Source organism: Peromyscus leucopus, chromosome 5, assembly GCF_004664715.2.
Source record: "Peromyscus leucopus breed LL Stock chromosome 5, UCI_PerLeu_2.1, whole genome shotgun sequence".
NCBI classification, from domain to species: domain Eukaryota; kingdom Metazoa; phylum Chordata; class Mammalia; order Rodentia; family Cricetidae; genus Peromyscus; species Peromyscus leucopus.
Window position 1 is genome coordinate 74,470,023 of NC_051067.1, and position 138,578 is coordinate 74,608,600.

The 138,578-nt window shown below is 51.1% G+C and overlaps 6 protein-coding genes and 1 pseudogene across 15 annotated transcripts; 4 read left to right on the forward strand and 3 right to left on the reverse strand.

Moving 5' to 3' along the window:
• The first annotated feature begins 13,247 nt into the window (after positions 1 to 13,247).
• Dnajb1 (DnaJ heat shock protein family (Hsp40) member B1) lies at positions 13,248 to 16,977 on the forward strand. 2 transcript variants are annotated; one of them, XR_005091629.1, is made up of 4 exons: positions 13,248 to 13,568; positions 14,886 to 15,466; positions 15,663 to 16,430; positions 16,766 to 16,977. XR_005091629.1 is itself a non-coding variant. In XM_028862838.2 (3 exons), the coding sequence occupies exons 1-3, from the start codon at positions 13,358 to 13,360 to the stop codon at positions 15,891 to 15,893; spliced, it is 1,023 nt and encodes a 340-aa protein (XP_028718671.1). In that variant the 5' UTR covers positions 13,248 to 13,357; the 3' UTR covers positions 15,894 to 16,977. The 2 variants fall into 2 exon arrangements, 1 of the variants encoding a protein (XP_028718671.1); XM_028862838.2 differs by having other exon boundaries at positions 15,663 to 16,977.
• Positions 16,978 to 39,287: 22,310 nt separating this feature from the next.
• Positions 39,288 to 53,140, forward strand: Gipc1 (GIPC PDZ domain containing family member 1). The gene is made up of 7 exons (XM_028862830.2): positions 39,288 to 39,387; positions 49,208 to 49,528; positions 50,277 to 50,462; positions 50,557 to 50,737; positions 51,321 to 51,433; positions 52,179 to 52,260; positions 52,384 to 53,140. The coding sequence occupies exons 2-7, from the start codon at positions 49,241 to 49,243 to the stop codon at positions 52,533 to 52,535; spliced, it is 1,002 nt and encodes a 333-aa protein (XP_028718663.1). The 5' UTR covers positions 39,288 to 39,387; positions 49,208 to 49,240; the 3' UTR covers positions 52,536 to 53,140.
• Positions 53,141 to 54,566: 1,426 nt separating this feature from the next.
• Positions 54,567 to 58,278, forward strand: Ptger1 (prostaglandin E receptor 1). The gene is made up of 3 exons (XM_028862829.2): positions 54,567 to 55,257; positions 56,265 to 57,229; positions 57,660 to 58,278. Exons 2-3 carry the CDS (start codon positions 56,282 to 56,284, stop codon positions 57,924 to 57,926), a joined length of 1,215 nt encoding a protein of 404 aa, XP_028718662.1. The 5' UTR covers positions 54,567 to 55,257; positions 56,265 to 56,281; the 3' UTR covers positions 57,927 to 58,278.
• Positions 58,279 to 58,502: 224 nt separating this feature from the next.
• Positions 58,503 to 89,793, reverse strand: Pkn1 (protein kinase N1). 4 transcript variants are annotated; one of them, XM_028862828.2, is made up of 22 exons: positions 89,594 to 89,793; positions 83,361 to 83,661; positions 80,158 to 80,309; positions 79,545 to 79,680; positions 73,659 to 73,804; positions 72,947 to 73,160; positions 72,292 to 72,486; positions 69,861 to 69,970; positions 69,628 to 69,771; positions 66,290 to 66,365; positions 66,064 to 66,205; positions 65,882 to 65,975; positions 62,057 to 62,136; positions 61,912 to 61,987; positions 61,732 to 61,823; positions 60,583 to 60,759; positions 60,274 to 60,336; positions 60,083 to 60,159; positions 59,668 to 59,810; positions 59,316 to 59,423; positions 59,133 to 59,213; positions 58,503 to 58,788 (listed from the first exon to the last, which is right to left on the reverse strand). In XM_028862828.2, the coding sequence occupies exons 1-22, from the start codon at positions 89,612 to 89,614 to the stop codon at positions 58,585 to 58,587; spliced, it is 2,832 nt and encodes a 943-aa protein (XP_028718661.1). In that variant the 5' UTR covers positions 89,615 to 89,793; the 3' UTR covers positions 58,503 to 58,584. The 4 variants fall into 4 exon arrangements, with proteins under 4 accessions (XP_028718661.1, XP_028718660.2, XP_037061924.1 ...); XM_028862827.2 differs by lacking the exon at positions 89,594 to 89,793 and adding an exon at positions 88,637 to 88,708; XM_037206029.1 differs by lacking the exon at positions 89,594 to 89,793 and adding an exon at positions 84,657 to 84,753.
• Positions 89,794 to 101,208: 11,415 nt separating this feature from the next.
• Positions 101,209 to 110,446, forward strand: Ddx39a (DExD-box helicase 39A). 3 transcript variants are annotated; one of them, XM_028862836.2, is made up of 10 exons: positions 101,209 to 101,363; positions 106,689 to 106,900; positions 107,068 to 107,195; positions 107,853 to 107,945; positions 108,265 to 108,448; positions 109,097 to 109,215; positions 109,534 to 109,665; positions 109,746 to 109,855; positions 109,930 to 110,074; positions 110,180 to 110,446. In XM_028862836.2, the coding sequence occupies exons 2-10, from the start codon at positions 106,693 to 106,695 to the stop codon at positions 110,342 to 110,344; spliced, it is 1,284 nt and encodes a 427-aa protein (XP_028718669.1). In that variant the 5' UTR covers positions 101,209 to 101,363; positions 106,689 to 106,692; the 3' UTR covers positions 110,345 to 110,446. The 3 variants fall into 3 exon arrangements, with proteins under 3 accessions (XP_028718669.1, XP_028718668.1, XP_028718670.1); XM_028862835.2 differs by lacking the exon at positions 101,209 to 101,363 and adding an exon at positions 101,543 to 101,985; XM_028862837.2 differs by lacking the exons at positions 101,209 to 101,363; positions 106,689 to 106,900; positions 107,068 to 107,195; positions 107,853 to 107,945 and adding an exon at positions 108,816 to 108,876 and having other exon boundaries at positions 108,316 to 108,448.
• An 80-nt stretch (positions 110,447 to 110,526) lies between these two features.
• Adgre5 (adhesion G protein-coupled receptor E5) lies at positions 110,527 to 131,997 on the reverse strand. 4 transcript variants are annotated; one of them, XM_028862832.2, is made up of 20 exons: positions 131,767 to 131,992; positions 123,298 to 123,354; positions 122,968 to 123,087; positions 122,403 to 122,555; positions 120,435 to 120,608; positions 118,593 to 118,739; positions 117,255 to 117,401; positions 117,127 to 117,173; positions 116,560 to 116,637; positions 115,629 to 115,806; positions 115,432 to 115,548; positions 115,048 to 115,271; positions 113,191 to 113,358; positions 112,405 to 112,596; positions 111,999 to 112,225; positions 111,843 to 111,912; positions 111,661 to 111,752; positions 111,383 to 111,551; positions 111,166 to 111,270; positions 110,527 to 111,089 (listed from the first exon to the last, which is right to left on the reverse strand). In XM_028862832.2, the coding sequence occupies exons 1-20, from the start codon at positions 131,822 to 131,824 to the stop codon at positions 111,060 to 111,062; spliced, it is 2,553 nt and encodes an 850-aa protein (XP_028718665.1). In that variant the 5' UTR covers positions 131,825 to 131,992; the 3' UTR covers positions 110,527 to 111,059. The 4 variants fall into 4 exon arrangements, 3 of the variants coding, with proteins under 3 accessions (XP_028718665.1, XP_028718666.1, XP_028718667.1); XM_028862833.2 differs by lacking the exon at positions 120,435 to 120,608 and having other exon boundaries at positions 131,767 to 131,990; XM_028862834.2 differs by lacking the exons at positions 118,593 to 118,739; positions 120,435 to 120,608 and having other exon boundaries at positions 131,767 to 131,990.
• On the reverse strand, positions 123,761 to 124,151 carry LOC114688222 (annotated as a pseudogene).
• Positions 131,998 to 138,578: the final 6,581 nt, after the last annotated feature.

Consider the following 138,578-nt stretch of genomic DNA (forward strand, 5'->3'; position numbering starts at 1 on the left):
GAGTTTGAAGTGAGCCTGGTCTACAGAGCTAGTTCTAGGACAGTCAAGGCTACACAAAGAAACCCTATCTTGAGGGGGGAAAAAAGAGGGGGAGGAGGAAGAGGAGAGGGAGGGGGAGGAGGAGGAAGAGGAAGGAGGAGAAAGGAAAGCAGGATAAGTCATGGAGGGCAAGCCAGTAGGCTGCATCAGCTCCTGCCTCCAGGTTAAGCCCTGCTTGAGTTCCTGTCCTGACTCTCGTCAGTGATGAACTACAATTGGTAGTGTTAAGCCAAATAAGCCCTTTCCTCCTGGGTGGGTTGAGTAAAATTGGCCCCCATAGGTTCACAGATTTGAATGCTTGGTCACCAAAGAGCGGCACTGTTTAAAAGGATTAGGAGGTGTGGCCTTGTTGGGGTGGGCGCTGAGGTTTCACGAGTCCAAGCCAGACCCAGTGGCTCTCTCTTCCTGCTGCCTGCAGATCCAGACACTGAACTCTCAGATACCATGTCTGCCTGCATGCGGACATCTTTCCTGCTATGAGGATAACAAACTAATCTCTGAAACTGTAAGCAAGCCCCAATTAAATTCTTTCTTTTATAAGAGTTGTCTTGGTCATGGTGTTAATGGTGTTAATCCATCATGTTATCCACAGCAATAGAACACTGACTGAGACGCCAATTTATGTAGGCAGCAGTGGCCCACGCCTTTAATCCCAGTCAGGAGGCAGAGCCAGGCAGATCTCTGTGAGTTCGAGGCCCGCCTGGTCTACAGAATGAGATCCAGGACAGGCACCAAAACTACACAGAGAAACCCTGTCTTGAAAAATAAAAACAAAACAACAACAAAAAGACACCAACTTACTTTTGGTCATGGTGTTTTATGATAGCAACAGAAACCCTGACTAGAATAAGGGGCAATACACAAAATCAACTTACAAAAATCAGTGGCCTTTCTATGCACCAACAATAAGCACACTGAAAAAGAGATGATAAACACACTCCCATTCACAATAGCCTCAAAGAAAAGAAAATAATTAGGAACAAATGTAACCAAGGAAGTGAAAGACCGACATAATGGAAACTTGAAATCACTGACGAAGCGGGTTCAGGAAGAGCACTCCAGATTCCCGGACATAGTATAGAAGAACAGTAACAACAGCCTGACACCAGCACCAAAAACAACCACGAAGATCGGTGGGACGCAACACGGGTACACAGCCATCTGAGAGCTGAAAAGATGCCCCAAAACGTACCCGAGAGAAAAGGGAGCATTTTCAACAAATGATGCTGGGAAAAACAGATGTCCACAAGCAGAAGAATGAAATTACACTCGACTCTATCACCTGGCATAAGATTAACTCCAACATGATCAAAGACCTAGATGTGAAGGAAAGCTGGAACATCTGGAACACCAAGACTGTGGAAGCAAGCATAGGCAGACTCTACAGGATACAAGTAAGAAAGGATTTTCTGAACAGGACTCCATTTACCCAGAAATTATGGCCTAAAAGAGAACCCCCTCCCCAAAAGCAAGGCCATAAAACAGCCCCAAGGCTTCAAGAAACCTCCACCCATGGAATTCTGGGAAGCAGCTAACCCTCTCATCCTGGAGCTCTGAAGCAGCAACTGACGTATCCCACTCTGCAGTTTCAAAACAGTTTATCTAGAAAAGCAGTTCTGGGCCTAGCTTCACCAGGCCTCCCAACACTCTCTCACTCCTTTCACTGTGCCTCTCTCTCTCACTGTCTCTCTCACTGTCTCTCTCACTGTCTCTCTCACTCCTTTCACTGTGCCTCTCTCTCTTACTGTCTCTCTCTCTCTCACTCTCTCTCACTGTCTCTCTCTCACTGTCTCTCTCTCACTGTCTCTCTCTCTCTCTCTCTCTCTCTCACTGTCTCTCTCTCACTGTCTCTCTCACTGTCTCTCTCTCACTGTCTCTCTCACTCTCTCTCTCACTCTCTCTCACTGTCTCTCTCTCACTGTCTCTCTCTCACTGTCTCTCTCACTGTCTCTCTCTCACTGTCTCTCACTGTCTCTCTACTGTCTCTCACTGTCTCTCTCACTGTCTCTCTCACTGTCTCTCTCTGTCTCTCTCTGTCTCTCTCAGTCTCTCTCAGTGTCTCTCTCAGTGTCTCTCACTGTCTCTCTCTCACTGTCTCTCTCTCACTGTCTCTCTCACTGTCTCTCTCAGTGTCTCTCTCAGTGTCTCTCAGTGTCTCTCTCTCACTGTCTCTCTCACTGTCTCTCTCTCACTGTCTCAGTGTCTCTCTCACTGTCTCTCTCACTGTCTCTCTCACTGTCTCTCTCTCACACTGTCTCTCTCTCACTGTCTCTCACTTGCTCATGCCCCCCTCTCTCTTGCTCATTCTCCCTCTCTCCCTCCCTCCCTCCCTCCCTCCCTCTCTCCCTCCCTCCAAACACGGTTCTCAGCCCCTGAACAGCCTATCCCTCCATATCCTTGGATACTGAGCTGCAGGGATTGGAGGCACCAACCTCTCAAACAACACAAGTTTTCTCTCTCACTGCTTTGAGGTTTTACTACTTTCCTCTACTAACTTATTTTCTACAAGGCCAACAATTGACAAGTAGGCTCTCACGAAACTAAAAGCTTCAGTACAACTAAGCAAACAAGTGAAGAGGAAGTCCAGAGAGTAGGGAGAATCTTTGCTAGTTATACATCCAACAGAGGATTGATATCCAGAGACTACAAAGAACGCAAAAAACAAAGTCAAGAAAACAAATCACCCAATTAAAAAAAGGACTATGGGTCTAAAAAGAAGAGTTTTTAGTAGAAGAGATATAAAAGGATAAGGCATATCTCAAAGTATTCATCATCCTTTAGAGTTAGAGAATAGAAATTAAAGTAACTTTGAAGTTTCATCTCACCTCAGTCAGAATGGCTAAAATCAATAAAACAACCATCAACAAATTCTGGAGAGAGTGTGGGAAAAGGTGAACCCTTATTCACTTTTGGTGGGAACGCAAACTGGTGCAGCCACTGTGGAAATCAGCATGAGAACTCTCAAAATCTGCCATATAATCCAGCCAGACTACCCCATGGCACCATCCCACTCCACAGATAGTTAGTTGCTCAGCCATATTTGTTGCCACTCTAGTCACAATAGCTAGGAAACAGAAACCACCTAAACATTCTTCAACTAATGATTGGCTAATGAAAATGGGGTTCATACACACCATGAACTAGTCTGCTGTAAAGAAAAATGAAATCTTGAACTTTGCAGGTAAGTGGATGGAACTCGAAAAGATCCTATTGAATGAAATAACCCAGACCCAGAAAGATAAATGCCGCATCTTCTCCCAAACTGAGGTTCCTAGCTCCAAACCTTTAGATTCGAGTCCATAATCTCAATTGCAGAAACTTGGGAAGTTAAAAAGAACCATGGCAGGAGGGGGGGGCGGCTAGAGAGGGGAATAACAGGGTCCAAGTGATAGGAAGGATAAAATGGGGAAATGGGGGTGGCTTTAATTTCCGGATGGAAGGAATGTCAGTACAGAATGAGAGAGAGGGAAGAGAAACGAATAACTCTAAGGATGTTTGAAAAAGCCATAGTGGATCATATTATGCTTACTTAAAATTATATATAATACAATGAGTGTACATATAGTCTCAGTGAAGTTGTGCCAGCTGGAAAACTAATACACCCTCCAAGATTGCAACAGATACCCTAGCTGACAGAAACCTCAGTGCCAGGCATGAGAAACCCTTTTTCTTTTCTTTTCTTTTCTTTCTTTCTTTCTTTCTTTCTTTCTTTCTTTCTTTCTTTCTTTCTTTCTTTTCTTTCTTTCTTTTTTTTTTAAGATTTATTTGGTTAATCCAGCACTCGGGAGCAGAGCCAGGCGGATCTCTTTTGAGTTCCAGGAAAGGCGCAAAGCTACACAGAGAACCCTGTCTCGAAAAACCAAAAAAAAAAAAAAAAAAAAAAAAAAAAGATTTATTTATTATGTATACAGTGTTCTGCCTGCACACCAGAAGAGGGCGCCAGATCTCATTGTAGATGGTTGTGAGCCACCATGTGGTTGCTGGGAATTGAACTCAGGACCTCTGGAAGAACAGCCAGTGCTCTCAACCTGAGCCATCTGTCCAGCCCCAGAAACCCTTTTTCAAGACTCCCAAAACAAAATACAGACTATTGCTGTTGCCCTTGGTTACTTCCCAGCTAGAGATGCTGAAGACACCATGCAGTTCAGACACAGGACTTAGAGGGTTTGAGCTGGATTGAGCCGAGAACCTCCCTCCTGAGGACCAGCTTTCATAGTAACAGAAGGTGCTGTGCTAGCTGCCAACCGAGGGAAGAAACCTATAGTCCTACCTGAACTAGGTGCGGTGGAGGAGAAAGTTCATTGTAGATAAGAGGGAGAGTGTGGGCAGAGTCAGGGACATCTGGGAGAGTCCAGAGTGGACATGACCAAACGTGGGGAGAGGGACCCGAGTGCAGCAGCCAGGCCAAAGGTACAAAAAGGCACGGATAACCGACATGTCTGGATTAGATGGAAAGAGCCTCTGGGGGAAGGGCAGCTCAGTCTCTGGGCTGGAGAGTCCAGTGCAGAGGGCAGGGTATGCCAGCCACACCCTGTAACAGGTAGGGACTGAGGAACGCTGGGAGAACCCGAGGCCAGGTCTGCTTCGATATGTTAAACAGGCACCTCAGCCATTTGTACAGGTTTGAAACTTAACACTACCCAGCTGTGTGTGAAGCTATGCAGCAGTGACCAGTGGATCCCTGAAGGTGCACTTATACCTTAGCAGTAAAAGCAGCTGTCTAATTGGGTTTAAAGCCTGCTCAGCAAGAAGGAAATCACGCCTAGTACTATAAACCTAACCGACTCCAGGTAGCTAATGAGGTCATGGATCTTAGAGAACCTGCTATTGTCTCTTTACTAAACCTGCATAATTCCCAACTGCATCATAGATACTTATCTTTATGCCCACAGACAAGTGTGGCTCTCACTCACCAAAGAAGCAGATTCTCTCGGTGGTAAACAGAGGCCATTATAAAAAGCCACAGCTGGTCCAAATGCAGAGAGCAACTGATCCTGGGGTGCCTAGACCCAGTGGAGAGATCTAAAACACAACCCCCACATTGAGGAAGAGAGGATGAAAAGATGAGTCGGAGGACCAGGAAGTCTGTTGTGTGATTGTGTATCCTGGGAAATGACAGGAACCCACAATGGTACCTCAATAATATGGCTGCCTAAATAAGACTTGAATAATGACATCACCAAGACATCATCACCACATGCTAATGTGGAAGAGGAAATTTAATAGGGTCCTCCAACACACACCTTTAGACAAAGAACTACAGACAACTTAAGATTCTGAGAAAATTAGTCTTCCCCAGGGATGATCCCCCTCATTGATTACCCACTACTAAGTGGTCAACCCTGAAATCATGTACATATAAGCAATAGTAAATGGACTCAGTGGTTTCTTCTTTGTGAAATCACCAAATGGGACACTGGTACAGCAGGAGGACCTAGGGGGGCCAGGATTAGAAGGCCACAGTTGCTCCCTCGGAGGATTCAGTAGCAATCTTGGGGCTGCAGTCTTGGTCGTGGTCAAGGCCATTGGGCTCATGGAGGTAAAGCCAAAGACAAGGAGTGGATGGATCCCTGTCACCAAGTTGGGTCACCTGGTTAAGGACATGAGGATCAAGTCCTTGGAGATCTGCCTGTTCTCCCTGCCCATTCAGGAATCCAAGATTACTGACTTTTTCCTGGGCAAATCCCTAAAGGATGAGGTTTAAAGATCATGCCAGTCCAGAAGCAGACTTGGGCTGGCCAGGAAAACGGGTTCAAGGTTTGTGTTGTGCTATTGGGAACTACAATGGTCATGTTGGTCTTGGTGTTAAGTGCTCCAAGGAGGTAGCATGGCCATCCAAGGAGCCATCATCTTGGTCAAGCTGTCCACTGTCCCTGTGTGGAGAGGTACTTGGGGGAACAAGACTGGCCAGCCCCACAAAGTGACAGGCTGCTGTGGCTCTGTGTTGATGCATCTCATCCCTGTCCCCAGAGGCATTGGCATCGTCTTTGCTTGTGTGCTCAAGAAGTTTCTTTTTTTGTTTTTTGTTTGTTTGTTTTGTGCTGCAGGCCGCAGGAATATCATAAGAACTCAGCTGGTTATGGCGAAGTCACTACCTGGAGGGATCAGGGAATTCCTCCAGAGGAAGCCAAATTCCAAGGAGTTTTTGGTGTTACTTGGCTTGTTATATATCAGCTGTATTCTTTTATGAAAATCATGTGTGCCTTCATAGTTTTTCCAATTGACTTTCCCCTAAGAAGGACTAACAGTGTAGACTGATCACTCTCTGGACATACACATTCCAGGTATTTGGAGAACAGCCTCAGGAAAGGCTTTCTCTGGAATCAGATTATCTCCCTTAGCCACTTTCAAGGACTAGAGGAAACACCACCCAGGGGGGGCACCCAACTTCCGAGGACTAACAGTGAACAGCCCACATGCAGTCTCCTGACTTACAGTAAATTCCACAAGGAGACACCGCCTAGGAGAGGTGGACGTTAAGTAATAACTTTACACAATTTAGCTCGGACCCTCCCTTTATATACCAGGACTCCCGAGGCACAAGACGGAGAAGAGAAAAGAGAATGGAAGAACTAGATGGGTAAGAACTTGAGAGGAACGAACTGAGATGGGGAAGAACTAGATTGAAGGGCTAAAATAGAGGACTAGAAGAATGAGATGGAAGACGAGGAAGAGCCAGATGGGGAAGAACAAGATGAGGAAGAGCCAGATGAGAGAGAAGGAGACGGGAGAGGAGCTGATAGGGGAAAGAACTAGATAGATGAGAACCTAGAAGGGACAGAACTAGATGAAGGAATTAAGATAGAACCTAGAGGGGACAGTAGATAAATATAGAGAAATCAGGCAAGAAAGGAGCTAGACATGAGAGCAGAATAGAAGCTGTGTAGAGAGAGAACTATCACAGAATAATAAAGTGTATGAACTAAGGAGTTTCGTGTACATAGATTCATTTCTTTTCATCACAGATTAATTATCAGCTGGTTGTAGATTCTTCCCGGACCCTGGGAGGGGACTATCGAGGGGCTGGACACCCTTAGTCCCCGATAGTTTTGTTTTTTTTCTTGACAGGGTTTCTCTGTGTAGCTTTGGAGTTTCGAGTCTGTCCTGGAACTCACTCTGTAGACCAGCAAGTGCTCTTAGCAGTTGAACCACTTTTTCCAGGACCCTGCACTTTAATTTGGGGGGGAAAAAGGTGGACAGCTCCAGAATATCTGAGGCTGACCTCTGACTTCTATTCACAAGACACAGACACACAGACACACACACACACACACACACACACACACCACCAGCCTGTAATTCCAAGTAGTTATGCAGCTGAAACAGGAAGGTCATAAGTTCTAGGTCAACCTGGGCTAGGTAGCCAGCTCATAACCCCTCCCCCAACAAAAAAGAAAAACCACAAAGAAAATCAGTGGCAGAATCCTTCCAGTGAAAGGCTTTGGGTTTGATTTCTGGCACAAGCTTGAGGCGGGAGGGGACTAGCTAGCTCAGTAGAGGAAGGGAGCAAACAGAAACTAGACCTTTATCTCATCTTCTTCCTGTTTCAGTTCACAGATGTAGGTTACAAAGTCCTTAAAGGTAGCGTCCCTGAGGACAGGGAGCAGGGCAGGACCACGGTGTGTCAGTGCTTGTGACCCATCCAATAGGAGTGCTGAGAATTGAACTGAGTCCTCTCTGAGAACAGTATGTGCTTTTAACCACTGAGCCATCTCTCCAGCTCCTAGTTTGGGCTCTTTGAGGGAGACTCTCAACAAGGTCTTATGATCCTCCAGCCTCAGTCTCCTAAGCAGCTAGACTGGCAGGGTTGAAGTCCTGGGCCTGGCTTCCTGTTGAGTTAGTGTTGCTGGTGCTGGGAATCCCTTGTCCGCCTCACCTGGCTTCCAGTAACCAGGCCATCAGCAGACAGCAGGTCCAGCCCTGAGTGGAGAATGGTCACTTTGTTCAAGCCTCTCGCTGTGCGGCAGCTTTGTCAGGGCCTGTCTGTAGACAGAGCTTCCCACTGCGCCCTCGCCCGCCTAGCAGGGGCTGACTCATTCCTAATGACGGTGGGCACACCCATTGTCACTTGCTGCTAACTCCAAGCAGCCGAGCAGCAGGAGCTGCTGAGATGAAGGGTCAGTGGCTCCTCTAACCTGAGTTTTTGGAGAACTCAAGGTCACTTGGATGGCAGGAATCTGACTTCAATAGGACAGCTCTCACAGTGCCGTGGGATTTCCCACTCAGGGTAAGTTGGTGGTGATCTTCCTGGGACTGCTCCACATTGTTTCAGAGTGTGTGATCCTGGCACAGAGCTGTCTGAAGGAAGCTGTGAAGCCAGGCTTAGACATGCTAGAGCTAGTTAGTCACTTTCTGCTGTGTCAAGAGCTCTGATGGATTCCCTAGCCCCACCCATCCCGCCCACCTGTAATTCCAAATAGTCATGAGACTAAAACAGTAAGAACGTAAGTTCAAAGCCAGCCTAGGCTTTGTTGGCGGCAGGGGAGGCAGCGCATGCCTTCAATCCCAGCACTTGGGAGGCAAAGGCAGGCAGAGAGATTTCTGAGTTCGAAGCCAGCCAGTCTATAGGGTGAGTTCCAGGACAGTTATGGCTACACAGAGAAACCTTGTCTGGAAACAAAACAAAACAGGAAAAAAAATTTTTAAAAAAATTAAAATAATGGGAACATTTCTTTCATCCTCAAAGAATTCCCGTGCACCCCATTTGCAGCAGTTTCCCTAGGAACTGCTGATCTACTCACATACTTTTGTCTTTTCTAGAAGGTCACAGAAAAGAGAAGCACAGAGCCTTTTGAGCCTGGCTTCTTTCACAGACATAATGCAGAAGTACACTGGCATTGTTTCCTGTATTCATGGTCCTTTTCTTTTTATGGCTGAATAATATTCCATTGTGTGGATGGATCACAACTTGTATAGCCACTCAGCCACTGAAAGACATTCAACTTCTAGTAGCTGTTGGTAATTTTTCATAAAGCCTCAGTAAAAATAAAATACCGTTTGTTACATAAACTTAAGTTCATTTAACTTTTTTAAAATTATACTTACGTGGACTGGAAAGATGGCTCAGCCATTAAAGGCTAGGCTCACAACCAAAAATACAAAATTATGCTTGCTTTGTGTGCGTGTGGGAGGGGTGCACACGTCACAGTTTGCATGTGGGTAAGAGGACAACTTCAGGGAGCCGGTTCTCTCTTTCTGTCAAACTCAGATCCTCAGGCAAGAATCCCTACACGATGAGCTGTCTTGCCAGCCTCTGAACATAGGGTATCTGTCTTGTTTCTTCCTTGGCTTTTTTTTTTTTTTGACACAGTATCTTGTTATGCATCATCCCAGGTTACCCTAGAATTAGAGATCCTCCTACTTCAGCCTCTTTAGTGCTAAAATCAAAGCTATGTGCCACCATGCCCAACTTGAATATAACTTTTAATTGCACATAGACTTCCCCCCAGGAATGGCAGTGGTGGCTAATAGAGCTGCCATGATTTTGAACATCTGGGATGGACAGGTAAGACGCTGGAGAGCAACAGTAAAATTATTATTATTATTTTTTAATTTGGTTTTTTGCTTTGTTTTGTTTTTTGAGACAGGGTTTCTCTGTGTAGCTCTGGCTGTCCTAGAACTCACTCTGTAGACCAGGCTGGTCTCAAAAATAACAGAAATCCTCCTGCCTCTGCCTCCTGAGTGCTGGATTAGAGGTGTTAAAGTTGCCACCACCCGGCAACAGCAACATTCTTTTTTTTTTTTTTTTTTTAAGAAGTTTACATTATGGGTTTTATTTATTTATTTATTTATTTTTCTTCAAGACAGGGTTTCTCCGTGTAGCTTTGTGCCTTTCCTGGAACTCACTCTGTAGCCCAGGCTGGCCTCGAACTCACAGAGATCTGCCTGCCTCTGCCTCCCGAGTGCTGGGATTAACGGCGTGCGCCACCGCCGCCCGCAACATTCTTTAAGGCTTTACCAACATTTGAGTCACGTCACACACCAGTACAGCAGCTCTTGAATGCTTACTCTCTGTGTGGCCTAGGCTAGCTCTTCTAACTCAAATGAACCCATTTCTATTAATTTGTGTGCTGCCCTGAAGCTCGGTTACCTATCTACATACTTCCCATCCTGCTCACTCTGCCTCTCATGGTGTCTTCTCCTGACTCCTGAGTCTCCACCCCTCTTCCCCAAAAATCCCGCCTAGCCACAGGCTAATCAGCTTTTTCTTAACAATGAGAGCAACGCATCTTCACAGTGTACAGAAGGATGATTCCACAGCACATCTGACTGCCTTCCGAGAGGCAGCTGAGCTGGTCCTCCGACACATTCATTTCCAGCCCCCTGAGCACCACCCACACTGCAACACTAGGAGGTAAAATCTATTATCTCCATTTTATACAGTAGAGGATGCAGGTCTTGACTTTATAACAGCTGGGTCCAAATGTACCTGCTTAGTTCCTGGCTGAGGAAGAAACTGTAGGGTACAAGGCTGGTGAGGTTGTGCGCACCTTCAATCCAAGTATTCAGGAGACAGAGGCAGGCAGATCTTATGAGTTCCAGGCCAGCTAAGACTATATAGCAACAAGTGTTAAAAACTAAAAATAAATAAAAAAATTTTGTGTGTAGGGATCAGCAAAATGGCTCAGCAGGTAAAGGTACATGCTGCCAAGCTTAAAGTCCTAATTCAGTCTCTGGGACATACATGATGGAAAGAACTGACTCCCGGAAGTCCTCCTCCGACCTCCACATGGGCACCATACCAAGTTCACACCCCATGAATGTAAAACAATTTTGTGTATGTGTGTGCATATTCACTGTTCTCTGGGGAGGGAGGCAGGCATGGGGCGGTACACACACATTTACGTAAACATGTATATGAAGGCCAGAGGATTTATGGTGTTATTCCTTAGGAGCAGTCCTCCCCAGTTTTGTTGGTTTGTTTGTTGTTTGACAGGGTTTCTCTGTGTAGCCCTGGCTGTCCTAGAACTTGCTCTGCAGAACAGGCAGGCCTTGAACTTAGATCCTCCTGCCCCTGCCTTCCAAGGATTAAAAGCGTGCACTACCACCTCACCTCCTGGCTTAAAATCCATTATTTAGCCCTGTGTCTTTTTCGTTTGTTTGTGTTTTGAGACAGGGTCTCACTATATAGCTCTGACTATCCTGGAATTCATTCAGTAGACCAGGTTGGCCTGGTACTCAGAGATCCCCCTGCCTCTGCCTCCTAGTGCTAGGATTACAGGTGTGCACCACCACCACCAGGCTGTGTTTCTTTGTTTCCCATGCCTGTTTTTAAACAACTGAAACTTCCTAATAAAATGGTGGCTGGTGCTTGTCAGCTCAACACTTAAGGAGATTGAGGTAGGAGAATCAGAAGTTCAAGGCCAGCCTGGGCTACCTAAGTCCAAGACAAGTCTGGGCTAGAGGGTAAGACCTTGCCTTAAAAAAAAAATACTTCACAGTAGTAACTAAAATACACCTTCTTGACTATGTCTCATCATTTAAAGAGCGGGATGTTTCCAGCCTTGAGGTTGTCCCCAAACAAAGGTTTCCTATGCACAAGAGACCTTAGTGAAACCCAGACAAGCCAGCCCATCCAGAGGCACATCTGCACGTCTCTACTAAAGCCATACTGGAAATGTGAAGAAGTCCTTGTGCTCTGGGCTTTCCCTCTAGGACAGCTCTTCTGTTCTTTATGCACTTTTTATTTCTATTCACCTATTTTGAGGCAAGGTCTTACTCTGTTAACCAGGCAGGCTTCACACAGGACTCCTCCCGTCTCAGCTTCCTGCTGGGATTACAGGAATGTGCCACTGTGCCAGGGTCTCTTGTTCTCTAAGTAACATTAACTACTTCCCAGTGACTGGTTCAGGACAGACACCCTCTGTTAAGCTACTGGGTTCCCTAGTCCCGAATCCATCTTGGGGGTGGGGGACTCAACTGTGTTTAGATAGAGTCCTTTTCAGTTATCTTGGGGTCAGTGTGGTCAGTAAAACCAGAACACCCACCCCAACCACTCCTGATCAACCATCAACAGAAGGCTAAGGTCATCTTTCTCAGGGGTCTCAGGCTAACCAAGGAAGGCAAGGATTATCAGGGCTCTTGTGCAGCAGGTCTGGCAGAGAGGGGGCGTCAGCGTTGTCCACTAAACAAGATGAATAGTCATTCCTTCGTTCCTGGTCTGTCTTGAGCACTTTCACAGCTGTGGAATAATGTCAACTTCCCATATACAGCGGCCATTCCCATTTTACAGATGAGCACAACTAAGGCCAGAATGGCTGCTTTACCAGCCCAAGGTCACACAGCCAGGAAGTGCTGGGATCTGGAAGGAAGCCTATTCTCTAGCTACAGAGTCAGGCTTTCATGCTCTCACTTCCAGGCAGTTCCTCTCCTTGCAGGAACCACCACCGACTACCCCAGCCTTTTCTAAGCTTTGCCGTTCCAGAAGCACTTTCGCCTTCCGCACTCAGCTGTGTCCTTGACCGCCATCACCCCAGACTTAGAAAAGCCAAAGATTCCAGTAACAGAGTTCCTCCGTCGTCGTCCCCCAGCAAAAAACACCCACGTCAAGGAATTTGGAAATATTTATGAGCACCTAGTGGGTCTAGAAAGCGATGCAAACCCACGCAGCAAAATCTGATCCCTGCTCTGGTGGTTAAACTCAGACAGCAAAGGAGGTGACAGTTACCACCGACGCCAAGAACCCAGCTGATTCCAGTAGGAATTAGTAGGAAGGAAGACAAGCCTGGGTAGCCGGACTGGGGCGATCCCTTGCCAGATCAGCCTCACCTCGCTTTACAGTATCGGCCCATACGGGGACCCCTGGCAGAGGAGGGCGGGGTGCGTGCATTTATCCCGCGGCTACAGCAGGGGAACTTGGACGTACGAGTCAGGCAGCTACGAGTCACCCGGCAGGACCGCCCAGCCGGTTCAGCACCCAGGGACAGGGTGCGGCGGTCCGGAGGGACCGGCCCCTGTGGCCCCGCCCCTCCCTCGTGATGTCACCGGCCGGCAGTGAAAGCGGGCCGCGATTGGCTGTCTCCGCCGCGGAGGCGGGACCTCAGCCGCGGGGCGCGCGCGCCCCAGGGAGGCGTTGACCAGGGTAGAGCGGGAAGGGGCGTGGCCCCGCGCGGAAGGCCGTTGGCAGCCCGGTCCCACCCCGGATGTGCTGCGTCACGGAGCGGGCAGCAGCGATTGGCCGGAGTGGCGCGGCGCGGCGGGAGGGGCGGAAGGTTCTGGAGGGCTGGCGGGATCTGGAAGCTTCCGCCGGACGGGTATATAGAGTCCGGGACAGGGCAGCTGCGGAGCCGGAGGCGGCGACAGCTGGGCGGCGGTGGCCATGGGCAAGGACTATTACCAGACGCTGGGCTTGGCCCGCGGCGCGTCCGACGACGAGATCAAGCGAGCCTACCGCCGCCAGGCGCTGCGCTACCACCCCGACAAGAACAAGGAGCCCGGCGCCGAGGAGAAGTTCAAGGAGATCGCCGAGGCCTACGACGTGCTCAGCGACCCGCGCAAGCGCGAGATTTTCGACCGCTACGGAGAGGAAGGTACGCGTGCGCGCGGCCGGGGGTGACCCGCCGTTTGACAGGCGGGGAAACCGAGGCACCCGGGGCCTCTCCGAGGCCTCGGCCGGGAACAGACGACCCGGCGGCCGTGCCGCCTCCGCCCTCTGATCCGCGGCCTCGGACGGGAGGAGGAGCTTTGGGCGCGCCGCTCGCACAGAAGCTTCTAGCACGTCTGTCGCAGCCCCTCCCGGCCGGCCGACTGCACAGCGCCGGAGCGCTGCGGACGGAGGGCGGCGGTCGCGATCGCCAAGGGTGTGAGAATTTGGAAATTGCCCGAGTGTTTTGTTTCTCTTGCCCCGCTAGCCCGCAAGCTCAGTGCTTAACCCCGAGTTGAGCCTTTCTGGTTGCAGCGCGGAGGAACTTATTTGTAAGGTGTTGTGCATGGCTGGGAGGATGGGGCAGTCAGGTCGACCTGGCGGCACCCGCAGCTGGAGGCCTCACTACTGGTGTCACGAAGTAAAAGGGAGGGATGTGTTTCCTGCTCCTGCTGCCATTGGCAGTTAAAGACTTGAGATTAGTTCTCACTTACTGGAAACAAGCTTTAAAAATGTGGATATAACCCCTCCCACTACGGTTCCCGGGGCTTTTTTACTAAAAGCAAAACTTGTTGAGCCGGGTGCGGGAGCTCACACCCTCACTTTAGAGGTGGAAGCATTGTTGTGAATTTGCTGCAGATCTGAGCTACAGAATGAGCTCCTGTTCCCAAAAGAACAGGACGTAGGGACAAGCCCAGCTCTGGGATGTCTGAGTCAGGAGGATTGCCTCGAGGCTAACCTTGGACTACTGAGCAAGCTCAGGTGCTATGTAGCACCACAGTGACACTTGCAGAATCTTATTCTTTTGAGACAGGATCTCTCTCACTGTGTAGTTCAGGTTTTAGTCTTTTTAATTTATTTTTATTTCTATGTATATGAGAATATGTGTATGTATGTGCACCATGCACAGCTTTGAGAGAAGAAGAAGAGGGTGTGGGATCCCCTGGAACTGGAGTTGGACAGTTGTCTGCTGCCATGTGGGAGTTGGTAATGGAACATGGTTCCTCTGCCAGAGGAGCAAGTGCTTTTAACTTCTGAGCCACCTCCAGCACCTTGTGCTGGAGCCTTGGCAGGTCTGGAGCTTGAAGAGGTCAACCTGCTCCTGTCCTCAGGAGTGCTGGGGTTCCAGGCATTCTGCACCATGCCGGCCTCTTTATTTTAAGGGTTTTATGTTTTATAAATGTTAATTTACTGCAGTGCTGGAAATGGAACCAGGGGCCCTGACTCTCCTCCAGTGACCCTGACTTCTGATTTTGTTTTCCAGGCCTGAAGGGTGGTGGCCCCAGTGGTGGTAGCAGTGGTGGCGCTAATGGTACCTCTTTCAGCTACACATTCCATGGAGACCCTCATGCTATGTTTGCTGAGTTCTTTGGTGGCAGAAACCCCTTTGATACCTTTTTTGGGCAGCGCAACGGGGAGGAAGGCATGGACATCGATGACCCGTTCTCTGCCTTCCCCATGGGCATGGGTGGCTTCCCCAATGTGAACTTCGGACGTGCCCGCCCTGCCCAAGAGCCCACCCGAAAGAAGCAAGATCCCCCAGTCACCCATGACCTCCGGGTCTCCCTCGAAGAGATCTACAGCGGCTGTACCAAGAAGATGAAAATCTCCCACAAGCGGCTGAACCCTGATGGAAAGAGCATTCGAAATGAAGATAAGATCCTGACCATCGAAGTGAAGAGGGGCTGGAAAGAAGGGACCAAAATCACCTTTCCCAAGGAAGGGGACCAGACCTCCAACAACATTCCAGCTGACATCGTCTTTGTTTTAAAGGACAAGCCACACAACATCTTCAAGAGAGATGGTTCCGATGTCATTTATCCAGCCAGGATTAGCCTTCGGGAGGTAAGGCACTAGGTGGGAGGAATCATGAGGGGAGATGACTGCTATGAGGAGCAGTGGGGGAGACAGGCTGGGGCTCTGCTGGGCTAGCAGCAAGGGTAGATGTAGGGAGGGGTCTCAGCTGCACAGGTCTGGATGGCCTGGAGGAGTCCCGCTTCCTAAGCCAGCTTCCATCTGACACGGTCCTTTTCCTTCCTAGGCTCTCTGTGGTTGCACTGTAAATGTCCCCACTCTGGACGGCAGGACCATCCCTGTTGTATTCAAAGATGTCATCAGGCCTGGCATGCGGCGGAAAGTTCCTGGAGAAGGCCTCCCTCTCCCCAAAACACCCGAGAAACGTGGGGACCTTGTTATCGAATTTGAAGTCATCTTCCCCGAAAGGATTCCCCTGACCTCCAGAACCGTCCTGGAGCAGGTTCTTCCCATATAGCCGCCTGCATTCCCCAAGGACTGAGCCAGGGACTTCTCCAGAGCTGCAGATTTCCGGACCATTTACTGGTTGCATACGGCGGGAGGGCCCAGGGAGGGCTTTTGCTCTGCCGAATGTTTTCCACAGAATATATTACAATCTTTCAAAGTCGCGCACTAGACTACAGTGATTTTTCGAGCGCTAGGCAGGCGGTGGGAAGAACAGCCCTCCTGGAATGGACCCACCCTCTGCATCCCAGCTCCTGACCAAGGGTGTGAGGCAGGCCTGCAACTGGACTCGCCCCCCATGCTGTCCTTAGTTTCTGGCTGTCATGTGGCAGTGGCCCAGCATCTCTGTTGGCATACCTGTGCACTAACTAGTCAGTCTCCACTGTGTGAGAGGTTCTTGTTTTATTATGTATTTGTCCCACGCCTTGTTCCTCCTCCCCAGAAGAACCCTGTCTTGTCTTGGCTATCTCAAATTGAGACCAATTCAGTAGGACTGCCAGACCAGCAGCACAAGCAATACCTGGTTGCAGGACCACAGGGCCAGCCTCAGGTGAGCAAATCTCACTGCCACCTCCCTCTAGGTTTGGGACCTGGACAGCCAGGAGATCCCCTGGACCTCTGGCTCTGTTGAAGTCAGATGGCTGGCTTATGGCCACAGTATTTGTTAGTCGGTCCAAAGGTAGTCCTTGGCCGTACCTGGGACTTCTCAGGCCCAGGTGATTTTTTTTTTGTGTGTGTAATGGACTCTGAACTCTCAAAAGGATCTAATCCTTTTGAATTTTGCACAGCCCTAGATATAATCCCTTTATATGAAAGGGTCTTTGCTTCTGATGAAAGGAGCACTGTGGAACGTCTGTAAATATGTTTTTATAATTCCATTCAAAGCTGCTGTGCACTCAGATGAAAGCTGTCAACCTCTGCTGTCTGTCCAGGGCTGTGATGGAGTCAGACCTTGGGAGTGAAGGTGTCTGTTCTTTGAAGCTAGCCCGGTGCTCTGACATTCGATTCATTGTAAGTTGCCACTACCAACACGAGACCAAAGTGTGTGACTTGTCATTATGCAGTGTGACAGCATTAAAGACTGATGGTGAACCTCAGGGGAGCAGTCCTTGGACTCTGTTTGAGGGCTTTGCTGGGGCGGGGAGGCATGGTGAGAGTCCTCATCTAGAGAAAACTTTCCCTTTTGGAACATGGATGTTTCCCCGTTCTGAACCCCAGCATCACTGGTGAAGGTTGGGGTGAGGGCCTGCCCTGAGCGCCTTTTCTGCCTTGCAAGGCTCTTGGCCACATCTGGGGACCACCAGGGCTAAAGATTAAAATACTCTGTGCCCGAATCCCCACTGCCAAGTAGGTAGGCCTGGCTAGACCAGAGCTAGGATGTTAGGCTAGCTGCTTGGAGGTAACCCAGGGTCTGTTCTACCCTGTGAGAAGTGGGGGGAAAAACCTACTTCCTGTCCCAACTTCCTAGGAACTTCAATCTCCTTAAAGAACTGCATAAAGTATAAAGCAGATGGGACATAGACTTACAGGAGTGTGTTGGTTTTGTTTCTGTGCTGAGGTGCTGGTAATGGACCCCAGGGTTTTGTCCTCTAAGCTAACTACAGCTACTGCATGCTACAGACTGCTCAAAAGTAAAACTTGTTTTAAAGAAAACTGCCTGGCAGTGGTGGCACACACCTTTAATCTCAGTGCTCAGGGAGGCAGAGGCAGGCAGATATCTGTGAGTTTGAGACCATCCTGGTCTACAGAGCGAGTTCTAGGACAGCCAGGGCTACACAGTAAAACCCTGTCTCAGGAAAAAAATAACATTGCATAGAAAGTCCATCCAAGAGCCAGATGTAAAGTCAGCTCTGAGAGGACTGAGCCAGTAAATAGAGTTCAAGGCCAGATGGGTTACAAAGAGCTGGGAATATGGCTAAGCTATAATAAGAGTATTGGTCCACCCTATGCAAATCTACCTAAAAGCGGCTTTTCTCTCGCCACCAAGACAAGTTAGTCCCAGTCAGAACAACCAAAGAGAATTCCATAATGGTTTTTTTTTTTTTTTTTATTTAATAAATTGCCCTAGCACATACCAGGTGCTCAGCTGCCACACATGCTTGTGGCTACAAGCTGTCCACCAAAAATGATAGCTAAAGAGATGACCTGTCATGTGATCAGCTTCTGCACATGTCCTTGGGAACTTGGTAGGGAAGTGTTATTATACCCACAAAACAATGTCCACAGTCATACTGTTTTAGAAACCCACAAATAGTCTGGCCAGCACCCTAGGGAGAGGGAGATTCTCTGGGGTGCATATTGTTATTAAAGGACAGGGCACATGGATCAGCAGTACAAAGTACTGGTCTGTGTGAGTGAGGCCCTGTACCTCAGAGCCCTGGACATGGTCTGAGAGGGGAGCAGGGCCTGCCCTGAGCACCAAAGACATAGAAACAGCTTTTTTGTGCATTCAGTAGAGCGCCTGTAAGGGCTCAGTAGTTAACAGCACTTGCTCTTGTGTAGGGCCCTGGTTCAGTTCCAGCAGCTCGTGGTGGTTTGCATCCACCTCTAACGCCAGTTCCAGGGGATCTGACACCCTCTTCTGGCTGAAGTCAGGCATCAAACATGCACAATTCATAAGCTTGTGCCTGTGCTTAAGGAAGTGCAGTCTGAGTTTTCAGTTTGCTTTCTTGGCTGCCATTAGCACACTAGGAAACTGGAAAGGGCTCACAGAACCTCACCCACCACCACCAAATGCTCTGTTCTACCAGGGCTTCTGAGATGCTGCACAGAATGCTTCTATCTCTTCAAGGCTTTGCCCCTTCCTAGGGATAGCAGGGCAGTAGAGCTGCTTCCTTCTAAAAATTCCGTCTCTATCTCATTAGCTCCAACTAGGTGGGGTGTTATAAAGCTCCAGTTACTGGATGACTTACCTCCAGCTCAAAGTTTTGCTTCCAGGTCTGAATTCCAGCTTGACCTTTTTCAAGCTGTATGATGTTGGACAAGGAAACTAACCTCATTATGCCAATGTTTCAGCTGTGAAATGGGTATAATAATATGACCTTTTTCTGAGCATGGTGTCTTACATTAAGCTACTTGCAAGGTCAAAACCAGCCTAGGAAACTTAGGCCCTGTCTCAAAAAAGTAAAAAGAACTGGGTGTGGCACACACCTTTAATCCTGGCACTCAGAAGGCAGAGGCAGATCTCTGAGTTTGAAGCCAGCCTGGTCTACATAGTGAGCTCCAAGACAGACAAGGTTACATATTAAGACCCTTTCTCAACAACAAAAAAGTCAGGCTGGAAAGGTGTCTCGGTGGTCAAGAATCATAAATTTGTAGAAAGCCAGGGGCTGAGAGATGGCTCAGAGGTTAAGAGCATTGGCTGCTCTTCCAGATGTCCTGAGTTCAATTCCCAGCAACCACATGGTGGCTAGCAACCATCAGTAATGAGATCTGGTGCCCTCTTCTGGTGTGCAGGAATACATGAAAGCAGAACACTATATATACATAATAAATAAATCTTTAAAATATATATTAAAAAAATTTGTGGAAAGCCCAAGTTTGGTTTCCAGCACCCATGTCAGGTACCTTGTAGGGGATCCAGAGCCCCCTCTGGCTTCCAAGGGTGCCTGTGTTTACATGTGCATACGCACACAGACCCACACACAACACTCATAGTTTAAAATCCTTAAAAAGTAAAAAGGGGCCAGGCATAGTGTCACATGCCTTTGATCCTAGTACTCAGCAGAGCCAGATGGATCTCTTGAGTTTGAGACCAGCAGCCTACATAGTGAGTTCCAGGACAGCCAGAGCTACATAATGAGACACCCAGCCCCCATGGGGGAAAAAAAAAAAAAAAAAAGGTTGTGTGTAGCTTAGCAATAGGGTGCTTTTCCAGCATGCACAAGACCTGAATTCTATTCCCTGTACTGCAAAAGTATAAAATCGTGTAACTGCCTCTCTTCTGGTATGTGAGGCTGTCCCTATGTGTAAGTGGCACACACCGCAGGCAGGTACTGACAGCGGTATTGTATGTCAGCTCCACCCATACACCTTCCCAAAGACAGACTCCTGCATCAGTGCTGTTGCCAAGTGCCAGGAGCCAAACCCAGACGTATTGCTGACCTCAGCAGAGGTCTACTGAAGCAGGTGCCACAGCTAAAGTAGGTCTGCTCCCTTGCCACCTCTGGACAAGCAGCAGAAAATAGGAGCCAAGGCTGGGCAGCCCCGGGTTTGAATCCTAGCTCCAACACTGTTTCTGTGTGCTGTTGCATAGTGATTCCACTCTCTGCTCCTCTCAGTGGTCTTTGAAAAATGGAAGAAATGACTGGATCCCAGCACTCTGGAGGCAGAGGCCAGCCTGGGCTACATAGTGAGACCCTCTCCCAAAAGGTCAAGGAAACACTGGAAAGATGGCTCAGTGGTTAAGAGCATGGCTGCTCTTGTGGAGGGTTCAGGTTTGATTTTCAGCACTCTTGTAACTCACAACTAGCTGTAACTAGTTACAGGTCTGGTGGATCTGAGGACCTCTTCTGGCCTCAGTGGGCACCAGGTGAGCACCTGGGGCACAGACATACAGGCAGGCAAAACAGCCAACGTAAGAAGGTTCAGGGACCCAAAGAAGGAAGCCACCACTCCAACAACTGGACAGGAGGACGGTGCTTGACCAAGAGGGTCAGCTCAGAAGAGACAGGATGCTCTTGGTTTTATTCTACTCTGTGACTGCATCTTCTCCCCGTTGGTTGGGGCCCATCCTCACAGTCTTATCCTATTGGCTAGTCTGAGAAGACTAAGCTGACTGGTAATGAAGGAGGAAGGGGACACAGGAGTCACTTCAGCCATCAAATTCCTGGGATGCAGCAGGTAGCCTTTATAAACAAAGGTTTTATCAGGTGAGGGGGATTAAAACATTTGCACAAAAGGTTTACAAGGTAGGAGAGATAAAGATTTTAATTCCTAAGATAGAGAAGATTCATCCATTATTTCTTACACCCTTACATATGAATTAAAATAATAAAAAAATTTAAACAAGTTGAACTCTGGGACTGGGTAGTTAGCTCCGTCAGTAAAGTGCTTGGCACCCAGGTATGAGGACTGGAGTTCTGGTTCCCAGCTCCCACATAAAAGTTTGGGGGAATGGCAGGCTGCCTCTGACCTAGTGGATACCTAGGGTAAACTGGCTGCCTACACTGGCTAAAACTAGGAACTGTGGGTTCAGCCAGAGACTCTGGTGGAGAAAATAATGCCAACCTGGGGCCTTTGCACTCACACACATGTACATACACCTACACATTCAAATACACACACCACATACATGCAAAAGGAAAAACAATCCCCATCGTTCAGAGGCTGAGGCACAAAGGACACGAATTCAAGGACACCCTTAGCTACATGATGAGGCCATCTTATGAGGTATCCACCAGGGAAGACGGCTCAGACACAGGTTCAAGGCAACAGAAGTCTTCATTGGCTGGCTGGCTGGCTACCACACTGGGTGTTTGGGACCCTGATGGAGTCCTGAGCCTTACTCAGGGTGAGCACACAAAAACCACACCCTAAGTTGACACACTTCAGTTAACAAGAACAGTTAGCCAGAAGCAAAACTACAGAAGCCAAAAAGCAAGGTTAGTCCATTTAGGGACTTTCCCAGAACTATGGACTTTGATGGATTAGGTCTCTGTTCGAATTTTGGCAGGTGGTGCTGTCTACATGCTGGGTTCCGTGGCCTGAATGGTACCTTCCATCACCGAGTTAGTTATCCTAAGGTCTGGGGGCCTGTTACTCTGTCAAAAAACACAACCCAGCTCCTCAGTCACGTTGAAGGTCAATGAGAGCCATGTGCTTAGCACACAAGAGGCCGTGGCTGTGATCCCCAGCATGGCAGCCAGAGGAAAGGAGACAGTTCCTCAGGCTGAGCAGAAGGCTGCTTTCTGTTCTCTGTCACTCGCTGTGACAGTCACATGGTGAGCACCCACCGTGTTCCAACCCTGGGCTTGGTGCTGGGAACAGGAGTTGGGCTGGTGAGAAAGCTCAGCTTTGTAGACGTGCCCGTGACCACGCCTGTCCACATAAGTTTGCCACCCAGAACCCGCATGGTGGAGGGGAACCAACATCCTCAAGCTGTCCACTGGCCTCCACTAGAGTGCCATGTCATGCACATACAAGCATAATAAGTAAATAAAAAATAAACATTTAAAAATTTTAAGTGTCTGTCTTTGGGCTGGGCTCTGGCTCAGTGGCAGAGCGTCTGTGTAGCACCTAGGAAGCTTTGGGCTCCAGATCCATCAAGGAAAAGAAGGAAGGAGGGGAAAAGGGAAGAGGACGGGAGAGAAAAACTCTATCTAGCACACGTGAGACCCTGGGCCCCACGCCCAGCACTACCATAAAGAAATTAATAATCCCTATCCTTGTGGGGCTGATGGTCAGGTGGGAGCAGATGAAAGCAAGAACATATAAATAAAGCATCCAATATGCCAGGAATCAACGAGCGCCGAGGTGCTAGAGAGCCGTGGGTGGAGGGTGTCGGGTACATTTTTAAAAAGCAGCGCGTCCCCTGCCAAGAAGGTGACATTTAAGCAAAGACCAGGAGAGCGCAGAGGAGCTGTGTGGACACAGAAAAGAGCACCCAGGCAGAGGAGCAGCTGTGCAAAGGCCCTGAGACAGGAGGATGGGGGCGGGGGAGAGCAGAGGGAGACTTGCAGGGTACAGGCATATGACGAAGTCCTAGTGGGCTGCAGGACAGATTTGGGCACTTCCTGTGAGGAGGTAGCTTGCTGGGGTTGACGGTTAGGAATTGTTTCAGGTTTCATTGGCTTGTGGCAGGGGCTCCAGGGGCGCATGGCACAATGCGCATGTGAAGGTCGGAGGACAACTTCCGGGAGCCAGTACTCTCTTATCCACAATGTAGGTCTCAGATCTTCAGGCTTGGTCCAAAGTACCTCTACCCACTGAGCCACCCTGCCTGGTGTTGTTTTTTTTTTATTGCAGTATTAACTTCAGGTCTTTGAAACATGTCATCAGAACCTTGAAATCATGATAGCAGAATGCAGACTATTTTCTTAATATACAGGCTTCCAGGTGTGGCAAGCATGCCCAAGGCAACTACCCAGGCCCAGAGCCAGGGCTATGTGTTGGCCCACCCCAACATCCACCCGATCTGTGATCCACTGGAGCACGGTGTGTGTGTGTGTGTGTGTGTGTGTGTGTGTGTGTGTGTGTGTGTGTGTGTGTGTGTGTGTGTGTTGGGGGGGTGGTCCTGTGGACCCAGGACTACAGGATCTCCACAACACAAGGCAGCAAGGGGATGTCCAGGAAGAGTCCCAGTGAGTGTCCAGTGTCTACCGTGTAGCAGAGAGCAGGGGCCTCGGGGGATGCCTGCCTCGGGGGATGTAAAGATGTGTGGATAAAGGGCTTTATACATGACTCACTGTGCCACACTGCAGCTCCCCTGATGAGATTTTCCCTGTCTTCCTTTTTCCCCTTTTTTATCTTAAATTTTATTTTGTCAGGGGTAGGTTTCAGGGGCAGAGGGCAGAAGGGAGGGGACAAGAGATGGGTGGGATTGGGATGCATGATGTGAAAGATACAAAGAATAAATAAAAAAGGAAAGCGAGGGGGAAAAAAGCCAGGCATGGTGTTGAACACCCTTAATCTCAGCGCTCTCAAGGCAGAAGATCTCTGAGTTCAAGGCCAGCCTGGTCTACAGAGTGAGTTCCTAGCCGGCCAGCCAGTACTACACAGTGAGACCCTGTCTCCAAAACAAAACAAAACAAACACAGAATAAGTTAAAATTTATTTTTAAATATGTAAATTATAAGCAAAAAAATGTTTAATGTAGTAGGCTTTTGTGGATCGTGGCACACACTTGGAATCCCAGCACCAGGAAGGCAGAGACAAGAGGCTCCCTACAGCTGACTGGCCAGCCAGGTTAGCCAGATCAGCAAGCCGCTGGTCCTTGAAAGACCTTGCTTGACTCGAGAACCAAGGTGAACAGTTGCTGAGGAAGGACTCCTGAGGTTGACCTCTGGCCGTCACATGCACACACATACACACACCCAGTGGGGAAATGTAGGCTTTCAAGCTCATGCACTCATCTCAAACAGGCCCATACCTGTGTTCACTGCCTGCCAAGCTCATGCTTGCTCCAGGGGACTGGAGTCCAGTTTCTCTGAGTTCTTACACTCTGTAGTTGTTCAGCCAAACACATGCTGCTGCTGCTTTTCTTTTCTTTCTTTCTTTTTTTTTTTTTTTTTTTTTGGTTGGTTGGTTTTGGGTTTTTTTGTTTTTGTGTTTTTGTTTTGTTTTGGAGACAGGGTTTCTCTGAATAACAGCTCTAACTGTCCTGGAACTCGCTCTGTAGACCAGGCTGGCCTCAAACTCAGAGATCCACCTGCCTCTGTCTCCCAAAGGCATGCGCCACCGTCACCTAGCAAACACCTGCTTCTTTGGCCCGAGGGGCAGAGAGAGGCGCTCAGGAGAGGAGTACAGAAAGGCCCTCCCCCTCCTGGAGCAAACTGGGTTTCCCTTGATGTCACCAGCCGCGTGTCTATGATGTCACCAGCCGCGTGTCTATGATGTCACCAGCTGCGTGTCTGATGTCACCAGCTGCGTGTCTGATGTCACCAGCTGCGTATCTATGATGTCACCAGCCGTGTGTCTATGATGTCACCAGCCGCGTGTCTATGATGTCACCAGCTGCGTGTCTGATGTCACCAGCCGCGTGTCTGATGTCACCAGCCGCGTGTCTATGATGTCACCAGCCGCGTGTCTGATGTCACCAGCCGTGTGTCTATGATGTCACCAGCCGCGTGTCTATGATGTCACTAACCATGCCATCTAATAAACCACGCATTTACGGGCTCACCGGTGCTTGGCCTAGAACTGCCTCCTGAGTGTTTGTTGAGTGACCAAACAACCTCATGACTCAGAGCAGAGCACGTCTGTCCCTCGGCCACCCACGTCATGGAGGGTGCCGCGGAGGGACAGCAGCCCAGGGCCTGTCTCCCCGTCCCCAGGGTGAGGTGGGCCGTTGCTCCGGCCCCAGGACAGCCTCTCACCCTAGGGGCTTTGTGAGTTTCGTCAGGGAACAGGTCCTGAGGGGCACATCTAGTGGCCTGGTGGTTTGGGGTGTCTCGTGAATGCAGACTTGCGGGACTAAACAAGGGTTTAGTTGCTTCTTATTGTTAGTGTGACGTGTGTGCTGGAGTTCTCGGCACAGTGTGGAGGTCAGAGGACAACTTTATGAAATGGGGTTTCTCCTTCCACCTTTATGGAGCTCCAGGGATCCAGGTCCTTAGGTGCTCTGCCTGCTGAATCGTCCAGTCAGCCCCGAGGCTTCAGTCTCCCAAAGTTACAACAAATTCTCACAAAATAGGTATGAAAAGCAGGAGTTCGGGGGCTGGAGACGGGGCTTGGTTAAAAGCATGTCCTGCTCTTGCAGGGGACCTCATTTCAACTTTCAGCACCCACTCAGGTGGCTCACGACCACCACCTCTGGCCTCCAAGAGGACCTGCAAACACATTTATTAAACATGCACAAGATTAAAAACAACAACAACAAAGAACCATTTTTAAAGCAGAAATCTGGACCTGATTCAGTAGAGCACAAAGGCTGAGGGAGAAGAATGGGGAGTTTAAGGTGAGACTGGCGTGAATGTTGAGACTCTATCCCCAAAAATATAAAAGTAAGGGCTGAGCTGTATCTCCAGAGTCAAGGAAGCCTCTGGCTTACGCTAACATGCACACACATGAACATGCTCACACACACACACACACACACACACACACACACACACACACACACACACCAGAATCAAACAAAAACATGCAGCACCGATTGAATTTCTTGTCTTGTGGTTCTGGGAGACAGAAGGCTTTCTGGGCTCCATGGTCAGCCACCCTCACCTGGGAAGTTCCAGCACACCAGAGACCCTGTCTCAAAATGCAACATAGATGGAGCATGGGGACTGACATTGGAAGTATCCTTGACCTGCGCGCACATGTGCACACACATCCAATTCACAACTCCATGACTGCATGAATGATGCACTTGTCTGACAAGGCCCTTATCCACGGGCCCTGGAGTGAGGGATCTGAGAGAGAAAAGGCCTAGGCATTCAGGCAGAGAGACAGAGTCCTCAGGGTGCAAGAATGGCCCCTGACGTTCTAAGCCTTGGGCTTCTGGCCGTAAAGGGCACAGAGGCAGCAAGGCCCACGCTGCCCCGCGTCGATGACAGGTGGGTGGGTGGCCAGGCCTGGACAAAGAACAGGACTCACAACTACCCGCCGGGCTGGCGGCTGCCGCTGCGCAGCGGTAGGACTAGGTGCTCTGGCTTGGGGAAGATCGCGACCACATCGGGGACACACGGGCGCGGAGGGTGGCGGGCAGAGACCGGCTCTGGGCGGGTGTGAGCTCAGGAGGACCTGGGTGGAGTACGGGAGAGAAGCAGGTGCTCCCTTGCGCCCTCTCGTGGCCGTGGGGAAAGCACTGAGGCTGTGCCGGCCCAGGCGCAGCAGGAATCGAGGGGCACCAGGGGGTAATCAAGGATTAAGAAAGGATCTGTGAAGTCTTGTTGAATAGTTGGGCGTGAATAGAGGAGGGCTTCCGAGGTCCCAACCCTATTGAAGAGGTTTTGGTGGGTTATAAGCCGCAGCCCTTATCCACAGGCCCGGGGTTTGGCCATACCTTTCCTTTGTGGAGACAGCACCGTTCAGCTTGGCCCGGCAGTTTGGAGTCAGTTTTCTTCAGGGATGTGGCCCATGGTAGGATACCGATGACCCCACATCCATGCACATATTGAAAGCGGCAACTGTACTCAGTGGGTTGAGAAGAAGCAGGAGGAAGAGGAAGAGACATGAAGTTGAGATGAAGATGTGTGTATGGGAGTCTTGGGATGAGCTGGGGGGCATGTGAGGGGTGGAAATCCTCCATCTCAACCAACCTCTCTCCCTCCCTCCCTCCCTCCCTCCCTCCCCCCTCTCTCTCTCTCTCTCTCTCTCTCTCTCTCTCTCTCTCTCTCTCTCTCTCTCTCTCTCTCTCTCCTGGTTGTCCTGGAACTCTGTAGACCAGGCTGGCCTTGAACTCATAGAGATTTGCCTTCCTCTGCTTCCCAAGAGCTGGAATCAAAGGTGTGCACACCACACACACCTGCAGCAAGTGCTCTAAACCACTGAATCGTCTCTCCATTTTATTTTGAGACAGGATCATACTGAATAGCCCAAGCTGGTTTTGAACTCACTCCGTAGTCCAAAGAGACCTTTAACTTACTATCCTCCTGCCTCAATCTCCCGAGTAGATGAGATTTGTTTTGTTTTTAACCACTGAAATGTATATTCTCTTTGTTTGTGGGGTGTTTTTGTTTGTCGTGTGTGTGTGTGTGTGTGTGTGTGTGTGTGTGTGTGTGTGTGACCAGGGATCAAGCCTAGGTGACTGACGCATGTTAGGCAAGTGCTGTACCACTAAGCCACGCCTGCCACTCTACTAACATTTTTCCCTGCACTTCCCGTGGTTCTGCAGAAGACAGTGTGGACCCCACTGCTGCCAGGTTTTCCCAGGGCTCCCTAAAACCAGCAGTCACAAGCAAACGCTAGCTAGCTGTGATGCGCACGGAAACCGTAGTTAGGTGGGAGTGCAGCTCAACGGAGGAGAACACACTGAGCAGGTCTTAGTTCTGGTGCTGCTGTCAGCACTGGTGGGCGTGGGCTCACCCCCGCACTGCAGCATCCCTCGGCATCGTCCCTTCTTGGACCATCCTCGTGTCTTAGTTTGGGTCCATCTCACTCCTCAGAGGCTCCTGTTGGTGCAGGGACTGAAGTGAGGCCACACTCGTGTGTCTTACTCACTCTGAGCCTCCGAGTCCTCCTCTGTGTAACTCAAGGGAGGCAGGTCATAACCTAAGGAGTCTGGGATTCTTCTGTGGGAAGATTCGTGAAAAGCGGCCAGCATGGAGCCTGGCACACCCTGAGGCCCGATACCGGATGCCGTCTACTGGGTTTCTAGCACGATGACAGCCTTTACTGTGCCCTCAGCCCAGTTTGGCAGCTGGGGCTCGCTAAGCATCTCTTAACTGCCTGTCACCATTGGAGGTATCTGACGCGAAGCAGCACAGTTAGTCCTAACAGGGTTTTAGCGACTTTAGGAGGTGGCTGCTCTCATCATTCTCCTTCTGCAGATGAGGAGAGGGAGGCACAGAGCTCCAGTTAGTGAACGATGCAGACAGTGAGTGAAGGAAGACTGGGCTCCATTCCACCCTGAGGTGGAAAATCAGAAAAAATGAAGCGTGAGAAAAGTAGGATAATTGTGGTGGCACACCTTTAACCCCAGACCTTGAAAGCAGAGGCAGGTGGATCTCTGTGAGTTCAAGGCCAGCCTGGTCTACAGAGCGAGATCCAGGACAGTCAGGACTACACAGAGAAACCCTGTCTAAAAAGAAATGTGGGAGAACAGCCTATTTGTGGCAGTGGGAAGTTTTTTTTGTCTGTTTGTCTCTGAGACGGGTCTAAGGTAGTCCACGTAGCTGAGGATGACACTGAACTGATGCTCACCACTGAGGCCTGGGATCCACTCCTACTTTACACAGCATGGTTCTCAACCTGTGGGTTGAGACCCCTCTGGGGGTCAAGCAACCATTTCACAAGGTTCCCCTAAAACCATCGGAAAACACAGATATTTATGACTCATAACAGTTATGAAGTAGCAATGAAATAATTGTATGGTTGGGGGTCACCATGACATGAAGAACTGCATTAAAGGGTCACAGCATCAGGAAGGTTGAGACAGTGTTGGGATCGCACTCAGGGCTATGCAGACTAAGCATGGACTCTACCACTCAGTATTCTCCAGCCAAACACAGACATTCAGACGTGTGTGTGTGTGTGTGTGTGTGTGTGTGTGTGTGTGAGAGAGAGAGAGAGAGAGAGAGAGAGAGAGAGAGAGAGAGAGAGAACACAATATCAGGTATCCTTTCCTTGGCTCTATCCACCTTGTCTTGTTGAGACATGGTCTCTTGCTGGCTGGGAACTCGCCTCATAAGCTACCTGGTCAGAAGGCCTCAGGGCTCTGCCTGTCTCTGCCTCCCCAGTGCTGGATTTCAAGCTTTCACTACCAAGCCTGGGTTTTTTTTTTTTGTTCTTTTTTTTTTTTTTTTTTTTTTTTTTCTTTTAGTGCCTGTCCTGGATCTCGCTCTGGAGACCAGGCTGGCCTTGAACTCACAGAGATCTACCTGGCTCTGCCTCCTGAGTGCTGGGATTAAAGGTATGCGCCACCACTGTTCAGCAAGCCTGGGGTCTTTAATGTGGGTTCTAGGGATCAAACCGAAGACCTTGTGCCGACAGGGCACGCGCTCTGCTGCCTGAGCCCGTCCCTCAGCCCCCACCAGCCGTGAACATTCTTAAACCTCAGTGGCTCAAACCAGGGAATACATGAGTTGTATGACACTGAAATCACAAGTTTCCTCCCACACCTGTGGAGATGGAGCAGCAGGTAGAGATGTTTCCTGCACAAGCCTGGAGTTGGAGTTCTGTTCTCAGACTCCATTAAGTTAAGGCGGAAGGAGAGAATGGATTCCAAAAAGTTGTCCTTTGACCTCCACATGTACACCATGACTTCTGCCCCTTCCCTACAACATGCACTGTGCCCATGTGCACATACATAATAAAGACAGACAGACAGAGTGACTGACTGAAGAAAGAAAGAGAGAGACAGAGAAAGATGGGGGAGGGAGGGAGGGAGGGAGGGAGGGAGAGAGAGAGAGAGAGAGAGAGAGAGAGAGGGGAGGGAGAGGAGGGAGGGAGAGAGATGAGAGAGAGAGGAGAGAGAGAGAGAGAGAGGAGAGAGGGAGGGAGAGAGAGAGAGGGAGGGAGGGAGAGAGAGAGAGAGAGAGAGAGAGAGAGAGAGAGAGAGAGAGAGAGAGAGAGAGAATTTTCTTCCAGTCAAGTATAGTGGTCCCCATCTGAAATCCCAGTTACCAAAGAGTCTAAGACAGGAGGATTGCTTCAGCCAAGGATTTAGAGACCAGCCTAGGTACACAGTGAGAACCCATCTTAAACATAAACAACACGGGGTTCACTGAGAGATGTCTTAGGGGTTAAGAGCACGTGTTGTTCTCACAGAGGACGTCTTCTTCATCAGATGACACAACTATCTCCAGAGCCAAAGAGTCTGATGCCCCCTTATGGCCTCCTTGGGCACTGCACTCATATGTACCCACACCCACCACACATAAATAATTAAAAATTAAGGGCACCTATCGAGAACCCTCCCCCCAAAAAATTAAGGGCCTACCAGTGGTAGCGCACGCCTTTACTCCCAGCACTCGAGAGGCAGAGGCAGGTAGATCTCTGTGAGTTCGAAGCCAGCCTGGACCACAGAGTAAGTTCCAGGAAAGGCACCAAAGTTACACAGAGAAACTCTGTCTCGAAAAATAAAAAATAAAAAAATATTACAAACCAGTTTCCCTTATAAGCATATATGCAATTTTTTTTAAATAAAATACTTGCAAACCACTGGTGGTGGTGGTATTTGCCTTTAATCCCAGCACTCGGGAGGCAGAGGCAGATCTCTGAGTTCAAGGCCAGACTGGCCTACAGAGCAAGTTCTAGGACAGCCAGGACCCTGTCTCAAAAGTCAAAACAAAGAAACAAAATGCTTGCAAGCAAAATCCAATAACATCCACCATGATCAAGTAGGCTTCATCCCACAGATACAGGGGTGGTTTAACATATGTAAATCGGTAAATATAATCCACCACATAAACAAACTTAAAGACAAAACTACACAATCATCTAATTAGATGCAGAAAAGGCTGTTGACAAAATCCAACATCCCTTCAGGGTAACAAGTCCTGGAGAGACATACCTCAACATACTAAAGGCAATTTACAGAAAGCCCACGGCAAACACCAACCTAAACAGAGAGAAACTCAAAGCAATTCCACGATTCAGGAGCCAAACATCTTATAGAGGACTAATATCTAAATTATATAGAGAACTGAAAAAACTGGACAGCAAGAAAACAAACAACCCAATTTAAAAAATGGTGTATAGATCTAAACAGAGAATTCTCAAAAGATGAAACACAGAGGTAGGAGGATCTCTGTGAGTTCGAGGCCAGCCTTGTCTACAAAGCGAGTTCCAGGATAGGTTCCAAAGCTACACAGAGAAACCCTGTCTCCAAAAAACCACACACAAAAAAATATGAAACACAAATGGCTGAGAAACACTTAAAGAAATGTTCAACATCCTTAGTCATCATGGGAATGTGATTTAAACTACTTTGAAATTTCATCTTATACTAGTTGGAATGGCCAAGATCAATAAAACAACTCATGCTGGTGAGGATGTGGAGTAAGGGGAACACTCATCCATTGCTGGTGGAATTATAAACTTGTACATCCACTGTGGAAATCAGTGTGGCAGTTCCTCAGGAAGCTGGGAATCAATCTACCACAAGATCCAGCTACACCACTCTTGAGCATATACCCAAAGGACTCTACATACCAATGCAGAGACAATTGCTCAGTCATGTTCATTGCTGCTCAATTCGTAATAGCCAGATATTGGAAACAACCTAGATGTCCATTAACAGATTAATGGATAAAGAAAATGTGGTACAATTACATAATGGTTTATTATTTAGATGTGTTTTTTTTTAAAAAAAAAAAATCAAGATTTTTCAGGCTAATAGATAGAGCTAGAAAACATTGTAAGTGAGGTAACCTAGACCCAAAAGACAAATATTATGTGTTTTCTTATATGTGGATGCTAGCTGTTAAGCCTTTGATAGGCATGCTAGAATCCATATAACCACAGAGGTTATGTACAGAGTAAAGGACTAGAGTGGGGATCTCCCTAGGGAAGAGAAATAGAACATATAGTTATGGAGAGACAGGAGCGAGACCAGGGCAGCAGGATTAAATTGGGAGGGAAGAGGAAGCTAAGGGAGTGAACACAGGAAGGAAAAACGTACACAAAGGGCCATTTGTGGGAGAAACCTACTACTGTAGAAGCTTCTGAAAATATATACATATATGAACAAATGTAGTCAGACTTTCCTTTGGGCCTCCAGCTCTCAAAAAAAGACACAGAGATTGGGGGTGGGCACGCTTAATAGATCGGGAGGAGAGAGGGGATCTTGGGAGTTCGGGCAGCTGGCTAAGTGAGTAGAAAGCAAACTACACAGAGAACTGTCTCAAAAAAAAAAAAAAAAAAAAAAAAAGACACAGAGACTTATTATTAATTATGAAAGCTTGACCCTAGCTTAGGCTTGTTCCCAACTAGCTCTTATAACTTAACTGAACCTGTTTCTATTAATCTATGTTCTGTCACGTGGCTCGGTTTCCTCTCCCTCCTCTGTATCGTAGGTCTGACTTCTTCAGTATCTTGCTGGTGTCTCTTAGCAAGCCTGAATTCTTCCCGAGTTCCTCTCTCTCCCTGGAAACCCTGCCTAGTCTCTCCTGCCTAGCTATTGGCCATTATGCTCTTTGTTAAACCAATCAGAAGGTGCCTTAGGCAGAGACACATCTTTCAGTGTACTAAAAAGATTATCCCACAACAAACAAAATCTAAATGGAGTCACCAAATAATGGGGCAAGCAATGTCCCAGCTAGACATCTTTCACCACCAAGTGAAATCTCCAGGGCCAGAAATAGGTTATATCTAATTGAGTCATTGACCAAAGGGGTCCCATGGAAACCCCAAACAATCAGGCTATTGCCAAGGCTCTTGGTTGCTGTCCACAAACTGAGAAGACCTTATTGCTGAAGACCACACCTTCACATCTCATTGAACACAGAGAAGTTGAGCTGGTACCAACTAGATCCTTTACCCCTTGTGACAGGTGTTCATGGCAGTGGAAGGCACTCTTCGTGCTACCAGAGGAGGAAGGTGAACACCCGTCCAACTCAAACCCCTTGACCTACAATGATGATCTGCCTGCAGGACACGCTGGTGCAACAGGGGCGCAAAAGCTGTGGGGGTGACCAACTGTGAGGACATGGTCAAAAGAATGACCCATGCTGAACAATGCCTTGGGGAACTGTAGGAGAGATGCAGTGGATAGCTGCCCTATGACCTTGAAGCACATGCCCCTGGGGCGTGGCCTCTAGGCTACCCTTCAGACCTGAGATGCACGTAGGCAGTCTCCTTTCGCTCCCTCGTGGGACTTGGATGCGGGACTGACTCAGACGGCCAGAACAGTGGAGACTGTGCCCCAGCACTACAGAGCCTGCGGCAATTCTGTTCTGCACAGGGAGTTTGTCTCCCCTAATGAATTCCTCTGCCCTTTAAGTAGACTCCATAGATTTCTCGATTTAGAGGGCTCCAGGAGAAAGGGCAGAGGGCCTCTTACCCCAAGTGCACTTTGTTCCTTATACTCTTCTTGCATGTCAGAACACAGCTATAGAATCCGGTCTGGTGAAAGGACACGCGGAGTGCTGTCCTCGGTGCATCCTGACTCTGGATACGGCCTTCCGCCTGGCTTTGTGCTTTCCCAGACAGAATTAAAATGTAATCATCTAATGTGTTTAGCCGAAAAAATTTCAAGCCAGGATAACATCACACTGCATCCACGCTGTGGCTAGCATCCATGCTGTGGCTAGCGTCCACGCTGTGGCTAGCGTCCATGCTGTGGTTCCATTCACTGCTCTTACCCAGCATTACAGCGAGAAAGAGCAGGAAGCAGAGCAGAAATGTACAAGGACTGTCGTTTTGATGGGGAGTAGAGTGGTTTCAAAGTCCCACGTAAGGCAGGCACAGAGGAAACGGCTGTAGCTCTTCATAGAAAGAGGTTAGCACTGTTGAAGAGCCCCTCCTGTCTACACCGGGACAACAGGTAGACCTTTAGGGAAAGGCCTTATCAACGGAAAGCTTCAACTTCTGAAAACTCAAATTCTTTTGGAAAGAGAGAGTCCATACTGCCACTCACTGTGTGGTTTGAATAAGAATGGTCCGAATAGGCTCATATATTTGAAGGATTAAAGGACTGGGAGGTGTGGCCTTGTTGGAGGAAGTATGTCACTGGCGGTGGACTTCGAGCTTTCAAAAACCCATGTCAGGCCTCGTCGCTCTGTCTGCCTGCAGATCAGGATGTAGCTCTCAACTCCTTCTCCAGCACCATGCGCCTGCCATGCCCTCTGCCATGATGATAATGGACTAACCCTCTGAAACTGTAAGCCAGCCTCCGGTGAAATGTTTTCTTCTGTAAGCATGTCCATGGCCATGGTGTCTCCTCACATTCATAGAACAGTAACTAAGGCGCATGGGTTCCCTGTCCCCAAACGGCCACACAGGGAAGCGTTCCTTCAGAGTCAGCCTGGAGGGCGCACAGAGGCCAAAGCAACTGTGGTCATCATGGTCTAGCCACGGTGTAGGGACAGGGGACATAGAAAGCTGGCACTGGAACTTGGCAGCATTATCAACATGCTGCTGGTTTAGTGGTTATGCAAAATACAGTAGTTAGTGGGTCACAGAGGCTTGACCAAGGTCACAGAAAGCTACCGAGGGCAGGAACTGTGTGGCACAATCTGGTTCCCTGCAAGGAAGCTTTGAGAGGCCACTGCGTAAAGCTGGGAAGGTGACGCTTCAGTTGCAGTGGAGACTCCAGAATATGGAGACGGCAGGACTGTGGGACGTCAGCCAAGGAAGGCCCTAAGTGTGGAGCAGGGCTAGCCCATGGAAGAGGGTGCGTGATAGATGTCGCAGAGCTGAAGAGGCAGGGCTACCCAAGCCCTTCGGAGTCCAGATGCTGCAGGATTTGGGTTTGATTCACTCTGAGCCAGTCTTTGCTTGTTACCTTTCCATTCCTCCCTTTTGGAAGGGCAATGTTCACGCTGTGCTAACGTGCATCCTACGTACTGACTTGATTTTACAGGGGCTCTGTCTTAGTTTCTGTCGCTGTGATAAAACACCCCGTCAAAAACAGCTTGAGAGAGAAAAGGTTTATTGTGGCCCACAGTTCCACTCCATCATGGTCAGGAAGATAGGACAGCAGGAATGTGCTGGCCGTCACAGTGCACTGGCAGTCTGGCAGCAGAAAGCGTGGAACTAGGCTATCCAATCTCAAGTCTGCTTTCAGTGGCATGCTTCCTTCAGCCAGGTCCCACCACCTTTCCAAACAGCACCTCCAGCTGGGGACCAAGTGTTCACACACATGTGCCTATGGCTGACATTTCACATTCAAACCACAAGAGGCTCACAGGAGAGACTGGCTTCAGTCCTAGAAGACCCTTTGGACTTTTTAAAGAGTTGGAACTTTGAAGGTTTAAGGGCCTTTTAGAGATGGACTAAATAAGTTTTGCAATATGAGATGAAGGAGACTTAGGGGCCAAGGGTGGAGTTGTCACTACTTAGTGTGCTGTGATTTGGTGTCACATTGAGAAAAGATGGAGTTGTGCCGGTCTCCCTTGTCGGCTTGACTGGATTTAGAATTACTGTTGCAGGTAACAAAGCTGGAAGGGTGGATCTAACTGAACTCTTTTTGTTTGTTTGTTTGTTTGTTGTTTTGTTTTTCGAGACAGGGTTTTTCTCTGTGTAGTTTTGGTGCCTGTCCTGGAACTCACTCTGTAGACCAGGCTGGCCTTGAACTCACAGAGATCTGCCTGGCTTTGCCTCCCAGCGCTGGGACTAAAGGCGTGCGCCACCACGGCCCGGCTCTACCTGAACTCTTTGACATCAGATATGAACTACAGGATTTTGAGTTTGCCCTGCTGAGTTTTGGTCTTTTGGGTCCAGTGTTTCCTCTCTATGTCCCTTTCCTCCCTTTTGGGTGGTAATGTATATTTTGTGCCATTGTATGCTGGAAGTTTGTAATCTGCTTTTTGAATTTACAGAGGGTTTGGTGTAGGAGTTAAGAGATTGCCTTCAGTCTCAGAAGAAACTTTGGATTTTTAAACTGTACTGAGATTGTGAAAGACTATAGGGACTTTTGAACTGGACTGAATGCATTTGTTTATGATATGGCCACCTATAGGGGCCAGGGAATGGGATGCAGCAGTTTGAATGAGGATGACCCCCATAGTTTCATGTTTTAATATTTGGTCCCCTCACTGCCAGGCATGATGGCTCACATCGTTAATCCCAGCACTCGGGAGGCACAGGCAGGCGGATGTCTGAGGTTGATGTTTGTTCTACAAAGCAAGTTCCAACACACAGCCAGGGCTGTTACAGAGAGAAACCTTATCTCAAAACACAAAACAACAATAGCAAAAAAAAAAAAAAAAAAAAAAAAAAGGTCTCCAATTGGGGAACTGTTTGGAAAGGATCGGGGCTAGGGTCAGGGTGTGTCCTTCTTGAAGAAGGTGTGTCACTGGGGGCTTTGAGGTTTCAAAGACTCAGACTGTCCCCAGACAGTCCCTCCCTTTGTCCCTCTCTCCGTCTCTGACTTGTGCTTGTGGATGAAGATGTGAGTCCTTAGCTGTTCCTGCCACTATGTCCTCATTTTCCTATCTTGGACTCTAACCCTCTAAAACTGTAAGCTCAAATTAAATGTTTTATAAGTTGTCTTGGTCATGGTGTCTTTTCTGTTTATTTTTTAGAGACAAGGTTTCTCTGTGTCCTAGAACTAGCTCTATAGACCAGGCTGCCTCTGCCTCACAAGTGCTGGGATTACAGGCGTGTCCCACCGTCCGGCCTGTGTGGTGGTTTCTTGCTCCTCATTCCTTCTTTGTATGTTAGTTGGTATTTCATAATAGGGATTTTTCTATCTTTTACATTTTTATTTTTTTAAAGTGTGTGTGTAGGTCAGATATCACTTGCATGTGTAGGTCAATATCATTGCTGTTGGTCAGATATCACTTGCATGTGTAGGTCAGATATCACTTGCATGTGTAGGTCAGATATCACTTGCATGTGTAGGTCAGATATCACTTGCATGTGTAGGTCGGATAACATGTTGCAGGAGCGACGTTCTCTCTCCCACCACGTGGGTCCCAGGGATGGATCCTGGGCAGTAACGCTTGCCAACAAGCACCATCACCCACTGAGCAATTGTACCTGCCCCTATCTTTATGTTTTTACAGAGGACAGACTTGATGTTTGGTTCTGCGTCCCTCTCCAGCCTGGTCTCCCAGACTGTTTCAGGCATGCCTCCTGAGCTATAAAATTGGGAAGATGCCCAGCTCTGCCCTGTTCCTTGGGCAATACCATGACCCTCTTTTCTGAGCACTTTCTCTCTTTTTTTTTTTTTTTTCCTTTTTTTTTTTTTATAGATGATTGTGAGCCACCATGTGGGTGCTGGGAATTGAACTCAGGACCTCTGGAAGAACACTGGCTGCTCTTAACCTCTGAGCCATCTCTCCAGCCCCTGAGCACTTTCTTATCAGTCCAGGAGAGAGTGGATTGAGGCTCAGCACTCTTCAGTTTGGGCCCCACATTTGACCTTCTCTAGATTCCATGCCAAACTCATGCAAGGCTATGCCCAACCAAAGGTCACTGGCCCAACCAAGGCAATGGCCTGCTCAATGGGGGTGGCCAACAAGATGGGGGGGACAGCATCCATGCTCACTGTCCCGGCCATGGCAGACTGTTTGCTGGCTGGGTGGGGCTCCCTAGTCCAAGCTCCCCTTCCACTCTGCCCTTCTGCAAGTCCTGCTGAGGCTGGGAGCCATGCCAGCTCTCCCAGGGAGCTGCAAAGACTAGTAATTCAATAAAGCTCCGCTAGGCTCCCCTAGCAATGAGAACTGCAATCCTCAGAAGTCACAGAACCCTGGGGCCAGTCCCAGCCCCAGCAGAGTGGCCAGTTCTGAACTAGAATGAAATCTCACCTGTCCTGTCTCCAGGTACATCTGTGACTTTTGTTCTTGAACCTGAGTCCACCTGATGGCAGGTGAGGTCTACCTGGCCCATCTATTCATACAGGTTTGCCAAACTCAAGCTCTTGTGCTGGGTCGAGCTTTCTCTCTTCTCTCTCTCTCTCTCTCTCTCTCTCTCTCTCTCTCTCTCTCTCTCTCTCTCTCTCTCTGTGTGTGTGTGTGTGTGTGTGTGTGTGTGTGTGTGAAGAGGCAGGAAAATGAATGGCAAGGTGTGCCCACAATAAACTCAAGAGCTATATGGAGATAAACCCATGAAAGGCGAGTAGGAGACATGGTTTGCAGGTAGACTGTCAGCCTAGAATCCACCAGTGACAGTGGTTTATTGGAAAGTATTTGTTTACACTGTGTGAAGATGTGTCACTGTGATTTGTTTAATAAACAGCTGAACGGCCAATAGCTGGGCAGGAGAATAGGTGGGACTTCCATGGAGGGAGAAACTCGGGAAGAATTGAGTGTGCAGAGACGTCAGCAAGGCACTGAAGTTGGACGTACAGTACAGAGACGAGGTAACTGAGCCACGTGACAGAATGTAGATTAATAGAAGCAGGTTAATTTAAGTTATAAGAGCTAGTTTGAAAAAGCCCAAGCTAAGGCCAAGCTTTCATAACTAATAAGTTGTCTCTGTGTTGTTTGTTGTGAGCTGGCGGCCCACAGGAAAGTCTGACTACAGAGGCTCAACCTTGGGCACTTAACCAGCATGCACAAGAACATGGTTTGATTCCCAGCACAGGAGGAGGAGGAACTCTGACAAGGCTCAACCTTAGAGCACCTAAAGAAAGAGAAACTCAATTTCTTTAGCCTAGCGGTGGTGGCGCACGCCTTTAATCCCAGCACTCGGGAGGCAGAAGCAGGCAGATCTCTGTGAGTTCGAGGCCATCCTGGTCTACAGAGCGAGTTCCAGGACAGCTAGAACTGTTACACAGGGGCGGGGGAGAAAGGAGAAGAGGAGGAGAGTAGAGGCATGCACTGGTCGTTCACCATCTATGATTCTGCACAGTAGGTGCTCGACTGATAAATCGACTGTTTAAATATGCTCCACAGTGTCTTCTTACACAGCTTTGCTAGCAAAGCGCTCTGTAGCTCTCTGTGCAGCTTCGGAGCCTTTACACACCCTATATCTCCACCCATGTGTCAGTAGAGCCAGGACCGAGCCTGGTACCAGGCAGGGGCACTTAAAGACTGAAAGACTGAATGAAAGCACGGTTGCCTTTGTCTATTGTGTGGAGTGGAAGAAGCAGAGACACGCGGGACCCTCCCCATTCACTATGGCCCACTCCCTGGAATCAAAGCATCTCTTTGGGAGGGAAGCTGGGCTGGGGGTTGCCTTCGGCCCCCTCGCTGACTTCCCAAAGATCCTGCTTTTCTGGATGCCGGGCGCAGTCCTCCAAACCCCGTCATCTGACTCTGACTGCCAGCTCCCGCCCCGTCCACCCGTCCGATCACCCGTCCGCCCACCCGCGCAGCCCCGCAATGGTTCAGCCCGACGCCATTTAGACCAAGTGAGGTCGGACCACTGCGCGCACGGTGTGGGGGGGAGGCCGAGGCGCGGCGGAGGGATCCCTCGGAGCGTTCCGACGGCAGGCGCCCATTGGCCGCGAGTGCAGGCGGCCGCCGCTGATTGGTCCGCTCGGGACGCCGGCCCCGCCCAGGTACCGGAGGCCGAGGGAGAAGCCGGGCGGAGTTTCCAGAGGACCGAACCGGGCGCGCGGGGTGGCGGCGGCGCAGGTGAGTGTCCCCCGGCCGGGGGCGGCCTCCCGGGCGTGGAGCCGTGGCGGCGGGGTGGGGCTGGCCGCGTCGGGACCCCAAACACGGACCCCTCCCCGCTGGCCGGGGCCTCCGGGCCGCCCTGCCCTCTGCTCCCGGGACGCTCCCTGTTGGTGGTGGGTCCCGACCCCTCCCGGGCCCCTGCCCAGGAGCTGGCCGCGGGGGCACCGAGACCGCCCAGGTCCGGATAACGAGAACAACCGCAGCAATAGTTTGAATCCCCCCCTCGCTAGCCCGGACCCAGCGCTTCCTCGTCAGACGCTTATGGTGCACAGCACTGAATCAAAACAGCCTCCTGGGAGGGGCTGTTAACTTCTTGTAGAAGTGAGGCATCAGGGCCAGAGAGGTGGAGTGCCTCACTCCAGGTCACACAGCTAGTAAGTGGCGGGTGGGGATGAGGGACCCATGCCTTTGGGTCCAGAAACTAGTCGCAGAGATCGTCCCTGACCAACCCTGCACGCTTTGCACACCGCCGCCCCCATAGCCACTTCGGAGCCGCACCTGCTGGGTTTTGCTTCCTTCCCCGCGCCCACAGGTCACTAGACAGCTTCCAAGTTGCTCTCGTGTCCCTTCTCTTGAGCTGGAGAGGCAAGGCCCAAACACCGTGGGCCCTTTAATGGCATCCCCTCTCCGTCTACCCTGTCACTCTTTACTGCGGAGAGAAATGACTGGGAGTGTTAAGGCTGGGTGTCTCGGGAGCGGGGCTACCGGCGGCCAAGACAGGGCAAGCACCGGGCAAGCGGTGTGTTCACGCCCCTAGCCCCCGCCCCGGAAACACTGGAGAGATGAAACCTTCAGGATCCGGTTTTTCAAGAATGAATCAGAGGCCTCCCCGCCCTCCTCCCCAAAGCAGAACAGTGCTGGGGGTTAGGAGGGAGGGACGACAGAGGAGCAGGTGTGGTGTCCCCTAAGCCAGGCGTTATCTGAGCCCCGGGAACCCCCCTTCCCTACTTCCTGCTCCTCCCACTTAGCTTTTCTGTGACTGCGGGTTGCTAAGTTTTAGGCCCTTCTTGGGATGAGAGCGCTGGACTCCGGAAATCCATCCAACCCACTTCCCTTCAGCTCCTGCAGACAGCGGGGAGGCGCTCAAAGCTCTCTAGCAGTCCTGTTGGTGAGGCTTGGGCCACAGTCAGGGCTATAAGACATTCATTCTACAGTTCAGCCCTTGTGGAAGCCGAGGCCTCATGTGCCAGGCAGGTGCTCTGCCTCTGAGCTACACCCCCATCACCTACAAATACTAAGCAGCCCTGTGCCAGGCACCATATTTTGTTTGGAGGGGACTGTCCTCCAAATGCAGGACAGAATTCTCACTCTAGTGGGGAACAAGCAACAAGTTAACATGGGCAGCCATTGCAGATCCTGGGCATCACTGGGCAGGGGGATCACACACACCCCAGACAGAGCAAAGTAGCTGGGACAAAGGATGACGCTCGAGATGGATTCTATAGAAGTTTGGGGTGCCTGGTACACAGGACACATTTTTTTATTTTTTGAGTTTTCTCCTAGCCGGTGAGATCCCTTTGTAAGGTTGGAGGTAGATGAGTGATGCCACCCGGTTTGCATTTTAAAATAGTCGCAGGCTCAGGGGACAGCTCAGAGAGTGCATGCTGGGAGTTCGATTCCCAGCACCCACACGGTGGTTCACAAATGTCTCTAACTGCAGTTCTTTCTGACCTCTTCGGGCACCAGGCACCCAAGTGGGGCACAGGTGGACATGCACACAAAATAAAAATAAAATAACTTAAGAAATAGAGACACAAAGATAAATAACAGCCGGGACGTTGGGAGATGAGCTCTGTTAGGGTAGCATACAGTTAAGTTCATAGGCCTGAGTCCTGTGGAGCAACTCCCATGGGCTGGGCAAGCCAGCTGCCTGGAGAAGTCAGGAATAGGCCTTGCCAGGCAGAGGAACTGGGTTGCTCCTGGGCCAGGGAAGGAAGATGTGACAGTAATACAGACTGGAGCAGTCTGGAGGTGTGGGTCCGTTTAGCCCTGCCGAGAATCCAGCTGGGAGGGTGAGGTCAGCAGTGCAGTGCCTTCCTAGCAGATGAAAGCCTCTAGCTTCTGTGTCCATGACTGCAAACAACACTTCCTGACGTGGTACACTAAAGTACCGAGCAGGTCACATGCAGCACAGTCTGTGGAGTCCCGTAAGTACCCCAGAGACGTGAACTCTGCCAGATTTTCAGATGAAGAAACTGGGACCTCATAAAGCTAAGCACTTGGCTTTGTCTGTGTCACTGGTGAGTGTCAAGGGTGGAACTTGACCAGGCCGCCATACTGTCTCAGTCTGTGGCACTGATTTACTCATTTTCCTCAATGGCTTGTGTCACTTACCAGAGGGCACACAAAAGTAGATAAAGCAGAGCCGTGAACATGTGAAGAGACAGATAGGAGGCTGGGGTGTGGGGTTCCAAGACAGGGAGGAAAGGCGGAGCATCAACACTTACACACCCCCAAGAGTGTTCTGAGAACTGTCCCAGGCACACACATGCACTTGCACACCCCCAATAGTGTTCTGAGAGCTGTCCCAGGCACACACATGTACTTACACACCCCATAGTGTTCTGAGAACTGTCTCAGGCACACACATGCACTTATACACCCCATAGTGTTCTGAGAACTGTCCCAGGCACACACATGCACTTACACACCCCCAATAGTGTTCTGAGAGCTGTCCCAGGCACACACATGTACTTACACCCCCCCCCCATAGTGTTCTGAGAACTGTCCCAGGCACACACATGCACTTACACACCCCCAATAGTGTTCTGAGAACTGTCCCAGGCACACACATGCACTTACACACACCATAGTGTTCTGAGAACTGTCCCAGGCACACACATGCACTTACACCCCTCCCATAGTGTTCTGAGAACTGTCCCAGGCACACACATGCACTTACACACCCCCCATAGTGTTCTGAGAGCTGTCCCAGGCACACACATGCACTTACACACACACCCCATAGTGTTCTGAGAGCTGTCCCAGGCACACACATGCACTTACACACACACCCCATAGTGTTATGAGAACTGTCCCAGGCACACACATGCACTTACACACCCCCAATAGTGTTCTGAGAGCTGTCCCAGGCACATATATGGTTTCCTTTGAGCTCAGAGTGGTTAAGACACTTGGCCTAAACTGGGCAGTGATGGTGCACGCCTTTAATCCCAGCATTCAGGAGTCAGGCAGGCACATCTTGGAGTTCAAGGCCAGCCTTGTCTACAGAGCAAGTTCTGGGACAGCCAGGGCTACACAGAGAAACCCTGCCTCAAAGGAAAAACAAAACAAGGAATGATGATCAAAAGAGTGTCCCAGGGAGGCCCCCGCCACCGCTGCTGCTCTCTGCTATTGAATGTGGTGACATAATTTTAGAGGATAGTTTATGTAATTCATTTCAGTTTACCTTTGTCAAATAGCCAGTGAGTGACTGTAGTCTACTAGCATACAGAACTGTGGGCAGCGAGATGAAGGAACCAGGAAAAGACTAGTGCCCAGAATATATAAAGAGTTCTCACAAATCAATAATAAAGAGGTCATCCAAGTAAAGCCAGCCAGCCAAGTGTGGAGAAGGCCTGTTATCCCGGGACACGGGAGGTAGAGGCAGGAAGATCTTCAGTTTGAGGCCATTCTGTACTGCACGAGGAGACTCTCCTCAGAAAAGCAAAGCAAAAGGAAACCATGCAAGGGCCATGCAGACTGTGGAGATGGCTCACTCGGTAAAGGGCTGAATTTGACAGTCAGAACCCACTTGAAAATGCTGGGCATGGTGGCTTGCCTTGTTACCCCAGCACTGGGGACATGAACAGGAAGACCTGTGGGGCTCATTGGCCGGCCGGCCTAATTGGAGAGCTCAGGCCCAGGAGACACCCTGTCTCAAAAAGACACAGTGGGGCTGGGGACATGGGATATAACTTAGTGGTAGAGCCTTTGCCTAGCATATCTGAGGCCCTGAGTTCAATTCCCAGTACAGAAGGGGTGGCGCACTGGGGAGATGGCTGAGCAGAATAAAGGTGCCACCAAGCCGTGACCTGAGTCTGATGCCCAGACCCACATGGTGGAAGCAAAGGACTGACTCCCACGGCCTCTGCACACTGGCAACACGCATGCACACAATAAACAGACGTGACTTTTTTTTCTCTTTGAGATGGGGTCTCATGTAGCTCTGGTTGGCCTAGAACTTATGTTGGCCAGCCTAGCCTCAAAGTAAATATTATTATTTTTATTTTATGTGTTTGAATATTTGCTTGCATGCATGTCTGCGCACACAGGGCAGAGGAGGGTGTCAGGTCCTCCTTGGAGCTGGAGCTGAAGTCAGTTGTCAGCTTCATGTGGGTTCTGGCATTCGATTGCTTTGTGGTTTTTTTTGTTTGTTTGTTTTGTTTTTTGTTTTTGGTTTTTCGAGACAGGGTTTCTCTGTGTAGTTTTGCACCTTTCCTGAAACTCACTCTGTAGCCCAGGCTGGCCTGGAACTCACAGAGATCCACTTGGCTCTACCTCCCGAGTGCTGGGATTAAAGGCGTGCGCCACCACCGCCCAGCCCCCCCCCTTTTTTTTTAAGTCAAGTGATGACACTTGAGGGCCAATACCCAAGGTTGACCTCTAACCTCCACGTGCCACACCTCTGTGGGCATGAATGAGCACGTGCCCACGGAGCATGGTAAGGGCTGGAGACATGGCTGTGCTTGCTGCTCTTCTGGAGGACCTGAGTTTGGTTCCCAGCACCCATGGGTGGCTTGCGACTGCTTGTAACTCCATACTGAAGGGATCGGTGCCTTTGTCCTCTGCAGGCTCCTAGCTCACACAGACTCCTTCCTATACACGTAATACAAAATACAGCCTTTTAGAAGGTGGGGTGGCTCCGTGGCTAAGGCGCTGCCCCCAAACCTGAAGAGCTGGCTTTGCCCTCCAGGACCCACACGGAGGAGGCAAAGTGACTCAGGCTGACACACACACTGAGTGTGCAGACAGACAGACAGACAGTAAATGGGAACGACACAGGTTAACCACAGGCCGCCCACTGAAAAGCCCATCAGGAGGCCACAAGTGTGTAGAAGGGGCTTGGCACCATTGACCGGCAAGTGCAAAAGCAGCCTGCAGCGAGAAGTCAGGTGGTGTCTCCCTGCCCAGCACCGCCTGGAACAGGTGAGGGCCATCGGTGGGGCTTGCGCTCTCCTGGGAGATGGCCTTCCTGCCTCAGCCACACAGGACACTCACCCATCAACGTGGCTTATCTGTGGCTGCTCAGTGCCGCCACTGTTCCACACACTGGGGGTGGCCATTGGTGACACACAGATCTCTCCCCTCAGCAGACAGAGGACAAAGACCTAAGATACCCTGCCAGCTGAAGGAGGTGAGGAGGGTAGAGAGAGGGGCAGTGCAGAGGCCTGAGGCAGCCCTGGCCTCACTGTGACCCATGGAGGAGGCCCCAGTGGCTGATGGGAAGGAGCTATAAAGTCAGGTGTGGGGCTGAAAAGTCGGGGGTGACAGTGGGATTCCTGGGAGAGCAGAGCAGAGAATGAAGTGACTTGAGGGTCATTGTGGCTGCTGTCTTGACAGGAAACTGCAGGGTAAAGGGCGCCTGAAAAGCAGAGGCAGCTGTAGTGTAGGTGGGTGGGGTGGGAACGGAGCATTGTGGGTCAGAAGAGGACTGCATGGCGGGTTGAGCAGGGAACCCTCTCAGGAAGATGTGGGGGAGTCTGCAGAGCACGAGAAGTCCCTAGGGCATGGGAAACTGAAGAAGATGGTCAGGAGTGGAAGGCAAGCCTGGGCCACTTGGTGTGACCCTGCCTCAAAATGATGAGGTGGGCTCAGCCAGGTGTGCTGATGTACACCTGTGTTCCCGCACTCAGGAGGGTCACAAGTCTGAGGCCAGCCTGGGCTACATGATCCCCGGTGAGGTGGGTAAAATGTCACTGTGGCTAGTTGTCAAGGCCAAGGAGCTTCCTCAAGGGATTACAAATCAGACACCCTTGAGGGAGCATGTGGCGTTTTTTTTTTTTTTGCTTTGGACATGTGACTTGAAAATGAAGTCGGGCTGGGTGTGGTTCAGTAATTGTTTACCTGTGTGCAGAGGCCTGGTTCCATCCCAGCGCCACCAGAAAGAAGGCTCTGCCTCCTTCTCCCTCCCCCACTCCCTCCAGCCACACTTAAAGATGTGCTGAGTGTGAACTACTTTACCTCGGGGCCTTTGTACTGTTCCCATCTACCTAGGACATTCTTACCACAGATGTTTGTGTGGGAGGTCAGGGAGGGGTGTTCTAAAGATGGGACCAGGACTTCTCGCATGCCAAGCTTCTTTCACTGCTTTCTTTCGCTCTCTGCTCCAGCACTACACGGTTCTCAGTGGACGGTCAGCTCCAGCTGGCTTGTTGTACCTCTTGTAAATAATCAGAACGATAGCTTTCTTCCAGAGGCACAGGGCACAGTGCGGGGGGGGGGGGGGGGGGGCAGCTCAGCAGGCAGCCGTGGGTAGGGGTTCAACCCATTGGCCACTTAATACCCACTGTGTCTGCAGCATAGTAAACAACCTGCAACTGGGTGTGGTGTTCCTAGTCAGGGGTCTGGTTTATAAAATAGAAGAGGCCCAAGCATGGTGGCAGACACTGCTTGTAGGCTGAGGCAGGAGGATCACTGGACCAGGAACTCAAGACTAAGCTGGATAATAAGGCAAGACCCTGACTCAAAATAAAATAAAGCTGGGTAGTAGTGGTACATGTATGTCTTTGATCCCAGCACTGAGAAGGGCAGAGGCAGGTGGATCTCTGTGAGTTTGAGGCCAGTCTGGTCTATGAGGTGAGTTCCAGGACAGCCAGAACTGTTACACAGAACCCTGTCTTGAAAAAACCAAAAGAAAAAAGAGAAGCAAAACAATCAAATCAAAAACAAGTGCATGAATATAGTACTATAGTACTACCCCAAATAGTTTGTTTGCAAGAGGGAGGGAGAAAGGAGGAAAGGGGGAGGGGCTGGAGAGATGGATAGCTGCCGCTTGAGTGTGAAGACTGGAGTTCTGATCCCGGGACCAGTATTGCTGCGGCTTGATGGCGGCCAGACTAGCCAAAGAAAAAAGGAATAGGTGGGAAGTGATAGAGAATACCACGTGGCATCCTTTGACCTGAGCACAGGGACACACACATACTAAAAAATAAACATGGTGGCCCACACTTCTTTTGGCAGGGGTGGGGTAGAGAGACAGAATTTCTCTATACAGATGTGGTTGGAACTCTAGATCAGGCTGGCCCTGAAGTCACATAGATCCACCTGCCTCTGCCTTCTGAGTACTCACACATGTGCGTGTATGTACAATATGTTCTTAAAAGGATGAAAACAGGTACAGGGCCACTTTTATGCTCAGCAGATAGAGGTGTTTGCTACTAAATCTGACCTGACCTGACCCAACACAGGCACATATGTGCCCTGACACCTATGTGAAGGTCAGAGGACAACCTCGGTCCTCAATTTTCACCTTGGTGGAGGCAGAGTCCACATACCAGACTAGCTGGCCCATAAACTTCTCAACCCTCTGTCTCCACCTCTCCTGTAAGAATGCTGGGATTATCACATCTGTTGCTATGTGGGTTCTGGGGATTTGAACTTAGGTCTTCATACTTACACTGAGCTTTACTCGCTAAACTCCCTGGTCCTTGCTTTTCAGACAGCAGTCACCTTGTACTCCAGCCTGGCCTCAAGCTCACGACAGTCCCACCTCAGTCTGAATCCATTGCTGTACCCCTGTGCCTTTCTGGTGCTTATGCTCTTGCTGCACATCCATTGCACCTTGTCAGAATCCATACCTGCTGTCTCAGTCAGTGTTCTGCTGCTGTGAGGAGACACCGTGACCAAGGCAACTTACCAGAGCAAGCACTATTTAAGGGTTGCTTACAGTTTCAGAGGGCAAGTCCATGGGCATCGTGGCAGAGAGCATGGCAGGCTGGCAGGCAGGCAGGCATGGTGCCGGAGCATATTCTGTTCAGAGGCAGAGAGAAAGAGACTGGGCCTGGCATGGGTGTTTGACACCTCAAAGTCTACCCTCTAAACACATTGCTCCACAAGGTCACACCTAATCCTTCTCAAAACAGTCCTGTCAGCCAAGGACCAAACATTCAAATGTGTGAGCTTATGGGAGCCTTCTCATTCAGACCACCACACTTGCTGTCACTAAAGACCCACCCAGCCTGGTGACGTTACCATCACGTCAGCCGTTGCTGGTCCTGCTGTCCAGGAGCTATATTGCTCGGGAGAATTTTGCTGCAGTAATTATGTTTCTGTGGGGATGTGTCACATGTTACTTCCTCTTAGAACTCATTGGCAGAGCTAGTCATCAGCCTGCCCTGTCCTCAGGGTTTGTCTCCTCTGCGGTGTGCTTTATTACTGATTTAGTGTTTCTTCCGTGTGCATATGCATGTGTGTAGGCACATAAGGAACAGTTACACCTGAGGGTCAGCTGACGACCTGCATCTCCTACCATGTGGGTCCAGGGGACCAAACTGCGGCCCAATGCCAACTGCTTTTGCCCACCACGCCATCTTGCCAGTCTCCCTCCCACCTTGGTGTTTGAGACAGGCTCTCACCTGGGACTCACCAAGGAGGTTAGGCTGGTTTGAACACTGAGGATCCTCTCTCCAGCTCTGGGATTGCAAGTGCATGTTACCATACCTGAGTTTTATGTAAATTCTGGGGATCAAACTCCATTGCTTAGAAGCACTTTGCTGACTGAGTCGTCTCCCCAGCCAAAGATGGAGAAGTTTTTTTGCACATAGCATTAATGATCGCAGCTGATAGAAAAATGAAAGGAAGCTGAATGTGGTGGTGTCCATCTGTCTTCCAGCACTTGAGAAGCTGGAGCAGGAGGTTGTGAGTTCTAGGCCAGCCTGGACTATAGAGTGAGACCCTGTCTCAGAGAAATGAAAAACCAAGGGAGGTACCAGCACTGTGTCCTCCCTTCACTTATCTGTTTAAGTGGGCATGGCTAGAGCAGGAGGCATTAAGGAGCTCTCAAGGAATGAGGATTGGATGAGGTCACAGCAGGTTACTGCTGTGGGGTGAAGCTTGGGTCTGGTGCTGGGATGAGACCTGGGGCTTTATTAGCCTGTGATCCTCCACTGAGCTGCACCCCAGCATCTGGGTTCTACGTAGGGTCAGCCCTTGACCTTCCCATTTATGGTGGATGCCCAGCTCGAGTCCACTGCAGATGGAGCACACTCGGGCCAGGCAGACGTGCTGGCCTAGGCCTGTAATCCCAGGCACTCTGGAGGCTGGGCAGGAAGATTGCAGGTTCAAGGATCACCTGAGCAACTAAGAGATAAGTGTCTCAAAATAAAAAGAAGCAGTCTAGGCATGTAGCGTGGGTACACAGGTATGCGGCCAAAATCTAACCCCAGTATGGAGGGAGGAAGGAGAATTGGTGGATTCGGGGAGAGCCTTGCACCTGTACTGACCATGGGCAGGGTTTTTTGTTATTACCCCTTAAATAATGCAGTGGATCAAGCGTTTCCATAGGTTTGGGTCTGTAGAGCTGATTCTGGTGCACGGGAGGGGAGACACAACACCGGTGTGACAGGGTTCTGGAGGTGCCCGGAGCCCTGTGCCTGGGAGCCCAGAGTCACGTCATCAGGGCTGGTTTAAAGCCCAGTGGGGGAGCACCAGCCTGCACCAGGCCCCTGGGTTAAGGATGCCTGCTCTGCAAAACAGGACAGTGTTGGTTGGTGTTGGTGTCCTGTGGTGGCACCCAAGGCTGTTACTCAGAGCATGAAGCCCAACTCTCTTTCTGCAGGTCTCCTGGCCGAGTCCCCACTTCCGGCTGCTCATGCCACTGGGACTGGGGCGGCGGAAAAAGGCACCACCTCTGGTGGAAAATGAAGAGGCGGAGCCAGGCCGGAGCGGACTGGGAGTCGGGGAACCCGGGCCCCTGGGTGGAAGTGGAGCAGGGGAATCCCAGATGGGCTTGCCCCCACCTCCTGCTGCCCTCCGCCCTCGCCTTGTATTCCACACCCAGCTGGCCCACGGTAGCCCCACGGGCCGCATCGAGGGCTTCACCAATGTCAAGGAGCTGTATGGCAAGATCGCTGAGGCCTTCCGACTACCAGCTGCTGAGGTACCAGTGGGGCCAGGGTCCCCTGAGAGCAAGCCACAGGCCCGGACTTGCATTCTTGTGAGCCGGGGCTCAGGTGCTCATGTTCCCCGCTGGCAGGCAGCCCCTGAATCTAGGAGGTCTGGCTGCAGCAGGATCCTGAGTTCCTATCTGGCCTTGAGAGACTTGTACGCCAGTAGGTATATGGGGATGGTTTTCCCATCAGGCCTTGAGAGGCTCGTAACCTAGTAGGTTGTGGGGGGCAGGTGGTGCAGGTGCTGATTTCCCATCATGTCTGGAGTAGCCTGGTAGGTTGTGGGGGATTGATGGCCACAGGTGGGAGCTGGATTTCTAGGAGGCACTAGGAGGCCTGTGCCCTAGAGCACTATGGGAGTTGGAGGTCGGGAGCAGCTCATACTTCTCCATGAGGCACTGGAGGCATGACCCCAAGACAGAAGCAGAGAAGCCACAGTGAGGGTAACCGTGGGGCTGAGCATCGAGTGCAGGCAGGTGGGAGGCTGGGTGGGGATCTAGACTCCTTCATTGATTCCTCAGCATTTATTGAGTGCTCACTGTGTACCAGGCTAGTACTGAGTTCTTACCAGGATAGAGATCCTACCCATAACATTTGATGTACTAGTGGACCTTGCCCTGGCTCTGGGTATCACCAAGCCCTGGGATAGGTATCTTTTCCGAACTCCCCTCCTCTCCCAAGTGTTAGGAAAGGGGACCCCTGGGAGGAGGGGATGAGCATCTCGCCCCACCTCTGCAGGTGATGTTCTGCACCCTCAACACCCATAAAGTGGATATGGACAAGCTCCTAGGGGGCCAGATCGGACTGGAGGACTTCATCTTTGCCCACGTCAAGGGGCAGCGCAAAGAGGTGGAAGTGTTCAAGTCTGAGGAGGCGCTGGGGCTCACCATCACCGACAATGGGGCCGGCTATGCCTTCATTAAGGTGCCCGGGTGGGTGGCACACCCTTAGTCAGTGGTCAGGGTCTGTCATGGGACCTAAAGTGGAACTTCCAGGGCTGATGCCTGCCCCTCCACAGCGCATCAAGGAAGGCAGTGTGATAGACCACATCCAGCTCATCAGTGTGGGTGACATGATTGAAGCCATCAACGGGCAGAGCCTGCTGGGCTGTCGGCACTATGAAGTTGCCAGGCTCCTCAAGGAGCTGCCCCGAGGCCGCACCTTCACCCTCAAACTCACAGAGCCTCGGAAAGCCTTTGGTGAGCAGTTCTTGGACCACCCACTGGGATGACCTTGAACTCTTAAAAATGTGGTTTGCAGTACTGGGAAACACCAGCAGGTGGCACCCAAGCCTGCCATACAAAGTGGAGACAGCCCCACCCTACCCTAGATTTGGGTGCTGGCTGGCAGCCTGGCCTGAAGGAAGTTGCCCCCACACCTAACTTCCAGGAGCTATTAGCCCAGCCAAGTGCCCCCAACCCTGGCCAGCCCCCTCAGCCTGGAGAAGTGAGGCTTGGCTGCCCTGTGCAGCTCCCATGTCCTGCCCCCGTTTCTACCTGGCTTCACTAACTCTGAGGAATTGGCCTGAGGCGCCCCTGGTGTGGGTAGATAGGACTGATCTGGGACCCAGCAGTTGTACCCACCCCTTCCCAGCTCTTGCCCCTTCAAGTAGAAGTAGAAGCTGCCCTTGATTCTCTTCTCTCGCTTCTTTTATGCTTGACCCCGCTGCCCTCTCCATTCATGCCAAGTCCTGTCCTGGAATCTGGCAGAACTCGGACATGGTGAGAGGGGCTGTGTAAGCCTAGCTGCCCTGTGCTCTACTGACTGCTGAAATTCCCGTAGATATGATCAGCCAGCGTTCAGCGGGTGGCCACCTTGGCTCGGGCCCACAACTGGGCACTGGCCGAGGGACCCTCAGGCTGCGATCCCGGGGCCCTGCCACAGTGGAGGATCTGGTAAGTGGGCCACCTTTGGCCAGTGACAGCGTTCTCATTACCTGAAGGTCTCTGGACACCTGCTTAGGTCTCCTCCTCCCAGCTTTGGGACCTTCCGTAGACAAGTGAGACTTGGTCTTCCTGCCTGTAAAATAGAAGTCTTAGTACCCCTTATCAGAGGGGACATTAGTAACACAGACAAAAACCACAGCCCGGCATGGGATCTCAGGCAACTTAAACCACAAGAGCTTGTCACCAAAAAGAAAATGTTTGGAAGCCGGCCCAGTGTGGGCATGGCACCTGTAATCCTAGAGACCTGGGAAGCCGAGCCAGGAGGGTTTAGTGTTCAAAGCCAGTTTGAGCAATGTAGAAAATGTCTCAAAATAAGAATAATATCTGAATGTTGGGACTGGGAAGATGGCTTAGCAGTTTAGAGCACATGTTGCTCTTGCAGAGGACCCAGGTTCAGTTCCCAGCACCCAGAGTAGGTGGCTCACAACCACCCATTAACTCCAGCTCCAGGGCATCCAGTGTCCTCTTCTGACCTCCATGGGCACACACATAGTACACATACATGCATGCAGGCAAAACACTCCTGCACATACAGTCAATAAACGGAAAACACAGCTGGGGTGCAGCTCGTTGGCAGAGCTGTTGCCTGGCCTGCATGGGGCTGGGTGCTGTGCCCAGCACTGTAGACGTCCGCTGTGCCTCACAGCGGTTCTGTTGACCCTGCTGTACAGCTGTCTTGTCCCCTCCTCCACAGCCATCGGCCTTTGAGGAAAAGGCCATTGAGAAAGTGGATGACTTGCTAGAGAGCTACATGGGGATCAGAGACACAGAACTCGGTGAGTGGGGGCCCCGATGCCTGGGAGGTGGGAACAGGCTTCCAGGGCTCACCCAGGCTGAGGTGAAGTGGAACCTTTCGTCCCTCATACCGTCTGTGTCTCCATCTTTCTCCTCCCTGACAGCTGCCACCATGGTGGAGCTGGGAAAAGACAAGAGGAACCCAGATGAACTGGCAGAGGCTCTGGATGAACGACTTGGTGACTTTGCATTCCCAGACGAATTCGTTTTTGATGTCTGGGGAGCCATCGGGGATGCCAAGGTTGGCCGCTACTAAGACTGGAAATGACCCGGACCTTGAGATAACGTGGGCGTGGCCTGGCTGGGGTCTCCAGAAGGGGTGCCACAGCCACGACCTGAGCATCCAGCTTAGGCACGTAACGCAGCACCCTGGGGATGGCATGGGGTATAAGTGGCCCTGACCCACTCTGTCACCACGGTGCCCAGCCTGGTGAGGGTCCCCGGCCAACCCCTGCCGGGTCCCCACCTACCTCAGTAGAGTAAGCGCATGGGGAGGGACCAGCACTGGGCAGCCACCTCTGTCCCTGACACTTTCCACCGTCGGCTGGCAAACTGCCCCTCTGTCTCCCTGGACCTCAGTTCTGTTTGGGGTCATGACTTCCCTACTTTACTTTTTTGCTTTGTTTTTTTCAAGACAAAATCTCACTACGTAGCCCTGGCTGTCCTGGAACTCACTATGTAGATCAGGCTAACCTCCAGCTCACAGAGATCTGCCTGCATCTATATTACCAGTGCTGGGATTAAAGGTGTGCACCACCACGCCTAACTCTCCCTACTTTCTTGACACCAGAAATGTAGAAAGGGGGCACAGCCCCCCTAGTAAAGGCAATAAAACCGTCCCTTTTGGCATCTCCCACCTGAGAGGAGTCCTCGAAGTTGGGTTCTGTTACCTTCCATTGAGTGGACACTGCTATGAACCCTGGTCCTTCGGCATCTCCCTTAGCCAATGCCAGAGGAGGGGTGAGCAAGGCGGTGGCCCTGTACCCTCACTCTGGATGTAGAGACTCCTCTGGGAGCTGTTTGGCTTTGGGATAGGAGGGGTGGCCAGGGAAAGAATGCAGCAGCTGAAATCTATCTCCTGGATCCAAATTGAATTAGGAGTTGGCCGGCCCACTGCCCCCTCCCCCTGGCTCTAGGCCATCTAGCTTCCAGGCAGTGGTGGAGATTCTGGCTTACTTGAGGTTCAGACCTGGTTCCCCACTCACCAAGGCCTCACATGCCCCTCTCGTACAAGGAGGCAGCAGTCAGCGCCTCTGTGTAGTACCTATTGCGGTACCCTGGTTGAGGCTGGTTGTACTTTGGGCACAGGCATCCATGGCACAATGCTTCACAGGGATATAAACCTGCCAAGCTTGTTTTGACAGTCCATTTCATCCTAGGATTTAGGGAGATCAAGGAAAGGGTGGGGTGGGACCCTGGCCAGACCTGGAGAGAACGGAGGCAGTTAGAGCAAGAGAAACCAGGCCAGAGGTCCCTCTCCAGCGCCCAGGAGAATGTTTGGGGGTGAGCACAGCGGAGACTCTCACTGCAGGAAGGCTGAGCAGGCCTGGTCCCTGATTCCAGGCAGGAGATGAGTGCTCTGGACACCAGACATTTATGTGCACGAGCCCTATGGACAGCCGATGTCGGGATGACTTGCGATCCCTGATCACTGAGGTCGTTTTTCAGTACTTACGGTGGAACCCATGGCCTCATACGTGCTAGGAATGCACTCTATCACTGGGTTATGCCTCAAGTCCTCCTTTGGGGTCCTGCAGGTCTGATGGGAGCCCCTGGGAATGTGTGGCTTTGTTGAGTGGAACTAGGAGTAGTGGGTGGTTGGTAACCACGCTGAACCAGGGTTGTGACCATTATGGGTAAACATTGGGTCCTCTGAGTTTCAGGGAGCTGTGGGGTATCCTATGTACATGGGTCTCAGGTGTATCCTTATTTGGGGGTCAGGGTAAACAGCTAGGTCTTAAAAAGTGTCTAGAGACGTGATTATGTGGCTCAGGTGGGACAAGGTCTGGGTGCCCATGGGCATTGGTTTGGGGGAATATCTCCAGGAAGTGTGCTCCAGGACTGCAACAGACTTACAATGCCAAGTGAGATTTACACCCTATGCTAAGGTGTGAGCGAGCATCAGTTTCAAGGGGTCTGTATTTGGGAACATTAAAGGAGTGGATATTAAAGTCAGCATTGGTGGGAGCTATCCAGTGTTTACTTGCCATCATGGCTGACCTGACAGTGACTGCATGTTCCCCTTCTCAAGACGTGAAGTGAGGCTGTAGCTGTGGGTGCAGGATGTGGCTCAGGTGCCCTAAGAACTGCCTACTCCACCTTAAGACAGGGTGCAGATGCTAGCCTGGCTCCTCAGAGCTGATCAGCCCTCTCTCTTTCTCCTAGGATGACTCCCTGTTGCCCTGGTCTGGGTTGCTCACCTCCGCCCCCACTGTGACATCCACAAAGGCTTAAGGGCAGGCAACATTGCCAGGTCCCGTCACACAGCCAGCTCCAAAATCCTCAAGCCTAACGTGGACAGCACCCCACCCCCATGAGAGTGCATAGACCTCCCAGCCTGCCCCAGGCGATGCTCACATTTTCCAGTGTTTAGATTTTATCCACTTTATTAATGAGGCAGGCAAGAGGCCCGGGTGAGGGTGTGGGGGTTTGCTTCTGCCCTGATGAGAGGAGGGGGTCACAGACACCAGACCAATTCAGAGAACCTCAGTCCCTGGCAGGAAGAAGCTGAGCCCAAGTGGCCCTGACCGTTGCCAGCAGCAGAGGTTTCTCCCACTCAAGGCTCCCAGCCCTAGCGGGCAGACATGCATAGGGTGGAGCAGCCCCTGGAGGCCAGTGGGGTGCGGGTGGAGGCGGCACAGAGCCGAGGAGCCGCCCCAGGAAGAGGGAGCGGCCTGCCGGGAGCCAGGGAGCAGCTGGCGCGGGCAGCAGGATCCTAGTTCCGGGCCATGGGGACCCTGCATCCTGAGCAGCACTGGGTAAGAAGTTGGGACTTGAGGGTCCACAGGCAGGGAAAAGGAAAGCATTGAAAGATGGGCTATGGCCATCCTGGGCTCACTGTGTTCATGGCTCTCAGCCCAAGGCTGTCTGTCTATCCCTTAGGTCTGCTTTAGCCCTCTCAACTAGAAAACGAAGAACGAGCCAGAGGCTGGTTCACATAGGAGTATGGGGTGGGCATCTGAATGAGGCAATGACATACTGCTGAGATTGCCATGGAGACAGGTGTAACTGGCAACATTCATGGGACTCTGGGGAGAGAGGTGGGTCCTTGGAGTCCAAGAGCACCGAAGAGATCAGAGATGGGTCCATGGAAGCAGGGGTCTGAGGACAGACCATGGAGGCAAGAGGATGCACTACAGGGATAGCAACCTTGGGGCACAGAAATTAGTCTTTAAGTACGGAGATGGCTTGTTCGGGGAGATGAAACTGGAGACCAACAGTGGTCTCTGGAGGCAGGGACATTGGAAAAGATGGGCTATAGTAATGGAGCTGTTGGGACATGGGACATCAAGGGTAGGATTAAAAGGTGACCAACAGCTGGTTATGGTGGTGTGAACCTTTAATCCCAGGACACAGGAGGCATAGGTAGGGGGAATCTCTTTAAGTTTAACGCCAGCATAGTCTACACAGCCAGTTCTGGGGCCAGCCAAGGAGACTTACAAAAAAAGGAAGGGGTGGCAGACACGGTGAGGGTTGGAGTTGGGATCAAAAGTGGATCAGGATCTATTCCATGGGGCCATGGACCAGGAATCTGATGTGCTAGGAGGTGGGGGGTGGAGATGAGGACCTCTGCCACGTCTGTCGATGTCGGGGCAGAGTGAGGTCAGGCACAAGGGATGGAGCTGTGAAAGGTGAAGTGGGATCTGAAATGGAGCGGCTAGGGTCCTGTGGAGGTGCCCTGGGCACAGAGGCCACATTGTTACATGGATCCTGGTGATAGGTGGTGGGACACTAGCCTCACTGCACCCTCCTCTTATCTACTTAGCCCTCTTGGCCACTGATATGAGCCCCTGCGGGCTTAACGCGAGCCTAGTGGACGAGGCAACGTGTGCAACACCCAGGGTCCCCAACACGTCTGCGGTGCTACCAGTAGGCGATTCCGGCACATCACCAGCGCTGCCTATCTTCTCCATGACCCTGGGTGCAGTGTCCAACGTGCTGGCGCTGGCGCTGCTGGCACAAGCTGCAGGTCGTCTGCGGCGGCGCCACTCAGCTGCCACCTTTTTATTGTTCGTTGCCAGCCTGCTGGCCATCGACCTGGCAGGCCATGTGATCCCGGGCGCGCTGGTGCTTCGCCTGTATGCTGCGGGACGTTCACCTGCTGGCGGGGCCTGTCATTTCTTGGGAGGCTGCATGGTCTTCTTCGGCCTGTGCCCACTTTTGCTTGGCTGCGGCATGGCCGTGGAGCGCTGCGTGGGTGTCACACAGCCGCTGCTCCACGCGGCGCGCGTGTCGGTGGCCCACGCACGCCTGGCACTGGCCACGCTGGCCGCCATGGCTTTGGCTGTGGCGCTGCTGCCGCTAGCACATGTGGGTCGCTACGAGCTACAGTACCCTGGCACCTGGTGTTTCATTAGCCTTGGGCCTCCTGGAGGTTGGCGCCAGGCATTGCTCGCCGGCCTCTTCGCCGGCCTCGGCCTGGCCGCGCTCCTCGCGGCACTTGTGTGCAATACACTCAGCGGCCTGGCGCTCCTGCGAGCCCGCTGGAGGCGTCGCCGCTCTCGACGTCTCCGCGAGACCACGGGTCCCGATGATCGCCGGCGCTGGGGGTCCCGTGGACCCCGCTTGGCCTCCACCTCGTCTGCCTCTTCCATCGCTTCAGCCTCCGCCACCCTCCGCAGCTCCCGGGGCGGCAGCTCGGCGCGCAGGGTTCGCGCACACGACGTGGAGATGGTGGGCCAGCTCGTGGGCATCATGGTGGTGTCGTGCATCTGCTGGAGCCCTCTGCTGGTGAGGGGCGCAACCGCTCCTCAAGCCACACTCCTTCCTGCCCCCTCCTGGGCTCCGCCCCCTTAAGACCCTGCCAGCACAAAAAGCCAACCGTTTGTCTTTTCCCTCTGCTATCTATCCCTGGCTCTACCTTCGCCCTCTTGTATCTCTGTAACTTACTCCCACCCACTCAAGCCTGTCCAGTTCGCCCTTCCACTTCATTCCTTCCTTCCTAGCCTTCTTCCTCCCCAGCTTTTTGACCTTTCTTCTGTCCTGTGTGCTGGTATAATGGGGCTTCTCTAGCCAGACTCCGCACTCACTGACGATCTTTGCCTAGTCGCTCTCCTTCCCACACAGTATTTGCCCTGCAGAGCCCACCCCGGTATCCTAACCTTACACCCCACCCCTCCTCTCACACGGGCGCCACTGCTCACACCTGCTTTTCTCGCAGGTGTTGGTGGTGTTGGCCGTCGGGGGCTGGAATTCTAGCTCCCTGCAGCGGCCGCTCTTTCTGGCTGTGCGCCTCGCGTCGTGGAACCAGATCCTGGACCCATGGGTGTACATCCTGCTGCGCCAGGCCGTGCTGCGCCAACTGCTTCGCCTCCTACCCCTGAGGGCTGGTGCTAAGGATGGCCCAACGGAGCTGGGCCTAACCAAGAGTGCCTGGGAAGCCAGTTCACTGCGTAGCTCCAGGCACAGTGGCTTCAGCCACCTCTGAACGTGCCCAGAAAGCTAAGCCAAACCACTGCGCAGGGCTCAAGGGTATAGAGAGCCTCAAACACAGCGTGCCATGGGCGCTGCGTCCTGTGGGGCGGCAGCACACACTGACAGCACATTGGTGCAAGAGGCTCCACCCAGACGAGTACAATTCTAACGCTGGCCACGCGATGGCGCAGACACACAGGACGTTCCAAATATCAGAGGTGGGATGGGTCCCCAGGTCAGCAGCTCCAATAGCATGCGCACAATGCTGAGTCCTTAGTGCTGAGATTGGAGCTGCCCGTAAAGGCAGTAACGTTTTGGATTCACTTTCCGTCTCTGCTGCCGCCACAATAGACTCTTGCAACCATTCTGCTCATTTTGGTCCCTAACTATCCTAACAGTCTCCACACCCTGTACCCACTACAGCCTTACAGCCCCAACGCTCTGCAACACAGCCCTGAGCCCTGTCCTCGCTTCCCACTAATGCATGTTCCCAGCTTGACCTTTCAAATGAGCCTCATCCCAGTTCTGTCCCTGAGTCGGCCTGCCTCCGTCACCTGCTCCAGGCACACCCTACCCCAGACTGCACACAGAGGCTGAAAATGCATGTATTGGGTAAACCCCAAAGGCCTTTTTAAAAACCAAGAACTCTTGGGCAAGGCAGGGGCTTGGGGCTAGTAGCCTCCTGCCACAAAGTCGAAATCCCGGAAGGCCGCCTGCTCGGCAGCTGTGAGGGGCCGGGCATCCCGGGGTGGGCTCAGCGTGGGCGACTCCCCAGTGAACTCCTCATCGAAGTTGCTGACATCTGTGCGCCCCGAAAGTGTAGGCACGAAGGGTGGGGGCAGGCGACGAGCCAGCAGGACGTCCCAGCCCAGAGTCTGTGGAGAGGGAGACAGAGTCATGATGGAGGCTGAGGGGAGTCTGGAGACCAGCAAGAAACAGACAGGGTGCAGAGGAACTGAAGCTCAGACCAGCCAGGGAGTCTGGGGTAGCTCAGGATAGCCCTGGAATGCCATGGGCATGGAGAAGCAGAGGGAGTGAGGGGTGGGGGTAATGAGGGGTGCAGACAAAAGGAGCTAACATCTGAGAGGAATCATGGCAGATGGGGAGCGGGGAGGGGCAACAAAACTCTTGAGATGGAGCAACTAGATTTGGGGTGGGGATGAACTGAAACATCCAGGTCCTTGGGGTGACTGACAGGGTGGGGAGGGAGTCTGCTCACCCTGAAAAAAGGCTGTTTTTTCACATCTTCTGCGTCTCGCTCAGTGGATCCCAACCTCCTCTCTGGGTTCCTCCGCAGCAGCTGTGGGACGACGCACATGTCAATGTGTGTCCGATTCCCGTCCCTCAAGACCCTTTCCTGCCCACCTTGTACTTGGTGGTGGGGAGGTGGGGGTGTGCTTACCCTTCTCATGATGCCAATGGCCTCTGCCGACAGGAAGCGGGGATAACGAACCTCATCATTGACAATGCTGTCAAAGACCTCCTCCTCGTCGTCCCCGGGAAACGGAGACTAGAGGGCAGAGAGCCAGGTTGAATAAGATCCCACTTTTAGCCAATCGAGGTCACCCGACGCTAACAAAGGGCCCTCCCCTGGGGGTGCACGCTTGCACCAGAGCTGGCTTACAGGGGGTAAGTGTCCCATTTCAGTTACAGAAACAGACCGCAGAGGCGAAGCTGACACAGAGGGGCAGATTCCCCTCCCAGGCCGGGACACACGCGCCTTCTACAGAAACAAAAGGCAGCCTGGGCCTCACCTCGCCAACCAGCATCTCATAGAGCAACACGCCCAGGCCCCACCAGTCCACCGCTCTAGTGTAGGACGTGTCTGTCAGAACCTCCGGCGCCAGGAACTCTGGGGTTCCACAGAAGGTGCTGGTCCGGTCTCCATAGCCCATCCCTGGGTGGAGTGGAGCACAAAGCCATGTGAGCCACTAGTGGTCGGTCGGGGGAGTAGAGCGCGAGACGAGACGGCCCTACCCCCATCAGTATGGGAGTGACCCGGGTGGGGAGGCGACTACACTTGGGAAACTACCCTGAAGCTGTTAGGGTGAGAAGGTGCCTGCAGACAAAGCCCATAGAGAAGAAAATGTCACCTGACCACCTACATACAGCCTCACCAGAAGGTAGCCCACCCCCTAGTCCTCTTATCCCAGGATTGCAGCCCCTCACCCTCCTTGCAGAGGCCAAAGTCTGCGATCTTGACGTAGCCCTCAGTATCCAGGAGCAAATTGTCCAACTTCAGGTCCCTGGGGAATGGGCGTGTCAGGGGATGTAAAGAGGGATGATTGGCAGTGGGGGCTGGGGCTCCACACAGAGCTTAGCATGTCCAGTCTGGGCTGAGCATGCGCTCATGTACACACCTGTAGACAATCTTGTGTTCATGGAGGAACTGCAGCCCCAGCACCACACAGGCCGAATAGAAGCTGCAGAGACGTACAACATCACACAAGCCTGGCTCCACAGAGCCAGGATCCCTAACCCCTGGGGTCCCAAAGCTCTGTCAGGCCTCAGGATGGAGGGGCGGGAGGCAGGGTGGAGGGGCGGGGGCCGGGGTGAAGGGGCGGAGCAGGGTGGAGGGGCGGGGGCCGGGGTGAAGGGGCGGGGCAGGGTGGAGGGCGAGGCCTCCAGGGACCGGTAGGAGAGAGGCGGGTGCTGGAGGAAGGACTCACACAGCCCGAGGCTCTGAGAACACATCACTGTGGATGTGCAGCATCAGGTCTCCACCCGCTGAGTACTCCATCACAAAGCACACGTGCTCTGGGGTCTGGAAACAGCCGAAAAGGTTCACCAGGAAGGGATGTCCTGCCCTGGTCACGGCCGCCAAAATCCGCTTCTCACACATCAAGCTGGGCAGGAGGCAGAAGTCAGAGGGCCCAGCTGCTCCCTGACCTATGCCCATGCCCTCTGGGGCTCGCTCAGCAGGTCTCCGTGGAAGGCCTGCATTGTTGTGCAGCTTTGGGCAACTGCATTGCTCGCTCTCAGTCTGGGCAGCCTGGGTTGCTACACATCCAGCATCTACGCATTGTCTTGGGAAGCAGGTGAGGGCCCAGGCTCAGGCCGATCAGAGCGGTCCAAGTCCATGGGTTAGACTGGGTTAGGACTGAACCGGATCTGATCTTTGGTGTGGAAAGGCTTCTCTGTCTCTGTGAGAGAACTGCAAGCTCAGCCCACAGAGGAGCACACAACCAGAAACATCCCCAAGCACCTGGGCACAGCAACGCCATGAGGCAGGGACAACGCTTCTCTCCAGATCAGTAAATAAATTTCATTTCAACTTTGAATCAGGTTCCTGGTTATTACAAAGGTGACTGGGAAGTCTAGGGACAGCTTGACGCCTCTAAAGGGATGGAGGACTGTGAAGAATACTTTAAATAAACCTTCTTCCTCAATCCACCAATCCTACAAGGAAGGCATTTCCATGGGTATTTGATGGATAGATGAGGAGGCTAATTTCTGAAGGGAGGCCAGCTTTTCCCAGCATCCAGAAGCACAGCTGGCAGAGCCATGATTTTAACGTGGGACCCTGACCCCTGACTTGAGGTGGACCCACATCCCTACATTTGAGTCCTGAACCTCCTGCCTGCCTGCTGTATGACCTCTGACTGTCAGACCATGGGCAGAACGGAGGACAGTAACAGTGCTCACTCTGAAGGAGAGAAGGGGCACAAACGAGTCGCAGTAACTACTTCCTAAGTCATTGCTCTTGGGTAAGAGGGTTGTAAGTTCTAGTCACCTGAGTCTCTCTCACTGAAATGCTCAACAGTGACTACTCTTGGTCTGTTTCCCAGAAATCCTCAAGGGCCAGGACAGGGCCTCACCTCTCCACCTCGTCTCGGGCTACAATGTCCCCTTTCTTCAAGGCTTTGATGGCAAAGAGCTCCCCACTGGAGCGGAATTCGGACAGCAGCACCTGGCACACAGTGGGCACAAGGGCCTTAGTGGACAGCCTGGGCCCTTGAAGGAAGAGCGCCAAGCCCCAGGCCCTTCCCCTGCCTCACCTTCCCAAAATGACCCCGACCCAGCACTGCCAGGAACTTGAAGTCCTCAAGCTTCAGGGGTGACTTCCTCAGGGGGCTGAGGAGAAAGGGGGCTGGTGAGCTCAGAGAGCAGGCAGGAGTACAGGGGGGTTGGGAGGGGCATCACCTGCACAGGCCAGGGCCTGGGGTCTCCGGGGTCTCTGAAGGCAGCTCTGGAGAGGTGGTGGATTCATGGGTTGGAGAACTCTGTGGTGCAGAGGTCACAGTAGCCACAAGTCAGAGCTATCCCCAAGAACCAACAGAGCCCCGAGTTACCCCCTCCCCTCCCTGTGCCCGGCCCACGCCTACCCAGGACCTTTTCCTTCTCAAATCACTTTGCCTTCGCATTCACACAATTTTTTGGCAGGACTGGGGATGAACCTGGGCCCTCACACATGCTACCCCTGGTACTCTTCATTCTCTTTGAGCAGGCCCTCACCAAATTGCCCAAGCTACCCTTGGACTTGTGACCCTTCTGCCTCGGCCTGCAGGGTAACTTCGACCCCAGGCATGCATCAACAGGCCCAGGTCTCCCTCCTTCTGTGACCCTGGGCAGGATCGGCTGACTCCTTACTGAAGAACAGAGCTCCTCAGAACACCCTGTCCATCTCTGCTCCGTCTTCCTTCCAGTATACTTCATATTCAAATACCTTTTTTCTGATTATTTTGTTTTCTGGTTTCAGCCTGGACAGACTGATAGACTGATTGATTTATACTGCTGGGCATGGGACCTTGGACCTCACACCTGCTAGGTGAATGCTCGCCTACAGAGCTTCATCCCAGCCTAACCACGCCACATGAGCACATAACTGAAGAGGATCAGGCCTGGGGCAGCCTTCACGATGGCTCAGATAAGGGAGGGTGCTTACTATACCAAGTCTGGTGACCTGAGGTAGCTCCCAGCACCCACACGGTGAAAGGCGAGAACCAACTCCTGCACATTGTCCTCTGACCTCCACACTTGTGAGGTGTAACATATGTGCACCCCCAAAAAAACAACAGCATACAAACACATACACTGAGAGAGAGAGAGCCAGGCGCTGGGGGTGCAGTTTGTGGTACAACGCTGGCCTAGCCATGCGGGAGCCCAGGTTCCATCCTCCGCCTCCTTTCCAAATGGAAAAAGGGGACAAGTAGGTGCTACGGCCAGGCACAGAGGTGCACAGTCTCAGCACCCAGGGGCTGAGCGGCTAGGCACAGTGGTGCACAGTCTCAGCACCCAGGAGGCCGAGCAGCCAGGCACAGAGGTGCACAGTCTCAGCACCCAGGAGGCCGAGCGGCCAGGCACAGTGGTGCACAGTCTCAGCACCCAGGCACAGTGGTGCACAGTCTCAGCACCCAGGCACAGTGGTGCACAGTCTCAGCACCCAGGCACAGTGGTGCACAGTCTCAGCACCCAGGGGCCGAGTGGTGCACAGGCACAGTGGTGCACAGTCTCAGCACCCAGGCACAGAGGTTCACAGTCTCAGCACCCAGGAGGCTGAGATGCTTGCTGCCAAGCCTGACAACGTGAGTTTGAGTCTTGGGACCCACATGTGGAAGAAGAGAACTGAATCCTGCAAGTTGTCCTCTGACCTCCATGAGTGCACACACATTCACACAAAATAAATAGAAAGATGGAAACTTTAAAAAGAAGCCAGGTGTGGTGGAACACACTTTTAACCCCAGCACTCAGGAGAGAGAAGGCAATCTCTGTGAGTTCAAAGCCAGTTTGGTCTACAGAGTGAGATCCAGGACAGTCAGGGCTACACAGAGAAACCCAAAACAAATAAATGAATAAATAAATGAATATAAGAGGAAAATAGATAAATACTGAATACTGATGGGCCAGCCTATGGATTCATAGTCTACCAGAGCTAGAAATGGTTGGAGGGAATATGAAATAAAATGGTGAGTGGCAGTATTAGAAGGTGTGGCCTTGTTGGAGGAAGTGTGTCAGTGTGGGGGTGGGCTTTGAAGAATCTTTTGTTCAAGCATACCACTTTCTGTTGCCTGCAAGATATAGGACTCTCAACTACTTCTCCAGCATCATGTCCCCTGCAAGCCACCATGTCCCACCATGATGATCATGGACTGAACCTCTGAACCCTGAGTTGCCCCAATGAAATGTTTTCCTTTATAAGAGTTGCCATGGCCATGGTGTCTCTTCACAGCAATAGAAACCCTAACAAAGACAAGGGAAAAAAGAACAGGAGTATCTGGTAACCCACACAAGTTCTATCTGTGACATTCCCACTATGTGATCCAGAGTAAAGCCCGGAGCCTGGCTGTAACCACTCACCCACACAGCATTCAACAGGCTCACCACAGAGCTACAGGAGTCATGACAACTGCACCACCACTTCTTTTGGTGACCCCCACCAAGAGAGCAACAGTTTGTCTTTGACATAAAGACGCACTCAACCAGAGGGAAACCATGCTGGGTACTAGAAACCCAGCCAACTGCCCAGAGCTAATGAAGTCATGGATCTTGGAGGAGAACCTACAACTGCCCATTTACTAAACCAGCAGAATCCCTAACTACACTCTAAACATTTGTCCTTAGACCCACAGATGAGTGCAGTCCTCACCTCTCATCAATGAAACTTCTCTTTGCTACAGATGGAGACCACTACAGAAAACCACAACCAATCAGAATCCAGAGCTGTGGGGCCCAGTCCCAGTAGACACATCTACAAAACTCTCCTGCACCTAAGGCTCAGGGACTCTGGAAGAGGAGGTGGAACAACTCTAAGAGCCAGAGGATGGGGAGTTTGCTATGGGACTGTCTCCTAGAGGTGTCAGAAGCTACACCTGTAAAGTCTCCACAGCATGACTGCCCAGCTGTGAGCTGAACAAGGACAGTAACAACGAGACATGCCAAAGTGGATGGGGAAAAGCCCAGGAGGCCTCAACGCTATTCAAAGAACTACAGGCATCTAAGGGATGCTTAGAGTAAAAGAATGAGTCTTCCCCAGGGAAAAGTATAATAACTGGTTATCCAATAGTAAATGCTCAGCCCTGAAATCATATAAATATGTGACCTTATAAAGGCTGAACAGGTTGTATTTAGGAACATATAAATGTTTGCACATACATATACACATGCAACAGCAATTAATGAAAAAAGAGGCCATGAATTTGAAAGAGAGCAAGGAGGGGTCTACAGGAGGACTTGGAGGGAGAAAAAGGAAGAGGGAACTGGTATAATTATATTATAATCTCAAAAAGAAAAGAAAAATGCCCCCCCAACACACACACACAAAAATCTGCCCCATAGTTGAGGATGACCTGAGTTCTCGACGCCCCGGAGCAGGAATCACAGGCAGGCGGCACCTCTTCTGCCCTTTGCTCACTAGCTCACGGTTTGTGTTTCTTTTTTCTTTTTCAGTCTGGGGATGGAACCCAGAGCTGCAAGCACACTGTTCAAGAGCTCTGCTAGAGAATCTCTAGCCCCCAAGCTCACATCCCCCTAGCTTTGGTTTCTGAGACAGGGTCTGGGTGTGTAGCCCAAGCTGGCCTAGAACTTGCTACTTAGTCTAGGCTGGACTCAAACTTGTGGCGACCACTCTGCCTCAGCTGCGCCTTGCTGGGATGCTGTGCTCACATCACTTTGCCCAGCTTCCCAGCTGACATTCTGAAGCTAGGATAGAAACAGCTGAGGTGCTGGGATGTCGTTCAGTTGGCAGACTATTTGCCTCGCACGCAGAAAGCCCTGGATTTCATCATCGGTACCCTATAAGCCAGGCATGGTAGTCTCAGCACTCAGGGGACAGAGGCAGGAGGATCAGGAGTTCAAAGAGTTCAAAGCCCGAAACTATACTCAACAAAAACAAACAAACAAACAAACAAACAAACAAACAAACAAACAAAAAGCCTGGTCCTACTGTGTGATCCTTGGCTAGTTCCTGGAGGTTTCTGAAAAATGAGCTGGTTCCCTAGGCTGCCCTGCCTAGAGGAGGTGGACACTCACCAGGCTACATAAGGTGGAGGGCAGCCCTGCCGGGCTCTTCTGGGACGAGCTGTCTGAGTCAGCACCGAGGTTCAACTTCTCCATGGATATATCTCTGCAGGAGAGGGAGGGGGATGAGTTGGGGACCTAGCACCCCGGAAACAGGAGGGACAGCTAAGACTGGGACCATCCTCCTTCCTTACCCAGTGTGCCGGACCTCGGCACCTGGAGATGCATTGGGACTGAAGGTGCCCGTGGTGACAGCATTAGGGATAAGTCTCCGGAGCAGCCGCACCCAAGTTGCCACATCAATGTTCATCTGTCTGGCACGCTGAAATGCCTTCCCTAGGATAGCAAGGCTAGGGTCACCACCTTGACATCCTGAGGTTCCCGCGCTGTCCCACCCAGCGCTCTAGGGCCTCTCCTTACCTTGCTGCTTGGAGAAGATTTTTTTCTGCCTTTGGAGCCTAGGGATCCGCTCAATGATGGGGTTGCGAAAGGTGACCTGTGGGGACATGCTCAGCTGCAGTGGTCTCGGGAACAGAGGCACTCACGACCTTAAGTACAGGGCACCAGGTGTCTCTGAGGGCAAGTGGTTTGACTCTAGCAAACATGTGTAAAGCTAAGCCTTCGGCAGTGACTACGCACAGGGCAATGACCTCCCTCATGGATTCATCTCCTGATGCGTTCAGAGCACGATGGAGTGGTGGGAAGGGGAAAGGTGTCATCACTACCAGACCTCCTCCTCCTTTCTCTCCCCTGTCTCCCTGTCAGCATGAGAGAGAGCAGCTCTACTCCATGTCGTGCTTCGCCACAAACCTAGAAGCAACGGGGTCACGCGGTTGTGACCTGAGACCACGGAGCCAAGGAAACCTGCTGCCTTTGCGTCTCTGTCCTCAGGTCTGTTGTCCTGAGGACAGAGGATCAGCACAGCTCACTGCTTTCCCCTCACTCTGACAGAGCGGTCTGTCCTTGTGCACAGCTCAGGGAACACAGTCCATCACGGAAGGAGACATGGCAGCTCAGGCAGTGAGGCCATAGTGGCGCAAGACTGAAGCAGACACTTCTCAGAGGACCAGGAGGCAGAAAGCCAGGAGGAAGGAGGGCCTAACTACAGTCCTCATGGTCTGTCCATAGTGACACACTTCCTTAAGTGAGGCTCCACCTCTTAAAACAGCCACCAGCTGGGGAGCAAGTGTGCAAACACAAGCCCTCGTGGGGGTTGCAATAGTTAGTGTTAGTTATCAACTTGACTAGAATCACCTAGGAGACCAGCCTCTAGGCACACTCATGAGGAAGGCCAGCCTCTAGGCACACTCGTGAGAGAGGCCAGCCTCTAGGCACACTCATGAGGAAGGCCAGCCTCTAGACACACTCGTGAGAGAGGCCAGCCTCTAGGCACACTCATGAGAGAGGCCAGCCTCTAGGCACACTCATGAGAAGGCCAGCCTCTAGACACACTCGTGAGAGAGGCCAGCCTCTAGGCACACTCGTGAGGGATTGCCCAAGGTGGTTTTGCCTGGCAGGGAAGGACACACCCGATGTGAGAGGCAGCTTTCCCTAGGTGGGGATCCTGGAGCAGCAGTCACCTCTGCTCCCCGATTTCTTCCTATGCAAGGGACCAGCTACTTACAGTTCCCACTGTCTTGGCTTCCCCACCATGATGGACTGTGAGCTAAAAGAAACCCCTTCTTCCTCAAATTGCTTCTGTTAGGGTAGTTTACCACAGCCACAGGAAGGGTACTTAAAAGGGAACATTCATAGTCAAACCGTAACAGGCTTCCACTTTGGAAACGGAGGAAGCAAGCAATTAGACGCCCTCTGGAGGGAAGGAAGAGGTCTGAACCAACAAGTCCAGAAACCAGTGTACATCATCTACTGACTTCATTCCCAAGTGTGGTCCCAGGTTGGCCACACTGGCATCATCTGGCACTGTTGTTGAGCTGAGCAATGTCCCCAAATGGCCCTGTGTATTGAAGATTTGGTCACAAGCCTGTGGTTCTAGCTGGGGGTGGTATAAGCTTCAGAGCAGGTCCTAGTGGGAGGCAGTGATGTCTTGGGGCATGTCCTCATACAGGGTATCAGGAGCCCAGCTCCTTCCTGTCTCTCTGCTTCGGCATCCCATTAGGTGCACAGGCCTCCTGCACTGGTCCTGCTGGACAACATGCTGAGCTACGAGCCCAGATCAGTGGGGCTAAGGGACCAAGGACAGAAACCATGGCCAAAATAAACCCTCTCTGATTATTTCAGGTATTTGTCACACTGACAGAACAATGCCTTATGGACCTGGGAACTTCTAGAAATATATTCTCAGGCCCCTATATCTCTTCCACTGAATCAGAAACATGAAGGATAGAGCCTGGCTCTTTGTTTCAGAAGCCCCCAGGGATGACAGAGTCACCCATGAAGGGAAACCATGATGATTTAGTTTAGTGTTCCCAACTCCAACACGTTATAGGTATTAAATTCTAGACTCAGAGTGTTCCTGTACAGTTGCCATGTGTGGAGATCAAAATTTAAATGACTCAAAACTTCAGTGAGGTAAAAACTTTGGTTTCCACTTACACTAGCTACACTTCAGACAGAACATTCTATCCACAAGGGGACTCAACATGATAGGCTCGGTGAAGACGGAGCTCCAGAACGTTCTGCGAGGTGCAGCCTCCACTCGCTTAGGCCGCCAGCAGCCCCTTGCCGCTGTTTAGATGGCTATTGCTGCTGTCTTGTCGTGCTGGGGATGGAAGCCAGAGCTGAGTGTGCTAGCCTCATGCTCCACAGTAGGCTTCACCACAGAGTTTGGTTTTTTTGACACAGACCTCACTATATAGCCCAGGCTGGAGTGGCAGAAAACATGGGTTTGGGGCTTGTTTTTGTTTTCCAGACAGGGTCTCTCTGTGTAGGCCTGGCTAGCCTGGAACACATTCTATAGATCCAGCTGCCTCAAACTCGGACCTGCCTGCCTGTTTCCAGAGTGCTGGATTGAAGGTGTGCACCACCACATCCAGCTGTTTGTTTTTAAGGCAGGCTCTCTCCCTCTTTCTTCTCCTTGGTTTTTCAAGACAGGGTTTCTTTATGTAGCTCTGGCTGCCTGGAACTTGCTCAGTAGACCAGAATGGCCTCAGACTCAGAGATCCACCTGCCTCTGCCTCCAGAGTGCTGGGATTAAAAGTGTGCACCACCACCTGGCTTTGGGTTTGTTTTTTGGTAAATCTTTTATATTCCTGCTCACCATGTGGCTTGAGGTTATATGAAGCTAGTTTTTTTGTTTATTTCATGTATGGGTGTTTTTCCTGCACGTATGTCTGTGCACTACATGTGTACCTAGTGACCACGGAGGCCAGAAGAGGGTGTCAGAACCCCTGGAATTGGAGTTACAGACAGCTGTGAGTGGCCATGTAGGTGCTGGGAATCAAACCCAGGTCTTTTGGAAGAGCAGCCGGTGTCCTCCACTGCTGACCCATCCCTCCGGCCCCCCATCTAGTTTTATCTGGACTAGAAATGGGACCTGGGGCTCGGTGCATGCTAGGCGAACCCTCCACCCATTGGGCCCGTCACCAGATCAACATGTAATCCGCTGAGCGCAATCTGGGAACACATCACGTATGTGGTCTGTGACTGCTGAGCCTGTCTTAGCTGAGACATGCTACTTCTGGCCTCCTTCCCAGTTTTCAGGAGCCTTACTTCCCAGGAAGGCTCAGAGCCATCTGAAGTGAATCTCCCCAAGCTGGACGACCAGGGGTAAGGGGTCAGGGGTCATCAGGCCGTACCTCAGCCACCAGGCAGCCCTGGGGTTCCATGTCTAGCTGCACCTCATGCCTCTCGTTGTCCAAGAAGTCCTCCAACTTGAGAAATTTGAGCGCACACAGGCCCCTCTGGTCCCGCCAGAACACAGCCAACTCCAGCTCCCGGGCCTCGAGGGAGAGGAATGGGGCCATCATTTCGGGTGTCTGAAGCCCAAACCCCTCTTCCTCTAACCCCATTGTCCCCCAGCTCAGCTCACCCTCTCCAGCTCCAGGGTAAAGCTCTGGTCCCAGGCATTGGGGCCACATGGCTTCCAGGCTGTCTGTCCCACCACTGCGTTGTCCAGCTTGAGCACGGTGCTGACCTCAGCTGAAAGCAGGAGAGGGAGGAAGGGGGGGGGGGTGCTCGCTCCACATCTTGTCCGTGTCTTCCGAACACCTCCCTCAACACTCTGCTAGCTGGCCTTGCACAGTAACGCCTCCAGTTCATGGTGGGTTTGGGAGAAGAGATTGTTCATTTTGTGTGTTTTCCTTTGTGTGTGTTCATTTTGTGTGTTTTGAGACAGAACCTTATTCCAAAGACCAGGCTGGCCTAGAACTCACTATGTCACCCAGACTGGCCTTGAATCCTCCCACCTTAGCATCTCAGGTGTGAGGATTACAGGCATGCACCACCATGTCAGTCCTCATTTTTGTTTTATGTTGAGATAGTGTTTCATGTAGCCCAGGCTGGCCCTGAACTTCTCTGCCCTTCCTGCTTCTACCTCCTAAATTCTGGGAGGTTTGTATGATACCAGACATGCGTCTGGTTAGTTTGTTTTTGAGACAGAGTCTTGTGTAGTTCAGGCTAGCCTTGGATACACTTTTAGGCTGGTTATGAACTTTTTATTGCCCTGTTTCTACTTCCAAGCCTGCTGGAATTATCCAGTGCTGGGAATCAAACTAACGACCTCACATATGCGAGGTGAGCACCACACACAACCCCTGTCCCTAGCCTGCTGCCGTGCCCGCCAACACCATTCATCTCCTTCCCTTCAGACGGGCTCTGAGCTTTAGTTTAAGAAGATGTAAACTCTTTCCCCATTGAACACTCTCTACCCCAGCACCTGCCATTCTGCTTCCCGTCTCCGAGGGTCTGATGGCTCTGTGACACACTATGAGTAGAATCAGGTGGTCCTTGTCTTCTTGTGACTGGCTTCTTTCACTTACCACACAGTCCTTGGTGTCTATCCATGCTGCGGCATGGCACATGGTCTCCTTGCTTTTGAGACTGAATCCTAGGCCACTGTTTGCATAAAACAGTGTGCCTCTCCATCCATGGACATGGCTTCTCCTTTCTACCATCATGAATAATGCCACAAACTGGGTGTCTAACACCTCAGACCCTCATTCAATTCTTTGATGGACACACAGAAGCTGAATTGCTAGGTCACGTGGTTATTGCTAATTTCCCTTTTTATGTTTGCTGGGCTTAGGATGGAACCAGGCCTCAAATATATTAGGCAAGTGCTCTACCCCAGCCCGTGATCCTATCCCCTCACTGGAGATTACAGGCAGGAGCCCTACCACTGAGTCACACTCTGCCACTGGGGGAGTCCAGGCAGCTCTAGCACTGTCCCATGTCCCCAGCCCTGTGCTATTTCCCACAGTGGCTGCTTCACTCTATTCCCACACTCCATGTACACAGATTCCAATTTCTCTGCATCCTTCCTTACATTTGTGGGGGTTTTGTTTTGTCTTGTTGTTACTGTTTTGGTAAATCATGCCAATGAATGTCACCTCATTTTGCACCCTCATTTTGTATTTTATGTATTTATCTTAAGTTTAATTTATTTACTTGTATTTTTATGTGTAAGAGTATTTTGCCTGCTTGTATGTATGTGTACTAGTCGTGTGCCTGGTACCTGAAGAGGTCAGAAGAGGGCATCAGATTCCCTAGAACTGAATTTATGAAGAGCTGTGAGCAACTCTATGGATGGAACCAGGCCTCAAATATATTAGGCAAGTGCTCTACCCCAGCCCGTGATCCCATCCTGGAGTTCCAGGGGATCTGATGTCCTCTTCTGACCTCCCTGGTCACTACACTTACGTGCACAAACTCCCACTGGAACCGAACCCAGGTCCTCTGCAAGAGCAGCCAGTGCTCTCAACTGCCGAGCCGCCTCTCGGGCCCCTAACTTTTATTTATTTTTTTATTATTTTTATTTATTTATTTGTTTGTTTGTTTGTTTTTTGAGACAGGGTTTTTCTGTGTAGCTTTGCACCTTTCCTGGAACTCACTTTGGAGACCAGGCTGGCCTCGAACTCACAGAGATCCACCTGGCTCTGCCTCCCAAGTGCTGGGATTAAAGGCATGCGCCACCACTGCCCGGCTAATTTTTATTTTTTTAAGTATGTATATATGTGTATATCTGAGTGGGAGTTTGTGCATGTAAGTATAGTGACCAGGGAGGTCAGAAGAGGACATCAGAGCCCCTGGAACTGCAGTTATAGCAGTTAGGAGATACCTGATGGGTTGGGGTCCTCTCCGGCCCCCATTTAATAGTACAAAAGTCGGTGCCCCTGTGGTCCCAGCTGAGCCCAGAATCTGAGGGCAGCCTGGGCCACGCGAAACCCTGGCCTTAGATAAACAAATGGACCAATCAGTGATAAACACCGCAAACGCAGACACCCCCCCACCCATCCACTCACTTGTGTTCTCAGCTTCCCCCTTGACGCTGCTCCGTCCACTAAGGCTTCCACTTCTGCTGTAAAGGCCCCGAGCTGGGCGGCTCAGGAAAGGGGGTCGACTGTCGGGAGTCCCAGACGCCCCCACTGAGGGGGAAGGGCTCCAGGGGATGGTCTCTGGGAGATCCCTGCAGCCCACCACTCGTACTTCCAGGGTCCCTGCAGGAAGGGCAGGTTCACGGAAGGCAGGCTGAGGAGACAGGCAGCAGGGAGAGGATCTCGGCGCACGCAAGTGGCGAGCATCGGAGAAAGCTAGTGGGGGCCTGACAGGGCCCGAGGACAGGACAGTGGTGTAGGGAGCTCAGGGTGCTGACGTTCTGACAGGAAAAAAATGCTCAGGGCAGCCAGAAGTGAGGCCCGAGGAAGAGAGTAGGGTGTGGGGGCTGAGGGTTAATGATCTGCCGCGGGCTGGTGACTGGGCAGAGGGAGGCAGGGGTGAGGTCAACAGTCTAGAATCAGAAGAGAGCAAGAGGACGGGGTGGCTTGGCTAGCAGAGGCAGAGATGGGGACCAGGATAAGAAGGGACAGTGGGATGAGCAGCATTCGGGGCTGAGAAGCCGGGGACCCAGGTAAGGCGTCTGGGAGGAGGCCCCAAGGGTGCAGGCAGCCTGGAGCTCACCTGTGAGTGGGGCGGGCTTGCTCAGGGTGCTGTAGTGCGTGGCGGGGAAGGGCCCGGGCAGAATTGCGCTGAAGGCTGCTGAGGAGGCAGCTGTGAGCTCCTCCCGAAGCAGCCGCCCCTTGGGGTGATCAGCCGGCAGCTCCCCCAGGCGCCGCTCCAGTGACTCACGCAGCAAGCCCAGCTTTTGGTTAGATTCAGTCAATTTCTCCTGAGCCTGAGACAGAAGGCAGAGAGAGCTGAAGACAGGCATGGAGAGGCCCATCCCCAAGAACCCATCCATCCCCAGCAACTTCTCCCTCAGGCCTAAACCTCAAACCTATTCGGTGCCATCAAATGGAGCCTTAAAAACCAGGCCTTGCCCTTCCTAGAGCCAGGACCCACTGAGGCTCCATCCTCACCAAAGCCTTTTCCTCCTGGAGGCCCGTCTGCTTCTCACCAGTGCCCACCACCTCACTTAAAGCCCCGCCTCTCGCTGTTGCTCTACCTCTCACAGGCGACAGTTTCGTCCCCACCCTTCCCCGGTCTCTGCCCTGCTCCTAGGATTTATCCTGATGCCCTCCTCTTTCTTATTGAGGCAGGCCATCTAGGTCGCGGCTCCACCTCACCGGCTCCACCTCACCGAGCCCTGTTGAATTCCCCCTCTCTATGTCCCAGGCCCCATCCTCCCGCCTCCCCTGAATGCCCCGCCCCTAGCAGAGGCCCTCGGTGTCACCTCGCTGACTGCCTTGCGGTCTGGGGTCTTGGAAGCACTGAGCAGACGTAGGACGTTCTTGGCACCTTCCGCCACCGCATGCTCCACTCTGAAATGGTGTCTCAGCTCCTCAATTCGAAGCTCTACCGCCCCCAGGTCTGGACCCCCTATAGGCATGGGCCATGTGACAGTGAGACATCCTTCAGACTAGCCTGATCCCATCGCGCCACCATGTGCAGACACAGACGCACCACCAAAGGTGCATCATGGTTTCTCCACTGGAAGGGACTGTCACATTCCCACCCAAACTCAGTCACTCCTACTCAAACACCATAACCCCAGGGACATGGTTACCCGAGCACATTCATAGAAATGGCACACAGGCACACTGATAATCCAGACTCAGGGACAGACAGACTGTAATGGCCCTCATCAGTCCCAGGGCAAAGAGAACACTATAATTTACAAGGGCAGACACTATCTACACCCAGTGGCCATCACCCATACATGACATCTTTCACCAAGGGACTGTCATCAAGACATAACTCAGACATTCCTAAGATGTGGGGCCCCTGCACGTCCTAGTGAGCTGCCACCCATGGGGGCACAGTAAGGAACCGAATGTGTGTCCTGCACCAGTTTACATGTGGAGTTCAACTCTAATGAGACGGTATTTGGAGATGGGGCCTCTGGGCTAGATGAGGTCACAAGAGAAAAAGCCACAGAGCTAGCAGTGTAACACACACACACACACACACACACACACACACACACACACACACGAGCAGCAACGACAAATAAGAAACTAAAAAACCAAACGAACCAAAAGCCGAATGTGATGGAGCACACCTGTAATTCCAGGACTTGGGATACAGAGCCAGAAGTTTAGAAGTTAAAGTTCCATAGTGAGGCTAGCCTGGGCTACATGAGCCCTACCCAAAAACAAAAGAAAGCAAAAGAAGGAAGCAAAGGGCGGGGAAGGGGCGGGGAGCCTGCTAACAAGACCGGCGACCTGAATTTGATTGCCAGAACCCACATGGTGGAGAGAGAGACTGACCCCCAAAAGTTGACCTCGGACCTCATTCTCTTGTGCCAAAACATGCACAAAAATAAATAGATAAAAATGAACAAAAAGAAAAAAATGGTCATAGTAGCACAAGCCTATAATCACAGCACATGGGAGACGGAGGCAGGAGAATTGCCAAAGGTTCAAAGCCAGCCTGGACTAGAGTGAGACTTTGTCTCAAAACATCAAGAATAGTGACTTGGGAGATGGCTCAGTGGTGAAGGGCACTTGCTACTCTTGCAGAGGACCTGGGTTCAGTTCCCGGCACCCACGTTGGGCAGTCTGTAACTAGAGCTCCAAGTGGGATCTGTGCCCACTTCTGCCTTCTCTGGGCACCCACACACATGGCACATGGGCACACACGTAATTTTTTAATTAAAAAAGAATTTTAGAAGCCGGGCGGTGGTGGCGCACGCCTTTAATCCCAGCACTCGGGAGGCAGAGCCAGGCGGATCTCTGTGAGTTCGAGGCCAGCCTGGGCTACCAAGTGAGTTCCAGGAAAGGCGCAAAGCTACACAGAGAAACCCTGTCTCAAAAACATAAAAAACAAACAAACAAAAAAAGAATTTTAGGGCAGTTAGAGATCCTGTACCAAATCAATTAGTTAATTAAAGTGGAGATTGATACAGGAAGACAATTGATGCTAACCTTTGGCCTCTACAGCTATGTGTACACATGCATACACAGGCGCACGTGCATGTGCCCATACACACACACACACACACACACACACACACACACACACACACACACCCTTATGCCCAAGCACAGGGTCAAACCCAATGGGTATAGTGGCACACGTCTTTAATCCCAGCACTCAGGAGGCAGAGGCAGATAGATCTCTGTAGTTTATGGTCAGCCTGCACTACACAGTGAATTCCAGGATAGCCAGAGCTCCATAGTGAGACCTTGTCTCAAAAACAAAAACAAAACAAACAAAAGAAAAAAAAAGAAAGAAGAAAATGGGCGTAGTCATAATGTGGCCAAAGTCCTAGGGCTAAGGTGGGTGTAGTTGTGCTGGTTGGTGATACCAGCACTCAGGAGGCTGAGGCAGAGGGACCACAAGTTCTAGGTCAGCCTGGGCTACCTAGCAAGTATGAGGCTAGCTTGGGCTACAAAGTGAAAGACTGTCCCAAAAGAAGATGGTGGTGCAAAGCACTTTCTGTTTTTCCAGAAGACCTGGGTTCAGTTCCCAGCACCTACATGGTGGCTCACAATCTACTGTAACTCCAGTTCAAGGGGATCCGATGCCCTCTTCTGGCTCTACAGGAACCAGACACATGTACGGTGCACAGAGTGAAACATGTGCACACATAAAATAAATCAGTAAGAGGAAGGGAAGGGGGAGGGGCAACAGGAAAAAAAGGAGGGAGAGGGAAAAAGAAAAAATGAAGAGAAGAGGAGGAGAGGAAGAAAGAGGAAAGAGAAAAGGAAGAGGAAGATGAGAGGAGGAAGAGGAGGAGGAAGAGTTGTCTAACTCGAGCCTTGGGAGAATCCCAGGCGCACCACCTCACTGCCATATGGACAGGGCAGAGGGCCAAGACAGGAAACGCGACCACGTGACACATACGGAAGCAGTCCCAGTGCCAACAGGTGGGGACCCAGTGTCACTGGTGGAGAAAGTGGGGTCATCCCCATGATGAAGGCACAAGGGGACCAAGTCTGACGTGAAGCATGGTCCCTGGTGGCACAGGGGTGACAAGCTGTACACAGACATAGAACATCTGTCACTCACAGACATAAGACCATCACATCCATTCATGGCCTTTTGGGGACAGAGCCACTGTCACCCTGACTCAGTCACCGGTAGCTGGACTTCCTTGTCAGACTTTCTTTGGACCACCAGCCTCCAAATAATGACACAGAGACTTATTATTAATTCCGAAAGCTCGGCCTTTAGCTTAGGCTTGTTCCCAACTCGCTCTTATAACTTAGCCTAACCTGTCTCTATTAATCTACATTCTGTGGCTAGTTACCTATCCTCTATAATATACATCCAACTTCCTCTGTGTCTCACTGGTCCCTTTTTCCCAGAGTTCCTCTCTCTACCCAGAATCCTGCCTAACCTCCCCTGCCTAGCTATTGACCCGTCAGCTCTTTATTAAACCAATCAGGTAGCAGGGTGGGGGGTGGGGGTGGGGGTGGGGCCGCACGCCTTTAATCCCAGCACTCGGGAGGCAGAGGCAGGCGGATCTCTGTGAGTTCGAGGCCAGCCTGGTCTACAGAGCAAGATCCAGGACAGGCACCAAAACAACACAGAAAAACCCTGTCTTGAAAAACCAAAAACAAACAACAAACAAAACCAATCAAGTGCCTTAGGCAGGTGAGGCAAAACATAGACACATCTTCACACAGTGTAAACAGTCGCCCTCTGCCTTTAGTTGTATATAACAATCGTCATGAACACAGCTACAGGGTTGCAGGGACAGGTCGCCTTACACAGACTCACACACTGGCTATTACATCCTCTGCCGCACAGCGTACACACAGTGATGCAGACAGACACTACCGACAGAGCTCATCAGCAGCTGATGCTCCTTTGCCTGTCGGAGTGACACACAGTATTCACAGTGACCACGACAGATGCCTCGCTCTTGGCATCTGTGATGCTGTTTATGTTTGTTTTGTCTCACTGTGTAGCCTTGGCAGGCCTGGAACTCACAAGGCTCTGCCTGTTTCTGCCTCCTGAACGCTGTAATTAAAGGAGTGTGCCACACCCAGGTGCCTAGCGCTGATAAAGTTGGTTTTACCCACAACTTGTCACAATCTAGACTTATCTAGGGAGGGAGTCTCAAGGGGATTGTCTAGATAAGGATGGCCTCTGTGTGTGTATGGGGGGGTCTTGATCACCAGGAAGACCCCCTGCTGTGTGCAGTCTCGCTCCCTGGGCAGGGGAGACTGGATCGTGTGAGGGTTCGCCCCAGCACCCTCACTGCGCACCAGCACGCGTGTGTCGTTCCTGCTCTTTACTCTTGGCAGTGGCTGTGATTCCTGGCCTCTTCAGGTTCCTGCAGCCAACATGTCCCTAATGGACAGAAGCCTGGAACTGTGAGCCAAACAAACCCTTTCTTCATGAAATTGCTCTTGTTGGGATATTTTAAAAATCTTTCTTTTGTATTTTATTTTTATGTTGTATGGATGTTCTGGTTGCATTATGTCTGTGCACCCTGTCATGTGCTTGGTGCCCACATCAGCCAGAAAAAAGTACTGATCCCCTGGTACTGGTTATAGATTGTGAACCACCATGTGGACGCTGGGAATCTCAACCTGCATGCTCTAGAGGAGCAACCAGCGCTCTTAACCACTGAGTCATCTCTCCAGGCCCTCATAACATATATGTATACATTCATTTATAATATGTATTTAATAATATTTAAAAAATATATTTAATAAATAGATATAGCGTTGGGCCTGCACACACAAGTAATATGCAACCACACTGGGATCACATACAGCTTTGGACAGATGTGTCACAGACTAATGTGACAAGGGAGCCACATGACCCAGACTCCTACGCCCATTTCCATAAGGAGTTGGACGGGAGATATATTAAACTTTGTAGCCTTTTTGAGGCAGGATCTTGCTGTGTAGTTGAAGCTGAGGTCGGGCTCAAAACCCCCCTGCTAAGATAAGAGGCCTGTGTCACTACACCTGGCTCACCGCGGCTTGATCACCACTCCTCAGCTCTGTGGATGCGGTGAAAAGCAAACATGAAAAAAATACCTGTGTGCCAGTAAAACTTTGTTTACAAAAGCACACCCGGGCCCGCTGGCACAAGCCTGTAATTCACTCATAAGGTAAAGGCAGGGGGCTGAAAGTTCAAGTCTCGCCTAGGTCACACCGTAAAACCTTTCCTCAAAATAAAAATAAAAGGGATAGCGTAGGGAATGGTGGCACACTCATCCCAGCACTCAGGAGGCAGAGGCAGGTAGGTGGATCTCTGTGAGTTAGAGGCAGCCTGGTTTACACCTAGAGTTCAAAGCCAACCAGGGCTATATAATGAGGCCCTGTCTCAAAACACAAAAACAGGCTGGACATGGTAATGCACACCTTTAATCCCAGCACTCAGGAGGCAGAGGCAGGAGGATTCCTGTGAGTTTGAGGCCAGCCTGGTCTACAGACTGAGTTTCAGGACAGGCAGGGCTATATAGAAAGATCCTGTCTCAAAACTAAACTAAACTAAAAGCAACCAAGGACAGGACTGGAGAGATGGCTTGATCATTGCAGAGCTTGCTGCTCTTCCAGAGGACTCAGATTTGGTTCCCCAGACCCACACTGGGTGACTCAGTCATCTGTAACTCCAGCTCCAGAGATCTAATGCCTTCTTCAGGTCTCTGGGGAACCTGCTCACATAATGTGTGTGCACACACATACAAAAAAAAAAAAAAAAAAAAAAAAAAAAAAAAAAAAAAAAAAAAAAAAAAAAAAAAAAAAACTTTAAAATAAGCAACTCATTTTTTTTTTAAAAAAAAGGGGGGCGGATAGGGTGTGACTGAATGGTAGAGCCTACATAGAATCTACCAGTGAAGGGCTGGGGCATGGTTCAATAATACAACACTGGCCTGGAATATAGGAATTCTGGACTCCATCCTGAACACAACAAAAGGAACAAAGAAAAGGAAGAAAGTAGAACCAAACAAACCAGCGGGCGCATTTGGCCTGAGGGTGGCATTTGGCAACAACTATCCCAGCCCAAACCTTGAATGGGACAAAAGGAAAAGTCAGAAATGGGCAGGAATAGGCTCCATTCACAGTGAAATTAATTCCTGCCTCCTTGCCCTCCACAGCAAAGCATTAAGGGGTGAAAGTTGACCGCAGGAATGTCCAGAGGAAGGTCTCACCTTGGGCCTCATCAGGAGCCACCTGGCTCTCCAGCTGGCCAGCCTGTAGCGCACGGCGAAGCTGCATGCGGATGATGTCAATCTTAGTCTTACTATCCTGCAGCATCTGCTGGGCCGTCAACAACAGCTTCCGGTCCTAGAGACAGACATGCAAGGTGGCAAGAAGACAGGGAACTCAAGTCTGACCACCAACCCTGCTGCCATGCCAGGAAGGCCTTGGGTAAGACAGCGCATTTGTGTGTGCACACAAGAACACATACCCCAGTGTCCCGGGGCCAGAACAGTGAGATAGATAGTCCAGGGGCTTCGATTCTAGCTCTGCCACCAACAGCTGAGTTTTCTGACCTCAACCATGCTCTCCCCCTTCTCTGGGCCTCACCTCCCTCATCTGCAAAGTCTGGATCTCCACTGTCCAGTTCGGACCAGCTGGAGCTACATCCTCTTCAGCTCTCAGAACATCTGGGTGTTTGCAGAGCCACAGACAAATGGCTGTATTCTGCAGCAATGTAAGATGCCTAGAGCAGGCCAAACCAGACAGGAAGAGGACTAGTAGTTGCTAACTGGGACACAGCCTCCTGTCACAGCGATGGAATATTCTAGAACACTGTCCCACCTTTGTGCTGCCATTGCTGTAGGTCTGGATCATGTTTTCTGCCCCCTGCTTGACCTTCAGCTCAATGGCCAGCTGTTTCTCCAGGCCAGCCACTCGGCTCAGGTTGGTGGATGAGCAGATAGGGCTGCCCTCTCCGAGGGACTGGGGAGCATCTGAGGAAACAAGGGCAAGAGAATCACACACCTGCCACTTCAGGGTGCCCAGGAGACCTTGCCCCAGCCCAGCCTCAGAGCTGTCCCAGAAAAGAGCCTGGGGCCAGTCACAGGCAGGAGACACATGGCCCTCAGTGCAGGAGTGGGCCAGCATGAAGGAAGGCGGGCTAGTGACCGGTATGCAGGTCACCTGGGTTGGCTGGAATCAACGCCCCCCATTTACCGAAGGGTGTGTAAGCCCACTGTGTGAGTGTGATTATGTCTGTAAGCCACAGGGGGGTGGCAGGAGTGTACTACCCTAGATGTGGGTGTGACAGGCTCAGGAGGTCTGTGTGAGCTTTCGGTCACTGTTTCTGTTGGTACAACTCAGTTCTGATTGCTAGGGCCTTTTGGGATTCTGGTTGGAGGCTTAGCTGTTACAGTCAGAGGTGAGGTCTGCACCTCAGGGTAATGTATGGGGTCAGGGAGGACTCGCTGCAGAAGGGGCTTATGAGAGTCTCAGCTTGACTCCACCCAGTGCTGATGGATGGTACTGGACCCCAACAGTGGACACAGCTGTGTGAAGAGGGGCTGGAGCTGAGTCTGCTGGCTGTGTGTAGTGTTTGCTGTGGACGGGACAACGGTGAGGCACCTCTGGGGTTGATGTGACCAGGTGGACGAGCTCTGGTGACACTGGTGTGTCTCTCCAGGTGTAAACATTGGATACTGACATGACTATGGAACTGTCTCTGGGATCATGAGTCATGTTTGCTGTGTCGCCCGGAAGGCATCACTGACTGTGCATGTGAACTCTCTGGGTATCCTCTGTGTTGCTGTGACCATGCACCTTGTACAAGAGGAGGCAGCTGTGGCCTTGTATTATTGCTGCATAAACACACATAACACTACTGAACTCTGGCAATGGTAAATTATGTTGTGGGTTCTGTGTGTGTGTGTGTGTGTGTGTGTGTGTGTGTGTGGTGTGTGTGTGTGTACGCGCATACATGTGTATACGTGGAAGCCAGAGGGACAACAGGTAAATTCCCCAATTGCTCTCTACCCACTTTCCTCCCTCCTCCCTCCCTCCCTCCCTCCATCCCTCCCTCCCCTTCTTGACAGGGTCTCTCACTGAGCCTGGAGCTCTCTGACTCAGCTGGTGTGGCTGACGGAGCCTGGAGCCGCCTCTCCACCTCCCGAGCACTAGGATTACCACCACACCTGGCTTTTCCTTTGCCTCTCTGGACTCCAAACCCAAGTCTCCATGCTTGCACAGCGAACATTTTACTGGCTAAGTCAGTTTCTCAACCTGTGGGGTTTATTTCGCTTTAACTATGATCAAAACTTTTAAAAATTTAAAATAGTCACTTATTCATTCATTCATTTATTTTTAGATAGGGTTTCTCAAACTAAAAATTTTTAAAACAGCGAGGGCTACACAGAGAAACCCTGTCTCTAAAAACCAAAACCAAGCAAAACATATTTTAATTTTTATTTATGTGTATGTGTGTATGCCTGGATGTCTTTATGTGTATATGTCTGGTGCACATGAAGGCCAGAAGATGGCATTGGAGTCCCTGAAACTGGATTACAGGTGACTGTGAGTCACCTGATGTAGGTCCTGGGACTCTAACCTGGTCCTCCACAAGAGCAGCATGCATTCTTTACTGCCAGCCCTTTTCTCCTCTTCTCTTCTCTTCTCTTCTCTTCTCTTCTCTTCTCTTCTCTTCTCTTCTCTTCTCTCCTCTCCTCTCGTCTCCTCTCGTCTCCTCTCTCTCTCTCTCTCTCTCTCTCTCTCTCTCTCTCTCTCTCTCTCTCTCTCTCTCTCTCTCGTTTGTTTGTTTGCTTTGAGACAGGGTCCCACTATGTAGTTCTAGAGCTCACTCTGTAGACCAGGCTGGACTCAAACTCACGGGGATCTGCCTGCCTCTGCCTCTTGAGTGCTGGGATTAAAGGTGTGTGCCACTTGAGACAGGGTTTCTTATAGCCTAGCCTGGTCTCAAACTCAGTGTAGCTGAGGATGGCCTTGACCTCTTGACCCTCCCGCCAGCTGGAAGGCTGGGATTAGGGGTTGGTAAACTCCACCCAGTTTATGCAGTGCTGGGAATAGCACCCAATTCTTTGTGCACACAAGGCAAGCACTCTACCAGCTGAGGCTCACCTCCAGCCCTAGACTTCTGCTGCAGCATTTAAAGATTTTAATCTAATGCTGTCCTGGGCAGGAACTCGGGGTTACACACCGAGTGAGCTTTGTGCCACTGGGCTATATCCCAGTCCTCTTCTCATTTTTTTTTTTCTTTTCCTGCTTTTTGAGACAAAGTCTCACCAAGTTGCCCAGGCAGGGCTTGGACTTGCTTCAGTCTCATGAGTAGCAGAGATTATAGGCCTGGACCACTAAACCCAGTAAGGCTCTCGTTTTTTTGTTGTTGAGTTTTTGTTTGTTTGTTTTTATTTGTTTGATTTCTCAAGATAGGATTTCTCTGTGTAGCTCTGGCTGTCCTGGAACTCACTCTGTAGAACAGGCTGGCCTAGAACTCACAGAGATCCACTTCCTCTGCCTCTCGGGTGCTGGAATTAAAGGTGTGAGCCACTACTACCTGGCTGTTTTTATTTATTCTTATATGAATGTTTTTATCTGGAGTGGCTTCTCTTTTTTCTTTTTCTCCCCGGATGGCAAGTATTAAATCAAAGAACACCAGAGAAACAGTCGATAGCTGCTGTTGCATTAGGATGATCGCAGGAAGCGAGGACAGTGACAGTGTGCATGGTCTGGGTGTTAGTGCGACTGAGTCTCTGGGTTTTCACGTGACAGGTGCTGTCTGGGAATAGCTGTAGCTGTGTTCTCGGGATCTGGTGACAGTGTGTAGGTCTTTAGTGTTATCTAGATGTAGGGATATCTAGGTATGCCTAATGCCAAAGACAGCTTTGGGTGGCTTCTGGGTGACACCACATCTTGGTGTGACTGGCCCTGTGAGTCTGGCAATTGCCATGGCTTCTGTTGACCCAGGACAGTATCCTGATGGAATTCAACTCCAGGTCAGTGAGCCCCTGCCTGCTCCCCAGCTTTCTGCTCACCGCTCCCGGCTGCAGGGTCAGGCAGTACCACATGCGCATGCAGCTCCTGCAGCTGCTGGTGCAGCAAGTCAAGGCGTCGAGCAGAGCCCCGCAGCAGCAGCTCCACAGGGCCCAGGCTGCGGCCCAGGTCAGTGGTGGCTCGCCTCAGGTTCTCCGCGCCCTCCTTCAGCTTCAGCTCCTTGCGGATCTCCCGCTTCAGCCGCTCTCGCTCTAATTCCAGCTGCTGCTGCACCCCGGGGGCTGCCAGGTCTGCCCCTGCCAGACCCAGCTGCTCCAGCAGCGACCAGCTGCGAGGCTCACTCTGCAGGGGGAGGGACCAGACACAGAGGTCAGGGGTTAGAGGACAGGTGGCCTCACCAGCCTACTGTACCCTAGAATTCCAAGAACAAGTGCCTGATCCTCCTCCAGGACCCTCATAAATGGCGATATCTGGGCCAGAGAGATGTTCAGGAGCTAAAGGTCTTTGCTGCCAAGCCCGGTGACCTGAGTTCACCCCCCCCAGGGATCTACATAGTGGAAGGAGAGAACCAACTCCTGAAAATTGTCCTCTGACCTCCACTACAACCCCACACACAAATAAATAAATAGGGGTTAGAGAAATGACTCCATTAAAGACATGTATTGCTCCTGCAGAGGAACTGAATTCAGTGTCAAGCCTCTAATTCCAGATCTAGGGGGACTTGATGCCTCTGGCCTCTGCAGCACTGGTGTGCACAGACCATATGCATAATAAGATATAAATAAATAAATAGGAGGCCAAAGAATAGGCCAAGACCAAGGCCTCCTTCCTCCCATTTGTACGGACCAGGTTCGCCATAGGTGGACCCTATCTCCCTTAGTTTGTGACCTATACAATGGGATTCTGGCAGGAAGGTTCCAAGAGATCCCTCTTTCCTTCCAGTTTCCTGCACCCCTAAACAGGAGGTCCCAAGGGCAGGCTACATGTTTCCTTTGCCAGACTCCAAATCCAGGAGAACCCTAGAGACACATCCTGACTTCTCTCCTCGGCATTCCCAAACCAGGAGGTCCCAAGGGCCGGCCCTGCCTTCCTGTCCTCTCTATCTGGTACTCCAAAGAACAACGCTCATCTCCTCCACATCTCGAAACCTGAGAGCTGACATGGCACCCAGAAGTTTCACCCTCCCCTTGAGAATTCCCCTTGAGAATTCTCACTTGTGCCCCATCTCCTTCCTAACCTTAGTCCCCAGTGTGAGGCACCCAGAGCAGGACCTCCAGCCTCGGCCACTTGGGGCCTCCTTCTGCCCATCCCACGGAGACCCTAGCCCCCACCTCCACCTCCAGCTCCAGCTCCAAAGGGGATTCAGCAGCCATCTGGGTCCTGGGTCTGGTCTGAGGGCCACGCCCTCTTCCTGAACCTCAGCCCTGCCAGGGCCTCTGGACTGCCACTTCCTCTTTCCTGTCAGCTCCCAGCATCCTCTGCGCCAGGGCAGCTCTAGGGCATGGGTTGTTTTTTTTTTTTTTTTTTTTTTTTTGTTCTGTTGTGGGTTTTTTGTTGTTATTTTGTTGGGGGATTGTTTTGTTTGAGACAGAGTCTCTCTATGTAGCCCTGGCTGTCCTGGAATTCACTATGGAGACCAGGGTGGCCTGAAACTCATAGAGATCTACCTGCTTCTGCCTCCTGGATGCTGGGATTAAAGGCATGTGCCATGTAAGAGGTTCTTCCCACATCACCCCCTAAATGGCCATGCCTGCTTCTCTGGAGGCAAGCCAGGGCCAGGTAGCCCTCAATTCCTGACCTGGGAGCACACCCTGGACATATACACCCACAGTATGTATGCAGCAGACAGGATCTCACATGGTACACAGCATATGTATGGACCATAGGCTCATAGGTATGATCACATTTCCAGCTTTGCAGGCGTGAGAGCTGCACACAGGCTCACATATGCGCACACAGTACAGGCTCATACACATGTCAGGGGTCAACTTGACAAACCTGTGAAGAGGGAACCTCGGCTGAGGAATTGCCTCTGTCAGACTGGCCTGTGGGCATGTCTGTGGGGCTTCTCTTGATTGCTAACTGATGTAGGGGGCCCAGCTCCTGTGGGCGGTGCCACCCCTGGGCAGGTGAGCCTGGACTGTACGAGAAAAGGAGCTGAGCAAGGCAGAGGAAGTGAGGCAGTAAACAACGTTCCTCTGTGGCTTTGCTTTCAGCCCCTGTCTTGAGCTCCAGCTCCGACTTCACTTCATGACGGACTATCATGTGTAAGACCAAATGAAGCCTTTCTTCTCCACAGTGCTTTTGGTCAGTCTTTTACCACAGCAACAGAAAGCAAACCAGACCAATCCCCACCTGCAGGATCCGTGGGTAGAACACGGGTCACAGGGTGTGCAGCTTCTGGCTCTGCAGGTCTGTGCCTCGCTCACTGTGTGCACAGAATACTGACTCACATAACTTCTCCACCTGCAGGTGCATGCCTGGAATACGTGTGTGCACAGAGTAGTCCCACACACACTGCACTCCCATCCATCTGAGCACGCGGGTGGAACACAAACTCACACATGTGTGCACTCCGTGCCTGCCTGCACAGACCCTTATAGACAAAGCAGCCGTGAGCGCCAGTCTGAGGTCCCCCTGGACGCCGCTCAGACTCACTCCACCTGCCAAGTGGCCACAGCCCACAAGCTTATGCACATGGATGTGCTCACACTTTTTGTCTTTGTTTGTTTGTTTTGAGGTGCAGGGCTTGTACATGCTCACACTTCTTTTCCTTTTTTTTTTCAGGTGCACCGCCTGCCCATGCCCCCACAGCAGCCCTGAGGTCCCTCAGGCCCTCAGCCTCGCTACTGTCTGTTCATGTCGTGCCCCTTGTCCCCAACTTCCCCTTAAGGATCAGAACAGTCAGTTCTGTAGCGGACGGAGTGTGTGTGTGTGTGTGTGTGTGTGTGTGTGTGTGTGTGTGCGTGCATGCGCGCATACAGCTTCCTGCAGACAGGCAGCATCAACTTCCTGCTTCCTCCTCCCCAGATGTCCACCAGCACTGATCACAGCCTGGAGGCCTAGGGGATCCACCTGGCCTAGTAGTAGCTCCCTGAAGCTAACACCAGGAGGAGACCGCCCTGAGTGGCCCCAAACAGCAGCTCACAACTGCTTGCCAAATATACACTAAATCTCAGCTATCGGTGATAGCAGTTGCCAGGCTGTACATATCAGGGACCAGGTGTATATGAGAACATGCTAGTTCCCACTGCTCTAAAAAAATCATATTTTAAAACAGTAGTAGTTGCTGAAGAGATGGCTCAGCAGCTAAGGGCTCACACTGCTCTTCCAGAGGACCCGGGTTCACGTCTAGTAGCCCTGCCAGATGGCTCACGGATGCCTGTAACTTCAGTCCCAGGTGGATCTGATGTCTCTGGCTTCTGTGGGCATATGTACATACCCCCTAACACACATAATTAAAAACAATAAAATCAATAAAAGTAGTAGTAACGGTGATAAGAGCAGCTATAGGCAGTGGGTGGAGTTTGGTAGCATGTACAAGCTCTGTACTTCAAAAGTAACAATAACAGCAGCTACTACAATCCCGTCCAGGTCTCAACTAATGCATTCCATGTTACAGGTATTATTTGTTTTGATCTGCTTCATATTGGTTTGTGCTGGGATCTCATGTAACCCAGGGCAGCGTTGAATTCAATACACAGCTAAGGCTGGCCTTGAACTCCTGACCCTCCTGCTTCCCCCTCGCCAGTGCTAGCGCCTAGCATGGCATGATGCAGATGCTATAGATAGATACATAGGCAGATATCAAACTATCTTCAAAATGAAGAAATTGAGGCCCAGCAAGGCTTGTTACCACACGCCTTTAATCCCAGCACTCAGGACGTGGGGCAGGAGGATCTCTTTGAGTTCCAGGTCAGCCTGGTCTACACAGTGAAACCCTGTCTCAAAAAACCCCACCAAGAACAAAAACAGGAAGAATAGAAGAAAGGAAGAAACTAGCTGAGGCCCTTCGCCCAAGGCCTCACAGCCAGCAGGAGACAGGGCCAAGCTTCCCAACACTAGCCGGGAGGAATCCCGTGTCCATCACACCTTGCAGCTGTGAGCCAAGTCCTCTGAGGCTCTTATGTCCCTGGAGGGTAGCTGGGACTGCAGGCTGACAGCCCAGAGCTTGTCTTGTCACCTCCTCTTTATATATCTGAGTGGTCACCATGGGGGAAACTGAGGCTGGCTCTCAGTGAAGGCAGGGTTGTTTTCTCATCACTTCTAGAAATACATGTCAGTGTCGGGTTGTTGTCTGTGGGGACACCTGTCAAGTGGAGGCCACTACTGCTCAACATCCTGAGGTGCACAGGACAGCCCCCCACCACAAAATGACCGATCCAGGCCCAAACACCACTGCCGGGGCCTCGGGAAGGGGCTTGGGCTCCCAGCTCACAGATAAAGATGTCACAGAAGTCCTTAGAGCACCACCTCTCTCCTCATAACCATTCACAACCCCACTCCCTCCTCCAAAACAGGAACAAGACTCAGAAAGAAAAATGGCATTTGACCCAAGAGTTGGTCAGGGGAGACAGACGGCATTGGGACTGAAACCCAGCCTCACTGAACAACACTCCGATGTGACCAGGCCCCACCCACTGTCCCCCACCAGCACCCCCACCACCAGCAGGCAAAGCAGGTACACAGCCAGGAGCAGGGCCAGTTCAAATGGGGAGCATACAGGCAGAGGAAGAGTGAAGGCCCTGGGCCCCCCCTCCAGCAGAGGAGGCCTGAGACTATGTAAAGCATGCAGGGAAGGAGGCAGGGCCTCCTGGGTCCTCCTCCCCTGGGTGATTCACTTCTGCCCAGGGACAAGGAGTCACTTGAGGGCAGCAGGGCAAAGGCCTGGCCTGGTCTTGAAGAATCAGAACTTGGGCCTCTCCACCTGCCCTCACAGACCTGGAGACACCAGACCAAGAACCCTCACCTCAAGGAACCCGTCTTGGCAAAGCAGTTAGAGATCCAGAACCCCACATCCTGAGATTTCAATGCCTGGGGCGTTTCCAGAATCTAGACAGGACATCCGTTTGCCAGACACAGACAGACAGGCATGGAGGTAGTGGGACAGGGCAGCAAGTCCAAGCAGGAATGAACTTAAGGGAGAAGACAGGAAGGGGACCGAGCTGTGGGTCCAGCCTCATTCTGGGAATCACAGCCTCCATATGTGCCCCGTGTGGGCCACACCAAGCACATGCATGCACTGGGAGAGCCCTACACAGCCTCTGTGGGCTTGAAGGGGAGCCGGCACCCAGTGCATCACGCCTGGAGGTCTGACCTTGTGAGATCGGCAGCACCAGATACGCCCAGCTCCTCGGCAAGGCCGGCAGGCCATCAGCAGGACTGGGGAAGAGGGACAGGAGAGTACAGGGGAGACATGGGGGCAGGTGTAGAAGATGAGAACCAGTTACACAGGACAATGGACTGCACGGTGAAGCACTATCGGAGCCCCAAAGTTACAAAGATCTCAGCTTTGGGTCACTGAATTAGAGGGTGGGAAGTCACCCTGACCCCGCTTCCTCTTGGGAAGGTGAGTTCAGTAATGCCCAACAGGTCACACAGGGAAGGCCATGTGGCTGGCAGATGCCAGTCACAGGTGTCTGTTGTGGGGGAGTGGTGACCCAGCCCTGTCGCCTTCCAGACACAAAATCCTTCCTGCCTGGGTGACAGGACACGCCCCACCTGGGATACAGCTCCATCTGTCAGCCTGAAGGGTGGCTACCGGGGAAGGAGTGGGGGAGCGGGAGGAGGAACCCGGCCTCTGGCCTAATGAAGTGGCTTAGGCACTTCCTCCAACAGGTGCCCATCTGGGTGGCGTCAAGACCATCGTAAAGACGTCTGCGGGCGGGGGTGGCCCGGGCTTTGTTGTGCGGGGGAGGGGCACGGTCCGCGGCAGGGCGCCAGGCACCTGCTCCAGGTGAAGCGGTACCTGCCAGAAACCAAACGCTGAGCACACAGCCGAGCAGGGCGTGGGGACGAGTGGCACCGGAACCCGCAGCTGGCCTCAGACACCGAGGTGGGGCCCCCGCTGCGCCCGCTGCTTCTCGGGGAGGGCCGGAGGAGGGGGTGCGGTGGCAGAATCCCGAACAGCACCCCTCCCTCCGACCACGCCGGCGCCCCCACTTGCTACCAGGGCCCGCGCGGGCTCCCGATGGGGACCTCGTCCCGGGCTCTCCCCGTGCCTGGGGTCCTCCGCGCCGTCCGGCCGCCCCGCGGGTGCGGACAAGTCGCCTACCTGCACGGCGTCGCCGGCCATGTCCTCCGGCCGCCCGCCAGGGGTCCCAGCGCCGAGGGAGGGCTTGCGAGCGGGCGCGGCGGGAGGCGCGACGCCCAGACCCTCCCTGGCGCGCGGCGCGATCCGGCCTGCTCCGCTCGGCCCGGCCTGGCCAGGCCTCCGCCGAGCTGCGCCCTCCGGCCCCAGCGGCTGCAGGACGGGTCACGTGAGCGCCGAGGTCCGCGCCTGGGGAGGAGGCGGGGCGGGGGCGGGGCTCCCGGCGGCCCCCGGGGCTTGCAGCGGGGAGTGGGGTCCCGTTCGCTGTGCGCGCGGCTTGCACCGCCCGAAGCGTGCTGGACTCTGAACAGGCCTGAGCCGCCGCGAGCTGCAGAGGCCTTGCTCCCCGCCTCGGACCCCTCGAAAGAAAAATCACGATCCACCTCTCCTGCGCCCAGCGGCACAGGCGCATCCTCCCGTTTCCCCGGAGGCAAGCGACTGGGAGAACAGGACTTCAAATCCCAGGGCCCCGGGCCTTTGGAGACCACCGTACCCTCAGGGCAAGGATGTCTTTAAAACTTAAAGAGGAAGAGTGGGCCAAGCGCACAAAAAATGCCAGCAGCTGTCACGTTCATTGTTTTGAAGATTTTATTTTATGTGTGTTAGAAGTAAGTTCGAGGTGGCCAGGAAAGAGACCACCATTCTAACTGAAATGTCTGAACAAGACAAAATTTACTTGATCAAGACAGTGCTGGGGAAAAGCGAACACACGGAGACAGGAAGTACATTTGGTTTTTATTCTAACTCAGGTGACCTCACAATCTTATTCAATTGGCTAGTCTGAAAAAACTCGGTGCAGAGGAAGTGGAGGAGGAAGGGGAAAGGGTCACTGGTCCAAGCCATCAAATTCCTAGAATGGCGCGGGGGAGGGGGGGAGGGCCTTGTTTTACTGGGTAGGGAGGATTAAATATCTCCATAAAGTTACCAGGTAGGGGAGATGATGATTGTAATTACTGTCCAAAACACAAGTTTTATAGTATTTGCTAGGAAAGACTTATTTTATTTCTTACCTATGTATATATGTGTGTCTGTGTGTGGTTTATGCACATGTGTGCAGGTGCCTCTGGAGATCAGAAGATGACATGGGATCCCCTAGAACAAAGTCATAAAGTTTGTGAGCCGCCCCACCTAGGTGCTGAGAGTCAGACTTGGGTTTCTACAAGAGCAGTATTGCTTCTAAACACTGATCCATCTCTCCAACCCCTATTTTAATTTTTATTCTATTTGTTTAGTGGGGGGGGGGGCGCATGCGCAAGCCAAGGCAAATGTGTGGCGGCCAGTGGACAACTTGCAGGGTCAGTTCTCTCCTTCGGCCCTATCGTTTTGGGGGGGCCCACACTCAGGTCATCAGGCTTGGCCTTAAGTGCCTTGACCTGCTGAGCCATCTCACTGGACATTCGGTCACTTTTAATATATGTGCCACTATTGATTAAGGGATTTGAACCTCAGCATGGCCTCTGATGCACTGGCTCCTGTGGATCCCCGAAGGCTCTAGTTTTTGCCCTCAGTGAAGTTTTGCTGGCTTCTTTTTCCTGGATGCTGCATTCAGATGGTCACCGTCAATGCACACTAGTGTCCAAATGGAATGTAGAGGCTTCTGCAGGATTTCTCTCGGGGGACCAGAGTAATGCAGGTAGTTTGTATTGTGGTAGCTGTGAGGACCTCTCACGCAGAAACCCGGTGAGGGATCCAAACTTTGGTCCCCAGGGCTCCAGGCAGGACACACTCGGTAGAGGCAGTGCCTACAATGGGAGCCCTCCAGGAATGGGCACTGGCACAGGAGGACAAGAGTATCTTACGTGTCTCTGTCTTCCCAGGGACAAAGCTGTGGAGTCTTTCTTTGGGCCAGGTTTTTGGGTATTTTAACAGAGAGGAGGAAAATTACAGAGGTGGGGAACCACTCCCTCTGCACCTTGCCCAAGTCCTCCACAGGCCTAGTGCACCATCACTGGTCTTTCCAGACAGAATGGAACCCTTCTTCCTTGTCTCCCAGCCTCCTCCTACTGTCTCTTCTCCAACCACAGCCCAAGGGGGCCTGTGTGACACTGCCCTCGCCTTCTCTACATCTCTCCTCACTCACCCCTTCAGCAAACTGACATCCTAATTATACCTCAGATGTTGGCTGGGTGAATTAAATAGCTTGCCAAACTAGTCATCTAGCTTCCTTTTTGCAGACTGATAAAAGAGAAACTCCTTGCCTTCATAATCAAGACAGGATGTTCACGATCCCTGCATAGTGGGCAAGGAACCCACCCATTTTACAGCTGAGGAGGGCATGGGATTGGCAGGGAAAACCCTTGCCCAGGGCCTTGCCTGCCAGGTTCTGAGCTGCCTCTGGGGATGGAGCTTGGGAATCCAGCCAGATTCTCCTTCAACCTTCCAGCATTCATTTACTCAGTGAGTCTTTATCACGGTCTACGAGGGATTTGGGTGCAGTGGAAACAGAGCTGTACTCTAGGCTTTAAAAGGGACAAAGAACTCATTGTAAATGGCTCCACATAACAATGATAAAAATCGCAGCAGATTCCTGAAGCATCCCTGGCCTCTCTCCAATCTACTCTGGGGCCTGGAAACACTAGATCCCAGACACATTAGGTCTCACCACGGTCTGCCTCTCTATGCTGGAAAGTCTAGTCCTGTCTTTGAAGCAGCCTTAGAAAAGGTTTCTCACCCTCATTTGGCCTTCAAGGTAGTCTGTACAGCCACTCGGGTTCATTTCCTTGCTGCCAACCACAGGGCCTTTGCACAGGCTGTTTGTTCTCTGGTCTAAAATGTCTTTCCATCATATTTCCCCAAGGCTGGTCCCCTGTGTTCAATTATTTATTTAAATTCTTATTACATTAAAAATTGTATTTAAATGTATTTTTATGTGTGTGTATGTCTGTGTGTAAATATGTGCACATGGGTCTAGGTCCCCTCAGAGGCCAGAAAAGGGTATCAGATTCCCTAGAACTGGAGTTACAGGTAGTTATGAGCCTTAACTGCTGCCATCTCTCCAGCCTGTCACTGGCCTACTTTAAATATTTTTTATTTGTTTGTTTTAATCAACTGTTTACATGTCACCATTCTGAGACCCTCATAGTCCCCCCCCCCATGAGTCTGCATCTCCAGTCCTTGACATGGTTTGACTTAATTTTCAAAGGCCTTCTGCTCTGGTTGTGTTGGTTTGAATGAGAATGGCCTCCATAGACTCATATATTTGAATGTTTGGTCCCTAGCTGATGAACTGTTTGGGAAGGATTAGGAGGTGTGGCCTTATTGGAGGTAATGTGTCACTGGGGGTGGGCTTGGAGGTTCTAAAAGCCAATGCTAGGTCCAGACTTGCTCTCTCTGCACTGTACCTGTATATCAGTATGTAAGCTCTCAGCTACTGCTCCAGCACCATACCTACCTGCCACCACTTCCCACAATGACGATGGTCATGGACTAATCCTCTGAAACTGTAAACAAGACCTCAGTTAAATACTTTCTTCTACAAGTTGCCTTGGTCATGATGTCTATTCATAAACAGAACAGTAACTCACAGGCCTTGTTCTCTCCATTGTAGAACAGAGGAGTGGACACAGTGAGAGGTAGCAATGGAACATTATCCCTATGGAGGCCTGAAGACAACCACACCATGGTGGGGAATGAGCCGGGCCAGGGTTCTCAGAGCTGGCCTTGGAGTTGAGTGTTAAAGAATGAGCAGAGATGTGCCTGACGGTTAGAAAATCCCAGAATCCAGAAGGTAGAAGTAGACAGATCTGTGTGAATTTGAGAGGCCAGCCAGGCCACATAGTAAGACCTTATCTCAAAAAAAAAAAAAGGCCAGAGCCGGGCGGTGGTGGCGCATGCCTTTAATCCCAGCACTCGGGAGGCAGAGCCAGGTGGATCTCTGTGAGTTCGAGGCCAGCCTGGGCTACCAAGTGAGCTCCAGGAAAGGCGCAAAGCTACGCAGAGAAACCTTGTCTCGAAAAAACCAAAAAAAAAAAAAAAAAAAAAAGAAAAAGGCCAGGCGTTGGTGTCCTACACCTTTAATCCCAGCACTCAGGAGGCAGAGGCAGGCAGATCTCTGTGAATTCAAGGCCAGCCTGGTCTACAGAGCTAGTTGCAGGACAGTCAGGATTGTTATACAGAAAAACCCTGTCTTAAAAAACAAACAAACAAACAAAAAAGAGTAGCAGGGGAGAGGTCCAGGGATCCTCAGGGAAAACACTGAAGTTCTGGGATATCATTGGCTCCTCTGTCCCCCGTCTTCTACCTCTCTCCTCCATCAGTCCACTCTGGCCATAGGGCCTCTCACTGCTCCTCAGGCAAGACAAGCCTGTTCTGACCTCAGGACCCTGAACTGGTTCTTCCCTCTATCTGTAACACTGCTCCTTTTCATCCTCATTCCCACTTTTGTTCAAATGCCACTTCCTATGCCAGACCTTTTCTGTCACCTTCACCTAGAACAAGCCCCATCCCGCCCTTCCAACTCTACCCTGAAAATTATATATTTTCTTTTCTGTGCATGAGTGTTTTGCCTGTATGCTTGTCTGTGTACTGCTGTGGAATAATCCTCTTGTACACTGTAAAGATTTGTCACTCGAATTTGTTTGATAAAACGCTGATTGGCCAGTAGCCAGGCAGGAAGTACAGACGGGGAGACCAAACTAAGGATGAGAAGGAGAAGGGCAGTTACCAGCCAGACACAGAGGGAGCAGGACATGAACGTGCCATGCTAATAAAGGTAGCACCATGTGGCAAAGCATAAATAGAAATATGGGTTAATTTAAGTGTAAGAGTTAGCTAGTAACAAGTGTGAGCTATGGACCAAGCATTTACAATTAGTATAAGCCTCTGAGTGGTTATTTGGGACCAGGCATTCGGGACAGGAAACATCCATTTACAGTGTACCACATACATGTCTGGTCCTGCAGAAGTCAAAAGAGGTCATCAGATCCCCTGGAACTGGAGTTATAGATAGTTGTGAACCATCAAGTGGGTGCTGGAAGCCAAACCTGGATCTTCTGCAAAAGCAACAAGTGCTCTTAACCATCAAGCCACCTCTCCAGTGCCCACAAACATCTATATGTGGTACTTGTGACTGAACCCAGGGCCTTGTGCATCTGGACAGGTGTTCTACTGATCAGCTACCACCTCAGCTCTCCTGAAAAAAGGTTTTATTTTAAATTAGTTTACATGTCTGGGTTTTTGCCTGCATGCATGTCTGGGTGTTTTGGCTGCATGCATGTCTGTGTACTATATGCATGCTTGATACCCTCAGAAGCCAGAAGAGGGCATCAGATTACCTGTGTTTACAGGTTGTGATCCAGTGTTGGTGCTGGGAATGGAACCTAAGTCCTTTGGAAAAGCAGCCAGTGCTTTTTTGTTTGTTTGTTGTTGTTTTTGTTTGTTTGTTTGTTTTTCGAGACAGGGTTTCTCTGTGTAGCTTTGGCATCTTTCCTGGATCTCACTCTGTAGCCCAGGCTGGCCTCGAACTCACAGAGATCCACCTGCCTCTGCCTTCTGAGTGCTGGGATTAAAGGCATGCGCCACCACCGCCCAGCTGCAGCCAGCGCTCTTAACCACCGAGCCAGCTCCCCTGCCTGCAGTTTGTAATCTCCTTCTCTACGGTGGGGTTGAATACGCACGTGCTATGTATGTGCTCTACCAACCAGCTACATCCCCAGACCTCCTTTTAAAAAAAATAATAAAACAGGGTTTCTCTATGTAGCTCTAGCTGTCCTGGAACTCACTTTATAGACCAGGCTGGTAACCCTGAGATCCGCCTGCCTCTGCCTCCCAAGTGCTGGGAACAAAGGTATGTGCCATCACCACCTGGCTATAATGTTTCACTTTTAAAAAATATTTTTAGGTCTGGAAACAAGACATCTCTAGGCAGCCTAGATTTGGACTCTTTGGAGTTTTTTTTAGTCATAGAAATTGATGAGTCAGACAGTGATGGTGCACCTTTTATCCCAGCACTCAGGAGGCAGAGGCAGGGAGGGGCATCTCTGAGTTCCAGGCCAGCCAAGTCTACAGAGCGAGTTCTAGGACAGCCAGGGCTACACAGAGAAACCCTGTCTCAAAAACAAAACAAACAAACAAAAAACATAAAAAGGCCAGCTGTGGTGGCATACCCTTTTAATCCCAGCACTTGGGAGGCAGAGGCAGGTGGATCTTTATGAATTCAAGGCAAGCCTGGTCTACAAATCTAGTTTCAGGACAGCCAGAGTGGTTACATAGAGAAACCTTGTCTCTAAAGAAAAACAAAACAAAACAAACAAACAACAAAAAACTAAGAACCACTTTCCCAGCATTCAGATAATGAGGACTTTGGGGGGGAAAAAAGATTTTTTTTTTTTTTGGTTTTTGAGACATCGTTTCTCTGTGTAGCTTTGTGCCTTTCCTGGATCTTGCTCTGTAGACCAGGCTGGCCTTGAACTCACAAAGATCCGCCTGGCTCTGCCTCCCAAGTGCTGGGATTAAAGGCATGTGTCACCACGGCCCAGCAAAAAAAAGTTTTTAGAATTATTTATTTATGTATACACGCATAAATTGTGTACATGTACAGGTGTCCACCAAAGCCAGAGGGGGCATCGAATCTCCTTGGGGCTAGAGTAACAGTGGTTGTGACATGAGTGCAGTGACCCAAACTCATGTCCTCTGCAAGAATACTGCTCATAACTGCTGAGCCAGTTCTCCGGCCCCAGCTTTAATTTGAGACAGTCTTGCTACCTAGCGCAGGCTGTCCTTGAACTCACCATGTAGACTAGGAAGCTTCCTATTTCAGCCTCTGGAGTAACAGGACTATACATGTCTCAATGGTAAAACACTTGCCCAGAGTCCTCCAGTGAGGAGCTAGGGACATGTCTCAATGGTAATACACTTGCCTGGCATGTGGAAGACCTTGGAATCCATGCCCAGAACCACCAAAAGATAAATAACAACAATAAAAAGAGCTGCCAAGTGACTGGAAAGAGGAACATCGGGACACGCTGGAATCCGGTCTGTGTCTGACAGAGGGGTGGCTGTGGGTACAAGCTGGCCTCTTAGAGAAGCTCAGCAGAGGAGAGGCCGTGGTGCCTGAGACAGTAGCTCCACTCCATGTGTCAGGGCAGTTTTTCCTCCAGAGCCGGAAGGAAGCCACAGCCTCATGCATGGGAGGCCAGTGTCTAGCAGTGACACACAGCCCAGGACACTGCCATGGTATTTGAACTAGACTCTGAGTCAGTGAAAAACATACAAAGTTCTTATCAGGGTGGAGCTGAATGAGGTTGCATTGCTCCCGAGATAAAGTTCTTTGCCAACCAAATACCAAGCTCAGCGCAGTGGCGTGGGCAGTCATCCCAGCATTCCAGAAGCTGAAGCTGGAGGTACGGTGCAGGTTCAAAGCCCTCCTGGGATATTCAGAGAAACCTTGTTTCAAAAAACAAGCAAAACAAAACAAAACAAATAAAGCAGGGACTAGAGAGGTGGCTCATCGATTAAGAGTTTGACCATTCCTGGAAAAGACCAGTTTGATGCCCAGCACCCATGTTCAGTGGCTGTAACCCCAGCCAGGAGGTCTTCACACAGACACAGAAATAAAAATAAACCTAAAAGAAATCAACCCTTTCCTCTCTGCATACAAGTTTTTAAAAAGGAGATGGTTTATGTGAGAGAGCTTGCTCTGCAAGCGTGAGGCCCCGACTTCATGTCCCCGCACCCATGCACAAACCCGGCATGAGCACCTGCATGGTGAGATGGAGACGGGCAGCAGCAGACATGGCAGCTGCTTCTGTCGAGAGACGGAGCAGATGGAAAGCCATGGAAGGCGCCTTGTTTTAGTAGATGAGAGAGATGGTAGCCCAGGCCTGGATGGGGTTCAAGATCATCCACCTTAAGCCGGGCGTGGCAGCGCACACCTCTGATCCCAGTGCTGGGGAGGCAGAGGCAGGCAGATCTCTGAGTTCGAGGCCAGCCTGGCCTACAGAGGAACCCTGTCTTTTTTTTTTTTTTTCACTTTTTTAAAATTTATTTTTCTATTATCAGCTTGATACAGTATAAAACCCTATCCTAATTGTGACATGTTTCACTGAGGCTTGCCCAGTAATTGAGTAAAACCAAAACTTATTATAAGCCACAGTCATCCTAGGGTCCCCCTTGCTATATAGCCTCCCTGGGAACCCTGTCTTAAAAAAAAAAATCATCCACTTTGGCTCACCCTCCTCAGCTACTGAGTGAGTTTGAGGCCAGCCTCAGCTACATGAGAACCACAAAAACAGGGACTGGAGAAATGATTCACTGGTTGAGAGTTCTTCCATGCCAGGCGGTGGTGGCACACCACCTTTAATCCCAGCACTCGGGAGGCAGAGCCAGGCAGATCTCTGTGAGTTCGAGGCCAGCCTGGGCTACCAAGTGAGTTCCAGGAAAGGTGCAAAGCTACACAGAGAAACCCTGTCTCGAAAAACCAAAAAAAAAAAAAAAAGAGTTCTTCCATAAGATCCAATTTTTAACCCTTTTGTCTTTACTCAACCTATTCTACCTTAAATTCTGCTGTGCCCTTCACAGGCCTCGTCCCAAAGATCCATCACTATAAATGATCCTATTCTTGAATTTCCCAAGGCATAGAATCATCAACACACAATTCTTAAGTGCTATCTCCTTCCACTCAGCATGTTTTTTTGTTTTTTGTTTTTTTTGTTTTGTTTTGTTTTTTTGTTTTTTGGAGACAGGGTTTCTCTGTGTAGCTTTGTGCCTTTCCTGGAACTCACTCTGTAGTCCAGGCTGGCCTCAAACTCACGAAGATCCGCCTGCCTCTGCCTCCTGAGTGCTGGGATTAAAGGCGTGCGCCACCACGGCCCGCTATGTTTTTGTTTTTTGAGATAGGGTCTTTCATAGCCCAGGCTGGCCTCAAACTTGATATATAGCTAAGAATCTTTTTTGTTGTTGTTGCTAAAACAGTGTTTTCCTGTATAGTCCTGGCTGTCCTGGAACTCGCTCTGCAGACCAGGCTGGCCTCAAACTCAGATCTGCCTGCCTCTTCCTCCTGCCTCCTGGGATTAAAGGCCTTTGCCACCACACCCAGCCTCTCTACCTTATGTTTTGAGATTGAGTTTGGACTGCACCGCACTTGGCTGGATTGACTGGCTGCTGAATCCCAGCGATCCTTGTTTCTGCCTCCTCGGCACTAAGTTATAGACACACACTGCGTGCTTTTTAATGTGGGAACTTGTGCTGGGATTAAAGGCATGCATCACCACTGCCTGGCTCCAAGAATCTGGAATCTCAGATCCATCCGCCTCTGCCTCCTGAGTGTTGGGATTAAAGGCGTGTACCCCCACCCACCCCCTGGTTTATACAGTACTCAGAGCTTTGAGCATGTAAGCAAGGCACTCTAACAAATTAATCACACAGCATGCGCCCCACCCCCCTTATGTATTATTATGAAAACCTCTCCCTAGACGATGGTGGCGCACACCTTTAATCCCAGCACTCTGGAGGCAGAAGCAGTCAGATCTCTGAGGGTAGCCTGGTCTACAGAGCGAGTTCCAGGACAGCCAGGGCTGTTACAAAGAGAAACCCTGCATTTAAAAAAAAAAAAAATCAAACAAGCAAACAAAACATCTCTTACATTCTAAGAGACTAGAACTTTTGCTAGACCTCACAGCCAGAGTTAGTCCACCTGAAGGTCACTCAAGACTGCTCTCCTACTGTGTCCTGAGCTTGTCTGTCTAAACTGCCTTTAAGAGAAAAACAGAAGTCCAGCCTCAGTTGGCTTATATTTCCATGTCAATTCTTACAACCTAAGCTAATGCATAACTGAAATCTCAAATTATGTACTGGTCTATGCCCCTGACCCACAAACAATGCATGCATGTTTATACATTGGATATAATAATCATTGGCTGGAAAGAACAAATGTAGGAATATGCACCATGAATGTTGAAATCAATATATGGATATTGCTTGACAAACAATGATATTTGTAATATTTTTGTTACCTGGGCCAGCTGGATTTACTGACTTAATCCCTTGTAAACCTCTGTTAAAGATTTCTGTAAAGTGTCCCTCATTCCTTTCCTATGGGATGCTCTCTGTACTGTTCAATAAAAGAGAGAGAAAGCTTTTTGTTATGGACACACATACAGGGACAGATTCCCAGGACAATCTTCAGGAAGGAACAGACTCAGGCCCAAACAACAGACAGACAGGGAGAGCAATGTAAAGAATTCAAAGCAGGGCTTGCTCTTGATTTACTGACAAGAGGAAGTGCTTTGATTTCTTTCCTTATGTGACACAGATGCATTATTGGTGACTCCGAGTTAATTATTAATTCGTTCAAACCAACTGCACTTTAGGAGCAAGGATCTCACTATATAGCCCAGGCTAATCTGGAATTTAAACTCCTCTTGTCTCAGCTTTCCAAGTGCTGGTACCACAGGCATGAGCCACAACACTGATAGCTCTCATGAATGTGTCCTTGAGAACAAAACATGTTTCATTGATTAGTTTCATGGTCATTTCATGGATTAATTGATTTGGGGGTGTCTGTGCACATCTGTGGAAGTCAGACCATGACTATCAGGGATCCAGTCTCTCCTTTTTCTACCTTTATATACTTTCAGAGAATTAAAGGTTTTCAGGCCATCCTGGACTACACGAAACCCTATCTCAAAAAAATCAAAGCCAGAGCCAGACATTGGTGGCGCACGCCTTTAATCCCAGTGCTGGGGAGGCAGAGGCAGGCAGATATCCGAGTTTGAGGCCAGCCTAGTCTACAGAGTTGAGTTCCAAGACAGCCAGGGATACATAGAGAAACCCTGTCTCCAAAAACCAAAACCAACCAAACAAAAAACAAATAATAACAACAATAACAATAAAATAAAATAGAAAAAAAATCAAAACCAGGCCTGGAGAGCTGGCTCAGTGGTTAAGGGCCATTGTGGCTCTTGCAGTGGACAGGGGCTTGGTTCCTAGCACCCATATGACCGCTCATAATCGCCTGTTCCAGAGCGACCTCTGGTGGCCCCAGGCACACATGTGTATTATACACACAGGCAAAAGGCTCATACACAAAATATTAAAAAATTAATCTAAAAAACAAACCCCAAGGCCAAACCAAAACAATGAAACTGGTTCTAGCTCAGCAGCAGAGGCTCGCTTAGCATAGCAAGCCCTGATTCCACCCTCAGCCCACCGAATAAGAAAAAGAGAAAACTCTGAGAACCCGCCGATTAGAAAGCACCTACTCTAGCAGGGCAAGTGAGTTCCAGGACAGCCAGGGCTACACAGAGAAACCCTATCTGGAAAAAAACAAACAAACAAACAAAAAACAAAAACCGACCAACCAAACAAGAGCCAGAAATTTTACGATAGCCAGGAAACTACACTTTCAAAAGGGTGGGGCACAAGCATGGGCAACTAACAGGCGGTTGCCAGCACTAAATATGGCAGCATCCACGCAGGCCTAAGCTCACCTCACGTGACGGGGCGGGACCAACGCTTAGCTCGTCCCCCCCACTCGGACACGCCTACTCTTTGATTGCCCAATGAACCTCAGGCTCCAGGCACGCCCCCTTTCGCCCCTTTCACCAATAGCCGCCCGACAGCGTCCTTATAATCCAATCACCACTTCCTCCTCCGTTGAGTGATTAGTCAACGGCCCAGTGAGCAAGATCCAGAGTCGGGGTCCAGGCAGGAAGCGTTGCTGCTCGCGTCCAGGGGCTCGACGTACAACCAGACGGGCGGCTTTCCTCGCAGCTCGCGGCGGCGAACCGGGCGGCGGGTAAGTGGTGGTCCCCGAGCTCGGGGCTGCGGTGCGGGGCTGTGAGTTGGCTGAGGGGACGCCGCGGTGCAGCGGCGGGAGCGGGCGCGAGGCGGCAGGGCGGTTAGGCACCCACCTCGAGCTGGCCGTTGGGCTCCCGTGCGCATGCGCCAGGGGCGGGCCAGCCGTTAGTGCGTCGGCTTCCGGGAGCGATGTCATGGCGGCGCTCCGAGGCCGGCCCGTTTATCGGGGCGGAGGGCTGCTTCACGCTGGGGTTGGGGGCGCGGCAGGATGACCCAGGCTTCCTCCGGGCAGACTTGCCGAGTCTGCAGGCACCTGCCTCCCGTCCTGCTCTGCCGATCTCCAGGAGAGTCTCCGAAGGCCGGTCATTCACCTGGTGTCGCTTTCCGGGCGTGAGCCGGCTCAGCCCGGTTGCCTCTCGTTTTCCCGGGGCCTGATTGGAATTTTAGGTTTGGGACAGCCACTCCCCGGGTTCACTTGTTTAATTCTCCGTAACCTGATGGAACCGAGGCCTGACGCATTTAGGGGTATCCGCTCCGAGTAGTTCTTTCTGGAACGTTTGGTGTGTCCCATCTCGTTGTCTGAGACAGGATCTCTGACTGGAATTCGCTATGAAGATCAGGTCAGCCCCGAACTCACTGCAATGCGCTTGCATCTGTCTGCGGAGCGCTTCACATTTATCCCCTAACTAGCACAAACTTTTTAGCCATATTGCCTAAAAACAGTACACGTGTGAGGGGCCATAAGCTAGATTCTTGTGAAGTCGAGGCCGTCCTTGAACTTTTAATTTGCGTGTATGTGTGTGAATGAATTATCTGTGTGCAGGTGCTCATGGAGGCCAGAAGAGGGAGTCAAACCTCCAGTACGTGGAGTTGGAAGGTGGTTGGGAACTGAGGAACCTAATTCAGGTCGTCTGAAAGCATCAAGCGTTTTAACTGCTTTGCCATCTCCCCTGGCCAGTCTTGAATGTCTGAGGGTTTTTTTTGTTGTTGAGCCAGGATCTCACTATGTGGCCCTGGCAGGCCTGGAACCCATAGAGATCTGCCTGCCCCAGCCTCAGGCAATTTTAAAGTTCATTTTAATATACACTCAGCATTTGGGAGGTTGAGATAGGAGGATCACCAATTCCATAGCAAGTCTGAGGGGCTGGCTGCATGAGATCTTTTCTCAAATAAAAATAGGTACAGCCGGGCGGTGGTGGCGCACACCTTTAATCCCAGCACTCAGGAGACAGAGGCAGGCAGATCTCTTGAGTTCGAAGCCAGCCTGGTCTACAAAGCGAGTTCCAGGACAGGCTCCAAAGCTACACAGAGAAACCCTGTCTTGAAAACAACAACAACAACAAAATACAGATACACCATCTTGGCCATTCATGTGTTTGAGCCCAGAGATGTCTGGTCTTTCCACACCCAAGGTGTTTGGTGTCTGATCTTCTTTCTCTCCCCTACTCAGTATCCCACCCCAGATGGTTCTCTTTCCCTGACTGATTTTCCTGCTGTTGGTCTTATCCTCCACTCCATCTTGAGCAAATTCTTTTTGGTTCTTCAAGACAGGGTTTCTCTGTGTTCTGGAACTCGGTTCTGTAGACCAGGCTGACCTCAAACTCACAGAGACCTGCCTGCTTCTGCCTCCGAGTGCTGGGATTAAAGGGATCGCCATCACCTAGCCTTGAGCGAATTCTTATTGAGTCACTCAACCCCAAGCCTAGTTAGTAATTCTCCATTGTTTAGCATGTTACACGTGCCCTGGGCCTGCCTCGCCCTTCTCTCCTAGATGTCTCTGCTTTAGCCCCATGTAGACCTTTGCCAGGGTCTGGTGCTTTAGTAACTGATAACTTTTTAAAAGCATTTTTATTTTGTGTATATTATGGGTTTGTGTATGTGTCAGAGGACAACCCATCAGTTCTCTCCACTCTGTGGATTCTGGGGAATCGTACCCTTACCTCCTGGGTAGTAATCTTTCTTGAGGGGCAGATGAACCTGTCCCTTTGCTGCAGTGGAAACTCTCCTGGTGTCAGTGTGCAGCCATAAGACCCCAGGTGTAGGTCCATTCATTACCACTGCTGCTGACCCAGGTCCTCTTCTAGACATAAGCAGGCTGGCAAGAAGAGTGCTTTTGTTTGTTTGTTGAGACAGGGTTTCTCTGTGTAGCCCAGGCTGTCCTGGAACTCACAGAGATCCACCTGCCTCTGCCTCCCGTGCTGGAATCAAAGGTGTGGGCCACCTCCACACTTAGCTGAGAAGAGTGCTTTTTTTAAGTTGATGCTAAAAGGAAGTACACTTCTGGAGAATAAGACCCAACTACATGTGTGTTGGAGAGGGAGGTCATGACCCATGCGCAGTCAGCAACTGCGGTGATGGTAAGGCATGTGGGGGGTTTGTTGTTGTTACAATGGGGTCTCACGCTCTGGCCCTGGCTGTGTGGACCAGGCTGCTTCTGTCCTGAGTGCTAGGATTAAGGATGTGGGCCACCACCTGACATTTGAAAATAGTTGATTTGATGGTGGTGGTGGTGGCCCACAACTTTAATCCCAGCACTTGGGGGTTGGGGGAGGAGGACCTTTGTGAGTTTATAGAGCAAGTTAGTTCCAGGACAGGCAGGGCTACACAAAGAAATTCTGTCTCAAAAATAAGTAAATAAAACTTTATGAGTGACTATTTTGCCTGCATGTATGTATGTGTACCACATGGGTTGCCTGGTGCCCAGAAGCCAAAAGGCTTGGATCCCAGGAAATCGTTACACATAGTTGTGAATCACCATGTATAGGTACTAGGTGACAACTGCCGGGCCATTTCTCCAGGCCTGAACCCAGCCTGTTTTAAACAGTACGGTGACAAGCCAGAAGTGATTTATTTAGCTGGAGTGGGCTCCTTCTGCCTGCGGTGGGGTTGTGTACAGGATAGAAGTCATGGACAGAAGGCTGTGGCATCATTCAGACCAAAACTTAGCCAAATGACACCATGTGACACGCTCACACGCAGGGACACTGTTTGGCCATAAAAAGTATAAAAAGGAGTGACCCACCTCTAAAACTAAAAAAAGAAAAAAGAAAAGGAATGAATCATTGGTTCATGTTGTATTGTGGCTGAGTGTTAGAATGTAAAAGGCCACATGATGCTGTCTGAACCTATTTATAGAAAATGCCCAGAAAAGGCCAGTTCATCTGCAGAGATGAGAAGCAGATGGATGGTTCTGGGAGTTGGGTGGTGGCTAACGGGTACAGAGGTAGTCTTACTTTGTGGTTTAGGGGATGGAGTCCAGGGTTTCTCACATGCCAGGCATCTAACTGTGAGCCACACCCCCAGGCCCAGAGGCTTTTTTTCCCCTGTGTTTTGCCTGATTGCATTTATATTCACTGAGTGCATGCTTTATGCCTGTGGAGGTCAGAAGAGGACATTGGTCTCCTGAACTGGAGTTGTGGTTGTGAAGCGTGTGGGTGCTGATAATTGAACCCCATTCCTCTCTCCCAAAGAGCATGTGCTCTTAACCACTGAGCCATCTCTCCAGCCTATCCAGAAGGTTTTCTCTTTTACAGGTGGTGAAGTATGTTAGAGTTGATTGTGCTGATGTCAGCATGTTTGTTGATTCCTGAATTGTGTACTTTGGTGAATTGTATAGCATATGACTTTCCATAAAGCTGTTCCAATTTTAAAGAAACAAAAAAAGGCCACTTGGGGCCAGCACAGTAGCCTATGTGAGAAGTGGCTAGGTAGACCTGACTGGATTTGGTGAGTGAGATTTGCTGGTCGGTCAGGACTGTCTCTGAGAATGGAGATCGGGGATACAGATGCGGGCCTTGAGCAGAAACAAAAAGCTTTGCTTTAGGCCTCTTGAATTAAACTTCTAAGGATATGGGAAGGCAGCTGGTAATTGGTCTGGAGTGGAAAAAGCATATGTCTGGAGACAAAGTTGGGGGACCTTGGCATAGAAATGACTGAATTTGGATAAAGTCATAAGAGGGCCAGAAGTGAGTCCTAATATGTTAGCATCTGACCTCAGGAACTGTTTCAGCAGGCCAGGGAGTACAAAAGACAAGCCTTGTACTTGGTGTTTGAGGGATTAATGAAGTGAGGGGGAGCTTGTCCCCTGTGAATTCCATTTAGCATCTCAGCTGGCTGGCGTTCTTGCTTGCCTGGCCCAATGGGAACCCTCTTCATAAAAGCACTTAACGATTCCCCTGGGTAGACCACAAACAGCAGGGGAGGCTGGCCAGGGCAGGGCGGATGCTGCTCGCTCTCTTGCCCACTGTTCCTTTCTCAGCACCAAGGCAGCCACAACTGAACGTCCTAGGTTTTGCTTCATGCAGGTGATGGGAGGTCCTTGGGGAGGGTGGTCTGAGGAGCCTTCTTAGTGCTCAAAAAAAACCTTGAATGTCAGGGAGGGCACATTAACCAGGCAAGATGGTGTCTGCCTGTAATCCAAACACTTGTGAGGCAAAGGCGGGAGAATCACAGGCAGGTTCTGGACTGGCCTATGTATTAAGGTCTTTTTTTAAAAAAAGATTTTATTTATTATGTATACAGCGTTTGTCTGCATGTATGACTGCACACCAGAAGAGGGCATCAGATCTCATTATAGATTGCTGTGATCCACCATGTGGTTGCCGGAAATGAAACTCAGGACCTCTGGAAAATCAACTGGTGCCCTTAACCTATGAGCCATCTCTCCAGCCCTATTCAAGTCTTTTTAAAACAAACAAAAGCCCTCACAAAGATTGGGGATTTTCCTCAATTGATGGAATGCTTGTCAAGGATACACACACCCCAACACTGTATTAAAAACAAAGAAAATTTTAGGTGGTACACACCTGTAATCCCAACACTTGGGAGGCAGAGGCAGGCAGATCTCTGACTTTAAGGTCAGACTAGTTTACATAGCAAGTCTCAGGCAGACAGGGTGATAGAGATCCTGTTTCAAAAAACAAAACAAAACAAATGTGTGTGCAGAGACTTAGGAACAGGTCATCTTTGGGGTGGATCTGGTCAGGGGAAGTAAGGAGGCCAGGCCAGGAAGTGTGATTGCTGTCACTCTCTTTTCTGTGGTGTTGGGGAGAGAACCTGCTAGGTAAGTGTTCTAGCCCCGAGCTTCGTCCCCAGCTGTAATATGGGATTGGTGTTTCACTGAAGACCTTAGGATGCTTGGGGGGGGGGGGGATGGGAGAGTGTGGTGTGTGCGGAGGAGAAGTTGCTGAGAGGACAGTGATGAGGGACAGTAGGCTGGAGTGGGAGGGGTTCTGCAGGTGCACCACTGAGCTAGCTCTGCCTGCTTACAGGGTTTGCCCCTGCCAGCCCCTTCCTGACCTGCCTTCCTGTCTTCTGTTCCCAGTGCCATGGCAGAACAGGATGTGGAAAATGAGCTTTTGGATTATGATGAAGATGAAGAGCCCCAAGCACCCCAGGAGAGCACTCCAGCTCCCCAGAAGAAAGATGTCAAAGGATCTTATGTCTCCATTCACAGTTCTGGTTTCCGGGACTTTCTGCTGAAGCCGGAGCTCCTGAGAGCCATAGTTGACTGTGGTTTTGAGCATCCTTCAGAGGGTATGCTACCCTGGTGTCACCGCCGTCCATACCCGCCCCATGAGTCAGTTATATCAACAGCCCCTGTGCAGGATGGCTGGAACCTGACCCTACCTGCCTCCTCTGGCAGAGGAGTGTGCAGGGAGGCAGCATCCAGTCTCTTACTCATATACCTTTTTCTTCCTCAGTCCAGCATGAGTGTATTCCCCAGGCCATTTTGGGTATGGATGTCCTATGCCAGGCCAAGTCTGGGATGGGCAAGACAGCTGTGTTTGTGCTGGCCACCCTGCAGCAGATCGAGCCCATCAATGGCCAGGTAGATGTGGGTTCCTTCTGGGCTGGGGTCCCATGTGGCAGTGCAGCCTTGGATATCATGAAACTGCTTCCATAGTCTCTTTGTGGGCTTTAAGCTGGGAATTGAAACTATACTTACTGCTGATTTGTTACACAGGTGTTCTAACACCACTGTTATAGATCAATTCTAGGGTCTTAAGAGTTATGCTTGAGTCCAGCTAGGAAGCTGAGGCAGGATTGAGAGTTCCAGGCCATAGGAAGACCCTGTTTATAAAAAAAAAAAAAAAAAAATCATATTGTGGTGGACTGGAGTGTGGCTCTGTGGTGGAGCTCTTGAGTGGCGTGTGTGAGGCTTTGGTCTGTCTCCTTGGGTGGGTGGGTGCTTGTCTTTTCAGGGCATGGCCCAAGCGTGAGGGCTATGCTGTGAGTGGGAGAGAAGACATGGCAGCCTGGGGTAACCCTTTTGTTTAGGGTCTTTGCTGCCATTCTCTGTTCCTAGCCTCTGGAGACACCAGCTTTAGTAGCTAGCCGTGAGAGTTTGAGGAGAATAGGTTTAAGGAGAAGGTGGAGATGTTTGGACCTTCAAGTGGCTTGCGTGGAAGGAACTGTAGTATTAGGTACACTGTGTGTTGGGGTGTGTGGATTTGGGTAAAGAAGATGTTTCTTGCCTACTCTACAGGTATCAGTACTGGTCATGTGCCACACAAGGGAGCTGGCCTTCCAGATCAGCAAGGAGTATGAGCGCTTCTCTAAGTACATGCCCAGTGTCAAGGTAAGCCTCCTCAGGTGCTATGTTAGGCCATGCTGGCCTCAGCTCCAGCCCAAGCAGCATTTATCAAGCTTGAGGTTAGTGGTACTTAGTTTCTTAAAAAAGCCTGATGAATTATGCCCAGTCTCCACAGGCTTGTGCTGGTCCCAGGTGCCTCTCTTCATCAGAGCTAGCCTCTCAGGCTTGCCTCTGCTCTCAAGGCTTGCCTGGGTTCTAAGGGAGGGGGGCTGGTGTTCCAGATGCCCCCAGGATGGGTAGAGCCTGTGCCGATAAGATCACTGCTCCCAGACAGATAGAAACAGTTTGCTTTCTGTCCCCATAGGTATCTGTGTTCTTTGGGGGCCTCTCCATTAAGAAGGATGAAGATGTGTTGAAGAAGAACTGTCCCCACGTTGTGGTGGGGACACCAGGCCGGATCCTGGCACTCGTACGGAGCAGGAGCCTCAACCTGAGGAATGTGAAGCACTTTGTGCTAGATGAATGTGACAAGATGCTGGAACAGCTGGGTGAGCATCCCACTGGCCTGCCTAGCCGTTCCCCACTCAGTCACAGCAGTTTTGTAGGGGCCTGATGTAGGGGGCAGGCAGTGGCTCTCATAGTGGGTCACATGGGTGGCCAGAACTTGGGGCTCCCGGGAGAAGTCTAAGGGAGAGTTCCAATGTTGACAGAGTATGTGCTGCTGCTGAGGCCAAGTTGAGTGGGACCATAGGCCCCATGAGCTGCCATCACTTAGGACATGTAGGCACACCCAGGGGATATCTAGAGGAGTAGGGTGGCTTCTGCCACCCACCTACCCGGGGCTAGGAGAGATGGGCATGTGTCCTGGGAAGGAAGCAGCTGCAGCTCTCACGCCAGCGGCTGTCTCTGCCTCAGGCTCCCTTTCCCGAAGCATGGCTCAAGGCGCACTGGCAGGGCCGCTCCATGCTGGCAGCGAGTAAGTGGACCGCGGCTCCTCCCATGCCTGCGCTCCTGCACGCCCGCCCGCCCATCCGAGCCCAGCCCATCAGGCAGCGGGGACATCCCTGGGCCCACTCCACTGTGGCCATGGTGCCAGTGTTCTCTGTCCCAGGTTGGGGAGGGCTGGCTCCTCTCTGGTATGGGTCTGCTCAGTTAGACAAGACACTCAGGCTTGCTGTGTGTTGGATCCCATCCAGACATGCGCCGGGACGTGCAAGAAATCTTTCGCCTAACACCCCATGAGAAGCAATGCATGATGTTCAGTGCCACTCTGAGCAAGGAGATCCGGCCCGTCTGCAGGAAGTTCATGCAGGATGTGAGTAGGGTGATGCCCCAGCTGGCCGCCTGCCCACCGTGGCCAGCACCTCAGCACAGCAGCTTTGGTCCATGGCCTGGAGGATACTGGGAGGCCGGCGCAGTCTCCTTACTTCCCCTGGCTTGTCAAACTGGGAGCTGAGTGTGGTCCACACCTGAGCCAGAGCAGAGCTTACGTCCGGCTATTGGGAGAGAATGGTTTACTGAGGTTGGGTGCAACAGGCCCTCTGGGAATCGTCACTGCAGAGGAGCCGCTCCCTGGAAGACACCCAGAAGTGAGCCCTGCTCGCCCCCCCTTCCTGCTTCCCTTCCCACACAGCCCATGGAGGTGTTTGTGGACGACGAGACAAAGCTCACTCTACACGGGCTGCAGCAGTACTACGTCAAGCTCAAGGACAGTGAGAAGAACCGGAAGCTCTTCGACCTCCTTGATGTCCTCGAGTTTAACCAGGTGACACTTGCACTTGCCCACACCAAGATCTGGGCCTGTGGGTGATTCTCAGTGGCCTAACTAGCATTCTCCTCCTTCAGGTGGTGATCTTTGTCAAGTCTGTGCAGCGGTGCATGGCCCTGGCCCAACTCCTGGTGGAACAGAACTTCCCAGCCATTGCTATTCACCGAGGCATGCCCCAGGAGGAGCGGTGAGTGCATGATGTCCACCGTGGCCAAGGGTGCCCTGGGACCTGTGTTTGATGCCTGTGTTTGTCTCCCTCAGCCTGTCCCGCTACCAGCAGTTCAAGGACTTCCAGCGGCGCATCCTGGTGGCTACCAACCTGTTTGGCAGAGGGATGGACATTGAGCGAGTCAACATCGTCTTCAACTATGACATGCCAGAGGACTCAGATACCTACCTTCACCGAGTGAGTGCCCCTCCCAGGGTGGGTGGATCAGAACCACACCCTTCCTCAGATCCTGAGAGGTGCCTGTCTCCTGACACCCCACCCCCCACCCCCGTCTTCCTGCAGGTGGCTCGTGCTGGTCGCTTTGGTACCAAAGGCCTGGCAGTCACTTTTGTATCTGACGAGAACGATGCCAAAGTCCTCAATGACGTCCAGGACCGGTTTGAGGTGAATGTGGCCGAGCTTCCCGAAGAAATCGACATCTCCACATACATTGAACAGAGCCGATAACCATCATGTGTGTGTAGCCAATCCTCTTCCTATGTGACACATGGGTGTATCTTTTTATTGTTTCAAAGCTGTAGCTGTGTAAGAATAAACTTTTATTGTGGATGCCTGGCTCCAGACCCTTCTTTCTTCTCTTGGTCAGTATTTCATGGACTCAGAGGTCAAGCACCAATAAGCATGCCACCTTTTTTTCATCAGTATATTTAATGTTATGTGTCAACATCGAGAAGTTTTAAAAAGATTACAAAACATATAACCTTCTAACTGTGAGACCCTTCTGCCCTGAAGTGGGGCAGCTGCGCCTCTGTACCGTGAGCCTCAGCAGCAGGCAGAATCAATGGCTGACATATCATCAGTCTTAGCTTAAGGAAATTGAACCCAGTACCCTGGCCTCTTCTGTGCTAACGATAGTTGCGAAGAGCCCAGGTTAAGGGACCTGCACACTCTCCCTAGGACTGCCTGCTTCATGTACCAGGGCAGTGGCCGCAGGTCTGTGCTAGCTGGCTTCCGTTTCTGTGGTAGGCATTAGCTGTGATGGGGCAAAGAGGCAACCAGAAGCAGGTCCAATGGCCCTTTTACCCTGCTGCGGAACTCACTGCCAGGTGTCCATCCATCCCTTCTCTATCAGAAATGGGGCCAAAGCTGGGAAGTGGCAGGAACAGAAGGCAGAAGCGTGACAGCCTTGAGTGTGTGCTGCTGACCTGGCTGGAACTGGCCTTCACATTCCTGATTCTGAGGGCCTGAGAGCCTGCAGAGGAAGGAGCCCTGGTTAAGGCTGAGCTCCCAGGCATGTCCTCCCCGCCTGCCCCAGGCCGGCCCCTTACCCGAGTTTGACTCTGGCTGGAGCCGGTGCCTGTTGTGGAGGAGCTGAACTCCGAGTACTTGTTGCCAGCAACCATGCAGGCCCACTTTCGGTACTCTTCCCTCACCTGTGAGCCCAAGGTACCCACTTAGAGGGGAGAAAGGAGCTGGGCTTGGGAATGGGCCTGGCCTCGCCTCCCTCCACCGCCGGTCTTCCCCCAGCCGCCTCTGTCTGCCTACCTTCTTGTTGAGCAGGCAGAGCGTCACGAAGAGGAAGAGGCCCTGCAGGCAGTTGAGCAGGGTGAAGATGTAGGAGAGCCATGTACTGTCGGGGTCAAAGAGGAGCAGGCCGAAGACCCAGGTACAGCCCAGCACCATGAGCTGGGCAATGGCCGTGATGGTCAGCACCCTGTGGAGCGGGCAGCTGCAGTCTGTCTCCAGCTCTCCCAAGCCCCCTGCTCAGGCCCTAGCCCCCTCAGTCTGGCTGTGCCAGCCTTCCCCGATGCCCCCTCTCTCACCTGGCCTTCCTTAGTTTCTTCATGTTTGGGTTGATTTCAGAAAACTTGGTTGTGAGCTTCCAGACAGTGATCACGAAAATGGCCGAGTTACACTGGGTGGGGATTATGGATCATGGGTTAGAAGGAGGACTGCAGTAGTTAGTAGTCTCAATGCTCCGGCCTCCAGTACCCAGAGTACTTACAAAAATGATGAAGGCCAGGGGTCCCACAAAGCTCCAGAGAAAGCCACCTATCCTAAAGTTCAACCAGCAGCTGGGGAGAAGAAAGAGCCTTCTCAGTGACCCTGCACCAGGTCCCAACACTCCACTCCAGCCTTCAACTCAACATCATAGACTCACTATGTTTCGTGCCCATATCCGTCCATTCTGGAAGCTGCTGAGATGGCCACAATGAGGAGGGGCACCCCATAGCCGATCAGGCAGCGCCACAGTGTACTCAGGCCTTGGCCCTGGAACACACGCACCACAAGGAAGTAGAGCTCTACGCCTTCCAGGGCCATCCAGCAGAAGGCAGCCAGGAATAAGTAATGTAGCAGCATTGCTACCATTTGGCAGCGCGTGCTCACCTGTGGGTGGAGGGTGGGGCTGTCAGTGCAGGGCAGGACCAATGGCTACAAAGCCGAACACCCCACCAGCTGGGCTCAAGCAGAACCTGATGGGGCGCCTTCCACACTGAGCCCCGGGACAGACCAGGCTAGCCTACTCGTAGGTCTTGACTCCAAGTGAAGTCAGGACAGGAACATACCAGGCCCCCTTCGTTCTCGACGCCCACCAGAAATATGACGGAGCCCAGGAAAAGGCAGATGCACAGGTGCAGGTGCACCATGGTTCGAGAGCTCTGGATGGACTTCACCAGGAGGAAGGTCACGATACACAGCAGCAGGCAGACCAGGGAAAGCGATAGCCCCACCTTGGTGATCAACTCCAGTCTCGGGTCCTAGGGGAGGAGCTCAGGATGAGTGGTGTGCCCTTACACCTCTCCTGGGGGCAGGGGGCTCTCTTCCCATACACCCAAAACGCCTACCTTACTTAGCTCCTACGAGAAGCCAGATTCCACACGCCTGTCTTGGAATACAGGGCCAACTCTGCCTGGCTAATAATTTCAGCTGACCATGAGGCCCAGGTTTTGGCCATGTTCAGAAAGCTATACTTTCTGGGATATTCTACACAGGGCTTTTTAAAAATCACATTTATGTATTTGTGTGTATGGCATGAAGCATCTGCCTGCCACTGTATGTGTTCTCTGGAGATGAAACTCAGGTCATTAGCGCTGGCTGCCTGTAGGCACGTTTACTCACTGATGCGAGCTGGTGCATTTTCCAGTACTTCACATTTGTGCAGGGGCTCGGGCAGAGGCCTGCATCCATCAGCTACTGGGTCGCGAAGGACTCCAGCGGAGGAACTGAGAAGCGGGGCATGGGACTATCCAAAGGGACCTACTTGAACAACCAGTGGGGTACACCCCTGAGTGGGGCCTACGGTCCTGCCCAGGCAGGCCTGGCTACCTGTGGTTTCAGGGCTTACCATTTACCTTCACATGGTACTGGGCCATCAGGATGGCAAAGCTGCTCAGGTGGTTACAGTGGCAGAGACCGGTGGTGACATTCATTGAACAGCCGTCGGTGGCCCAGCGCCCTCTCCCATCGTCACCAGTGTCCCAGAAGGCACATGTCAGCTCTTTACGTGGCTCCCTTGACACCTACGGGCAGACAGGTGATGAGAGTGTCTGGGGTAGGCAGAGGACCTTGCTTTAACGTCTACTCTGCGCAGAGAGCCTGGGGGGCCAGCAATGGCAGGAGGACAGGACCCCGGAAATCACAAGCAGTTAACAGGAAATAAATGCCAAAGAAATTAAAAGAATCGGTGGGGAATGGTTGCTTACAGATTGTAGTTAAAAACAAAAACAAACAAACAAAAAAAACCAGATTTATTGAATGTACTTGCTATCTATCTGTCTATGTATTTATAATTTGAAGACAGTCTCATACATTCCAGGTTGCCCTCAAACTCACTGTGGCTGAGGATAATGCTGACTTTTATCTTCCTGCTTCTACCTCCTGAGTGTTTGAATTACATTTTATGTGGTACTTTAATCTTTGAACTCAGGGCTTCATGTATGCTAGACAAATACTCTACCAGCTGAGCTAGATCACCAGCCTAGACTAATTTTTTTTTTAACTTTTACAGTTAATATATATATCCAGATGTGACCCTTTTTGTTTTGTTTTTCGAAACAGGGTTTCTCTGTGTAGCCCTGGCTGTCTTGGAACTCGCTCTGTAGACCAGGCTGGCTTCAAACTCACAGAGATCCACCTGCCTCTGCCTCCTGAGCACTGGGAGTGTGCCACCACAGCCCGGCCTGTGACACACACCTTTAATTCACTCACAGCAGACATGGGTGGATCATAACAGCACTGGTTGTTCTACCAGAGGACCCAGGTTCAATTCCCAGGACCCACATGGTGGCTCACAACTGTCTAACTCCAGTTCCAGGGCATGCTGCCCTCTTCTGGCCTCCATGGGACCAGGTATACATGTGGTGCACTGACATGCATGCAGGCAAGACATCGTACACGTAAAACCCTTTTTTTCTGAGACTGCATTGTTGGAGTTGCACCTGGGCTACAGCCTTCATATGGAAGGCAGAGGGGAAATCATGAGAACTGGGTTGTTTTCTCCCACAGTGTAGGGCTTGGAGACCCGACTCAGGCCAGGAATTAAACTGAGGCCTGGTGGGAAAAGCACCTTTGCCTGCTTCATGAACCATCTTGTAGGCTCAGACTGTAAATGTTTTTAACATTTATGGCACTGAGGATCAGTGGACCTTACCATGACAGGCAAACAGTCTACCACTGAGTCAACTACTAACTTTGCCTGCTGGTTATTTGTTCGTTCGCGCACTGGGGGCTGAAGCCAACCAAGTACTAACCAAGGACCGTACCACTGAGTTTGAAGCCAAGGCCTTGCCAGGTTGATCTTAATCCATTCTAGTCAGGCAGGCCTTGAACCTTGAATCTCCTGCTGCCCAGGATTCAAACACCTATGCCACAAGACCCAGTTCATGCTTTGTTTACTTTTTGAGACAGGGTCTCTCTAGAGCTCTGTCCTGAAACTCTCTGTAGACCAGGCTGGCCTCATTCACAGACCCTCCCAAGTGCTAGAATTAAAGGCGTGTGTCACCACACCCAGCTGTCATTTTTAAATTTTTATGTGTTTTTAGTGTTTTTTATTATATTTATTTGTTTTGTGTGTGTGTTGGAGGGAAGGAGTCAGGACATTTTGGGGGTTGGTTTTCTCCTAGGTGTGGGTCCAGAAGGGCCCCCTTGACTGTGGTTAGGGAGTGAGCAGCAGCGCTTCCCTCCCCGACTCCTCCCATTCACGGACTCACAGGACGGAAGGAGAAGCTGAATGTGACGTTCGAGGCCAGCTTCCCAGTGTCCGTGTTGGTCAGAAAAATGGAAGTGACGTTTGAGAGGGGCGTGAGTGAAACACCTAGAACTTGTCCTCCGAAGTGTTCCTTCAACATATCCCGACTCTGGCTCAGGTTCATGGAGGCATGAGCCAGCAGCTTCTGCAGGTTTGGAATGGACAGGATGCCAGCCAAGGAGTAGCCTGGGGGCAGACATGCAGGCTTGTCTGCTGTCCTTCCTCCGTACGCCACCCTCCCAGAGGACAAGTCTGTCAAGGCTCTCCCAGTGGGCTGGTGTCTGCCTGTCCCACGTCCCAGACCTCACTCTGGCTTCCCTGGGGGGTGCCCTCCCTGGACCCCTACCATTTTCTGAGCTCTTGGATCCGGCTGTCACAGCCCAGTCCAGTTTCATCCAACCTTGGCTGTAGTGCACTGTGGTAACATCTTTGTTGTCTTGCTCCTTGATCATCAGGGACAGTTCTGAAGAGACAGGGAGAGTGGGTGCCTGGGGAGACCGAGGGCAGGGTGGTACCTGGGAGTGGGGCAGGAGAGACCCTTACCAGTGTTGGAAGGGGATGTGTAGGCAAAGGGGCCTTTGGGTAAGAACTGGGCCAGGGTCCGAAGGCTTTGCTCCATATTCTTGAGCAACTGAGTGGCCACTTGGTGCCGTTCAGTGGTGGTTAGATTCTCTTTATCCATGGGGCCTTCCAGCAGCTTGTCCACGGCCTCAATGAGTTTCTGGAGGTGATGAGTGACAGAGCTGTTGAGGTTTTGAACCACAGAAACTGAAGGACCCGGACCACCCTTCCCATGAGCAGACACTGGAAAGCCACATGGGCTGCCTGGGGAACCTGCTGGAGGGATGCATTAAGACTTACACAGTAGCCAGGAAACAAGGGGATGAGGTTTACGACCTGCATGTCACAACAGCACACGTACACCAGCAGGAAGTGACCGCCAAGGCTCTGCGGAGTCACGCCCCCAGCCCCTCACTGGGGTACTCTAGCCTGGTGCTCTACCACTGAGCCACACCCCCAGCCCTATAATCTGTAAATTACTTGTTTGTGACCATGAGCTTTTGATCTTCCTGCCTCTACCTTCTGGGGTGACAGGCATGTCATATACCACCACATCTTGTTTATTTGCTCTGGGGGTTTTAAGCTCAGGGTGTTTTGCTGTTTTTGATGGGGTCTTGCTGTGTAGCTCAGGAACTTGAGATCCTTGTTGAGGCTCCGTACAGCATAGGCCAGCACACTCTGCTTAACTTCAGTCTTAACTGCCTTGGTCACTGCCATTTTCACCCTGTGTCATAGACACACACACACACACACACACACACACACACACACACACACACACACACGACTGCACGTGTCAGACCCCTGTGCCTCACACCAGAAGTACTGCTTGAATGGATGGAACACTGTCAGTCCGCACCGAGGCCTGTGGCTTGTGCCCTACTGCACTGGGGTCCCCAGAGTTCCCCCTCACCTGGATGGTGTAGTTGGCTGTGGCTGGACTGAAGTCTCTGAGCAGATTCTGGACTTCAACAGAGAATAGAGAGAGACTCTGGGAAGGGAAATAGGGAGTTGTAGCTGTAAGTTTTCTCAGGTCCCACCCGGCCCCACACGGTCCCTCAGCCACTAATAAAATAATCATTCAGAGGCTTAATATTAATTATCAATTGTATGGCCTATGGCAGGCTTCTTGCTAGCTAGCTCTTTATAACTTGACGCATTTCTATTAATCTATGAGTTGCCACATGGCTGTGGTATTACCAGTCTGCTGGCATGTTGCTCCTTGGGCGGCAGCTGGTGTCTCCCCAGACTCTCCTATCTCCTCCTCGTATATCTGCTTGGATTTCCTGCCTGCCTGCCTGCCTCTAAGCTGCCTTGCCATAGGCCAATGCAGCTTTGTTTATCAGCCAATCAGAGCAACACATATTCACAGCACACAGAAAGACATCCCTCAGCAGTGAGTCACGGGTGGACAGCAGCACAGCTGAAGGGACAGACAGACTGAAGGGGTCTGACCTCTCGGTCCCCACGGGCTACTCACCTGGCTCTCGGCTGTGAGCGGCAGTGTCCAGATAGGGAAGGGCTGTCCTGTGGGGACAGAACTGTGGTTCAGTAATCGCAGAGTGCATTTGCAGGGCATGGAGGTTCTGGGTGACTAGGGCCAGGTACCTTGGCAGGTGGTGTTCTTTGGACCATTGAGGGACCCAGAGGTTGGCTTCCAACCTGGGCGGCAGCGGCACTTGTAGGAACCCAAGGTGTTGATGCAGATGGTGGAGCTGTGACACTCATGTTGCCCAGAGCTGCACTCATTCACATCTGGAGACACAAAAAAGGAGGTTAGGTGCTTTCCTGTCTGGTCCCAGTCCCTTCCTTGGTACTGCTACAGTCCCTGGCCATACAGTCCCCTGGCCTGAACGGTTACTGATCTCCTGGTGCTTCAGTTCGCACAGTGGCGTCGTCAGAGACTGAATAACTGAACATAAATATAAAACAGGATACAAAAAAAAAAAAAAAAAAAAACAGAACAAAGAAGAATACAAATACAAAAAAACAAAATAAAAGAAATATAAATAAATAGAGGAAACCTATAAAATAATATAAAAAAATAAAAATAACAATTCAAAAGGAAAAAAAAAAAAAAAAAATAAAAAAAAAAAAAGATATACTGATAACAGAACTACTATAAAACAAAAAAAAAAAACCGCCCCCCCCCTCAAAAGACACTCCCAGCTGTGGTCAACTGGTAAACACATAAAGCATGACAACCTATGGAGTGAATATACCTCAAACCTTCCGCCCCCCCCATGAAAGGAACAAATAACAAGTCAAGGATCTACAACACATTTCATGACACAGAAGCATAGGAACCCCAATCCTACAGTGGCAATTCTAAATTATATAAGGCAAAATCATAATATAGAGCGTGATTTTACTACCAAATGTTTCCAGAAAAAAAAGAATAGGCACTCTCAGTGAGTGGCACATGTTGGGTTAGGGAATATGCAGAGGCCTAAGGCAAATGTATATATGAAAATTGAACTATGGGCTTTTTAGTAATTGAAGGCCATCTGGATTCTCCCCGGGGATTCCCCTTGGTATTCCAGCTCTTTTCCTGGGCCCCACAGTTTTTCAAATTCAACCTCAGGAGATCAAGGCCTGGCCTAACAGAGCCTCCTTTCATTCTCTTGAGTAAACGTGGGGACTGAAGAGATGGCTCAGAGTTAACCTTTGCATTCAGTATCCACACCAGGTGGCTCACAACCACCTATAACTCCAGTTCCAGGGGATCTGACAGCCTCCTCTGACTTCCTTGGGCACCTGCACCCAAGTGGTACACATATATACACCTAAGACACATACATTTTAAGGGTCTTTATGCGTGGCCCTGGAACTCAGAGATATGCCTGCTTCTGCCTGCCTTCCAAGTGCTGGGATTAAAGGTGTGTCATCACACCTGGCTAAAATAAATCTTAAGACTGCGGGTCATTAGGAAGGTGGCACCCGGACCTTCACACACTGTGTTGATTGGGCCATTGGGGGACTGAAGAACAGGTTTCCAGCCTTGGCGACAGATGCAAGAATAGCTGCCCAACTTGTTGATGCAATGGGTGGATGGGTGGCAGTGGTTTAGCCCGGAGGTGCATTCATCCACATCTGGGAACAAAACCAAACAGTCATCCCTGCCCCGACTCATACCTTCATGCATTGTACCCACTTTCCCATCTTCTCACTGTCTCAAATTCAGTTGCTACCTGGTGACCTTCGACTTTACCTGCAGAGCACATCATGGTGGCCTCTGCGGGACAGGCCCAGCGAGGATCGGGGGACCCAGTTTACCGGAGGTAAAACCAGGAAGCAGATTGAGTCAGGGGGTTGGACTTCTTGACCAAGGCCTCTTGTTGCTTTCTAACCCTTCTCAGAACAGGATTGATACTGTTCTCACAGATGAGGAGGAGCCAAACTCTGGGAGCTCCACAGAGCTGTGGGCTCAGAACACCCTGGGGCCAATAGAAACATTGCTGGGAACTAAATCCTCAGGAGAGTCGCCATAGTCCTGGAGCTCCCGGGACCCTGCAGAGCTTCCCCCTCTTCAGGCTACAGCCCCGCCTTGCCTCCTCCCAGCCACTGTCTGGTCTTGCAGCTGCTTCTGGGGGGTCTACCTGGCATACCTTGGGGGCCTCAGCCTGGGCTGAAGGCCAGACACCTGCACACACAGCTACCTTGGGTGTTGGGGCAAATGACGCTGGGGTTCCTACAGACTCTGGGGTTCCGGCCCTCATCTACCTCATGAGAGGAAGCAGAGGACTGTGTGCTTGAAGCCGAAGCCTCAGGCTCAGGGTTGTCTAGGTTCGTGACACAGAAGCATCTGGAACTTTCCAGTTTCCTCCTTGTTGGGCAGACCGCCTTCTAATTCATATGAAGGCATCATATAAGGTCTGTGGTGGCTCTGACTCTGTTGTCCAGATGTGAAAGGAAGTAGTAGAGGGTTCCCCAGCTGCCAGCAACAGGGGTGTGGCAGCTATCAGTATCCTGGCCTGAAGATTTGGGGCAAAGGCCACATTTGAGCCTTAGGAGCTGGTGCAGGGGTGACTCTGTATTCCCATGGCAGCCTCTGTCTCCATTCTTACAAGGTACTGTTCCCTTCAGAGAGTTTTACGTGGAATTCCAGGGACCTTCAGGACCACGCAGCCTCACTCACTCCCCAGCCCTCTGTTCGATGGAGGATTGAGACTTGCTCTCGAGCCACACCCCCTCTAGAAAGGAGCTCAATAAAGGGGCAGGACAAGAAGGGATAACACCTGATAGGTCAGGGCGCCACACAGTGGGAGCCAGCCTGTGCGGTGACAAGCTGACGTGCAGCCAGGCATCCCTTGGCTGAAGTTATGGAGGGTAAGAACATGCATTCTATTGAAGCCAGCCCTTCAATATCACAGTGCCCAGAGAGGGAGCTGTGTCCACGAGGGTAATAGGTATTTCTGCCCTCTCTCCTGTTGTGGTCACAGCCCTGGGGATGCACTGAGCGTAGCCCTGTCTCCTTGCCCTGAATTGCCTGGCCTGGCAGCTGCGGTAGATGCATCAGGAGAGAGCGGTCCTGGGGTACTGTCCTCCATGACACCTTCCTTGGACAGTGCTCGCCTTCCATTCTCTGAGGTGTGTGTGTGTGTGGGGGGGGTGATGTCACCCTGCCCAATCTGGCCACACCATTCTATGCTGTCTTCAAGGAACCAGAATTGCTGAGGATAGTCAGAATGGTGATTGGGTGGAGCAATAGCCAAGGCTGACCAAAAAGGGGGTCCAGGTACCAAGTGTGGTCTTCCAGCAGGAGCAGTGGCAGAGAACGCAGCCTACCCTTGGGTGTCTTTTCTCCTGGGTCTCCAGGCTGTGTCCGTGGGTGTACTGTAGCAGGCTGCTTAGGTTGGTTTCCAGGCGCAGCAGTAACTGTATGGCTCCTGGAGGGGGCAGGTGTCACCCCAGTGTCCACTGATGCTGGGAAGAGGGCAGACACTGCAGCAGAACGTGCTCCTGGTAGAGGCAGAGTATTCGGGATGCCATCCTTTTGGCTTATGCAAATGAGATGCAGACGGGCAGAGGGATGTTGGCTTATGCAAATGAGATGCAGATGGGCAGATGGATGTTGGCTTATACAAATGAAATGTAGATGGGCAGAAGGATGGTGGCTTATGAAAATGAGATGCAGATGAGCAGAAGGAACTTCTGAACTTCCAGAACCAAGTAGTAGAGAAGGAGCAGAGGATGTGGCCCAAGGGCTCCTGTGATCCAGGTGGGCCTGTCCTCTAAGCGGTGCAGGCAGGAGTCTGGGGTGCGGGGTGATGGCTCAGCCTGGGCCTTAAGCATCGTCTGGGTTCCACTCTCAGCGGGATGCTTTCGGTCACCCTCCTTGGGGTCCATGGAGACACCTGTGTCACTTCATAGAGTGACACATTTTTCTGAAAATCCATTTCTCTCTCTCTCTCTCTCTCTCTCTCTCTCTCTCTCTCTCTCTCTCTCTCCCTCCCTCCCTCTCTCTCCCTCTTCCTTCTCTTTGAAACAGGGTCTCATTATGTAGCTCTGCTGTCCTGGAACTCACTCTGTAGACAGCAGGCTGGCCTTAAACTCACAAAGATCTGCCTGCCTCTGCCTCCCAAGTGCTGGGATTAAAGGCGAGTACCACACACTTGGCTTTGAAAATATCTCTCGCATTCAAAGAGAATGAACTTTTTCAGATCTTGCCATCAAGTTAATAATCTGCCTTGAGATCACTTAAGAGCATGTACTTAACCTGCTGTCCTATTGTGTACTCAACCTACTGTCATCCTGTTTAACCTGCGTTTAAGAGAACGTTACCAACCTTACGTGCCTTGGATTGCCCATGTAATCAGCTTTACAGCGTAAGCTAAAGCATAGCTTTAATCTTATGTATTCTCCCATACTCCTGACCCCAAAATAATGTATGTGTGTCTTTGTGTGCGTGAATATGTGTTGTGGTAATCATTTACTAAAAACAACCAATAGGTTGGAAACAACTTTATACAACACATATCCATCATAAATGCTGTAAACAACATGTGGATACAGGCCGGCAATGTCTGCTTGCCATGATATTTGCTGTTCTGGGTAAATAAAATTATTTTTCCCTTGTAAAATTCTGTCAAAGATTTCTGTAGAGAATCAATCCCTCACTCCTTTCCCATGCTGTGTTTTCTGTGCTGTTTAATAAATACAGAGCAAAGCCCTTTGTTAGGACAGACAGAAGACACAGGGAAAGAAGCATGAAGAATTCTTTTTTTGTTTGTTTTGTTTTTCGATACAGAGTTTCTCTGTGTACCCCTGGCTGTCCTGAAACTCCCTTTGTAGACCAGGCTGGCCTTGAACTCACAGACATCTGCTTGCCTCAGCCTCCCAGAGTGCTAGGAATAAAGGCCTGGCTACTTTTTTTTTTTTTTTTTTTTTTTGCAGACAGTGTCTTTCTACATAGTTCTGGCTGTCCTGGAACTCACTACATATTCATTCCTTGATTCATATTCTAGCCTTAAACTCCAGAGTGTTGGATCATATATATCAAGCACCACAATACCCAATTAAACAGGGCTTTCTGAGTCACACACAGGTATCATCAGGATGAGGCGGCCGGGGGATGGGGGGGTTACCAAATGTCCCCTCCTCCCTACATCTCTAAGCTTGTGGCTGTGACCCATGACCAGAGCAAACCACAGGGGCAGAACCAACATCAGGACCCTGCCTTGTGGCTGCTGTAACAATTATGCTGGTGACCTTGAAGCTGATGTGGATGAGGCGAATGCATTGGCAAGCTTTTACCTCGACAGGTGTTCTCGCTCTTGTTAGCAAAGTATTCTTTCCCAGAAAGGAGCCGAAATCCCAGGTTGCATGAGCAGTTGTAGCTTCCCGGTGAGTTATTGCACGTGGCGAACGGTCCACAGATCACATTGTTCTGAAGGCACTCATTGATGTCTACAACACAACAGGCATGAGGGTTAGCCCCCGAAATCCGAGAGTCCTCTTGCAGGACTCCCACATCCACCTGACTACAGTCTGGGACTGCGGGGCCAGCATCGGAGGGAAATTACAGACTGTGTGCACAAAGCTGTGCTATAGCTTGAGCTACTCCTGAAGGCTGCAAGCAGGCCAGCTCTGCTCCTCTCCGTCCTCTGGGGTGGAATGGAAAACCAGCCTCCCCTTCTCCAGTCCCAAAGCCAAGTTCAGGCACAGAGCCTGGCACTCAGGCCCTGCTCTGGGACGTCCTACTTGTTCACTTCTTGCCTCCCCGTCTTGATTTATTTTTCTGTCTTTGATGAAGCTGAGACCCCTGGCCCCAGACTACACCTTGTCATCTCTCAACATGCCCGTCCCCAAGCCTCTGTACCTTCACAGCTCTCGGTGGCTTTAGTGATGAGCTCATTGAAACTTGAGAAGCCTGCCATGCATCGACAGCTACTGGAATTGACACATTCTGAGTCCGGAGGGCACTTCCAGGCGGGGCAGTCTGTGGGGGACAGATACTTTGGTAAGAAAGTAAAGGAGGCCCAGTAGGGGGGAAGTGCCACCCAGAACAGAATCTTAGAAAGGTGTGAGGAGGTCCTTATCGTCCCCAGCAGCTGCCCATCTGCTCCTGAGGCTTGTGGTTGGCAGTGGGACACCCCCTCCCCGTCCCCCCTCCAGCCTTGGCCATGGAGCCCGTGTCCGATGGACTTACTCGGATTCCTCTGGGTTTGAGCTCCTGACAGGCTCAGCAGGATGCACACCACTGCCCCTGAAACAAAGCAGAGGATGGTCAGCTGGATCCCAGAGCAGAGACAGCAGGCCAAAGCTGTGCGTCTGTGGGCAGTGGGTGCTGACCCTGCCCAGGCTGAGATTCTGTAGTTAATACTCAAGACATCAAGCCCCAGTTCCCAGGGCTAATGGCACTTACTTATAATTCAATTACTCTGAATGTTGAGGCAGGAGAATTAGGAGCTCAAGGCCAATCCTGGGCTACAATGCATACTGAGACCCTGTCTCAAAAAAAAAAAAAAAATCAACCAGGGCTGGGGAGATGGTTCAGCAGTTAAGAGCACCAGCTGCTCTTCCAGGTCATGAGTTCAATTCCCAGCACCCATGTGGCAGTTCACAAAAATCTGTAATAGAGTTTTTTTCTCCACAGACCGAGCCTTGATCTTTATTATTTAAAAAAGCTGCATATTTATTTCGCTTTCTGACTCTGTGCTTGTGCCTTCAACACCTTCACAACGATTTTCTGCTCCTCAGTAAAGAAAGCCCCTTGATCCTGTCGCGGACACACTTGGCACACACGGACCCACCGTAGGCCCTGCTGACATGCTTCTTGGTCTTAGACATCCTCATAAGGACTTTCGGTCTCACAGCACGAACCCCTCGAAGCCTGCCTGGGTACATGCCACATGCCGATTTAGGTGCTTTTCCAGCCTTCTTGGTGTAAAGGTAACCAATCCTGTTGCCAGGGGTCCGAGACAGCCTGGTTTTGTTAGAGGCTGTGTTGTAGGGAAGCCTACGACGGTATGTCAAACGCTGGACCATTCTGAGTGCCTCTTGGTTTTTAGAAATAGGGTTTCTCTGTGTAGCTTTGCGCCTTTCCTGGAACTCGCTTTGGAGACCAGGCTGGCCTCGAACTCACAGAGATCCGCCTGGCTCTGCCTCCCGAGTGCTGGGATTAAAGGCGTGCAGCACCACCGCCCAGCTATTGCTGGAGAGATGGCTCAGAGGTAAAGAGCACTGACTGCTCTTCCAGAGTTCCTGAGTTCAATTCTCAGCACCTACATGGTGGCTCACAACTATCTGTAATGAGATCTGGCATTCTCTTCTGTATACATTCTGAGTGCCTCTAAGCACCATCCCCAGAAAAGCCTGTAATGGAATCTTGATGCCCTCTTCTGGTGTGCAGATGTACATGCAGACAAAACATCCATACATATAAAATACATAAATAAATAAACCTTTAAAAAACTAAGCAAACAAGCAAAGAGCAACAACAAATTTCACAAAGTAAAGCATGGGGTGCATGCCTATAATCCTAGTATTTGGGAGCAGGTAAAGGAGGATCAGAAGTTGGAGGTCATCCTAGGCTACCTAGCAAGGTTAAGACCAACCTCAGCTGCGTGAGTTCGATCTCTAAAACAACAAACAAAGCATAAAAATCAAAACCAACAATGCACACAGAAAGCCAGATGAGAGTTCCCAGATGCGAGTCTGAAACTAGCCTAAGTTAGTTATACAGTGAGATTCTGCCCCAAAACAAAACAAAGAGAGAAAAACTACAAAACTCAGGTGTTTCTTCCTGTGGCTCAGACACCTACAGCCAGCGGTTCGGTACCCACAGTGGCCTATCCAGGGTCTGGGCACCAGACAGGTCTGCACACAGGTCGCTGGGCTCTTGGCTCTCCGGGCCTGTGGGGTAGAGAAAGGAACCCACAGGCAGCTTTTGGATGTTAGACTATAGCTTCATTACGGTCTCCCCCAGTTTCCCTTTCTGTGGTGATGGAGATGATGATAGCCTTCCTTTGTGGGGACAAACCCTATGTGACCAAGGAATTAACACTTTTTTTTTTTTTTTTTTTGTGAGACATAGTCACTCTATATAGCTCTGGATCTCACTACATAGATCAGGCTAGCCTTGGACGCACAGAAATCTGCCTGCCTCTGCCTCCCGAGTGCTGAGATTAAAGGACAATTACAGTCTTCTTGGCCTGCCTCTGGTGCTGAGATTAAAGGCATGCGCCACCACTGCCGAGCCTTAGCATTGTCTTTTATACTTAAATCTTTGTCTTAGTTTGGTCGTTATGCTGTGATAAAAGAGCACGATCAAAAGCAAGCTGTGCAGGAAAGGGTTTATTTGCTTACAGGTTACAGTCTCTTTTCAGGGTGCGTCAAGGCAGGAGCCTGGAGTCAGGGACTGAAGCAGAGACCATGTGAATATATGCCACTGTGATTGGGTTAATAAAGAAGCTGACTGGCCAATAGCTGAACAGAGAGAGGTTATGCAGGACTTGCAGAAAAAAAGAGAAGGACTCTTGGGAGTCAAGAGAGCCAGACACAGAGGAAGTAGGACAGGTAGAAAATGAGATAACAAGTCATGAGCCACATCTTAGAACTTAGATAAGAAATGAGTTAATTTAAGTCGTAAGAGCTAGTTAGTAACAAGCCTAAGCTATCGGCCATTCATTTATAATTAATATTAAGTCTCTGTGTGGTTATTTGAGGAGTGAGCTGGTGGGACAGAACTGACTGGCGGGACAGAAGAGTACATCTACAGAGGAACACTACTCACTGGCTTGCTCTTCACAGCTTGCTCGGCCTGCTCTTTTATATAACCCAGAATCACCTGCCCAGGGGTTGTTGTATCACAACCGAACTAAGATAAAGAGTAAGTGTAAATGACAATGTCAAGATGGGGGCTGTGGGGCACGCCTTTAATCCCAGCACTTGGGAGGCAGAGGCAGGCAGATTTCTTGAGTACAAGGCCAGCCTGGTCTATGTAGTCCAGTATATAATCCAGAGCTATATAGAATGACTATGTCTCACAAATAAAAAATGTTAATTCCTTAGCTACGTAGGCTTTGTCCCCACAAAGGGAGGCTGTCATCCCTTCCATCACCACAGAAAGGAAACTGCATGAGACAGTAGTGAAGCTGTGAGTTAGAGGCCAGCCTGGTTTACAGAGTGAGTTCCAGGACACCCAGAGCTAGAGAGAGAGACTATGTCTCAATAAAAAGTGGGGGGGGGCAGGCTGGCCTTTTCCACATCAATCATTAATCAAGAAAATACTCCACAGACTTGCCTACAGGCCAACTTGTGAGATTTTCTCAACTGAGGTTCCCTCTTCCCAAATGACTCTGTAGCTTGAGTCAAGTTGACAAAAAACTAACCAGCACATTTACATTTAGTTGTGTGTATGTTGTGTTGTGTGTGTGTGTGTGTGTGTTTGCCACCATACCTATGCAGAGGTTGTTTCTCTTTTCATTCCAAGGAGTCCCCTGGACTAAATTGAGGTCACCAGGCTTACATACAGCAGCCTCCTTTACTTGGCTGAGTCATCTTGCCCACCTCAGGTTTGTTTGAGCAGGATCTCATGTAGCCCAGGCTGACCTGAAACTGGCTATGTAGCTAAGGATGACCTTGAACTCCTGACCCTCTAGCCTCCACCTTATTGGAGCTATCATGTTTTATATTGTTTTCTCTCACAATGCTGGGATAGAACCCAAGGCCTCTGCATGCTAGGCAAGTGCTGGCCCACTGGACCTCATTCCCAATCCCTCTTTATACTTTATTCCTAAGTTGTTCAGGCTGGGCTTGTACTTGAAATCCTCCTGCCTCAGTGACCTGAGGAGCTGGGTCAGGCCTGTGCCACCAGGCCAGACCCTTGTCATTCTTTAGGAAAGAATGGCGGCTTGGACTCTGTCTTCCGGGTCCCATCTAAGCTCTGACACTCCGCCACCACACACAGCTACCCACTGTCAACCACACGAGCTGGTGGCAGCAAGTCAGGAAGTGGCTGTGGTGGAGGGTGGGTGACTGCTGAACACAGTCCTGGTACCTGCTGTTGACAGGCATCGCTCCGAGGCAGGACTGAAAGCCTGAAGTAACAGCATTCGCTACAGACAGACATCCAAGAAAGCAGGGGCGGAAGGAAAAGAAATGATGATGAGAAAGTGGGAAGCGGGGAACGAGGAGGGAATCGGGGCTGGAAGGCAAGGAGTGTGTAATCCAGTGACTGGAGGCTGAGGCAGGAGGCTCTTAAGTTAAAACCGACACAAAATTCAAGGGCAGCCTAGGTAACTTGGTGGAACCTGACTAAAGTGAGGCCCTGGGTTCCATCCCCAGGACCAAAAAAAGAAAAGGGGGGGGGAACTGGACGAGGAAGAGGAGCAGAAGGAGAAGGAGAGCTTGGATAAAGGCACTCGCTGCCATGTCTCACAAACTGACTTCTGAGTTAAGAGCTGGGACCCGTGTGGTGGGAGGAGAGAACAGACCTCTCTATATGTGTGTCGTGGTATGTGAGCACACACACATGCCCACATGCACATATCCACCCACACAAAAAATAAAACAAAAAAATTAAAGATTAATTTATTGTAAGTCTCTGTGAGGGTGTCAGATCCCTTGGAACTGGAGTTACAGACAGTTGTGAGCTGCCATGTGGGTGCTGGGAATATAACCCCGGGTCCTTTAGAAGAGCAGCCAGTGCTCTCAACCACTGATCCAGCTCTTCAGCTCCATAAAATGAAAATTAAAAAAACAAACAAACAAATAAAACAAAACAATTGGGCAGGGCAATGGTGGCGCACGCCTGTAATCCCAGCAGTCAGGAGGCGGATCTCTGTGAGCTCAAGGCCAGCCTGGTCTACAAAGCGAGTTCCAGGACAGCCAGAGCTGTTACACTGAGAAACCCTGTCACAGAAAAAAAAGAAAAAGAAAAAGAAAAAAGAATTGGCAGCTGGAGAGATGCTCAGCAGTTAAGAGCACTGGCTGCTCTTCCGTGGACCCGGGTTCAGTTCCCAGCACCCACATGACAGCTCACAACTGGAATTCCAGTTCCAGGGATGTCAGTGCCCTCTTTTGGTCTCCAAGGCTACTAGGCATTCACATAGTGCACACACATACAGGCAAGCCAAACAATCATGTACACAAACTGAATAAATCTCAAAAGAAAAAGAGGAAGTCTGGAAGCCGAGTGCCCTGTAACGCCAACTGCTTGGCATGCTAAGGCGAGAGGACTAAAGTCCCTAGCCTGGGCACAAACCACAGCACAAGAGCCTGTCTCAAAATAAAAACCAAGAGAAAGATCGGGGTGTAGTATGTGTGAAGGTGGGAGCCTAGCAGGTGTGAAGTCCTGTTTTCCCTCTCAGAAGAGGGGAGTGGGTGCAGACAGAAAGCAGGGTGGGCGATGTCTGAGAAGCAGGGGCCCTGGGGAGAGCCTAGGGGACACAGTTGCTCCCAATGTGGGGAATACAGCAGCAAGAAGAGGATCTTAACAGGAGTCCTAGAGAGAGCCCTAGGGTGAAGGGCTGGGGGGGGGGTGGATTGAGTCACTTCCTGGATGATTCACCCACCACTGGGCTGGCTGCATGCCAGGTTCTTAGGGGGATCCTGGGTCAGCCACTATGAGCAGAGTTGTGGGGGAGACAGTGTCTCTAAGAGGGTCTCAGTCTTTGTCTGACTGGGTTCCCTGAGGCCAATGAAGAACCAGAGGCTCCGGGTGAAACTCACCCACTCAAAGCTGGGGTGACCCCTCAAATTAGAATTCCTCTTTTTTCCTCCTCTTGAGCCATAGGGTTGGACCCCCCCAACCCCCACCCCATCAGAACCCAGTTCCTCTTTGTGGGACAGACCACAAAATGATCTCTCTCCAGGATCGGCCCTGGGGCAATTCAGTTCCTAAAGTATAATATCAGTATGTGTCTCTGTGTGACCGGCCTGGGTGCCTTCACCTAGATTTTTGAGACAGGGTCTCACAGAACCTGTGCTCATCAAGCAGGCTAGGCTAGGCAGCCAGCAACTCAGGGATCTATCCGTCTCCCTGCTACAACATGGAGATTACAAGTGTGTGTCACTACACGCAGCTTCCTTGACACGGGACATTTACCGACAGAGTCCTCTTCCCAGCCCTCAAGTAACTTTTTGAAAAAGAATATTAATTTTTATGTGTATGGATGTTTTGTCTGCATGTCTGGCGCCTGGTGCCTAGGGAGGTCAGAAGAGGGCATTGGGTCTCCTAGAACTGGAGTTATAGATGGTTGTGAGCCACCGCGTGCTTGCAGGGAACGGAACCCCCACCTTCTGGAAGAACAGCAAGTACTCTTAACCACTGAGCCGTTTTTCCATCCCCTCAAGTAACTCTTTAAGACTTAGAACCATGGCAGGGCGGGCGTGGTGATGCACACCTCCAGGCCCCAGCACTAGTGAGGCAGGTGGAACTCTGCTCGAGGCCAGCCTGCTGTACTTAGGGAGCTCCAGGCCAGCCAGGGCTACACAGCAAGAGCCTGTCACAGCCACCACAAAAACAAATCCGAAGTAGGGGATTGTCACAAATTTGAAGCCGGTTCGGGCCACATAGCTACTGTGCCAAACCCTGCCTCTAAAACAAAACAAAAAGCTCAAAATGAAGTCAGGCCTAGTTGCACAAGTCTGTAATCTCCACCCTCAGAAGAGGAAGCAGAAGGATCAGAAGTTCAAGGTCATCCTTAACTACCATGAAATCTTGTCTCCAAAGAAACCAAAAAGACCCAACAGCATCAAGAGGCTGGGGTCATGTCCAATCTCCACCAAGACAAAATGAGACTCGGAGCTTGGAAAAAAATTAGTGATTAGGCCAGGCTGGGGAAGGGAAGGCAGACCCGAGCAGCCGTCACCTAGGCAGGGTGGGCTCCTTGTCCCTCACTGTGGGCTGGGTTCTACCCCACCACCCTGGAGACACTGCCCAGGCTGCCTACATCTGGAGACTTGGAAGTTACCCAAACAGGAGCACAGCTGCTCCCTTCTGCTCCCAGACACATCTGGTTCAAATTCCCAGGCTCAGACTGGAGCCACCAGACTCGGCTTAGGGATCCAGGAGTGGGGGTAGGGCAGCATTTGTACTTCCTGCCAAAGACCCCCCAGCATCTCACCCAGAAAAATAATAATCACAATGACAGAAGTGTCCACTTAAGTCTCTGCATGCATGCATTCTCTCTCTCTCTCTCTCTCTCTCTCTCTCTCTCTCTCTCTCTCTCTCTCTCTCTCTCTCTCTGGAGAGGGGGGTGTTTTGACAGTATAGTCCTGGCTGGCCTGAAACTTGCCATGTAGACCAGGCTGACCTCCGACTCACAGGATCTTTCTGCCTCCTTTTCTAGGGCTGGGATTAAAGACACCAGCTAAGCTGGTTGGTTGCTTTCCGAGACAAGGTCTCAGGTGGCCTCAAACCCCATATGCAGCTGAGAATGACCCTGAACTTCCGATCCTCCTGCCTCTACTACCAGGGTACCACTTGCAGACATGGACACCACACGATGTGTTCGGTTCATTCAAACTGTGAACCAGAAAGCTTATGTACAAACTCTCGGCCTTTGGAAGAGCACGGTAAAATGCATCTGGTCTTGCTCCATTTTACAGAGGAGGAAAGTGCAGCCCAAGGTCACTGTGGCCCAGCCCAGTGACAGCCAGGCAGGCCTCTGCAGCTGTCTGCCACCAACTGTGCCCGACTGGGACTCAAGTTCCTAGCTCCAGAGCCCACAGGCCACGGAGCTGCCTGCCACTTGCCACCTGTTGCTGGCACGCAGGCCAGTCATTGTGGTTGGGGTAACCCCAGCTTGCACCCCAAGTTCCATTTCTTCATTGTTTGTTATCAAGTTACTTAGGTAACTTAGCAGTCAGAGAGCGGTTGGAGGCACCCAGGGTGGGGCGGGAAAGTCACCACAAAGGCCAAGTTCAAACTCACAGCCTGGCAAGATCCCTTCAGCCAGCGGCTCAGTCCCGGGCAGGTCCCGAGGAGGGCCTCTGCAGTGTTCCTGGCACTCACAACACGGGACACACTGGGGGTTGCCACCCTCATTGAAAGGGTTGTTCTCGCACTGGCTTGTGCTCCACATTAAGAACGCCTGTATGGGCGACCAGCCAGCGGAGCTCACTTTATCCTGCATTTGTTTTTATTTATTTTTATTTTACTGCTGTATGTGTGTTTTGCCTGCATGTATGTTTGTGCATACATGTATGCCTGGTGCCTGTGGAAGCCAGCAAAGGGTGTTGGATCCCCTGGAGTTACAGCCCCTTGTGAGCCACCATGTGGGTGCTGGGAACCAACCAGGTCCTCTCTTAATGCTCTTAACCTCTGCGCCATCTCTCCAGCCCGCAGCCTGCATTTTTTTTTCCTTTTGTCCTTTTGAGACAGAGACAGGGTCTTCCTGTGTAGCCTAGGCTGACTTGGAAATGGTGACCCTCCTGCCTCAGCCTCCCTATAGCCGTGAGTCACCAAGCCGGCTTTGCCACTCCCTTCACGTGCCCCCACGCCTCAGTTTCCCTCTCTTAGCCTCCAAGTGGGCAGCAGTCAAGCCCATTAGGGCCCAGCACCCCTGAGAGCGTTCTGGGGCGCACAGGTGCGCGGGCTTTGCCTGTCCCTGCCCCGGCAGACCACGTCCCGCGAGCTTCCTCCCGGCCCCGCGCAACCCCGAGGTCTCACCGATCAGGAGGCCGCGGTGGGAGCTCATGGTGGCGCGGAACGGACGGACGGACGGCATCTGGGCTGGCGGCGGGCGGTGGCTGGGCTGGGCCTTTATGCACCGGGCGTGGGCAGGGCCCTCCCCGGAACTGTCCTCCCCGCTGGAAAGTAACAGGAAAGTGCCGGGGAAACAGCCCCAGGGCGCGGCGCGCGCCCGCGCCTGGAACAAACGCGACCCATCGCGCGCGCGTCCCAGCCACCACCCCCTCCCCGCGGACAGGCGGCCCGCAGCCGAGCTGGGCGGCGCCGGCGGCGAGGTGTCGGGGACAGGGACCCAGTCACGTCGAACAGTGCTGGGTGGAGTTCCCACCCGAGCGACGCCCTGGGCTCCGGAGCGACCCCCATTCCCACTAGCAGGATTTTCCCGCTTCTTTTTCCAGGAGGGAAACCCAGGCTCAGAGAAGCCCGAGTACAAATAAGAATCCGAGAAGCGCCAGGGCCCTTCTGGGATGCCAGGCCGGGAACGAGCAAGGTCAGGGTTTGGAGATGTGGCTCCGTGTGTGGGGGCTGGCTTAACATGCTCGAGGCCCGGGCTAGCTTCAGTGCCACATAGACGGGCGAAGCAGCGCCAGCCTGTAACTCCAGCACTGATCAGGAGTTCAAAGTCACCCCTCATTTTGTCGCATTTGAAGCCTGCCAGGACTACAAGACACCTTGTCTCACAAAGAAAAAAGGGGTGTGGCATGGTCCTGCACTCCTGTATAATGCCCGCACTCTGGGAAGCAGAGGCTAACCCTGAGGCCGTCCTTGGCCACATAAGAGTTCCAGGTCAGCCAGGGCTACGCACTGAGAACCTATCTCAAAAATTAAAAAAACAAGAAATAAAAAATGGAGTACTACCAAGATGGCTCAGTGGGTAAGGGCACTTGCCCCCAAACCTACCGACCTGACTTCCATACCCAGGACTTACATGATGGGAGGAGAGAACCAACTCCTGAAAATTGTCTTCTGACCCGCACAAGCACTAAATAAATAAATCAACAAGTTAAACGTAATAAAAACTTAGAATAAATAGAGGAAGAGGGATTTGACCACTGGACATCTCTAACCACTTCAGGGCTTTTTGGTTACACACGCTGATCTTGCCACAATCTATAGAGACTCATATAACGTACACTGGCTTCCTGTTTGGATAACTCATGTAACTATCATTTCTTTTTATGTGGTGGTGGTGGGGGGTTGTCAAACCCAGGGTTTTGTGCACTATATTCCCAGACATTTGTGAACTACATTCCCAGACACATCTAGTGATTTTTCAAAACATCATTGATTTTTTTTTTTTCCTTTTTTCTCTGAAACAGGATCTCAGGTAGCCCAGGCTGGATTTGAACTCTATGTAGCCTAGGATGGCCTTGAACCCCTGATTTTCTTGCCTCGAGGCTGGAGTCTGCTGGAGCCATGGGCATAAACCACCAGGAGCTTCAGGCCTTCTTTTTACCTTAATAAATTCCAGGAGCGCAGCGAGGCATGCCGCTGACTGGGATGGCGCAAGCCTCCAATGGCAGCCCTGGGGAGGGCAAGGCGAGAGGGCTGCTGGGAGTTTGTGGCTATCCTGGTTGACGTTGCGAGAGAAAAAAAAATAAAATACAGGAAGCTGTAGAAAATGTGTGCTGTTAGGGCCAGAGACATGACTCACTGGTTAAGAACACGGGTGAATGAGCACTGGCCGCTCTCCCCGAGGTCAGGGTTCAATTCCCAGCATTCCCAGAGCAGCTAACAACTGTCTGCAACTCCAGTCCTCGGGGATCTGAGGCCCTCTTCTAGTCCCCCCAGGCATGGCATACACTAGTGCACTGTTACACACACACACACACACACACACCCTAACACACTAAACATACAGAAGAAGAAATATTTTGTAAAAATAAAACAAATTTTATTTGGAAAAAGCCAGCTTCTTACACAGGTTTTAAATTTAAAAATTAAACTTAAATCTTTAGTTTCACCTTATTAATTATAATGGTGTTTTTAAACGCATTGGGTAGGATGCACTGATTGCATACGCCTGTACCTGTCTGCCTGTGTTTAGAAGGGGTTAAGAAGTATTTACAGTTCCGTTCTGGTCTGTCCTTCCTCCTGTCCTTCCACTAGACCCGTTTTTCCATATTTCAGTTAGTGAAAAGACCATTCAACTTGAGGTCTGTGGAGAGAAGGCTACAACCAAGAATTCTAAGCATGATAGAAGTTTCTCTTTAAACCTTGGTGTGTGAATTTAAAAAAAAAAAGAAAAGAAAAGAAAAGAAAAAGAAAGAAAGAAAAGAAAATGTGTGGAGCAAAGTAATTGACAGTGGCCGGTGGCCGCATTAGGAAAGCTGCTGTGAGAAATGTCCAGTTTTAGTTCAGTTCAGTCCCTTGGGGTTTGAGCAAGAGACAGTAGAGAGGAGGGGAGGGACAGAGAGGGCCAGTCCAAATCTCCAGTGGAATTTGGGCTTTTTCCTCCCAAATGGTGGGACCTCAGGGTCCACTGTCCCCACAGGCCGGCAGGCAGAGTCTCCCTAGGACTTGGTTTTCCAGTCTGTTGAATGGGGTTAAAACAAGCATGGAGGCTCACACCTATTATCCCAGCACTAGGAAAGTAGAGACAGGAGGATCAGGAATTCAAGACAAACACATTTAAACTAAAAACCCTAGACCAGTGGCACACCCGAGAAAGTTTTTGTTTGTTTGTTTGTTTGTTTTAGTTGATTAGATCATTTGAGAGAGGAAGGCCCACCTTAAATCCAGATCATCTGAGGTGGGAAGATCCACCTTAAATCTGGCCTCACCTTCTGATAGTAGCCTACACAAAGGACTTGGGAGATGAAGGACTCTCTTGCTCTTTGCCTGCTTGTCCTACAGCCATTGATGGAAAAGTGTGTTCCTTCACTGACATTAGAGCCCACTTCTTCGGGATTCTGACATATGCTGGAGACCAGCTGAGACATCCAGCCTCATGGACTGAACAGCTACTGGATTCTTGGGCTGTCGGGAGACAGCCATTGTTGGACTAGCTGGACTACAGCCTGCAGCCACTCTAACAAATCCCATATAAATATTCATTCTGTCAGTTCTGTTACTTCAGAGAACCCCGATTAAAGCACGTAGCAAATTCAAGGTTAGCCAGGGCTACACGAGATACAAGCTCAAAACAAAACAAAACTAGACTAAGAGAAAGCCATGTGTGGTGGCCCACGGAAGTCATCCAGCACTCAGGAGGCAAAGGCAAGAGGATTACTGTGAATCCTGGGCCAACCAGGGCTACAGATGGACTGGGTCTCAAAACAAGACGAAGGGGCTGGACAGATGCTCGGCAGTGAAGAGCACTTGCTGCTCTTCCAGAGGGCTGGGTGTGCTTCCCCGCAGCCTCACGGCGGCTCACAGCCATCTTAAACTCCAGTTCCAGGGGATCCATGACCTCTTCTGACCTCCCTAGACACTAGGGTGCTGCACAGACATACATGCAGGTGAACATGCGTATACACAAAATAAAAATAACCCTTTAAAAACAAAACAAAAACCTGATTCCAGTGTTTTGAGGTACAGGGTGGGGAAAAGTTTCAGGCTGATGGCTCTATGATGTCTCCTCCTCTGCCACCCCAAATCTGACCTGTCTGCAGGTCCATGGCTCCGCCTCTCATGCCCCATGCTGGTTCATTGCCTTGTTCCCAATCCCCCAGTCTCTCCCCAGTGCACACCCAAGTCAAGACACAACCTGGATGTTCTGGAACTAACTATGTAGACCAGACTGGCCTCAAACTCAGAGAGTTGCCTGCCTCTTTCTCCTGGGTGAAATTAAAGCTGCACATCACCCTGCCTGGTGAGGTTTTAATCACATGGTTGTTGGTACGGGTCTTACAGGCTTTATTGAGCACTTTACTGTGCACTTGGCTTGTGTTGGTTTGTTTTTGGCATTTTTCTCAGTACCAGGGAAAATCCCAGGGTCTGGAGTATGCCAGGCAAATGCTCACCACTGACCCAAGTCCCTCGTCCCTGGCAGGGTCTGGTCTCAGGGTCTTTACACCGGGGGATGATTCTGACTGAAACGCTCACTGAAGGTAACCTCTGAAGGCCCTCCCTGCTCTTCGGTTTGGGCTTGAACATCACTGGTACCCCCACATCCTCATCTAAACCACAAGTCCACCCCAGACCCCCACATCCTCATCTAAACCACAGGTCCACCCCAGACCCCCACACCCTCATCTGAACCACAGGTCCACCCCAGACCCCCACACCCTCATCTGAACCACAAGTCCACCCCAGACCCCCACACCCTCATCTGAACCACAAGTACACCCCAGACCTCCCTTGTAGACCAGAAGTTCTTCCTGGCTACTCTCTTTTTTCTTTTCTCTTCCCTTTTGTTTTATTTTCTCTTTATTTTTCTTTTGGTGTGTGTATGGGTACATGGGTGCCTGTATATGTGTGTGCACATGGGTGTGTATGTATGTGTACATGGGTGCATGTGTATGTGTGTGCTGGTGTCTTGCAGAAGTTGGTGTCTCGTGTCTTTCTTGATCCCTGTCTGTGTTATTTTCTGGGACAGGGTCTCTCACTGAACCTGGAACTTACCCACCATACTAGACTGATTGCTGAGCAAACCCTGAGAGCTGCCTGGCTCTGCTCACTCCCAGACTCCGGTGTTTTCTCTGTTCTCCACAACATTACCATCTATCCACCAGAAAGTCTGTCTGTCTTCTTATATTGTTCTTATGTCTGACCCTCTACCCTCTCAGCTGTTAGACCTCAGGCAGGACTTTTGACTTTTTCTTTTTTTTTAGTTGAAATCTGGCCTTGTAACCCAAGCTTGCCTTGAACCCATAAACCTCCTGTGTCAGCCCCCAGAGTGCTGGGATTAGGCTCATCCTTTTTTTTTTTTTTTTAATTAATGTTTATGTGTATGGGTGTTTTGCCTACATGTATATATGCACCACTGTGAAGCTGATGCCCACAGAAGCCAGAAGAGGGCGTCAGATCCCCTGAAACTGGAGTTACATTGTGAGCCACCATGAAGGTGCTGGGAACTGAACCCACGTTCTCTGGAAGAGCAGCTGAGCCATCTCTCCGGCTCCTATCTTTTTTTGTTTTGTTTTAAGGTTTTTGTTTGTTTCATTTTTGTTTTATTGTTGTTGTTGTTGTTGTTGCTTAGACAGGGTTTCTTTGGGTAACAGCTCTGGCTGTCCTGGAACTCACTTGGTGGACCAGGCTGGCCTTAAACTCACAGAGATCCACCTGCCCCTGTCTCTCAAGTGTTGGGATTAAAAATGTGCATCACCACCATCCAGCGCTCCTACCTCTTTTTGTTCTTAGTAAAATGTTGTTTTAATTTGGAATTTTTTAATTTATGTGTATGTCTGTGTGTATGTGCATGTGCATGCAGGTGCTAAGGAGGCCAGAAGAGAGCGCTAGATGCTTGGAGCTGATGGATGCTGAGATCTGAACTCATGACTTCTGTTTCAGGAGCAGCCAACACCAGTTTTTTGTTTTGTTTTGTTTTCCAGATGGGGTTTCTTTGTGTAGCCTTGGTTGTCCTGGAACTCACTCTGTAGACCTCGAACTCACAGAGCCCCGCCTGCCTCTGCCTCCCGAGTGTTGGGATTAAAGGCGTGCGCCACCACTCTCAACTGCTGAGCCATCTAGCCTCCCTCTCATATCATAATTATTCTTATTACAGCTGCAACAGATACTGTCACCCCATTTTTTTCTACAGTCTTGGAGATAGAACCCAGAATTCAGTGTTCTTGCTGAATCTAGAGAGCAGCCATTGCTGTTTCTTCGAAGCCTTCTCCAGGGACTCAACCCTAGCACTCACTCACCCTCCCAATAACTCCAGGCAGCATGGCTTCCACTTGACAGAGGGGGAACGGAAGCACACAAAGTATAATGAATTGTTTGGCGGCACAAAGCACTCCAGTCTACCCGGTATCTGAGGGTCTAGGCAAAGCTCTGCCCTTTTGGGGAGTGATGTGCTTTCTTTGAGCCTCAATTTCCCCATCTGTGAGTGGAGCTTCTCCAGGCGCTCATGGGGATCCTGAGGGAGTGACCCTGCAGCGTGGACAAACAATGCAAAGACTAGCAGCTGCCTTTGGGGTGTGGTAAGCAGACTGGGACCTCGATGTCCCACCAGTGCAGGCCCAACAGCGCGTGCATGAGCCCGGGCAGGGCAGGGGTCGGCTGGGATCCCGGTTGGAGGGGACATAACAGGATGCCACCGGCTGGAGACAATGGCAGAGGAAGAGGCCGGGCAGCCCCTCGCGGATGAGCGGGCACTGGGCTCCAGCAGGGCGGCCGCGCAATTGTGAGCCAGGACAGCTGTCGCCGAGCCAGGAAGCCCCACGGGAGAGGGAAGAGGGCGGGAAGTCTGCTCTTCCTCCTACAGTCCGAGCACCCGGGTTCCCCCAGTCTGGGGCCCCACAGCTGCAGACTCCTGGCCTCAGCGATCTACTCCTCACCCTGTGCTAATGAATCCCAGTCGGCCTGTGTGTCAGCAGTCAGCGCAGCGACCGTATTTATAGTCCCTGACAGGGCTGCGGCAGCGCCTAAATATAGAAGTTAGGCTATTTGGGGCCCGGGCCCTGAAATAGGGTGAAGGGAAGAGTACCTGCCACCGGACTTGTCACTGCCCCTAAGGTCACCCCGCCTGAGCTCACAGTGCCCTGAGACTGGAGCCGCGGGGGTTCCCACCCCGGGGGACAGATGTTGGTGCTGAGATGTGCAGCAGCAGAGACGAAAACTGGAGAGTGTGTGTGTAGGGGGGAGGGCGGGGAGGCCTGGTAATCCTACTCAGAACTTGCAAG

Bases quoted from the DNA above. Each gene is read 5' to 3' on its own strand.
- Ddx39a (XM_028862835.2), top strand. The intron at 107,196-107,852 runs GTAGATGTGGGT...CCTACTCTACAG, and splicing joins TCGAGCCCATCAATGGCCAG to GTATCAGTACTGGTCATGTG. The intron at 110,075-110,179 runs GTGAGTGCCCCT...GTCTTCCTGCAG, and splicing joins CAGATACCTACCTTCACCGA to GTGGCTCGTGCTGGTCGCTT.
- Dnajb1 (XM_028862838.2), top strand. From the start codon at position 13,358: ATGGGCAAGGACTATTACCAGACGCTGGGCTTGGCCCGCGGCGCGTCC. The intron at 13,569-14,885 runs GTACGCGTGCGC...TTTGTTTTCCAG, and splicing joins CGACCGCTACGGAGAGGAAG to GCCTGAAGGGTGGTGGCCCC. The intron at 15,467-15,662 runs GTAAGGCACTAG...TTTCCTTCCTAG, and splicing joins CCAGGATTAGCCTTCGGGAG to GCTCTCTGTGGTTGCACTGT.
- Pkn1 (XM_028862827.2), bottom strand. From the start codon at position 88,693: ATGGCCTGCCGGCCTTGCCGAGGAGCTGGGCGTATCTGGTGCTGCCGA. The intron at 73,805-79,544 runs GTGAGACCTTCC...CCATGCCTATAG, and splicing joins GGCTCCTGATGAGGCCCAAG to GGGGTCCAGACCTGGGGGCG. The intron at 59,811-60,082 runs GTGAGGGGCTGC...CACTCCACCCAG, and splicing joins CTTTGGCCTCTGCAAGGAGG to GGATGGGCTATGGAGACCGG.
- Adgre5 (XM_028862832.2), bottom strand. From the start codon at position 131,824: ATGCCGTCCGTCCGTCCGTTCCGCGCCACCATGAGCTCCCACCGCGGC. The intron at 123,355-131,766 runs GTGAGACCTCGG...GCTTTGTTTCAG, and splicing joins CCACCGCGGCCTCCTGATCG to GGGCAGTGGTGTGCATCCTG. The intron at 113,359-115,047 runs GTGAGTCCGTGA...GTCTGCCCGTAG, and splicing joins TCAGCTTCTCCTTCCGTCCT to GTGTCAAGGGAGCCACGTAA.
- Gipc1 (XM_028862830.2), top strand. From the start codon at position 49,241: ATGCCACTGGGACTGGGGCGGCGGAAAAAGGCACCACCTCTGGTGGAA. The intron at 50,738-51,320 runs GTGAGCAGTTCT...AAATTCCCGTAG, and splicing joins AGAGCCTCGGAAAGCCTTTG to ATATGATCAGCCAGCGTTCA. The intron at 52,261-52,383 runs GTGAGTGGGGGC...CCTCCCTGACAG, and splicing joins GATCAGAGACACAGAACTCG to CTGCCACCATGGTGGAGCTG.
- Ptger1 (XM_028862829.2), top strand. From the start codon at position 56,282: ATGAGCCCCTGCGGGCTTAACGCGAGCCTAGTGGACGAGGCAACGTGT. The intron at 57,230-57,659 runs GTGAGGGGCGCA...CTTTTCTCGCAG, and splicing joins TCTGCTGGAGCCCTCTGCTG to GTGTTGGTGGTGTTGGCCGT.